We start from the raw sequence: 121896 nt of genomic DNA, 5'->3' as shown, positions 1-121896 counted from the left end.
ACTTCAATGTCTTATACTTAAAAAACAATCCAATTCCATCTATGGTGGTTTATTCCAGCACTTGGGAGGCTGAGTCAGAAGGATCTTGAGTTTGAGGCTAGCCTGGGATTCAAGGCAAGACCTTGCCTTCCAAAGAAGTAGATAACCCATAAATATGAGGGAGCCACTCAAATACAATAATAACCTGGTAATGAAAGAAAATATCGATGTTGTGATGTCAATAATAACAATTGGAAAATGTTGCGTCTGCTGTTCACTTCCTCAGCCTATTTGCCCCTCAGTGCATTTGTATTTCACTTCCTTTCCTCCACATCAGTCTGTACTTGTTAAGGTTGATATGTGTCCTTCACCTTGTCAGCACCCAACAGCTACTTCTCAGCAATTAACTCAGTACAGGACAGTTTCTGGCTTTTCCATGCCACAACTAATCCATTTCTACTTTGCTGACTCTTTTACCCAGTCACCAATATCTCACACTTGAAGTGTTTAGATGTTTTCAAGAGTACATTTCTTGTTGGACAATGTCACCTCTTCCCTCCCTCTGTCCCAGTTTTTCCTTCCCTTCCTCACTCACAAGTTTAAAATAATATTCTTTGAAATACATTTCTGAGGCTGGGCACTGGTTGCTCACACTTGGAATCCTACTCTGAGGACCTCAGTTTGAAATCAGCCTAGTGCAGAAAAGCCCTTGATATTCTTAACTCCAACTAAGCACCAAAAAGCCAGAAGTGGAGCTGTGACTCAAGTGGTAGAGCACCATCCTTAAATGAAGAAAGGTAAAAGACAACACCCAGGCCCTAAGTTCAAGCCCAGGAGCTTCACAAAACAAAAATGAAGAATATCAGAGTTAGGAGGAGAAGGTTGTAGCTTAGTGTCTTTGGTCCCCCCAAATTACCATAAATAAATGTCACAAGTGAACTAAAATTTAGAGTCCGAGTGAAGACTGTCAATTTTTAGTTGCTTAATATTGATTTTTTTCCTGTTACATCAAAGGAGCTTAAAAATGTTTTACTTCTCACATTTAGAGTTCAGTGAGCATTCCAGTAAAATTATGAAACAGTTTTTGCACAGCGCAGCTTCTTATGGGCTTTTCTGCCAGGACTGGCTTCAAACCGCGATCCTCGCATCGCAGTCTCCTGAGTAGCTAGGATTATAGGATTGAGCCACTGGCGTCCGGAGCGTGTTTTATTTCACAATGAAAACATTTCTTACTTAACTTTTTTTTTTTGCCAGCCTTTCCTCAAGAGAGGAAAAGAACAGCACTCGGCAGACCCCTCCCGTCAGCGCCGTCCCGCCTCCTTCCGGCTTCCGGGGATGAGTGCGCATGTTCCGTACTCTTCTTCTGCCCACGTGACCGAGCAGGCCCCGCCCCGTCCCAAACATGGCGGCGCCCAGGAGTTCCAGCCGCACGTGAAAGGGACTGAACAACCGGGGCTCCGCGACTGCGGTGTGAGAGCCACTTTCTCTTCCCCACCTTCGGCTGCTTCCCTTCCACCCTGCCTGAGCCCCTCGCGGGCCGCTGCCCCTCTGCAGCCATGAAGACAAAGCCTGTTTCCCATAAGACGGAGAACACCCACCGGGTAAGCGCGGGAGTTTGGGCCCGGGGCTGGAGGACCCCCGCTGTCCGCGATGCGGGTCGCCGACGGCGAGACTGCGGGGGGCTGCGGGGCCTTGGGCCTGGCGTGAGTCACCCCCGCCGGGGACGTTACCACGGGGAGGGAGGAAGGGAGGGAGGCAGGAATTTGGAAAACGGATTCTGTCCCTGGTTTGTAATGTTTGGTTCTTTGGGGAAATTCCATTGAGTCCATAGTTGGAATTCATTAGCCCAGGAGTTTGCCTGGGTCCGAATCTCCCCTGCTCTTTTATCTATAAAGAAATGGAGAAAGGATGGTTCAGACTGGTGGTGGGGTGTGTGTGTGTGTGTGTGACAGAAGAGGTGACTTCCAGCTCGCTCCTTCCACATAAGGGCTTCCTGACGGTTTCTTTCCAGGACTTGGTAGCTACCACTTAGCTAGGTCTCTGTGCTTTGTGGTGTGGTAGGAAATCTTAGGATACAGCGTTAGCGTTCACCTAGATTGGCTGGTTTAGCGTGGAACTCTTACCTTGAGATGACAACTTGAAGATCTCAAGCATGTGAGAAGTATATTCGATGTCTTCGAATAGTAGCAGCCCATCGTTTAAGGCCCTGTGCCTGTCAGCCTGTTTTATACTTATCTTTGTGTTTCTTCAGCGATACTTAACCTTCGTTTTAAAATTGATTTTTAAAAAAACCAAGCAGACGGGGCTGGGGATATAGCCTAGTGGCAAGAGTGCCTGCCTCGGATACACGAGGCCCTAGGTTCGATTCCCCAGCACCACATATACAGAAAACGGCCAGAAGCGGCGCTGTGGCTCAAGTGGCAGAGTGCTAGCCTTGAGCAGGAAGAAGCCAGGGACAGCGCTCAGGCCCTGAGTCCAAGGCCCAGGACTGGCCAAAAAAAAAAAAAAAAAAAAAAAACCAAGCAGAAAACAAGACAAGTTAAAATTCATTTATTTCACTCTGAAACTTCAAAGCAAGCATATCCTTATTAGTAGAGTTAGTGCTTATTATGTAAGGAGGTTTATTGAAGCTTTACACTTAATAATACTTCCACAGCAAAATTGCCCACTTGTGATTGTTGTGCAACACTTAGATATGTAATAAGAATTCAATGGTGATTTATCTTCAATATGCTTTCTTTCCCAGTTTCTTACATTTGCTGAGCGACTCGGGAATGTGAATATCGATATTATTCACCGCATTGATAGAACTGCAAGCTATGATGAGGTGAGATAATTCGATGTTGCTAGTGATCAAGTGTTTGGTCTTTACTTCTATTTATTTATTTTTGTTCTGTTAATAGTAGTGAATTTTTTGTCAAACTATGCTTTTCCGAAAGTGAAGTTCATTAGATCTGTGCTAATTATAGAAGCCACATAAGAAATGAATTTTTTTAAAGTTTGATAAGGGTTAGGGGTATGGCTCAAGAGGTAGCCTTAAGGCCTTGAGTTCAAGCTTCAATATCACCAAAAGAAAAAAGTGGTAATGATGAAGTGCTCAATGTCTATGTGCAGGTGGTTGGTACAGGTTTGGACTAGTGCAGATGTGTAGCATTTTCATCCTTGAAGAAAGTTCTCTGGATGATGCTATGTTAAAGTTGACTTGTTACTCAGCTAGCACTAATGACTGCAGCCTCTCTTTTTCCCATTTGTATTGCAAGAACTGCTGCTGATCCATAGTCCTATGATTTAAAATAATTTTGGTGATATCACTTTCCTACAGCTTAGTTTCTTCCTCAATAAAAGGAAAGGATCTAGATTGCATGGTTTTCTAGTTCTGACCACATTCTAACTCTTAGTCCTCGATGTTCTCTTCTATAAAAGGGAGGGGCTCGACTATGGATTTCTAATTATAAACACATTCCAATTCTGTGATCTTTATGCAGCATAAAAGGGGAGGAAGCCCTCTATAGGGGGATAACAGAATGTGATCACAACTGGAATCTAAACCTAAACTTGCAAAAGTCATTCTGTGATCTTTATGCAGCATAAAAGGGGTGGGGGGAGGTGTCCTCTATAGGGGGATAACAGAATATGATCACAACTGGAATCTAAACCTAAACTTGCAAAAGTCATAGGACAAGACAACCACATTATTTTTCTTAGTGTGGCTATTATATAAGCATTAGAAAGTTATTTGCTGCAACCAAATCAACTAAGTGCTTTTCTCTAAATATATTTTGATATTATACCTCTAAGTATGTAGTTAATACTCATTTAAAAAAAAACAAAAGAAGTTTTTAATTTCTTAAGTATTAGTCTTAAAATATTAGTATATCATTATTGCTATTAAAGTTGATCATAGTTGTCTTGGAGTTTGTCTGATTGATGGTCTGCTTTAATCTTGGCAGGAGGTTGAAACCTACTTCTTTGAGGGTCTGTTGAAATGGAGAGAATTGAATCTAACGGAACATTTCGGTATCTTTTATTTTGTTTGTATTTTATTTTACCATGATTAGTACTTTGTGTATTCTAAATAATTAATAATGTAAGAGACAAGCAAAATATACTCATTTTTTCTTTTTCATCCAGGAAAATTTTACAAAGAAGTTATTGACAAATGCCAATCATTCAATCAGTTGGTTTATCATCAGAATGAGATAGTTCAAAGTTTGAAGACTCACCTGCAAGTTAGGAACAGTTTTGCCTACCAGCCCCTTTTAGAGTAAGTAGATCTTGAGTGAAAACTTAATGGTATTTATCTGAGTTTTAAAAGAAAGATTATGCCTAAGATATGCTTTAAGTCATATGTTAATGACTTAGAAACAACAAGAATATTACTATGCCATTCCTGGGGCTTGAACTCAGGGCCTGGGTACTGTCCTTGACTTTTTTTTATCCAAGGCTAGTGCTCTACCACTTGAGTGGTAGAGTTTGACTTTTGGCTTTAAAATTTTTTTGCTAGTTAATTGGAGATGAGTCTTACAGATTTTCCTGCCCAGGCTGGCTTTGAACCATGACCCTCAGATCTGAGCTTCCTGAGTAGCTAGGATTACAGGCATGAGCCATCGGTCCCTGGGTTTAATTTCCCTTTAAGAAAAACACTTTTGATTACATGACTCTTTGAAGGAATATTCCTCTGCCTTGATTTCTTTGCTTTTAAGATTGGAATGATTTTGTATGTCTTAAAACCTAATTTAAAGCCATATTTCTGTGGTTCACATCTGTAATCCTGACTACTCAGGAGGTTGAGATCTTAAGATCTTAATTTGAAGCCAGCCCAGGCCGAAAAGTCCATGAGACTCCAGTCTCTACTAAACTACCAAGAACACCAGAAATGGAGCTGTGACTCAAGTGGTAGAATGCTAGATGTGAGCAAAAGCCACTAGGAACAGTGGTGCCCTGGATCAGCATAAAATAAAACTTGATTTTGGTTTAACCCACTGATCATAAGCCATTTACTATCATTAGGTAGATTTATAGTTTTCTATAATCTGCCTAATTACTTCCTTCTTTTTAAAATGTAGTTTGGTTGTACAGTTGGCACGAGATCTGCAGACGGATTTCTATCCACACTTTGAGGACTTTTTTCTGGCTATCACCTCCATCCTGGAGACGCAGGACACAGAGCTGTTAGAATGGGCCTTCACTTCGCTGTCCTATCTTTACAAGTACCTGTGGAGACTGATGGTGAAGGACATGAACAATATATACAGGTGACTCTCTTATTTCTCCTCTCCAGCGTTTTTAAATTTTTCTTTCCTCTTTTTTTTCTGACCTCTGTCTGACTCCAGACTACCTTTGTAGTGGACCTTTGTAGTGTATTATTTGTTTCCTTATGCAGAGTTGATTCACTAGTCAGTGATCCACATTCTCATTTACCAATGTATGTTCAATGCCTTTTAAGTTTGTATTGACCCCTTGTCTACAGCTATTGAAATTTTACCCACCCATCAAAGCCTGACTTTCATAACTTCCTCAAATATGTTCCAGGCACGTTAGCCAGAAGAAAAAGTTTTATATTCTGCATCTCTTTATCCTTTTTTTTTTTTTTTTTTGGTAGTACTGGGGTTTGAACTCAGTGCCTTAGGGTTGCTAGGCAAACATAGTACTGTTAATCCCACTTTAGCCCTCTCTTTGGCATTTTTTAAACCACTTATATTGTACAACCTTTATTGTGGCTTATTTGTAATGTAATTCTGTCCTTAGATACCTGATGAACTCTGTAAGCACATGTCTTAAACACCTGTGTTTTCTCAACTGCTAATACACTTTAAGAAAAAATATTTTATTGTTATTATAAAGGTGATATACAGAGGGATTATAGTTATCATACGCTTTTTAAAATTAAGTAATCGTATGAAGAATTTGTAATTCCTTAAGTCAGATTATGAGTACAATACATCTTGGTTAGTGTCACCCCTTCCACCCTTCCCCCCGACTACACTTATTAGGCAAAATAAAGACTCACAAGTTTTTATATATGAGGAAAAGAAAAGTTGAAGGCTGAGAATTGTAGTTCAAAGCCAACCATGGCAGGAAATCCCATGAGACGCTTATCTCAATTACCACCAGAAAAACTAGAAATGGCACTGTGGTTGAAAGTGATAGGGCACTAGTCTTGAGCAAAAGAGCTCAGGGACAGGGCCTAGGCCCTAAGTTCAAGCCCCGCAACTGATCTGCCGCCACCCCCCCCCCCCCAAAAAAAAAGAAGAAAAAGGGAATGAATTCCTGGAAGCTTTTTTGCTTAAAGAAAGGGAAAGATTATTATCTGTTTAAAAGTGAGGCTTAATGGGATTTTCCATTGGTCTTCTGATTATTTCTACATGATTTCTTAGTGTAACTACTGTTGGAATATGTAAGATCAAAAGCACACACACACATATTCACATAAAGGTGGGTATGAGAGTGAATAATGATGTTGGCTTTGTGCCCTGTCTCACACTCCTTTCATATGCTAGTCACTTTCTCTTTTGAACTTTGAACAAAGAAAAGTGTTTTTCCAACTTTTACTACTTCTCTCTAAAACATTTGGTAAGATGTATCAGAAGCCCAGAATTTTTCTCAGTAAACAAGCCGCTGGGTCTTGGGGAGTATAGTTTGTTTGTTTTGAATGGTTTTAGTTGTCATACTAGCCCATCACTGAAGTCAGGCTCCTCAGGTCCATATATATTTGTTGTCAGTGTATGACATCTTCCACAGCTTGTAGTATTGAAACACACATTTTTGTCCAAACCAATTCTTTTTACCCTTTCTTTCGTTCGTGTTCTCAATTAATATGTATTGAGTGCCTACCATATGCCAGCCCTTGTTTAGTTGCCAGTGATACCAGGCATTCTTCCTGTTTCAGCATCCTAGAGGAATGCTTGAACCATTTTAATTATATTTAAGGACTCCAAGATCATCTTGATTCTGTCATATTCACTCCATGAACCTTTCTTGTAAGCTGTTTGCATGTACTTGAGACATAATCACTAATAAAACAAATAAATGTCCCTCTTCTCACACCTCTCACATTTACTAGTGTGGGCATACCTGACATGATGAAGAAACAGTGTATGAGGATGACAGTAATTCGATGATGACAGAGGAGTAGGAGTAGTCAGGAGGCCAGATCATAAAGGATCTAGTGAAATACTGTAAGACCTTTGGCTTCGCTGTAGGGAAATATCTCCTGAGTATCTTATAGACTGTCAGCCTTTCTTTCTCATTTTACTAGCTTTAGCTTGCATGAATTCACCAGCTATTTAAGTAATCACTGGCTTCTTTCTTTTATTTCATCCTGTTACCAAATTAATCTCTTTGGACCTATATGTTTGTCATTCAGTCCAATTTTTATTATTACCTGCTATGATTAAGGAGCTGTTGGAAACTATGGATATGGCCAAAATAATAGTTACATTCTATGTTCTTCCATAATTAAGGAAAACAACAATGTGATTTCATAAGTAATGATAGCTCAATGGCTGTATGGCCTTGAGTAAGCTGGCTTACTTTCCTGCATTATCTGTGGAATGGGTTTTTGTTATATTTGGAATGGGTTTAAACTCAGCATACTAGGAATAGTGATAGTTCTTATCCCATAAAGTTGTGCTGATTAAATGAAGTAATACGCAGGAGATGCTAACATAAGGAATAAGGTAGAGCTCACATTCCTCTGCCTGGTATTCAGAGCCACCTCTTTACCTGGGTAGTTTTATCTGTAGCTGACCTGCTCAACCATACTTCCTCATTGATGCAGACTGGCCTTCCCCCGCCCCCCCCCCTTTTTTTTTTTTAAAGTTCTTGAAAGTGTTTTACTTCAGATTGAAAACTGAACAGTATCCACACTGTTCATTGCAAGATACATAGTATTCACGAATACAGTGCTGGTCATTGAGGAAATGTATACACACCTCAAGTTCTCCTTCATGCTTTTTCTTTTAGAAAGATACTATTTACCAAAAAGAAACTTCAACAGTAGAGGAAAAACTATTTTCCCAATAAATTTACAAAAACCTAAGATTCCCAATGGAATCAAGATTACCTTCCCGCTACCACCGCCTCAATATAATCACATGCTTATTGGAACACTAATATTCGCACCCTACAAGCAGACCGGCCTTATTATTGATTGACCATGATTATTTCTGCTTGTCCCATCTTTGCCCTCCTGTTTATCCTAATAATTTGGATCCCAGTCTTCACTTGAGTTCTTTCTGTCATTTGGAGCTGGCTGCCAGTTTCAGTTTTTCATGTACCTTTGCTGTGAGACACTTGTCTTGATATGCATAATGTTTGTAGCCTTTAGTTTTCTGGCAAATGAGTGTCTCACTAATCAAACTAAGTAGATATTAAACTTGTGTTGGTGTTCCTACTGCATATTCCTTGCATACCTGGCTCAGTGTTGTACTTATTATATACCACATCTATATGAACAATTATGTCATTAAACTATTTTATTTTTCTCATTTCTAGCCTGTACAGTACACTCTTGGCTCATAGAAAACTACATATAAGAAATTTTGCTGCCGAAAGCTTTACTTTCTTAATGAGAAAGGTTAGTTGGATACTTTGTATATTTATCAGGATACACCAATATATGAGTAGAGCATAAATCTCTTTTTAGTGTGGTTGCTATAGACTTATTTGTATAATAATGTTTCTATTTTAGCTTACCTTGAGGCTTAAGCTTTGCTCACTAATTAATGTAATATCATTTACTTTTTCCTTATTTTTATGTTAGTATATATTAATTTAACAAAAGAGTTTTGTTTATATTTGCATAATGCACATAATGTGCTTTGATCCATTTTACTTTATCACTCTATCTTACCCTTAGTTTCCCTTTTAAATTAATTTTAGTAGTTTTCCTTATTCTATATTTGTGAATGCATATGAAGTACTTTGGGCATACTCTTCTCCTACCCATCCTTTCCTTTCACCCTCCCCACTCATTGCAGTCATTCTTATTATATGGATTTTTGGCAACGTTCAGTGTGTTCGTATCAAAACATTCTTATATAAAATAAATATAGGAGCAATGAGATGAACAGGAATTTTTGTTTCCTGAGAGGAGCTGATAGCCAAATACCATATGGTTGGTCATATGTCTGTCTAAAATTTTCTTAGTAAGTTTTAGAATGTTTTCATATTAAAGCATTAGTTTGTGTGTTAAAACACATTGAATTTTATTTTATGCTTATAAAATGAAAATATATACCTTACTTTAAAAGACAAAGTGTTGCCTTCGGTAGGTTTTCTTGGTAGATCCATATCTGCTATACCAATGAACTCATCACTCTTGTGTGATGGGACAGGGAAGAGTCCAGAATTCTAGCCTTTTAAGATCATTCCAAATGCCTTCCAGACTTTTCCTGAATGTGTTTAAATGTGAATGTACAGAGTAAAAAGTTAGATTTCTTATTTGAACCTATTTATGTTGTGAATACTACTTTCCATTTCTATTTTACATTTTAGGTCTCTGATAAAAATGCACTTTTCAACTTAATGCTTCTTGATCTTCATGAACATCCAGAAAAGGTGGAAGGAGTTGGACAGTTACTCTTTGAAATGTGCAAAGGAGTTAGAAACATGTTTCATTCCTGTACAGGACAGGTAAAAAATGGGGAGGGCTGCTTGGCACTCTGTGGAAGGATTAAACACAGAAGACTTAGGCAAATGATGTGCCAACAGGTCAGCCTGTAGTCAGTAGAAAGTGCTGACTGGGGAAGTTTGGGGGGGGTCAAGAACAATGCTTCCTTATGTAGGCTTTGGATGCTTTTACTTATTACCATTGTGTCTTATTCATCCTACATACTTGGAGGTTTTTTTAACATGAATTCACTAATGGGTAGCGTAGATAAGGCAAGGTTGTTAGATGATAAATTTCTTTATGCTGGTATGGTGGTACATCCCTGTTTTCAGCAACCAGGAAGTTGAGGTGGGAAGCTGACCAGTAAAGGCCAGACTGGGCAACACAGTGAGACCTTGTCTCCTAAAACCAAAACCTCATGATCCTACTTTGGAAATTCCACTTGGGTTACACAGTTATCAGTCAAAGCTGATATGTTCTTGATTATTCTAGACCAGATTTTTAAGGGAGCTAGTATAGTCAGAGGGGTAAGTCATGGTCATATATTTAAAAGTAAGAGTTTATATGTTCATTTTAATTGCTTTTGTTTTCTCATAGGCACTGAAGCTAATTTTGCAAAAGCTAGGACCAGTTACTGAAACAGAAACTCAACTACCATGGGTATTAGTTGGAGAAACACTCAAAAACATGGCTAAATCTACTGTAGTCCACATCTATAAGGAACACTTTGCTACATTTTTTGACTGTTTGCAAGTGAGTTCTAATTTTTTAAGGATGAATGTGTAACAAGGGGTCTGCGAGTTTATTATTTCTGTTGAGTTTAGCTGAGCACTCATGGAGGTTGTATTTCATGATCATTTTCTTTGTATTTCTACTCACATGTGGATTTTCTTCCCTCCACCCTCTACACCTTGTTTTGTATTATTTTATTTTTTGCCAGTCCTTGGGCTTGGACTCAGGGCCTGAGCACTGTCCCTGGCTTCCTTTTTGCTCAAAGCTACCCTGTACCACTTGAGTCACAGCACCACTTCAGGCGTTTTCTATATATATGAGCATGTAAGGCGAGCACTCTACCGCTAAGCCATATTCCCAGCCCCCAGCCTCCCCTGCTTTATTTTGATGTTGTACCATGAGATTCAATAAAGTATGGTGGTTAAGAAAGGCTATGAGGGCCAGACTATTTACATTGTGACTCTACCGTTGCTGCTAGTGTGATTGGAAAAATCATTTAGAGTCTCCATTCCTCAGATTTTCAATCTGATAAATAGGGATGTCGTGTGCCCTTTCTTAAAGTAGACATGAGTAAGCTTACTAAAGACTTTGAAAGAATTCAGTTCAGGGCTGGGGATATAGCCTAGTGGCAAGAGCACTTGCCTCACATACATGAAGCCCTGGGTTTGATTCCCCAGCACCACATATACAGAAAATGGCCAGAAGTGGCGCTGTGACACAAGTGGCAGAGTGCTAGCCTTGAGCAAAAAGAAGCCAGGGACAGTGCTCAGGCCCTGAGTCCAAGGCCCAGGACTGGCAAAAAAAAAAAAAAATTAAAAAAAAAAATAAACTCAGATAAACAGGTGAGTTTGAGATTTCTTAGTTCTTTTTTTTTTGTCAAATTCTTTTTTGTAGGAATCACTCTTGGATCTACATAGCAAAGTGACAAAAGCAAACTCTTGTGAAAGTTCTGAACAGATTAAAAGATTATTAGAAATATATATGATACTTGTAAAACATGGAAATGGATCAAAAATAACCAAACCTGCTGATGTTTGTAAGGTGAGTTGCCTGCTTGATATGCCTGCGAGCGTTTATTTATTTTAATTTTTTTTTAGGCAAATAGTTTGCATTTTTAATGTTCACAAATCAATGTTTTCTCCATGACTTCTGTTCAGCCTGATAATTTTATTTGAAGGAAAGTGATAAATTACCTTTTTTTTTTCAAATTTTTATTATCAAACTGATGTACAGAGAGGTTACAGTAGTTTCATACGTTAGGCATTGGATACATTTCTTGTACTGTTTGTTACCTCGTCCCTCACACCCCCCTTCCCCCTCCCCCTTACCCTTTTCCCCCCTGAGGTGTTCAGTTCACTTACACCAAACAGTTTTGCTATTTTAACTTTTTGCTTTGTTTTGGTTTTGGCCAGCCCTGGCATTTCAACTCAGGGCTTGCGTACTATCCCTGAGCTTCTTTTCCTCAAGGTTAGTGCTCTACCACTTAAGCCACAGCACCACTTCCAGCTTTTTCTGTTTATGTGGTACTGAGGAATTGAACCCAGGGGTATTTTCTCAGCCCTTTACCTTTATTTATGCCAATAATGGGGCTTCAACTCAGGGCCTCACACTCTTGCTTAGCTGTTTTGATCAAAGCTGACGCTCTCACATGTGAGCCATAGCTCTACTTCAGGATTATTTTGTGTATGTAATTTATTATTATTATAAGGGTAATGTATAAAGGGGTTACAGTTAAAATAAATCATATGAAGAGAACATTTCTCTTTGGGCAGTGTCACACTTCTGGCATTTTGCTGGTGATTTGCCTGCTCAGGCTGACTTCAAACCTTAATCCTTACTTCTAAGCCTTCTGAGTAGCTGTAGGTGTGAGCCACCAGTGCCTGTCTTGAGCATGTTTATTAACAGCAGATTGCTAAGTGTGCTTTGCTTTTCCTTGTATTTTGACAGGTATTGTCTCAAACATTAGCAACAGCAAATCTTTCTGCAACATGCCGCAAGACACTCTTGGATATAATTTCTGCTTTGATCCTTGGTGAAAATGTTTCTTTGCCAGAGACCCTCATCAAAGAAACCATAGAAAAAGTAATTTACTTGAGCAAATAACTAATAGAGTTGTTAATAATATCATTGGTGTTAAGTCAACCCAGTTGAGAATACAAATGAAGCCTGACAAAGACTTTGACCTCCTAGAATTAAAAATTAAGGAGATGTGAGCTGCATGCTATAGTGACAATAAGCAAAATAAAGTGTAGTCAAAGCTAAATCTCGGGCTGGGGATATGGCCTAGTGGCAAGAGTGCTTGCCTCGTATACTTGAAGCCCTGGGTTCAATTCCCCAGCACCATATATATTTATATATATATAAATAAAATGGCCAGAAGTGGCACTGGGGCTCAAGTGGCAGAGTGCTAGCCTTGAGCAAAAAGAACCCAGGGACAATGCTCAGGCCCTGAGTCCAAGGCCCAGGACTGGCAAAAATAATAATAATAATAATAATAAAATAAAGCTAAATCTCCACAGCAAATATTCAGTAACCATGTATAGCCTACTGTGGCGAATATGAGTTAGGTATGGAAGGTAGACCCTATGGTGTTACAGTCTTTATTGTTGGGCAAAAGGACTCTTCAGAGTAGTTTAATAGAATGAACAATTTATTGGAGATTATATTAAATGATAACTATTTTGCATGGGATTGCAGAAGACTGAAAGCTTTTTCAAAGTACTTAGATTTGGTATGTCTTTGAAGGCTCCAATAGTCTTACAGTCAGGGAAAGGGGTAACAGAACTAGAAGAGAGAACAACAAAGACCAGTGCTCATAAATGTGTGCAGCCTAGGCCTTTGAGAAAAAGTGGCTAATAGTAATGGAATCTTGCTTGGCCTAGAAAAGTTAGGTTGGATTTTAGCCTCATATATTGGAAGGCCCTGGGAAAAGTAAGCAAGGACATGGTTTGATGAGATTTACATTCAGTGAGTTTTAGAGATGGACTGAAATGATGTTGAGGAAAGATGATTTAGTGTAAGATCAGGCTGTTTGCCTTTGTATTTCTCCATAGCTGGGCATTGCTGTTCGTTTGTAATTTCACTGTGCTTCACAGATTTTCGAGAGCAGATTTGAAAGACGTTTGATTTTGGATTTCTCTGAAGTTATGTTTTCTATGAAGCAATTTGAAGAGGTAAGGTAGAGATTACATTTGGAGTGTTTTCTAAATCTATCCTGGTAAAATAGTCAAGTGTGAAATTCTGGACTTTCATTTGCTTTTTAGAGGAGTGGAGTTTGTGCTTGATATCTTAATCAATGTATTTCTTAATTACATTCAAGTTGAGGTTAGGAGTGTGACTTTATTGTATATTCTAAGGCATTTGCAATTATAGCCAGTGACCATTTTATTTTGAACAATACTTGTGCAATTGTAGAACCATGTGGTAAAATTGAAACTCAGTTAAAAGAACTTTTATGTGAATTTGAAGCATAGAAAGTGGTTTCTTCCATGGGAAGGAGGTTGAAGTTAATGTTAATTGCTCCAAAAAAGAAACATGATGGAACAAAGCAGAATTCTTTCTTGGCAGAGCCTGACTTGATTTTACCCTCTCCTCTCACCTCCATCAGGCATTTGTCATTCCTCATAAGTGGTCACCCCACAGCGTACCTGTCCTCTGCTTCTCTCTCCTTAGTCCTTAGTAATATATTCTCATTTGACTCAGAAGAACCTTCTTTGTGCATGTTGTAGGTCCTGTTTATTTCTACTCTTTGAGAACAATCATTATGGCCTTTTTTTTCCTTTGCAACTCTTATCTTTTCCTTATTCTGTGTTCGTTTTGGGGTATGTGTATGAGGTATGGGTAGATGTATGATTTTGAGGACTGAATGCAAGGACCAGCGATTGCTAGGCAAGTAGTCTATCCTTTGTCTTTTAAAAAAACAAAATCTTTTTTTTTTTTTTTTTTAGTCTGGTGATCATTTAAGAGAGCTGCCTTGTAAGTGTGAGGTCCTGAGTTCAAATCTCAGTACCTCAACACAAACAACCCCAAACCCTTAATTTTCATTTGAACTACAAACCCACACACTAGTTAGACATAGTTTAAATTAGTCAAGTCATCTGTTTGCCACTTTCCTCTTACCAGCAATAATCACATCTAGTGGTTTTGGGCTACTTTTTATGGCCTTTATGGATTTGTGTGTGTGTTTGTGTGCGCATATGCCAGTCCTAGGGCTTGAACCCTGGGACTGGGCACTGTTGCTGAGCTTTTTGACTCAGGCTAGCACTCTACCGTTTGAGCCACACGTTCGGCTTTTTGGTGGTTAATTGGAGATAGGCATCCAAGGACCTTCTTGCTCAGGCTAGCCTCAAACTGATTCTCAAATTTCAGCTTCCTGAGTAGCAAGGATTGCAAGTGTGAGCCATCAGCACCTTGGCTGGCCTATATGCTATATGTGCACCTGCACATACTGCTCTTCCTTGATGTGTTAAGTTTTTTTTTTTTTTGGCCAGTCGTGGGCCTTGGACTCAGGGCCTGAGCACTGTCCCTGGCTTCTTCCCGCTCAAGGCTAGCACTCTGCCACTTGAGCCACAGCGCCGCTTCTGGCCGTTTTCTGTATATGTGGTGCTGGGGAATCGAACCTAGGGCCTCGTGTATCCGAGGCAGGCACTCTTGCCACTAGGCTATATCCCCAGCCCTGATGTGTTAAGTTTTAAACCTTGTTTGTAGACTTCAGTTTATGGTAGATGGATTTTAATTCTTCTATTCCCCTCATCTTCCTTGCAGTTATATCACAGGTTTGGGTTGAATCCATATTCACCATGTTTTTGCAATCAAGGAGTATTTTATATTACATGTCCTTATTTTGTATATTTTCTCATTTCTCCTAGCATCAGCTTTTTCCTCATCCTTTAAAAACTAGACATCGTTTTCTCATAACGGCTCAGTGAGTTCTTCTAACCAGCAACACTACAAAGACCCTTTGCATGGCAAACTGAGAGATAAGCTTGTTGGCTCAACTTTCTTCCTCCTACTTCCTGGAAACATTTCCTCCTGGAGAGTACTTCCAGTCTGGGTGCTTTGCTTGCTTGGCCCCCTGCGTATCTGTCATGTTACAGTGTCCTTTTGCTTCTTTCCTGCTTCCTGGATCTTTGTTTCCCTCATTATAGCTGGTTCTCTTATTTCTGTGGAAGGGAGGTAAAGTTTTAAGATTTAATACATCTGAAAATGTCATCATTTTCTCCTCGATACACTATATTGAGAGCAGACCAGGTGTAGATTTTTAGATTCTGATTCATTTTCCCTGTAGCTTGTAGGATGTTGCTACTTTGACTTCTAGCATTCATTGTTTCTACGGAGAGCTTTAATGCCATTATTATTCCTGATCGTTTGTGTATGAAATCTTTTTGGCAGCATTGGGATTTGAACTCAGAGCCTTGTGCTTGTTGGCAAGCACACAAACACTTGAGCCACATCTATAGACATTTTGGTTTTATTTTGCTTTTTTAGGTAGGGTTTAGCTTTTTGCCAGGAGCTAGCCTCAGACCATGATCCTCCTTCTTTTTTTTTTTTTTTTGGCTGGTCCTGGGCCTTGAACTCAGGGCCTGAGCACTGTCCCTGGCTTCCTTTTGCTCAAGGCTAGCACTCTGCCACTTGAGCCACAGCACCACTTCTGGCCGTTTTCTGTATATGTGGTGCTGGGGAATCGAACCCAGGACCTCATGTATACGAGGCAAGCTCTCTTGCCACTAGGCCATATCCCCAGCCCATGATCCTCCTTCTTATGTTTCCCACAAAGGCAGCATTATAGACTATATCACTACACCCAGCTTATTTGTTGAGATGAAGTCTTGCTAACTATTTTCCTGGACTAACTTGAACATTACTTCTGATTCCTGCTTTCTAAGTAGATGGGATGACACATGTGAGCCACCTCTACCAGCCTCTTTTGTTTCTTAAATATTATAATACTTTTTAAAAAATTTACTTTATTGCTAATATAGACGTGATGTACATGAGTCAGGTAATGAGTACATTTCCTTTTGTACATTGTCTTGTATTCACTCATGTGGGTGTTAAAATTCTTTGTATTAGGTTATGGAATTTGTATCTGCTAGTAAGTGTGATTTTCCTTCTTGTCTTCAGCTTTTTCTACCAACCTTTCTCTCATACATTGAGACTTGCTTCTCAGTTGGTGACACTGGGGCGAAAGATGAAGCACTGGCTATTTTGGCCAAGCTCATTCTCAACAAAGCAGTACCTCCCACCATGGGCTGCATGGTGATTGAGAAGTATCCTCTGGTGTTCTCACAGCAGACAGTGGGGTGAGTTCTAATCGTGTCCCTGTGGCATTGGTAAGATTCCCCATTCAAATATGCTTCATTAAGAATCCTATAGAGGGGCTGGGAATATGGCCTAGTGGCAAGACTGCTTGCCTCGTATACATGAGGCCCTGGGTTCGATTCCTCAGCACCACATATACAGAAAGTGGCCAGAAGTGGCGCTGTGGCTCAAGTAGCAGAGTGTTAGCCTTGAGCAAAAAAGAAGCTAGGGACAGTGCTCAGGCCCTGAGTTCATGGCCTAGGACTGGCAAAAAAAAAAAAAAAAAGAAGACTCCTATAGAAAGGAAGCTCTATGTGTACTAACTCAAATGATGACCAGGATAAGGGGTTACATGAAAAAAATGAGTTTTGTACATAATGCCTGTGGTATGATCACACTTCGCAAAATTAATACAAATGTGTAAGCAATTATAGAAAAACATGGGACAAATCTGTTAACTTTGTTTCTACCAGGAAGGAGATTAGGGAAAGAAAAATGACTACTAATTTTGAATCTTTTAAAGTAACTATAGGTTTGTGGGGAGTTGCAGGAAATAGTACAGAGAAGTTCCTGGTGCCATTCACCCAGTTTCCTCCATTGCTAATGGCTTGCATAAACATACTGCAGTTTTAGAAGTTTGCAAGAACCTTTCTCAAAAACAAACTACAAAACAAAAGATCTGCGTCATGACTCAAGTGGTAGAGCTTTGCTTAGCAGGTGTGAGGGCCTGGATTCAATCTCTGAAAAAAAATTTTTTTAAATTTTTTTTTGCAAAGTAACATTTTATATTTAGATGAGGCCAACTAATCAAGATTTTCCTTTTATGAATAATGATTTTGATGTTAAGTTAGAGCTCAACCCTACCTTTAGGTTTCAAAGATTTCCTGCTTTTTTCTAATTGTTTTGTATTTTACATTTAAGTCTATAACCCATGTTGAATTCATTTTTCTATATTGTTCAAGATTCAGGACAAGTGACTGTCCACTTATTCTGGGAACATGGTTTGGAAAGGTTGTTCTTCCTTATGGTGCTGCTTTTTGTGCATTTGTCAGAGTGTGTGAGCCTAAATGTGTGGCCCCACTTCTGGAGACCTTTGTTATGCTCCATTGTGATGTATGTGTCAATCTTCTTGTGTTCCTCCATACCACACTACTACTCTAAAGTAGGTCTACTAAAGTAAGTCTTGACCTTAAATAAAAGTACTTCAAATTTCTTTTTATGTTTTCCTTCTGTTTTCTAGTGCTAGGAAGTGAGCCTGAAGCCACCAGTTGTTCTTTTATTCCTTTTCTGTTTTATTTTTAGCTACCCTGGTCCTTTGCATTGCTATACACATTTTAGAGCAAACTTGCCTTGGTAAAATGCCTTTATCAATTTGGAGAGAATTGCCGTCTCTCCAAGGATGCACAGGACTTACCAGGAGAATGGAAAGAAGGGAAAGAAGTAACTTCATTTTTCATTGCTGTTGTTACATTTTATATCAGCATTTCCCACACCAGTCTTTCTCTTCCCAAACCAATCTTAGCAAGCTTCTTTTTTTTTTTCTTGCCAGTCCCGGGGCGTCTCAGGGCTTGAACACTATCCTTGGCTTCTTTTTGCTCAAGGCTAGCACTCTACCACTTGAGCCACAGCACCACTTCTGGCTTTTTCTGTTTCTATAGTGCCGAGGAATCAAACCCAGGGCTTTATGTATGCTAGGCAAGCACTCTGCCGCTAAGCCACATTCCTAGCCTTCAGCAAGCTTCATTGTTCCATTTTTCACATATTAATATAAAGTATTTTGACCATTTAAGTGAATTATTTAAAAATTTTATACTCTTGTATTACTTAAACTGTTAAAGGATCCCATCCCCAGTACCACTAAATAAATAAACCAATGAATAAACAAATGGTAAGAAACTATTTTTAAAAAACAAAATAGTACTTAACGTTCAAAAATTTAAAATTACTAAACACTTGATTCAGCTTGTTTCCCAATAATTAGGTGCTTATGCTTGTAGAAATTGTAGATATGGATGTCAGTTCCCTCATCATTGCCTTGTTTTTGTTTTTGCTTCTTTAAAAAAATTTTTGTGAGACTTAAACTCAGGGTCTTTGTGTGCTTCTGCTCAAGACTAGTGCTCTACCACTTTGAGCCACGTTACCACTTCTGGTTATCTAGTGGTGGATTGGACATAAGAGTCTCATGGACTTTCCTGCCTGGGCAGGCTTTGAACTATGTTCCTCAGATCTCAGCCTCCTGATTACCTAGGATGACAGGCATGAGCCACCAGCACCTGGCAGAATACATTTTTACTGTTTTTTTTGTCAGTTGTAGGTCTTGAACTCAGGGCCTAGGCATGGTTTTTGAGCTTTTTCTGATCAAAGCTAACACTTTTTAGCTTGGAGCCATAGCGCCACTTCCTCATTTCCTTGCGCATATGCACTTCTTTTATAATCTTTTTGATGAGTTAGACCTGTTTCTGTATTTGCGCTTGGCTGGGAGAATGCTGAATAGGAAAAGTGAGTGTGACAAGTGACTGCTTCTTGAGTTTGTGAAGCCGCTCAGCGTCTCCTGAGGTGAAAGTTAGCATCCCCACAGCTACACAGCCATTGACTCTGAGATTGTAATTCTTGGAGATCACATGAGATTCTGCTTCAGACCACCAGAGTAGCTTCTTTATGAAAATATGCCAGCATTCTTGTTGCTATTTTAAGTGACTGGGCTCTGATAATGAATAACTCCTTATTCTCTTGAGCCTTCTGTCTTGATTTTGCAATCTGCCAATCTTCAACAAGCACATTCCTTTATGTGGCCAAAACTCTGGGTTCTGTGGAATGGTGGTAAAGCTGCCTTGGTGGATGGCTTCAATGAGGTAGAGCCAAGGTGCTGGTGACACTGAATGGCACGCCTCTCACTGCATCAGACCTTGCTGCTCATCCTTGGGAAGGTGGATGATAAAATCAAGCAATAAATTTAGATGCATCAACCCAGTAAGTGCCACAATTTCTGTGTCTTATCCTCTGAGAAAACATCTCTGTAGCCAGGTGCTGGTGGCTCATACCTATAATCCTAGCTACTCAGGAGGCTGAGATCTAAGGACCATAGGTCAAAGCCAGCCGGAGCACAAAAGTTGCCATGAGACTCTTATCTCCAGTTAACCAGCAGAAAGCCGGAAGTGGATCTGTGCCTCAAAGTTGTAGAGTGCTAGCTAGCCTTGAGCAAAGGAGCACTGACATAGCACCCAGGACCCAATTTCAAGCTCCACTACTGACAAAGAAAAAAAAAAGAAAAAAGGAAGAAGATCCCCCTGTGTGTGAATGCTCACTTTTGTCCTCATTCCCTCTGTGAAGATTTTTTTTGTAATTAATATCATGTGTACAAGCCTAGACTCCCAGCACTTGGGAGGGAAGTAGAATCAGGACTGGACTATAGCAGAAGTTTGATACATATTGGGACACTGTATCAAAATCTTGTTTCAAATAATGTAATATTCTTAATTCCATCTACCTATCTTGCAAATTTTTTACAAGAAGAGATAACTAAGTGGAAATGTCTTTTTTTTTTTTTTTTTTTTTGCCAGTTCTGGGGCTTGGACTCAGGGCCTGAAAACTGTCTTTGGCTTCCTTTTTGCTCAAGGCTAGCACTGTACCACTTGAGCTATAGCTCCAGTTCCGACTTTTTCTGTTTATGTGATGCGGAGGAATCAAACCCAGGGCGTCATGCATGCAAGGCGAGCACCCTGCCACTAAGCCATATTCCCAGCCCCAGGAAATGTCTTTTAGAAGTAAATTTGTCCTGTCATTTGACAGCTATTTTATGCTATCAGGGACTGCCTGGAACACTAGGTACAGCAATATTTCTTAAGGTGGGAGATTACATTCTTGGGGGGAAGGGTTGATCCTTGCAAAGATCTGGTGGAAGACTTTCTAGGTAGAGTGAAGAGTAACTTCAGAAACTCTGGAATGGGAGGAAGCTCAGCATCTTTCAGAAATAGAAAGTCTCTGAGGAAGGTGGGGGTGAGGTTCTTCGAGGGTCTTCTAGGGTGAGGAAGGGAATATGGACTATTGAAAGAGCTCATTGGAAGGTCTGATGGATCCATGGAATAACATAGCAACTAATGACTCACTGCTACCTTCTATTTTATTTTTTTTTAAGCATCCTGTTGTATAAGATATTTACAGGCTGTACTCATGATTACTGCTTAGAAGACTGTACTTCAAAATGTGACTTTAAGGAATTGACATTTATATTAACTTAATCATTTCCAAACATTTAGTGTCCTGATAAGTATGAAACAAAAGAGAATAGGACATTTTGATTAAATTTAGTAACAAAAAAAGGGTTTAAGCGTCAAACTCCATGTTGCTTCTATTGTATAATTAGCTACCAAATTGGACACAGGAACAAATTATAAAGTCTTATTGTTTCTATGGCTTTTCCACAATGAGATTTCTGTCTTACAGAGAGTTCTGAGGCATAGTGCACTGGCAAGGATAAAAGAGCCTATAAGAATGGCACAGTGTAACAAATACCTCATGTCAGTGTCATGTCAGAAGGTATCATGAAACCATTTGTCAGGCTAAACAACTTCTAAATCATAATTATTTCAGTGGTATTTATCACCTTCACTCCAGTAACTTCAGGACATTAGTCTAAAGTTTAGAAGTGATAAAATTTGTGTCAGAGACAATGTGAATTATCTGTCCAGTTCTTAAATGTCTAACAGGAAGACAGAGAGAGGGAGAGGTAATGCCCAAACTGGAAAGGCTTGGTTTAAGTTATGTAGCAAACACAAGTAGAAATAGAAGGAAGCAGAGCCCATCCATGTGTTTGTCAGTTCATGACTCACAGTTAATTGTGTTCAGCCACCACAATTCCTTCCTCCTCTGAGGCTGCATGGTAGGAAGGAGCCAATCTCATTTCAGACTTCAGAGATCAAGAGCAATTGTACTCTCTCCTATTTTAAACATATGTTCATTTTTTCATTTTTCAGGTCCTATTTAAGGCAAAAGAAGACTAGGTCTGAAAGAACAAAGAAACAGTACTCAGTACTGGACCATCTCTTAACTGTAATTCAGCTCCCCCCCAGTAAAGATACGACTTACTTCTCACAGTCTTGGGCAACTCTTATAGTATTACCTCACATTAGGTAAGAAATAAACTATGTTTACTCTTCAAAGAAATACTGAATGTCTTGATGAAAATAGCTTCTGTGACAAAGCCTTTGAGTGGCAATGTGAACTTACTCCTTTTCTCCTCATTTCTTGGACAGACCACTTGAGAAGGAGAAGGTGATACCTCTAGTGGCATGTCTCATAGAGTCGCTCTTCGTGACTATTGACAGAGGGACCTTTGGGAAAGGTCAGTTTCAATCATTGCTTGTTCACTATCTTTTCAGACACACCCAGAGTCACTGTAAACACACATAATACCAGAGAATAGTATTATTGTTAAAGAATACTGGCGTTATGTCCTGATATAACTCCTTCGTGAGAAATATAGTAAAGAAAACAAAAGAGAATAATAAGCTAGGCCTGTTTTCCTGGTAGCTCATAATGTGGTGATTCAGTCAGGGTAGCCTGGACAGAAGGAAAGTCTAATAGTCAGCAGCACGCCCTGGTGTTAAGATCATTCATTCTGAGCCCCAGCCATCTCCCTCACCCACCTTGCACACATGTTCCCTCTACCTGGGTACCTTCTATGTCTTTGTTATTTAGTGATTTCTGGAATACTAACTCATGTCCAGCTGCAGACAGCCCAACTCAAGCACAGTACCTCCAGGGTCTTCCTTTCTTCCAGGCGGAATCAGGCTGCCTTATGCACACCAACCTAAATGCAAATACTTTGCTTTATCTTAGCACAGTGTTTTCTTCTAGCACATATATAGCAGTCTTTCATTCACCTAAATGTTAATGTGCTTCATTCTGTTAGGTCTAAAGCCAACAGAATAAAGTTAGATTGCCACATTTTAAGTGTTCAGTGGCCATGTGTGACTTTTGCTACAGTATTGGCTATATTTCAGCATGAGGATTTTTACCATCGCAGAAAATTCTATTAGATGGCACTGGTTTAGTTTAGAACAGTTTAGCCTAGACTAGTATGTCTTTGTGGTTTGATTCCTCAGTACCACATAAACAGAAAAATCCGGAAGTGGCGCTGTGGCTCAAGAGGTAGAGTGCTAGCCTTGAACAAAAAGAAGCCAGGGACAGTGCTCAGGCCCTGAGTCCCAAACCCCGGGAATGGCCAAAAAAAAAAAAAACAAAAAGCATTCTTAACTTTCAGGTCATCGTAGCATGGTAGAACAGGCCTATAGTCCTAATAATGGAGAGGCACAGTTAGGATCAAGTGTTTAAGGCCAACTTCAAAGACATAGGGAACCTAGTCTCAAAAAAAAATTAGAGTGGGCTAGGGCTCAGTGGCAAAGCACTTGCCTGGCAAATGTAATGTCTTGGGTTTGATCCCCAGTACCAAAAAAGAAAAGCACAGCAACAACAAAATATTAGAACCAGGCTACCTTAGTTTGGTGAGCCTTGGACTAGAGATTAAATGAGTGCTTAATTCTTACTAATTATATGTATACTAATTAATAGTAGTGGCTATTGGAGATGTGACTTATGAATTGGGGAATAATGTCAACATAAATTTTATAATTCAATTACACTTATCAGAAGTTCTTGTTTATTCTAGTTGTAATTGTAGGCTGGTGGGCAGAAACATAATTCAAGTTGAGATGCCCTAAAGTCTTGGGACAAGAAGCATGTAAGAATTCAGACTTCTTTGGAAAACTTGCATACACTTCACTAGTTGAAAATCCTAATCTAGAAATCTGGAATCAGAAATATTCCCAAAATCTAAAACTTTGTGAGCATTATAACACTACTCAAAACATTTCACACTTCAGATTTTTGGATGAGAAATGCTTCATCTAAAGAAAGATAAAACATAGGACTGGGAAACTTCTTTTTTCTGTCAGACATTTGGCAGCTATTTCTTTAAACAACACAAATTCTCTTGAAAACTTTCTGTAAGTATCATGGATTGGATAAACGATGTTTAATAGTGGTATCAAAGAAATAAATACATCATGTGATTCTTCCTGCCATTAGGAAGCTTCTTTGTTCTTTGTCAAGCTGTAAATACTCTGCTGAGTTTGGAAGAGTCTTCTGAACTACTTCACTTGGTTCCTGTGGAACGTGTAAAGAATTTGGTATTGTAAGTAAATGGTTTTTCCATGTGGCTTAGTAGTAAACAAGACATCAAGTGCCTCTGTTTTTGTGAACTAATGTACCTAATAAAAATCCTGCTGATCTATTTTATACTTGAGTTGAATCACATAGTGAAACTTAATATTGATTTAGATCCTCTGATAGAAATAAGTATGTATTTTGATACAGTCTTCAAATAGAGTCATCTTTGTAAAGGAGTAGATTGTATCTGTGATCTTTTAGCTTGATACTCACACAATTCAGTTTATTACTTTGTTTAATTTAGCCATCCAGTGGTTTTGGTGGTACATAGGACCATTATTGGGAATATAATAATCTGACCTTTCTAAAAACAGGCCTTTACTCTCGTACCCGCTCCCCCCCTTCCCCCCCAATTTTTGTGCCTGTCCTAGGGATTAATCTCAAGGCCTTAGTGCTGTCCCTGAGTTTTTGCTCAGGCCTAGTGCTCTACCACTTGAGCTCCACTTCCAACTTTTTGTTGCTTAATTAGAGATGAGTCTCATGGACTTTTCTGTAATCCTCAGATCTCAGCCTCTGTGTAGCTAGAATTAAAGGTGTGAGCCACTGCCAGTGCCCCACAAGCCTTTGTTTTTTTGGTAAAGTAATTTGCTTATTTTGGAGTCTAGTCTGTTTTATTTCCAGGCTTCTTAGTGCAGATTTGCCCAGTCATTTTATTCAGGCAGCACCTGTTTGCTTTTCCCATGTATTGGGGTCCTGTTTTAGGCCTTGGAAAGCAGTGACACCGATAAAATTCACAGTGTCTGTGGGGCTATTGTTCTAAAAAGAAGACACTGAGTAGAGTAGATAAGGAAAATACATAGGCCATTACATTGTTCTAAGTTCCATGAAGGAAATGAAACCAAGGCCTAGAGGTAAAGAGTCTACAGGCATTAGGAACAGTCATGGTTCTATGAGAACACCTCACCTAGGGGCATCTAAGCCAAAACCTGAAAGCAACTAGGGAGTGAGCCATGAGGATGTCAGACCAGTGTGCTCTCTGGGGCAAAATGAGGGTCCCATTTGAGACATAGGCTTACCCAGGATCTCTTGGACTACTATATTGGGAGTCTATAGGGGAGTACAGGAGACAAGTTAGGAGACCAATAGCAATAATCTAGAATCTCTTTACATTTCCATATCTGGGTGAGCTTGGCATTTCTCTCTCCATGGTTAAATTGATTTAAGTGAATTTCCTGGGGGAGGAGATTTTTCTTACTTTATCCTGTTTACCCTATAGCATATTTCCCTTTCTTGATTATTTAAACTTTTCATCCTTTTGTCCATCCTTCCCCTCTGGGGAAGGCTAAGGTAGCAGTTAGCTCCAGGGGCCCATTAGTAGCGGATCTGTTCTTGAGGGCAGAGTGTAAACTTTCACTGCAAATGCAGGACCCTGCTCTGTAATGTGCTAATGTACTGGGCAAGCATCTAGGTTTCATAGGTGGCCTGGATCTGATATTATCTTAAACACTTTGGTTGTGTCGACTTAAATGAGTTACTTCATTATCTCTCAAACGGGCTAGTTAAAAAAAAAATCTTAAGTAGTGAAACTGAATTACATAGTACACTCAGTAATAATAAATGAATTGTACTTATTGTGTCCTAATTATATTCCCATCACTGTTCTGTGTACTTTGCATATATTATTTAATTTAATCGTTACAGCCCCATGAGGTACAAGGTACTATTAGCATTATAGATGAGGGAACTAAAGTTTCAAAATAGGGCCCTGGCTTCACCTACTATCTCTTGTCTGGATTATTGCCATGCCCTCTTTATGAGTCTCCTTTTGTCCACCCTTTTCCTGTGTTCTCTGAGCTATATCAGCAGCTGGTGATCCATCTACTCCACTGCCTACAGCTAGTACAGTGCTTCTCAGCCAGGAGCACTTCTGGAGGTCTGTTCTAGTTGTTACTTCCAGAGTATGGAGGAGAGGCTGTTGCTGGTATATAGTGGGTAGAAGCTAGGGATTCTGCTAAGCAACATACAATGCAAAGGTAGCCCCCAGCAGAGTTCTGGCCCCAGATACTAGCAGTGCCAACACTGTTGAGAAACTGCTTCAGCGGTATCTATCCTGTGTCCTTACTGGGAATAAAATCAGAGTCCTTGCTGAGTTCCTCTGGGCTCTGGACCGCCCAACACCTGCCTACTTCTGACATCTTTAGCCACTGTTTCTTGATAACTCAGTTCCAGATCGATCGTTTTCTTTCAGGAGACAAACATACCTCAGGCTTCAACTTGTCTTTTCTATTCCCTCTATCTACTGTGCTTTTCTTCCAAATACTCTTTTAGCTCACCTTTTTACTTCTTTCAGTCTCTGCTTTCCACGACTGCCCTTATGTCAGATGGTGTTCCACTGTACTCCCTCTCCCTCTGCTCCCTCTATTGGTGATACTTCACTGCAGCCTTTGCTGCCCATCCCCTCCACATTGATTTCTCACCGCCTCCACCTGATTGGTTTTCTCTACAGCACTCATCACTGTCATTATTTGTTTATTTATTGCTTACCTTCCATAAATTTCTGGAAAGTGGGAACATTTGTCTTGTTTGCTGTTACATCTATAGTATCTAGGCCACATAGTAGGCACTCAGAAAATAGTTGTTAAACTAAGATGGCACAGAGTCTAAACAGATTCTCCAGGGCTAGGCTGCTGATGTGTCACGGGCCTGGGCTTGCATCTGGGCTGCCCTGCTTCCTTTATTAGCTCAGGACCTGGCATGCAGCAAACAACAAATATTACTTATTATCTGGCAGTTGTTGGCAGTTGTGGATTGGAGAGGCAGCATTGCAAGTGAAGTTCAAATTCTATTCCCACCTCTCCTTTACACATAGTGAGTTGTGTGTTTGAACATGTCACTCAGGGTTGCTAGGCCTCTTCATCTGCAAGCTTCCTGCAACCTTCCACATGTCCTTCATCAGCAATGATTTTCTATAGTATATATTATGGTCTAAAAACATGGAAGTGTGTGGTATGATGAATCTTAAATATCTCATTGCAGAACATTTCCTTCAGAACCATCGGTGCTACTGTTGGCTGATCTCTATTATCAGAGATTATCCTTCTGTGGCTGTAAAGGACCACTTTCTGAGGAAGCTTTAATGGAATTATTTCCTAAATTACAAACAAACATTTCAACCGGAGTATCCAAGGTAATACTGTTTTCCTTTTTTCTGTATGACTGCTACTAGTCATCAGAACTGAATCAGAATGTACTACTGGCACAGGCAGAAAGGTGACAGCACTCTGTCTCAAAAACAAATAAGCCATGGGGCTGGGGATATAGCCTAGTGGCAAGAGTGCCTGCCTCGGATACACGAGGCCCTAGGTTCGATTCCCCAGCACCACATATACAGAAAACGGCCAGAAGCGGCGCTGTGGCTCAAGTGGCAGAGTGCTAGCCTTGAGCGGGAAGAAGCCAGGGACAGTGCTCAGGCCCGGAGTCCAAGGCCCAGGACTGGCCAAAAAAAAAAAAAAACAAATAAGCCAAAGGAGTCCAGAAGTGTAGCTTAAGTGGTGGAGTGCTTGCGGAACAAGTGGGTTGCCATGCATTTAATCATCAGTACTGGGGGGGGGGGGCAGAGGAGGAGGGGGAGGGGGAGGGGAAGGGGGGTGAGAAATGTGGGGAAGGGAGGGGAAAAGTGCTGCTGTGGGATGATGATGCCTAAAGCAGAAATGAAACTGGTTTTTGCAGAATTGGTTAGGGAGATTAATAACATGATAAATTCTGAGTCCCTCTTTCCAGATTCTCATTCAGTAGGGTTAGAATCCCTCTCAGTGATTCTGCTGCTCATTCAAGGGTATGAAAATAGAGAAGAAAAGCACTGATCTCAATTGAACTATAGGTCCAATCAGTTCCTTGCACATCTTTAGAGATACTGACAGTGTCACAGTCCAAAGAAACAGTATGGTGATTGGGCAGCCTTACCTGTCAGTCTAGTCTGATCATGAACCTATGTACTGTTTGATAGGTGTTGGTTGGTGTTGGATATGAGTAAGGAATAGGCATATGTTCTCTCTTCAAATGTTACCCTTTTTAAAAATAAATTTCTTCTTTCATCTAAACCTTGTAGTTTACAGTATTATCATTTGCTTTGTCTAGATTCGGCTTTTGACAATAAGGATCTTGAACCATTTTGACATTCAGCTTCCGGTATTGATGGAGGTAATTTAACTGTTTGAATCACTTTTTAAAGATAAAATTTAATTTCTAAAAGTATACCTTTTCCAAAAAACTAGAGCACCTATAAATAGCATAAAAATTAATAGATTTTTGAATTGTTACTACTTACAACAATAACACCACAAATCTTCAGATAACCTGGATGCTAGTGGCTCACACATGTTATTCTAGCTACTCAGGAAACAGATCTGAGGATTGCAGTTCAAAACCAGATCAGGCAGGAAAGTCTCTGAGACTTTTTATTTCCAGTTTAACCAGCAAAAAGCCACAAGTGGAACTGTGGCTCAAGTGGCAGAGCTCTGCCCTTGAACAATAAGGACAGTACCTAGGCCCTGGTTCAAGCTCCAGAATTAGCACACACACACAAAAAATCCTACAGATAATTAGTACATAATTTTTTTGGGGGGGAGGGGGCCAGTCCTGGTGCTTGGACTCAGGGCCTGAGCACTGTCCCTGGCTTCCTTTTGCTCAAGGCTAGCACTTGAGCCTTAGCGCCACTTCTGGCCATTTTCTTTATATGTGGTGCTGGGGAATTGAACCCAGGGCCTCATGTATACAAGGCAGGCACTCTTGCCACTAGGCCATATCCCCAGCCCGTACATAATTTTTTTTACAATTGTGTGTCTGTGTGGGTATGTGTATGTGTGTACAGATGTTATGGGACTTTTCTGTACCACTTTCTCTGGGCATACCTCATTTCCTATGAAGTGTTATACCAAAGTTAAAAATTCTGTACCAGTTAAATATGCCAGGCACTGGTTGCTTATGCCTGTAATCCTAGCTACTCAGGAGGCTGAGATCTGAGGATTGCAATTTGAAGCCAGCCAGGAAGAGATGTCCATAAAACTATGGTCTCCAATAAACTACTAAGAAAAAGCTGGAAGTAGCACTGTGATAGAGCACTAGCCTTGAGCACAAGGAGGCTCTGGGACAGTGCCTATGCCCAGGACTAGGGGAAAAAAAAAATTGCTTTTAATTTTAAAAATATCTTTGCCAATTTCCTGTTAGTGGATAGGTAGTCAGTTTTTCATCAGCCTTCTTCCATACTTCATGTAGGGAATTAGTTCCATAATGTAAGCTACTGTTTGTAGAACTCATAAGTCATAGTGTATATGCATTTTTATGTTATTAATGTTGCCAGTCATTTTGAATCACTGAACATTTCTGCTTACTTTTTATTTCTGTGCTGAGCACTGAAATCTAAGTTATCTACCAAAAAGTAAATAATGTAGCCAGGTGCCAGTGACTCTCACACCTGTAATCCTCGTGATTCAGAAGACTGAGATCTGAGGATTGTGGTTCAAAGCCATCCAGGTCAGGGAAATCAGGACAGAGAAATCCATGAGACTTTTATCTCTAATTAACCACCAGAAAACCGGAAGTGGTGCTTGGCTCAGAGTGGTAGATTGCTAGCCTTGAGTGAAAAATCTCAAGGACAACACCCAGGCCCTGAGTTCAAGCCCCATGACTACCACCACCAACATAAAAAATGAGTGTTGTGGGAAAAAAATGAATTTAAAACAAGAAGTCCTATATTCTTTGTGGAGAGTCATGCTATTGTCCTGCCTCCGGGCTCTGTTTGTGCAGGGTGATGGTGACGGTCTGTCGGAGCGCCAGTCAGCCTTCACTATATTACGCCAGGCAGAACTTGTTCAAGCAACTGTGAGTGATTACAGGGAGAAGCTCCTGCACTTGCGGAAACTGAGGCATGATATGGTGCAGACTGCTCTTCCTCATGGACCCTTACAGGAGGTAAAGCAGTGTTCTGGGGAGTGCTCTGTTTGCTGCTCCTGCTGCTTCCTTTGTTTTCATTCTTTGCTGCAGAAATACACTAAAAGAGTTCCTTTACTCCATCCATCTATCTAGCCATTCTATTTGCGGACTCTTTTGGGGTTTGAACTCAAGACTGTGTGCTTGCTAGATAACCCTTCATCAGTTGTTACAACTCTAGCTTTCTTTTCCTCGGTCATTTTTGAAATATGGTCACATGTTTACCCAAATTGACGTAGACCTCAAATCCTTCTATTTTACTCTAAGACAATAGGCACATAGTTTCATGCTTAGCTTTTTCTTTTGAGATGGTGTCTCAAAAACTTCCTGGTCAAACTGTGGTCCTCCTGATCTAGCTAGCCTCCCATGTATCTAGGATGACAGGCATGCTGTGCTCCTCCATACCCAACTGTTGCTTCAGATAAGTCTTGTGAACTTTTTTCCTGGGCTGCCTGTAACCATAATTCTAATCTCAGCCTATCAAGTAGCTAGGTTAATAAACATGAGCCTGTAATGTTAGAGTACTGGGATTGTAGCATCATGCCCTACTCCAAAGTTAATCTTTTCAGCAAACATTGACTATGTATGACGTGGTGATTGTGATACAAAGAAAAAACAAATCAGTCTTCATAGAAACAGCAGTGGTTCACACCTGTAATCCTAGCTACTCAGGAGGCTGAAATCTGAGCAACATGGTTCAAAGCCAGCTGGGGCAGAAAAGTCTCTGTGAGACTCTTATCTCCAGTTAAGCACTTGGAAACTGGAAGTGTCCCTGTGGCTTAAGTGGTAGAGGACTAGCCTTGAGCATAAAGAGGCTCAGGGACTGCGCCTAGGCTATGAGTTCAAGCCTTACAACCCACAAATAAATACTAGTCTCTGCCTTCATAGATTTCCCAGGATTGGGGACAAGAAATTAAAATTGTCATTAAAATATGTTTTTATGACAAAATAACTTCAAAACAGGATAGGTTTTTTTTTTTTTTTTTTTTGGGCCAGTCCTGGGCCTTGGACTCAGGGCCTGAGCACTGTCCCTGGCTTCTTCCCGCTCAAGGCTAGCACTCTGCCACTTGAGCCACAGCGCCGCTTCTGGCCGTTTTCTGCATATGTGGTGCTGGGGAATCGAACCTAGGGCCTCGTGTATCCGAGGCAGGCACTCTTGCCACTAGGCTATATCCCCAGCCCCTGGTTTTTTTTTTTTTTTTTTTAGTTCTGGGGCTTGAACTCAGGGCTTGGACGCTGTCCCTGAGTTCTTTTGCATAAGGCTAGCACTCTACCACTTTGAGCCACAGCTCCACTCCTAGATTTCTGTTGGTTAATTGGAACTAAGAGTCTTAGAGGCTTTCCTGCCTAGGCTGACTTTAAACTATGATCCTCTGATCTCAGCCTCCTGAGTAGATAGGATTACAAGCATGAGCCACCAGCACCCAGATGGGTTTTTTGTTTGTTTTGTCTAAAGCAACCCTATAGGAAGGGGAGTTTGAGTAGGTAGAAAGACTCAATATGAGGTTTAAAGTATGATACTAGTTGCTGCATTTGTTCACTATTGCAGAACATCCTATGTTTTTTGCCAGAGGTTTTTAGCTTAAACCCCTAGAAGTTACATCGTGAACATCTTTGGTAACAAAACCGTAGGAAAGCATTCCACTTTCAATCAGAGAAATTCTTTCTTACCAGTGTCAGATATTATCATCTTTTATGACATTTATTTGAAAAAGAAATTACTACTGGGGCTGGAAATGTGACTTAGTGGTAGAGTGCTTGCCTAGCATGCATGAAGCCCTGGGTTTGATTCCTCAGCACCACATCAACAGAAAAAGCCAAAAGTGGCTCTGTGGCTCAAGTGGTAAGAGTAGTAGCCTTGAGCAAAGGGAAGCCAGGGACAGTGCTCAGGCCCTGAGGTCAAGCCCCAGGACTGGCCAAAAGAAAAAATTAATACTCTAATCTGTACCTACACCATTCTATCTGATAACACCTTAGCATAGGGGACTGTTGATAATAATGAATGTTATTTTAAAAGGTGATTGAGAAGCCAGATGCACCTAATCCTATCTGCTCCAGAGGCAGCCTGGGCAAAAAGTTCATGTGGGCCTATTGTCACATACCTGTCATCCCAGCTATATAGAAAGCATGAATGGGATTGTGGTCCAGGCTAACCCAGTCATAAAGTGAGACCCTGTTTCAAAAATAATCAAAACAATGGGGGATGAGGGAGGAATACAATCATAAAAATTCAGTGTAAGTCCTACAAAATTAAGAAAATTCAGGGACAGAGTGGGGCTAGGACAGGTGGGGGAGAATCATGAAAGGGGTGACATTGATCAAGATGCATTGTGTCCATATATTGTCCCGACAACTCCTTTATACAACTACAGAGAGAGAGAGAGAGAGAGAGAGAGAGGACAGGGAGGAAGGGAGAGAGAGCACCAAAGCAGAAAGGGCTGGAGGCATGTCTTGAGCGATAGAGCACCTGTCTGTTTTTTCTCCTGAAGCTTATCATGCATCACTAAGAAAGTCTCTTATAATTGCAGGTGCCACTTCGTTATTTGTTAGGCATGTTATATGTCAACTTCAGTGCTCTGTGGGATCCTGTTATTGAACTCATAAGGTGAGTGTGGGTTAAATGGTTGAAGCAATTACACTTTAAATGGTACAAAGTGATGACCCAGGTTATACTCCTCGGTGTAACTTAGACCACGGTTGTATGCAGTACTTATAAACACCACGATTCCTTTGTCAAAAAAAGGGAAGATCTCTAGTTTTGTTTTTTTTAACAGTTGAAACATTGTATGTATCTTACTGTATACATTGAAATAATTTCGGAGGACTTTTAGTTTATACTTCTACGTTATTTAAGTTTATGCGTATAAAAATAATTGATGCAGTACAGGCATTTTGAAAGAAACATCAAAAAGTGTGAGTTATTTGAAGTCCACATTTGAGGGCTAATCAGTTAGCATTTTAATTGTATCCTTCTCCCTTACCCCTTATTTTGTTACCTTTTCTCATAGTTCTCATGCCCATGAAATGGAAAATAAGCAGTTTTGGAAAGTCTACTATGAACATCTAGATAAAGCAGCTACACGTGCTGGTATGTAATGGGGTAGGGCTAGGAGGGAATGAGAATGTGTCTGATTTTTAATCCCTAATCTTATGTGTGAAATCAGGAAACAGTGGAGATAGGTGTTACCCTTAGTAACCTTGCGGTGTGGCTTGTTTTCCTTGTGTTAGAAAGAAATGTCCACTCTGGTGATAATGATAGCTCTTTTTTTGTCTCTTGCAGAAAAAGAACTGCAAAAGGATATCGGAGATGAGGAACAGTCCATTGGGGATGAAAACTGGGAGCAGCCCCAGGAAGGGCATGTTGGAGCTCTTTACCAGCAGCAGTTAGCATTGAAAACTGACTGTCGGGAGAGACTGGACCACACCAACTTTCGATTTTTGCTTTGGCGAGCTCTGGCAAAATTCCCAGAGAGAGTAGAACCGCGGTCCAGGGAGCTTTCCCCACTCTTCTTGAGATTTATTAAGTACGTATCCTCTTCTAGGAATATGAATATCTCTGTCCTCGTAGGATTGGGGGAGGGGGGTAAGAACTATTAAACTCCCACATTTGCTGAGTTCTTTTATATGTTGTCAAATCATTGTCATGTCTGCAAAAGCACTGGCTCTGTTTTGTAACAAGTAACTAAACTAGTTTTGTTCATATAATTTTATATCAATCAAAACACAAATGGTGCCAATAAAAATAAACCAGGTTACCTAGGATGAAAGGTTACATAGAGTTTGATCACTGTCTTCTTGTTCATTGTTTTACTGCCTGTTTGAGACTGGAAGATATTTTTAGATAACCCAACTATAGTTACTATTTTGAGCCTTTGGATATTTTTCTTTAAGGCTAAGGAATGTGCTCAAAGAATAAAGCAGCTTTCTGGAACATTGGCTGGGTATGTGATGTAAGAGTCTACTTTAAAACTAAGATGAGCCAGGCAGTGGTGGCTCATGCCTGTAATCCTAGCTGCCCAGGAGGCTGAGATTTAAGGATCATGGTTCAGACCTAATCTAGGCAGAAAGGTCCATGAGACTCTTAACTCCAATTAACCAACAAAAAGCCAGAAGTGGAAGGAGGTAGAGAGGTGGCCCATGTGGTAGAGTGTCAGCTCTAAGGGGGGGGGGGGGGGGGGAACAATAGAGAACAGTGCCCAGGCCTTGAATTAAAGTCCTAGTACTGGTATGGGTATATGTGTTTACATACACACAAACCATTTCCCAGGACTGGGATGTAGTTTAGTGGCAAAGCACTTGCCTTGCAAGTACAAACTCCTGGGTTTGTTCCCTAGTATCAAAAAAGAGAAGACAAAAACAAACAAACAAAAATCTTAACTCTTCTTTGAGAAATGTCCATTTAGGTCTATTGGCTATTTTCTTTTTCTTTTTTTTGCCAGTCCTGAGGCTTGGGATCAGGACCTGAGCACTGTCCATGGCTTCTTTTTTTTTTTTTTTTTTGGCCAGTCCTGGGCCTTGGACTCAGGGCCTGAGCACTGTCCCTGGCTTCTTCCCGCTCAAGGCTAGCACTCTGCCACTTGAGCCACAGCGCCGCTTCTGGCCGTTTTCTGTATATGTGGTGCTGGGGAATCGAACCTAGGGCCTCGTGTATCCGAGGCAGGCACTCTTGCCACTAGGCTATATCCCCAGCCCCCATGGCTTCTTTTTGCTCAAGGCTAGCGCTCTACCTCTTGAGCCACACTGCCACTTCTGGCTTTTTCTGTTTATGTAGTGCTGAGGAATCCACCCCAGGGCTTCATGCATGCTAGGCAAGCACTCTTTCACTAAGTTACATTCCCCAGCCCCTATTTGCTATTTTAAAATCAGATTTTCTTTGTTTTGTTTTCTGTTGAGTTAGTTTAGTTCCTCATATTTTCTGGCTAACCACCCCTCATCAGATGTATACTTTGCAGACATTTACTTCCATCCTGAAGATTGTCTCTTCATTCTGGATGGTTTCCTTTGCTATGCTGGAGGATTTTAGTTTTATGTAATTACATTTGTCTCTTCCTGCCTTTGTTTCCTGTAGTGGGTTTTTTGCGGGGGAGGGGGGAGATCTTTTAAAAGAATGAAATTCTTGCTCAATCTAATGTTCTGAGCATCTTTTCTTAATGCTGTCATCTGGTAGCTTTCATGTATTAGTTTTAGTCTTATATATCTGTAGTCCATGTTTGGTTGACATTTCTAAATCATGAAAGATAGGGAGTTTGTTTCAGTCTTTCCATGTAAATATCTGATTTTTCTAGCACAATTTATTGGAAAGACTATCCTTTCTCCAGTATGTTCTTAGCACCTTTGATGAAAAGGTCATTTGATCATATATGTGTGGGTTTACTTGTATGGTCAGACTTTTGCTTCATTGGTCTATGTGTCTGATTTTATACCAGCACCATGTTGTTTAGATCAGTATAACTTAGTAGTATGTTTTTAAGTTAGGACAGTACTGTTTTTGAAAGGACACTTTCAAGAGTAGAATGTCTCTGGAAAATAGGATGGCATGGTCCTAATTTTTTTTTATTTTTTATTTTTTTGGCCAGTCCTGGGCCTTGGACTCAGGGCCTGAGCACTGTCCCTGGCTTCTTCCCGCTCAAGGCTAGCACTCTGCCACCTGAGCCACAGCGCCCCTTCTGGCCGTTTTCCATATATGTGGTGCTGGGGAATTGAACTGAGAGCTTCATGTGTAGGAGGCAAGCACTCTTGCCACTAGGCCATATTCCCAGCCCCTGGTCCTAATTTTTTAATAGTATAAAAGAATTCACCTCTATCCAGTTGTGGTGCTAGAGACAAGGAGCTAGATTTAGTTCAGACCGAAATTTAAACTTCAGATCTTCAACAATGTACCATTGGAATGAACTATCTTCTGCAGTCAGTAATTGACTTGTCCATGTAAAGAGAATACTAGTGTAAGGAGTTTGGTGAAGGTGTCTGTGTGTGATTCTATGTGCCGTGGACGCCTCTCTCACAAGTAGACTTAGGATCTTTCTGCTTAGCATGCACTCCTCACCTGTGTCCTTGTCCTGTCCCTCTCTTCTTTCTATAGCAACGAGTATTACCCCGCAGATCTGCAAGTTGCTCCAACCCAGGATCTTCGGAGAAAAGGCAGAGGGAGGACAGCAGAAGAAACTGAAGAGGAACCTACTGTGGGGAATGATGAGGATTTGGAGGAGGAGGAAGGGTCTCCAGAAGAACCCTCACAGAAGAAAAAGACAAGAAGAGCTGCAGCAAAGTGAGTTCGCCATTGCCAACTGATCACAGGTCCATAGTTGTAGGAGTAAGAGGAGATCTCTTGGCTTCAATGGGAAGTAGCCTTACACAAGGTGAACTGTTTACATTTATTTACATAAGTACTGCATCTGCCTGGGATTTTCTTTAACAACCCAAAGCTGTCAAATGTTCTGAGCTTGCTATTCTGGTACAATCTGGCCCCAGGACATAAGAACTGGCCCTAAGGTAGACGTGACACTTAAGAAAGAGACAGCAGATCCAGGATTTGCCCAGGTCAGTTTATTGGGCTCCACTTGGGCCATGTCTCAGTCAGTAACTCCCTATTAACTTGCCTTCTTCAATCCTAGGTCTGTCTGCCTCCTTTTTCAGCCCAGGGCCTCTTGGACCAGTTCTCACACACTGGGCCTGGGGTGTTAGGGAACAGTTGTTTACTCCATTGTTTTGAGTGCCTTTTGCTAAGGGCTGGCTTCAATAGTACATTGTGCACAGCATCTGCAATATAGGACTTTCATTCAAAGCCTTGGTGTAAGTTTTTATATGTGAAGTATTTTTAAAGTAGTTATGGAAGCCCACTAGAGAATTATTTGTGAGGCTGGGAATGTGACCTAGTGGTAGAGTGCTTGCCTGACATGCATGAAGACCTGGGTTCGATTCCTCAGCACCACATAAACAGAAAAGGCTAGAAGTGGTGCTGCGTCTCAGGGAATAGAGTGCTAGCCCTGAAGCCAGGGACAGTGCCCAGGCTCTGAGCTCAAGCCCCAGGATTGCCGCCCCTCCCTGCCCAAAAAAAAGAATGGGGTTGGGAATGTGGCTTAGTGGTAAAAGTGCTTCCCATGCATGCACAAAGCCCTAGGTTCGATTCCTCTGCACCACATAGACAGAAAAAGCCAGAAGTAGTGCTGTGGCTCAAGAAGTAGTGTTAGCATTGAGCAAAAAGAAGCCAGGGACAGTGGTCAGGCCATGAGGCCAAGCCCCAGGACTGGCTAAATAAATAAATAAATAAATAAAAATACTTATTTCTACACAAAGACCCAGGAGGCCTTTGTAAAAGGAAAAGGAAATATGTGATGCTAAAGATGAGAGTTGGTCAGTCTTGAACAGGAAAGGACTTACTTACCAACTGAAAGAAATGGTCTAAAAAGCTCGGGGCTTGGAAAGGTGTTGGCCCAGTTGCCTGTAACTACGTCTCTGCCTCTGTCTTGTTGTTTAGCTACAGAAAGTTAGAATTGGAAGAACCTTTGCGGTAGCTCCTTTTTATCTTAGCCCCATTGAAAGGCTGTATGGGAGCTCATGGTGCTGCATACTGTCTGACCTTTGCTGTCTTCTTTCACAGCATTGGGTCATTACCAGGGGAACACGTAATGGAATAGCCCTTCTTTTACAAATAAGCATGTCAGCACTTTACCTGGGACTTATTTCCTACTGGTTACTTTTTTCTCATGCTTTTGCACCTTCTCATTCTCTTGGTTACTCATTTAACTATATTATTCAAGACCTAAAAAAAAAAAAAAAGAAAAAAGAAGTGATTATGCTTTTAGAAGCTGTTCCACCTAACTTGAAGATTGCCTCCATTCAGGTCTCAGAGGTCCACTAGATGGGTAATATACTCTCTTATTTTAAAAAGATACTTAAATGTCATTTGTTGAGTATTTCAACATAAAACAACTATTGATTCATCCAGTCTGCAACTGTACTGAATGCCTTTTGCTTCAGTAATTAGTTGTGCACTCTGTCTGCAAAGTAGGGTCAGAGTCAAAAGCCTGGTGCAATATTTTATTGACAAGTACATGTAATGAACTACTTGTTTCTACCACAGAGGTGCAAGGAAGCCTTTGTGCAAGGGAAATGAGTTTGCTGGTCTTTAACAGAGGAGGACACACTTACTGACTGATGGAAATAGTGTCCAAAGCCCCGGCCTGGAAAGGTCATGGCCAAGCTACTTGTGACTAGTTCTCTGCCTCTCACAGCTCTGAACATTCTGTCCCCTGCTACCTTAAAAACAAAGGTTGCTATTTTCTCCTATGTATTTTTCTGGGGATTTTCATCAGCATAATACCTAGAAAACAGAATAGTACTATGTAGGTGTTTGTTGAAACAATGAATAAGGCATTTATCCAGTCATGCCTCTGGCTTTCTCGCCCCTAGACCTTTGCACATGTTCTTTGTAAAGTGATAGTTCTCAATTCTTTTTTTTTTTTTTTTTTTGCCAGTCCTGGGGCTTGAACTCAAGGCCTGAGCACTGTCCCTGCCTTCTTTTTGCTCAAGGCTAGCATTCTACCACTGGAGCCACAGCGCCACTTCCGGCTTTTTATGTTTATGTGGCGCTGAGGAATTGAACCCAGGGCTTCATGCATGCTAGGTAAGCATTCTGCTAAGCCACATTCCCAGCCCTAAAGTGATGGTTCTCTTACTTGATTTGACATAATAGATGTTCATACTTCTATCATGGAACCACTCATTGCCATAGACATTGATTTTTTTTTAATAGCTCTTCCATGTAATAAATTCTTTAAGAATTATGACGATATCTTAGTCTTTCTTCTAGAGTCTTATCAGATACCATCATTGCAAACATGAATAAATTGATAATTGCATTCTTTTTTTTTTTTTTTGGCCAGTCCTGGGCCTTGGACTCAGGGCCTGAGCACTGTCCCTGGCTTCCTTTTGCTCAAGGCTAGCACTCTGCCACTTGAGCCACAGTGCCACTTCTGGCCATTTTCTGTATATGTGGTGCTGGGGAATCAAACCCAGGGCCTCATGTATACGAGGCAAGCTCTCTTGCCACTAGGCCATATCCCCAGCCCCGATAATTGCATTCTTAGTGCCACCTCAGTGTATTCTTAGCTCAAATTTATAATGCTTCATAAAATAGCCCTTTAGAAGTTATTTTTTGAGGGCTGGGAATGTAGCTTAGTGATAGAGTACTTGCCTAGGATGCATAAAGCCCTGGATTCCTCAGTACCACATAAAAAAATTCAGAGGTGGCACTGTGGCTGAAGTGGTAGAGTGTTAGCCTTGTGCAAAAGAAAAGGAGCTCAGGGACAGTGCCCAGGCCCTGAGTTCAAGCCCCAGGACTGACAAAATAAAATAAAATAGAAATACAGAGACGGAGACCCTTGCACATTAAATAGCTTTCCCCTGGACCATAAGTGCAGTTTTTTTCCCACCTCTCCCCATTTCTCCTCACTTACATTCAGATAGCAAATAAAACTTTTTTTTTTTTTTTTTTTTGCCAGTCCTGGGTCTTGAACTCATGGCCTGACCACTGTCCCTGGCTTCTTTTTGCTCAAGGCTAGCACTCTACCACATGAGCCACAGCACCACTTCTGGCTTTTTCTATATATGTGGTGCTGAGGAATCAAATCCAGGGCTTCGTGTATATGAGGCGAGCACTTTACCACTAGGCATATTCCCAGCCCCAAATAAAACTTCTTGAAATCTTAGACTTGTTTATTCTGATTTTTTTCTTTTTTCTTTTTTTTTTTTGACAGTCCTGGGCCTTGGACTCAGGGCCTGAGCACTGTCCCTGGCTTCTTTTTGCTCAAGGCTAGCACTCTGCCACTTGAGTCACAGCGCCACTTCTGGCCATTTTCTATATATGTGGTGCTGGGGAATCGACCCTAGGGCCTCGTGTATCCGAGGCAGGCACTCTTGCCACTAGGCCATATCCCCAGCCCTATTCTGATTTGTTTCTTAAGATTCTAATATAGCTTGCAAATGATACACAGAGAGAAGAGAGTTTTCTCAAAGTATTTTTAACTTCTGCCAGAGTCTGTGAACTGGGAAGTTGGGCAAGTTGATACAGACAATCTTCTTTGACTGTTTCAGTGGGTGATGTCATTTGCTGTGGGCACTCCTGTCTTTGTGTTTAACTTTCAACCACAGAACATGGCTGTTTTTTCTCCTTCATGGGAAATAAGAGCCATTGTTGCCTCAGCTTGAAACACTTTTTCCTAACATAAGTATCTATGTTACATGAAAGAAAGGAAGGATGGAAAGGAGGGAGGGATGAAGGGAAGGAAGGAGAATAAAATCTTTTTTATAATTTATCTATTGGCAGTGTTTGAAGTTCCTGTCTGAGAGGGTAAAATTGTGGGTAATAACATTCTGATAAAATAATCTCTAGTCTTTAATTTTGTAATACTCATTTTGTTTTGTTTAGACAATTAATTGCTCATTTGCAAGTTTTCTCTAAATTTTCAAACCCACGGTCCTTATACCTGGAATCCAAATTATATGAGTTATATCTTCAAGTAAGTATATCAGTTTTTTGGTTTAATAGTTTTTCTAGACTTTTCTTTATCCTTTTCCTAAGCAGAGTAACTTTCAGATTTTTAGCAGTTAATTCTTAATAAGGCCCATGTCTACATTTTAAATACTAATCTTTAAGTTTATAGACACTGTCATTTTCTGTTACATTAAGAAAGCTTTTTTTTGCCTAACGTATGAAACTGTAACCTCTCTGTACATCAGTTTGATAATAAAAATTTGAAAAAAAAAAAAAAAGAAAGCTTTTTTAATTGTTTTTGTTGGTTATGGGCCTTGAACTTAGGGCTTGGACATTGTCCCTGAGCTCTTTCACTCAAGGCTAGCAGTGTAACATTTGAGCAACAGCTCTGCTTCTGGTTTTCTGGTGGTTAATTGTAGATAAAGAGTCTCAGGGACTTTCCTGCCTGGGCTGGCTTTGAACCACGATCCTGAGATCCCAGCCTCCTGAGTAGCTAGGATTACATGCGTGAGCTCCTGGCATCCAACTTAAGAAACCATTTTAAGTTGTACTAGTTTAGTTGATTTTTAAGGCATTTTTGGATGACTGAATGTTGACCAGCTGCATTGAAAATGAGACTAGTAAAACGTGAATTGCATTATAGAGTACTAGCTTTTGGGAGAGAATAGGAGTTGTATGAAAGACAAGTAGCCTCCTTTTCCTTTTACTTAGTTTAGCTTTCATGGAAAGTTAGGATTTCAGGATCTGTTAGTGGAGTGAAAGCACATAGTTGTCTCAAGTTTGAAGTAATCACAGTGAATTCCAGGAAAGATCGCAGAAAAATGTACTGTCAGCAGAGCAAGAACCGGATCTCATTTTACTTATTAGATGTGTTTTAGATGAAACTTAATCATTTCACCAGAATTTACTTATGTTCTTCCCACTCAGATAGGCCATGATTAGTTTATGAAGCTAGAGCTTAAAAGTCATTTGTCATAAGAAAGAAAGATCTGAATTTATGAATCAGAGAAGCCCCTGAGTTCAAGTGCTTTTTCCTGCCATTGTATAATTTGTATAGAAGAAGTTTTTCTTATCATGTGACCAGCACATGATAGTTTAAATCTAAATTCATATGGAGAATTGAAACCAAAATTTCAACTTTTCTAAAAATAAAAAGGGAAAGAAAGAAAGGAGAAAAGAAAGAAAGAAAAGCCAGAGGTCTTACTATGTAAACAACAGGCCTGGGCCATCATATCCCGCTCATTTCCATTTTTTGGCAGATAGTTCTGTTCATACTTTTTACTAATTCCATGCTAGTCTGTGTCAGCAGTCAGCTCTAACCCCTGTGTAGAAACTTACATTTTTAGGGAGCTTAATTCAAATTAACCTAAGTACATTTCTATCCCATGGTTTTATTAATTGATTCTATAAACTGTCATTCTAGCTATTACTACACCAAGATCAAACAGTACAAAAAATAGCCCTGGATTGCATATTGACATATAGACATCCTCATATCCTCCCTTACAGGTAAGTTACCCAAAGCTAAAGAAATGTTTTGTTTCCTTTTGAGGGGTTATTTTGGTTTGGGTTTTGTTTTGTTGTCAGTGTGTGTGTGTGTGTATGTGTACGTGTGTGTGTGTGTGTGTGTGTGTGTGTACGTGTGTACGTGTGTACGTACCTGAGAAGGAATTGAACCTAGGGTTTTCAGTTTGCAAGCTGTCTGCCAATTGATCTACACCTCAAGTTCCTTCTTGTTACATAGAAGTCCCTCTAAAATAATATATTGAAGGTCTGAAAATTTTTCTTCTAAGGTAATCATAGTGCTCCTTACAGGTACAAAATTAAAACTGGATGTGTATTTGTTAATAGTTTTTCTCAGTTGAAATGAAGTAAAAAAAAAGGTTGTGAATGTTACATCATTTCTTATTACTTAGGGAATCACATAAGTACTAAGAACTAAAGAAGCTTCTTCAAGTTCTTATAAACAGCTAAATTATAGACTAAATTCATTCCCCTCTCATTTATTTTACCTTTGGAAATTTGATAGTATTTTTGAGGGTTCTTTATGGCTTTTAGCTACATGTGAACTATTTAATGTTATTTTAGTTGTACCTATTCTTTGTATATATTACTCTTGCCTTTTTAAAAAGTACTACAGAAAAAAAAAGTACTACAGAAACTGAGCGCTGGTTTGTTCTGATTCTATTTTAAAGGGAGAACTTACAAAGGCTGCTTGAAGATAGAAGCTTTAAAGAAGAGATAGTTCATTTTAGCATTTCAGAAGATAATTCTGTGGTGAAAACAGCTCATCGAGCCGATTTATTTCCTATTCTGATGAGGTATGTATTTAAACTGTTTAAAAACTATTTTTTGCTTTGTTTTGTTTTTTACAAAAGTTAATCACAAACACATTTTCAGCAGTTGCAGTGTACTATTTCATTTGGTGTTTTCTTTTCATTGCTTTTTTTGTCTTTAATAGGGTTTTTTGGGAAATCAAATTGTAATTTAGAATATTTTGTTCCTAACATGAAGGGAGGTCTTAACCATATTATTTTAACAATACTAATAATACAAGTAGAAATAATGTAACATAAAGATAATCTATAAATAATGCAAAGATTGCATATAATGATGAAAGAAAGAAGTTCTGCCATAATGGGAATTGGAAAGCTGGTGTAAATATAATAGATCTTTGTTTGCTATGGAGCTTAGGACTGCTTAGTGCCTGCTCTCTGTGGGGCAGGTCTTTTAGATTCATTGAGTTTCCATTCCCTTTATGGTGGAGACCTTTATGGTGGATCCTTACACTGTTCTGATCTCTTAACTTTGATTGATATCCTTTATAACGAGCATTAAGATGTGGACATATTTGAATGAATACTTGAATATATAATTTCATATTACATAAATGTGGAAAATAAAATTATAAAGCACAAATTGCCTCCTCTAAACACTTAAAAATATTAACTTTGTCTAAACAGTTACAAATCATAATTTTAACAATACTAATGCCATAGTTACAAAATTTATGGAAGGACAAACCAAGTGGCCCATAAAGTCCAGAGTAGTTAAAAATAAGCCACAAAAAGCCATCTGAATGTGTGCACTTAAAGAATTTTAAAGGGATAATTGGAATCATATTTTGAGATGAAATATTTTATGGTCTTTTTTTCTTGGATCATAACATGTGTTAAAGTATGATTATACATAATGTAGATTAGCTGTGATTTATCTATACAAGCCTCCTTGCTTGACAGTTTTGCCTTTCTGGTTTTGGTTGTTTACTTTGATTTTCACAAAATAAGTAATTTTATATTAAATGTTTGGGAATGTATTTGTGTGTATACTGGCCCTGGGTGTTATTCCTGAGCCTTTTTCCCCCCCTGTTTATTAATCTTCTAGAAGAATGGACTATGTGTGGTCAAAGTAGTATTGTTTAGCTTTTGCCTTGCTATTGGGTTTAAGATAACATAAAAGCAGTTATTTTTAAGATCTGCTCATTCTTGGGGAGGTCCCTCAGGCACCTTCAGAAGGTCTGTTAATCCACACTTATGTAGAATACTAACAGGCTGGAACTCAGGTCCTAAGCACTGTTCCTGGCTTCTTTTTGCTCAAGATTAGCACTCTACCACTTGAGCCACAGCACCACTTCTGGCTTTTTCCGTGTATGTGGTATACAGGGCAAGCCCTCTACCACTAGGACATATTCCCAGCCCTAAAACATTATCTTTTTCAGCTGGGAATATGGCCTAGTGGCAAGAGTGCTCGCCTTGTATACATTATCTTTTTCATTCTGTTTATATTTGTGCTGATGATGGAAAAGCAATACTAGGTAGAGCTCCAGGTGACCTAACATGGGTTTCTTCTGCCACGCACTGTTTTTAAGGAATGGCCCTGTGTGAATGAGCACAGCTGACCTAGGTGTTTTTGTCACAGAACACCATTTGTATGTGAAAGGCTAGCTCATGGCCTGGTGCTTTTGACTTTGCACACTTGAGTGTTTCACAGGAATTTTCTTGACCATGAAAGTGAGTTTGTCACTTCAAGGAGAAGAAATTATAGCATCTGTGTCCAATTACCAAATTCTGGTATTAAAGTGAATTATATGATTTGGGAATGCTTTTATCTGTTCCTATAAAACTTGGTAGCTTCCTAGTAACTTGTGAGTAAGACTCAAGGTCAAACTCCACTACCATGAGAAAAAAAAAAAAAAAGCAAGGTTTTTGGTGAGATAGTTGAATAATGATAATAAAAACACAATGTTTATAAACTTCTCTTGGCTGGTCAGCATTTGATATTTCAGGAGTATTTTTGGTGGTTTTAGGGTTTAAACTCTTTTAGTTTTATTCTTTACTGTTTTTTGTTTTGTTTTTTGCTTGTTTGTTTGTTTGTTTTGCCAATCCTAGGCTTGATCTCAGGGCCGAGGCTCTGCCCCTAATCCTCTTTGTGCTCAAGGCTAGTACTGTACCACTTGAGCCACGACACAACTTCTGGCTTTTTCTGAGTAGTTGATTGGAGATAAAAGTCTCATGGACTTTCCTGCTTCAGCTAACTTCGGGCCATGATCCTCAGATCTCAGCCTCCTGAGTAGCTAGGATTACAGGCATGAGCCACCAGTGCCCAGCTCTTCACTTTTTTTTTTTTTTTTAACTTATGTAGTTTTGCTTTTAGCTTGATTTAGCTTGATTCCACTTGACTTGGCCAATTGTGCTTGCTGGGCAGGCATAACACACCCCAACCCCAGCATCTGTTAGTTCTATATACAGTGAACCAATACTTTCCAAGTAACTGACATGGTGCAGAATCTGTTTGAGGAAGAGAGTGCCAGACAGATTTCAGTCTAACAGTGTAATAGAGTTCACAAAGATTGTTGATAAGACTTTCGGGGAGGGGGGTATGAGGGACAAGATAACAAACAGTACAAGAAATGTATCCATTGCCTAACGTATGAAACTGTAACCTCTCTGTACATCAGTTTGATAATAAAAATTTGAAGGAAAAAAAAAACTTTCGGATTCTCCATTGCAGCTAGCTATGAGTTTTTCATTAAACTATTAGTCATGTCAATATGTAATAACTTCATAATTGTTATTTTAAGGCTGTATACCTTTTTTCCTGTGCTGGGATTTGAACTCAGGGCCTCACATATGCTAAGCAGGTGCTCTACTACTTGAGCCATTCCACCAGTCATTGTATTCCAAATGAACTTATAAACCAGTATTTCCAAGCTTTTTCAACTTTGATTTCTAATACAGATAAAATTTATATACCCAAAGGTTCTTTGGGGACCTCTTTATAGTGTAAAGGGGTCGTATGAGAAATATATGGGAAGATGCAAAAAAAGGATCAAGATTTCAAGGGTTTTATAGTAAGATCCTCCCTCAAAAGAAACAAAAAATAAACTCATCATGTTTTGTCACTCTTTGTGCATATATATTATTTCAGGTATCAGGAGGCAGAGTAGCCTCAACTGCATAGCAAAGGTTTTCACAAGGGAGAAAAATGACTATCTAAAATTTTAGTACTGTCGGAAAGTCTTGTTAAAAATATCATGTTAAAAAATAGATTCTTTTATTTAGAATTTTATCAGGAATAGATTTTGAATTTTACTAGACTGTTAAATCATATACTAAAATGACCTTTTTTTTTTTACTGTGAGTCATTTGTTTTAATATATTTCATTAACTATTCTTTGTTGCATTTCCTACAATGACTGGTATTTGGTTTCCTTGTAAATTCATCTGTAAAACTGTATGAGTGCCGTGGTTCCTAGTGTGTTGATCTACTCATGTGTATTTTGTTCCTTAGTTCTGTTTGCCTCGTTAGCATGCGGCTCTCTCTGACCAGCTGTCTAATTGAAATCTTTCTGATTTCCTTATTTTCTTTTAGTTTTATTCTTCCTTGTAACTTCTGTACTTTTGCTTTTAGTTTGATTATACTTCCCATTTGACTTGCCAATTTCATTGCTTCTTTTCTCATACACAAAGAAACATTTTCTGGCCATTGTTTACTATTTTCTTCTTCCTGCTTCCTTTTAGCCTTCCTTTTCTAAGTATGTGTTAAATATCTAATTTCTCTTGTTAGTTTTCCTTGTTTCATAATTGAGCTATGTAAGCCTGTTGAGTTGCAATAGATTTTAACAACTAGCTAGATTATATTTTTAGAATTACAGTATAACCAATGTTCTTTCGACTTTCAGAATTTTGTATGGAAGAATGAAGAATAAGACTGGCAGTAAAACACAGGGGAAATCTGCTTCAGGCACACGCATGGCCATTGTTCTGCGGTTCTTGGCTGGGACCCAACCTGAGGAGGTCCAGATATTCTTAGACCTGTTGTCTGAACCTGTGAAGCACTTCAAGAATGGTAGCTACCAACTTCTTTCCACACCATGCAGTACATTCTTAATGTCTGGGGCTGGATTCCCCATGCATCCCTGAGCATTGGAAGCCCTTTCAGTGTTACATTTTTCCTCCTACCCTCAGTGATGGTCTTTTGCTGAAATGTAGTTCATGTTAAATTTTAGATTACTTCATCTCACATTTGAATCTATGGATTATTAGCAATCTTGTGTCATAAACCCTTGATTAGGAACTGTATATTTTGTTGTTCCTGTACATGTAGGCCATTTGAAAAATGTTGAATATTAACTGTGTATGGTTTCTTCTAAGAGATTGAAATCTTGCTCTAAAATTAATCTGTGTTGCCATTTACTTATTCATCTATTGAGTTAGAATTTGTTGGTTATCTCCTATGTCCACATACTTTGGTGAACTGAAAACTTAAAAATGAGTATTTATCATCTCTATCTCAACCTCATGGTTGAGAAGTGGCTAAAGTAGTGTAATGAGGGACGATGCTCCGTGCCCTGTTCTCTGGTATGCAGGGTCAGCAAGCAATGTGCTTGATTCTTACAACAACCACAGGAGGTGTCTTTTCTTGATTGTCTCCGTTTTATAAATGAGGAAAAATGTTAATGGATGGTGGTAGAGTTGGAATTTGGACCCTGACTTTTTTGATGGCCCCCTAAAATCCTTGTTTCAGTTCCACAATTGCTTTTCCTAAGCCACATTTAGAATTTATATGTTGGGTAGTTTTGTGGTGTTTGTTTTGTATGCTATTTGATGAGCTGTTAAGTAAACTTTCATTCAGAATAGTTTCCTTGGATAGGAGGTTGCTTGTGAAGGCACCAGTTTTTACTATTGATAGCCCCATTGTAAAAGGGTAGATGTAAATGGTAGTGTCTATCGTAGGTGGACCATTTAGCATGGATCACTAAGTTTATAATCTCATTTCAGGTGGTTTATGTAAAGCTTAAACAATCTGAAACCAATATTGTGTTGACTGTTTATGAGGAACATTGTCTTATTTATTAACCAAGGACCACAAGAGAAATGGAACATTTGGTTCTTAGCCTTTAAGGAGCTTATAATATATAGCAAGGCAATTTTTATGCATCTGCTGGAGTGAGCATAGCTCAACGAAAGCTAAGCATAAGTAAAATATGTAACAGCTAGGTATAGTGGAACACACCAGTAATGCCAGCTACTTAGGATGGCAGAGACAGGAGGATTGCAGTTTGATTACGTCCTGAATAAAGTTTCAAAAACAAGCCAGACATTGTGGTACATTTTGTTAATCCTAGCTACTCTGAAGGGGAGGTAGAAGGGTCATAGTTCAGAGCCAGCCTAAGCAAAGTTAGTGTGAGACTATCTGAAAAACAAACTTATAGCAAAAGGATTAGGGATATGGCTCAGCTGTTAAGAGTATATGGATATAAGGCCCTGAGTTCAAGTCCCAATACTACATAATTGTATGAATGAATGAATGAATGAATAGCTCTCAGTAACTCAGATTCTCAGGAATAGTATTTTGAAAGAAAAAAATGAATGGATATTCAGCTGAGAGACTTATTTCTGTGATGTTTTTTATCCTCCTTTATTTAGTTTTCTCATCTGTAAAGAAAGACTATTAAAACCTTACTTAATTCATTGAATATTTACTAAGAATCAAAAAGAGCTAATATGACAAGTGTATTGTTGCCTATAAAACATTATAGCAATAGAAAATATATTATTGAGGGAAATTAAAGCCATAGTTATAAATACTTTTTTTTTTTTTTGTCAGTTGTGGAGCTTGACCTCAGGACTTGGACACTGTCCCTGAGCTTCTTTGTGTTCAAGGCTAGCATTCTACTACTTGAGTCACAGTGCCACTTCCACTTTTTGAGTGATTAATTGGAGATAAGAGTCTCACAGGGACTTTTCTGTCTGGGCTGTCTTCAAACTATGATCCTCGGACCTCAGCCTCTTGAGTAACTAGGATTATAGGTGGGAGCTATCAGCAACTGGCTATGAATACTTTCAAATTAAACTTTCCTTCTGTTACTAGGAGAGTGCCATTCTGCAGTTACTCAAGCCGTGGAAGATTTGGATTTGTCTAAAGTTCTTCCTTTGGGTCGTCAGCATGGCATCTTAAATAGTCTAGAAATAGTGTTGAAGAACATTAGTCATCTGATCAGTGCATACTTACCAAAGATTTTACAGATACTACTCTGTATGACCGCTACTGTATCACACATCCTTGACCAACGGGAAAAGGTAAGACCTTCACAGGAGATGCTCTCTCCCTTGCCCGAAAGTCTGCTTTACTTGGGAATTGGGTTTGGAGGCTGAGTTACTAGCATCTCTCTAAGTTAAATCTCTGTCTTGTGCAATCCTTTGAAAATGTGTCTGTTCCGGCTGGAAGGTTGAATGTTGAATGTCCTGAGAGATTGCTGCCAGATTCCTGCCAGATTGCTGGCAGAAATGGGCCCTGGACATGGAAATGGGCATAGTAAAATTGAACTTCCATAGTAAAATTAAACTATACCATTAGAAGCTATGCAGAAGAAGCTGGCTGTATGAGGCCTAAGGGATCCATGGCCCGCAAAGAAGCTGGAGACACATGGGTGGCCTTACAAACAACTGTTCCTTTATTGGTATAATAGTCAAAGGTTTCAAGTGGGAATTTGCTGCATTCATGATAGCAGCAGGGACTGAATATTTGTTTGAATCTCAGAACAACAACAAAGGACCACTAAAGATAGTACATGGAAATACCTTATGGCTTCATCACTCTCATAAAAATAATATTTCCTCATTGATTGTCTCTGTGATTGTTGCTTAATAAAGTAGTAAAAACATGCAAAAAAAAGAAAATGTCTTTACAAGAATTCTCTATATAATAGAAATCATCATTCTTGCAAATCTTTATATATGTCTAAAAATGCCAATTTATATATGACCAAAAAATACAAATTGCATCAAGTGTATATTTTCAAAGGATGTGAAATACTAGTAGTAGGCTAGATCTATCCAATTCTTACAAACCAAATTTAGTGGTGTTGGTGCTGTTGTTTCTTTGCCCTTAATTCCAAGAGCCTAGAGATAGATGTAGGCTCATTTCAGCTGTCATTTCTCCAGAATTAGAGAATGAAACAATCAGTGTTGCCATCATCCTTGTTTTTCTGAAACAGTTTCTTAAGCATAAATATGTAAGAGTTAATACTAGCCTACAATCAGGGCACTGTTTCTCATAGGTAAGCAACAAGACCAGACAAATCAGCTGGCTCTCTGCTAAAAGGTGCTGTTTTCTGAATTGTGTAACAGACAACAGGCTTGTGTTCTGTTGAAGTAGGTATGTAAACAGAAATGAATGCTCTCTTTAGAGTTTAGACTATACATGATGTCTTCATAGACTGAAGGCCTCTAGGAAAATGAGACTAGCCATAAAATTTATTCAGATTTTGGCAGTTGACTCTCAGTGAATGGCAAGTACAAATTTTAAACTGGCTACAATTCATTTGACCAATGAATATTCCCAGTAAATTGCCTCATGATAAGTGAAAATTGATGCCCAGAACTTTAGGCTGCTTTTGAGGGGGGTATAGATGGATATAAATCTGCTTTTCAGGGCTGGGAATATGGCCTAGTGGCAAGACTGCTTGCCTCGTATACATGAAGCCCTAGGTTTGATTCCTCAACACCACATATATATATAGAAAGGCCAGAAGTGGCGCTGTGGCTCAAGTGGCAGAGTGCTAGCCTTGAGCAAAAAGAAGCCAGGGATAGTGTTCAGGCCCTGAGTCCACGCCCCAGGACTGGCAAAAACAAAACAAACAAATCTGCTTTTCATGAAATAACTAACCACGAAGACTCACTGAGGTGGGAATATTCCAGTGTGTTCTCTTAAGAAGAGACAACGTGGAGGTTGCTAGAGTACAGTGAGCATACAGAGTTGCATAAGGTGAAATTCGAGAGTTAGAAAGTGGTTGAGAAAGTAGTTCAGTGGTAGAGCTCTTGCTGGGACGTACGTAACCTTGGATTCAATACCCCAGCACCACCAAAATAAGAGAAGGGGGGAAATGTAGAGATTGGTCGAAAAGTAGAACCTCATAGGTTACCCACAGGGTGTGCTTTTACTTCAAAGTGCGAGAAAGTACTTCACCTCCTAAAAAGTTGCTGAAACATTTGAAGGAGGAAAGTATCTAAAGACAGTTAGGTGTTTTTAATATGCCATTTGGTTGCTTTGTACTCTGAGAGACTACGAGTTGAAGCCAAAAAGAAGTCTTGGAGGGAAACAAACTTTCTCTGGATTATATGGGCGCTTACAGGCCAAAGAATCATGTGAGAGTTTCTTGATGCCTTATAGCCAGTAAACAGTACTGTCTAATAATAATGCTAAATTATGAAAGTTAAGGTTTTTTTAAGCCTGTATAAGTCCTTTGGAATTTTTATTAACTTGGAACAAGTTACTCAGTAATGTGCCTTGCTCCTGGGTCAACAATCAGTAACTCAGAGGATCATTTATACAATTTCACAGTTCATTAGTTAGTGAGGTGTTAAGCTTGTTCACAAATATGATCTTGCTGCTTCTTTTCCTTTCTTCCTTTTCTTTTTTTAAAAATAAATTCAAGGAATTTTTTTAAGTGTCATAATGAATGCACAGTAATTGTGCTTCAAGACAAGGTTCTACATCTGAGTGTTTGAAATCAGTTACACTTTTGCTTTTTTATGTTTTCCATATCCTTCAGGGTATTGGCTGTCATACTGATTTCTAGAAATTGAAATCTACAGTTCATTTTCAGATTCTCCCCAGTTTATTCAACAATTATGGAATAAACTAGGCAGTTAGAGAAATCAGTAGAACATGTAGGTCCTACCTGTTGTTATAGAGAAGAGTTGAGATGTATGACTTGAAGTCCTGTTTGCTAATGTTGGTTTATTATTTGCTCCAGTTGACACAATATTGTGTTTTGTTTTGTTTGCCGGTCCTGTGGCTCAAACTCTGGGCCTGGGCACTTTCCCCGAGCTCCTTTTTGCCCAAGGTTAGCCCTATAGCACTGGAGCCATGGCTCTACTTCTGGCTTTTTCTGTGATTAATTGGAGATAAGAGTCTCACAGACTTTCCTGCCCTGAACTGGCTTTGACTATGATCCTCAGATTTCAGCATCTTGTGTAGCTAGGATTACAGGAATAAGCCACCCTGTCTAATCCCTTGTTTTTCTGTGTGGTAATTTTTATCTCTTACCAAACATGATTGAAATGATAATGACAATACTACCAGTAGAATTGAATCAAATTAGCATGACTTGTAACTAAATCATGTATTTACCTCTCATTTCCTCTGCCTATAACTTGCATAATGAGACAATTATCTAAAAGCAGATAGTGTGTGAAATATTGATTCCTCAGGCTTGTACAACAAATTAAGGACATTGTGTTCATATTCACTTCAATTTAGAATGTGCTATTTTGTATTCAGATGCCTCTATTAACTAGAGTATCAGTTTCATGATAACATTCTATTAATTTTATTCATGATATCTTGGACATGGACTTGAAATTCAGTATATATGAGTAACAATTGCTACATAAGGTCATATATAAAAATAAGTTGTCATTTGTATATCCTGTGCTCCTCCAGCATATTTGTTTAATCAAGTGAGGAAATCAGTGAGAGGTTTAATCTTCCCATTTGTTTGGTTTTTACAACCTTCTGTGTTTGGGAAAGTTCTCTCTGAGGTCTTTATCCCCCCCCACCCGACCTAAACTTCTTCATTCTTTAATTTCTGAGGAAATTCTGCCTCTTCCATAGTTTTGACGTCCTTTCCAGACTTACAGAATTTTTCACCAGTTGAATTGTCTTTGCATTTTCTCTTTCAGTAAGATTTTAAGTTGAAGGTCAGGACTATGGCTGCAATGCCATTGGTGGAGACTCAATAAATCATTTCACTTTGAACCTGAACAAATTGGCTCTGTATCTATGGTTTTATATCTTATAAGGCAGAAGTTACCAAGAGAAGTAGCAGTATCTGTTATTTTTTAAATGACTATTGATTTTGTGATTCTAAAAAGACAAATCTTGTTTTTTTCAAAATCGCCTTTTTCTGTTAGAGTGTATTGTGTCCTCATGCTTTCCTTGGTCTCCCCATTCTCTCATTGCACAGAGTATCTACTTTATGCAAAGACCACAGGTTTTTAACTTGCCTCTAGACTCATTTTAAAAAGAATAAAATGATTAAAATTTTTAAAAGATAATAAACCTACATATGAAAATAATAGGAAAAATTACTTTGATTTGCATGAAGGCTTGATTTTTATTTTTCTTATTTGGAAGGCATTTCTTCCCCCCCCCCCCCAAAAAAAACTGTTGTGATAAGAATGCTCTATTTACAGGAAGAAGTTTTATTTTATTTTTTTAAATCTTTTTTTTAATTTGCCAGTCCTGGGCCTTGGACTCAGGGCCTGAGCACTGTCCCTGGCTTCTTTTTGTTCAAGGCTAGCACTCTGCCACTTGAGTCACAGTGCCACTTCTGGCCATTTTCTGTATATGTGGTGCTGGGGAATCGAACCCAGGGCTTCAAATATATGAGGCAAGCACTCTTGCCACTAGGCCATATCCCCAGCCCCAGGAAGAAGTTTTTATTTTCTTCTAAGAACAACTAGTATGATTTTACTTGTGCAGTTGATATGAATCGAAGCCAATAGATTTAATCACATGATTTCCAGTTAGATTCAACATCTGAGCCTGAGTTCCTCTCTGAGAGTGAGGGACAAGAGAGAGAGAGACTGACTGAGGGAAGGGGGAGTGTGTGTGTGTGTATGTGTGTATGTTATGTGTGTGTGCATTTTTAAAAATAGGAGATCTTTGTTTTGCAGATACAGCTGAGGTTTATTAACCCATTAAAAAATTTAAGACGTCTTGGAATCAAAATGATAACTGATATATTTTTGGATTGGGAGTCCTATCCATTCAAAACAGAAGAAATTGATGCTGTGTTTCACGGTGCAGTTTGGCCCCAGGTAAACCTTGATTTCTATGTTCTACCTGGACACCTCTCTCTCTCTCTCTCTCTCTCTCTCTCTCTCTCTCTCTCTCTCTCTCTCTCTCTCTCTCTTTTCTTCTTCTTCATTTTTTTTTTCTTTGCCTGGGGTTTGAATTCAGGGCCTGGGCACTGTCCCTGAGCTTCTTTTGCTCACGGCTAGTTCTCCCACTTGAGCTACAACACCACTTCTGACATTTTCTGTTTATGGGGTACTGAGGAATTGAACCCAGGACTTCATGCATGCTAGGCAAGCACTCGTCCACTAAGCCACATTCCCAGACACCCTTCACTTCTTATCACTCATTCAACAGTCTATTATAACACTAAGACATGGGTGCTCAGTCCTTTCCCTTACATTAGCCTTTCTGTATGTCTACAAGTTTCTAGAACACATTTGATTTACTCTATCACTACAAGATCAAGAGTTGCTTTCTTACTTATCTTGTCGTATATACTCCAGGATGATTTGAATGTGCTTGTGTTTTGTAAACAAATGTGACATAACTGTCACAGCATGTGGGAAAAGATATGCAAGATTTTGTTATGTATTTCCTTGTCGGATTTCTGTGATTGTAAGCAGTTGATAACTGGTTTAGTTATAGCTAAGAAGGCTACAGGACAGGCTTGATTTTATGAAAGATTTCTAGCTACATGAATTTCCAGTCTTTTCTGAACATTTGAAAGTTAAAATACTTGCTTCCTTTCAAGAACCTAAAACTTCTCTTTCCTATCTTGGCCATTTTCTGTGGTAATGTTATTTTGCATCCCTCTGTCTTTTCCTCAGCCTGTCCTTTATGGGCACATCCCTTGGTTCCTTTGTTCTCTGTTGTGGTGCTTATTCTACTTGTTGATTGTATTTGCTTCCTTTTCCTGGAATTGTGTATATATTTTTATTTTATGTTGTTTTCATGTGTCTGCTAGATCTGCAGGCTTGGATCTGAGAGTCAATATTCACCTACTCCTCTGCTGAAATTAATTAGTATCTGGAGCAGAAATTCAAGGTATAACCTTTATTCCTACCTCTAAATGGTACAGTAGTAAAGCTTTTGATTTTATGGAAAAATTGAAAAACAATGTGTAATTTGGTCCAGGAAAAACATTTTAGGTGTATGTGCATTCATAGTAAATAAAAAATAAATTAGAAATATATAGGATATGTGATCCTTTTTTTCTTCAAAACTATAAATCGTACAGATTTGTTGAGTACTCTGTGATATTGAATGCATGCCTACATAAATTTAATAATATTCAAATCAGGGTTAATTAGATGAACCAAGGAAACAAAAACTCACCAACTAGCATGATAATATAATTTATTACCTTGAAGGTAAAAGGAGATGCTTTAAATAGCGAAGCCTGAGAAAACAAGTTAGGACTGTCCCTGGATCCTCTTAGCTCTACTGGTTCTAATCACCATGACTCCTCTGTGGCTCAGGCTGTGTCCTCGGCACTGTCTACTACCATACAGCCCTGTCATCATATCCTGACATAGCTGGACCCTTACTCTTCAGACTGATCAAACTCCTGGAGGAAAGACACCATTTCTTATTTATCACTATGTGTTCCCCTACAGAGGGTTATGCCTCTTAATCCCCATGTAGTTAGTATTCATTGCATGTTGAGTGGTTGCAATTCCTGATGTTTTGCCATTTGTGAGATAAAAATAATAAGACCTTATTAACAGTAGACATGGTAATATGTGAGGTATTTCACTTGGAATTTGATTGTACTAAACTAAGCCGAGGTTTTTGTTGTTGTTTTGGGGTCTTTTCTGGTATTTTTGTTTGTTGGTCATGGGGCTTGAACTCAAAGAGTCTGGGTGCTGTCCCTGATCTCTTTTGGTTAAGGTTAGCTAGCGCTCTGTGACTTCGAGTCACAGCTCCACTTAAGACTTTTGAGTGGTTAATTGGAGGTGAGTCTCACAGGGACTTTTCTGTCCTGACTTGGGCTTCGTACCGCAATCCTCCGATCTCAACCTCCTGAGTAGCTAGGATTAGAGGCATGAGCCACCAGCGCCTAGCTTAAGCCCAGTATTTATTGGACAGAAAGATAGATGATTATAACCTCTTAGAATTTTTTTTCTTCTAATGTGCTAGTGTGAACTATGTTAAAGAATTAATTGGCCATGTTAATGAATTGATGAAGTCGAAGTATCTGAAAGGTTTTTTCTGTTTGTTTATTTGGGTTATTGGTCAGTCATGGGGCTTGAACTCAGAGCATTGGCACTGTCCTTGAGTTTTGTCGCTCAAGGCTAGCACTCTACCACCACTTTGAGCCATGGCTCCACTTGTGGTTTTCTGGTGGTTGATCAGAGATAAGAATCTCACCAACTTTCCTGTCTTGGCCAGCTTTGAACCATGATTCTCAGATCTTGGTGTTTGAGTTGTTAGGATTACAGGTGTGAGCCTCTAGCACCTGGCTAAATGTCTTTTTTTTTTTTTTTTTTTTACTTCATACTTAATAGGCAGGCACTACACAACTCTGCCCTTTTGCTTTTATTTTTGAGATAGTCTTGCTAACTTTGTTCAGACATGCCTTGTGCTTAAAATCTTCTTGCCCCTACCCCCCCCCCCCCAGTAGCTGGGATTATAGGCATTCACTACTATATACCACCATACCTGGCTTAATTAATATAGTCAGTGCTTATACTCACATATATGTTTTTTCAACTCACTATAAAAATTCTTATGAAACACGTTTTTACACATAAACATACTGAAGAGAAAAAGTGATTATTACCATTTTTTTTCAGGTATTTCCCTTTTCTGGCTAAACAGAAACCTGGACACCCTGAATGTGATATCCTGACCAATGTGTTTGCAACTCTCTCAGCAAAGAACCTCTCTGATGCCACAGCCAGAATTGTGATGGACATAGTTGATGACCTTCTTAACCTTCCAGATTTTGAGCCCACAGAAACAGTGTCATGCTTGCTGGTCACTGGATGTGTTTATGCTGACGTCACAGAGGATACAGGTGGAGTGTGTCCTGTGCAGAGCAAATGGTTCTTAGACCTCAGGGACAGCTGTTCTTTCCCAGCACAGAAAAAGTCAATAGAATTTGACTTGCTTAAGAAAGCTCTTCACACGTTGCACCCAGTTTCTTCTGTCAGGCAGTTAATACTCACTAATATAAACTAAGTTTTCTTTGGATATAAAGGAATGCAGATTATTTTCTGTCCAGAAAGTCTCAACTATCCTTCAGGAAATTATCAAGTGATTTCTCCGATTATACCTTTGGGTTCTTTGTACCATCTTATCTAAACAAGTCCCTCACTATTACCAAAATGGTTTAAATAAAGCCTGTCTTAATTTACTTTTAGATATAGATCAGTCTGTTGTGTAACCTTTTTATTAAGAAAAAGCTATTTAATGTTTCTGGTTGAAATTTAAATGCTTGTTAGTAGTTGAGTGTTTTCTGTAGGTATCATCAAGATACTATATAATGATTCATTAAAAGAGATTATTAAAATCAAAACAATGACTATATGTTCCAGAGCCTATCACTGTAGGAGGAAGATTAATTCTACCTCATGTGCCTGCAATTCTTCAGTATCTCAGCAAAACCACTATAAGTGCAGAAAAGGTGAAGAAGAAAAAGAACAGGGCCCAAGTTAGTAAGGAACTTGGCATTCTCTCAAAGTAAGTGACATATTGATAATTAAAAGTAATATTACCATATGTGCTTTTAACTTTGAAGGAACTTTATCTTGGTTTTCAGTTGTTTAGCTTTTGGACAAGTTAAAATAAATTTCAGTAGTATGTGTTGATTCAGTCTCTAGTACTATCAAAGGTGGGTAGAGGGGGAAATGTCCCAAAGTCTGGGAATATAGTAGCTCAGTGGTACAACATGTGCTTAGCCTGTACAAAGCTTTAGGTTCAATCACCATCATCAAAAAAGTAAGATCTCAGTGTTTTAAATGTTTTGTCTTTTTAAGTTGATGGTAATTGTTTCTTTGCTGGTATAATTGCCAGAAACTTTTTATGACATCTGCATTTATTTATTTATCTTAAAGACAACAGACTTCAAAGACCTAATTAGAGTTGATAGGTTTGTTTATTTGGCCTTTGTATATTTTAATTAAAGCTTTGAGTTTTGTGAGATCATATCCTTTTGTTTTTGTCTTTTAGTTTAATTGATAAAAATAATTAACTTGAAAGGACAGATTATTTTGTTTGTTTTTTAAGAGTCAAGAAGATCTTGGAAGGCTTCTTAAGGAGTCTGCTTGGCAGTAGAACTAGCAACATATATAATTGAGTTTTGTAAGGGCAAGGCTAGAAAACCCCAGTGAATAAGTGTTTCTATCTCAAATTTTAATTTGGCATGTCCTGGGCTTAATTGTTAAAATTTATTTTTTTATGTTACTTTCAAGTACATCCAAGGAAAGCTACATTATAATCTTCTGGAAAATTCTTTGCAATGTTGTATTTATATTGTTGCATTTTTAAATTATGCACAATTGTAAATCATGCTAAATACTTTCACTAAATTTCTTCTCCTACAGTGCAGTAGTGAAAAGGCGATAATGTTGTATCTTTATAAAAATAAGAGATCACAAATTCCCAGAGTATAGCAATGTTAAAAACATCTACTATTAATAGCTATAAGTTTGAGACTGGAAAGAATGAGAGAGGGCCCTGCCCACATACTTGAAAACCACCTCTGTATTGCAATCATAAAACTGTGTTGTTTTTACAATCACCAATGTTTTTCTAAAAATGTTTATTTTATTTTATTTTTTTTTGGCTAGTCCTGGGGCTTGGACTCAGGGCCTGAGCACTGTTCCTGGCTTCTTTTTGCTCAAGGCTAGCACTCTGCCACTTGAGTCACAGCGCCACTTCTGGCCATTTTCTATATATGTGGCGCTGGGGAATTGAACCCAGGGAGGGCCTCATGTATACGAGGCAAGCACTCTTGCCACTAGGCCATATCCCCAGCCCCAAAACGTTTAATTTCTTAGAAAGACACCCTTAATTTGTGCATCTTCTTATTTGTTTCTATAGGATCAGCAAGTTTATGAAAGACAAAGAACAGAGTTCTCTGCTCATTACACTTCTCCTCCCATTCCTCCACCGTGGCAATATTGCTCAGGTACAGACTCAAAAGCTATTTACTTGGTCATTGTAGAGGTACTTTATCACTAGTTTCATTCATCAGGAAAAGTTTTATTGGTGAATTTTCTGGTACATTTGTCCCAAAAGAACTTGAGACTGCACAAAAATAAAGAGATGGAGCCAGATGGAAAAAATTGGGACAGAAATAGAATGAAATTAGGCAAGAAAGTTGAGGCATCGTCTTCTAGGAGAACAATTCACATATTAGTCTCTTCATCTTCCTTTGTTTAGGTTCCCATTCATTCCAGAATTTGTTTTTGTGTCTCTAACTCTGAATGATAGTAAATGAACCCCAAGAAATACGTTATATACTTACAACCGTGGATCACAGTTCAAAATTGAGAGAAAATCTGATTAAGTCAGTCATAGCTAAGAGTCCTTGATAGGATTTTCAGTCCCAGTTAAAAGTCTTGCAGTGACTCAACATAGTCATTACTGAGCATCTTTCAAACAGAGTGACTCCGTTTTTAGGACCACAAGTCTGTGGATAACCAGAGGGGTCTATTTTTCATTAGCTCTTGCAGGAGGCTGAGATTGAGGATCATGGTTCAAAGCCAGCCCAGGCTTTGAGAATCCTAATAAATTGAGAGTCTTAATAAATTATTCTAGTTTGTTGGTTCGTTGCCAGTCCTGGGCTTTGGACTCAGGGCCTGAGCACTGTCCCTGGCTTCTTTTTGCTCAAGGCTAGCACTCTGCCACTTGAGCCACAGCGCCACTTCTGGCTGTTTTCTATATATGTGGTGCTGGGGAATCGAACCCAGGGCTTCATGTATTCAAGGCAAACACTCTTGCCACTAGGCCATATTCCCAGCCCCTATTGTGGTTTTCATCTTTAGTTAAAATCTAAAAACTTTTCAAATACTATGAAATAACTCTTCACATTGCTATGTTTACTTCTTACCTTTAATTATTCCCAATGGTATAAAATGTAATAACTGAGCAGTTTTGTAAAGTACTGAAGTGTAATTTCTTATCACTGTTTTTCAGGATACAGAGGTTGATATTCTGGTGACAGTGCAAAACCTGTTACAGCACTGTCGGGACCCTACAAGCTTCCTCAAGCCTTTGGCCAAACTCTTTTCAGTTATTAAAAACAAATCGTCAAGGCAGTTGCTCTGTACAGTTTTCCAGGTATGGAATGTATATTATCACCTCAGATCACTCTTTCTTTAAGAAATAATTATGATACCTAAAGCATCAGAGTAGTCTTCTTTGTACCAATATGATTTTCTGTGAACTTCAGTGAGTATAGGGAACTGATGGGAAGAGATCAGAGAGGAGAAGGTCTTAACTCACTGATACGCTGTTCTTTCTTTTTAGAGTCTTTCAGATTTTGAAAGTGGACTAGAATATATTACAGATATTATCCAGGTAAGAAAGAAACTTTTATTTCTTTTGGCTTTAAAATATATTAGTTTGGGGCTGGGAATATGGCCTAGTGGTAGGTAGAGTGCTTACCTCACATACATGAAGCCATGGGTTCAGTTCCACAGTACCACATATATAGAAAAGGCCAGGAGTGGCACTTGGCTCAAGTGGCAGGGTGCTAGCCTTGAACAAAAAAAAAAAAGCAGGGACAGTGCCCAGGCCCCGAGTTCAAGCCCCACGACTGGCACCAAAAAAGTGTGTGTGTGTGTGTGTGTGTGTGTGTGTGTGTGTGTGTGTGTGTGTGTTCGATTCCTCAGTGCCATATACACAGAAAAGCCAGAAGTGGGCTCTGTGGCTTAAGTGATAGAGTGCTCCAGCCTTGAGCTGAAAAGCTCAGGGACAGTGCCCAGGCCCAGAGTTCAAGCCCCATTTATAAGCAAAAATAAATAGCAGTTTGGGGCTGGGAATGTGGCTTAGTGGTAGAGTATTTGCCTAGCCTGCTTCGTGAAGCCCTGCATTTGACTCCTTAGTACCACATAAATAGAAAAGGCCAGAAGTGACACTGTGGCTCAAGTGGTAGAGTGCTAGCCTTGAGAAAAAGAAGCTCAGGGACAGTGCCCAGGCCCTGAGTTCAAGCCCCAAGACTAGCACCAAAAAAAAGTAAGTGTGTGTTTGTGTGTGTGTGTTAGTTTTTTTATGCTCTGGATCTGTACTTCATTTATGTGATTTCAATGTCATTACTTACAGCTTAATGCCTTTGACCAAAGACACCTTGATGATATCAACTTTGATGTTCGCTTCTCAGCATTCCAAAAAATTACCTCTTATATTAAGGAAATGCAAGCCGTGGATTTTAACTATCTAATTCCAGTTATGCATAATTGTTTCTATAATATGGAGGTAGGTTTTAATGGCAAGTTTTAAAAAAAATTTTGTTTGCTTTGATAATACAACTACCTAATTTAATTACGTAATTTTTAAAAATTTGAGCGGGGGGAACATATGTTTTTAGGATAGAATGTCTTTTAGATTTAAGAGGTTTTTGTCTAGTAAAGAGCTTTTTTTAATACTCATTGTTTGAAAGACAGATATTTCAATAAATAAATGTGGCACACATCTGTAATTCTAGATAGTAGGAGGTGGAAGCAGGAGAGTCACAAATTTGAGGCCAGCCTGGACTACATAGCAAGTCTCAGCAAACATAAAGAAGGGAAAGGCAATTTAAAAAAAAAAATAGATATTAGGGTAGAGAAATCAGGTAGAAAGGAAAATAATGTTTACTATAAGTTTGAGGGAAATGGTACGGTGGCTTATGGTTAGGCTTGGTGGAATTTGGGGAGGCAAAAGGGCTTAGGAAAATTTGAAAATGCAGAACCTTCTTATTCTAAGCACCACTCAGTTTTATATTTCAAAAGAATAAAATTTTACAATATGTCTCTATTAATTCTTAAAACTTGAACATTTATTTACTTTGATTGACTATATTAAGTACCGAGTTGCTCAGTTTAATTAAATGCAACAATGAGAAAAATAAGCCTATAGTTATTGTTCACCATGTAGTGGCATCAGTCATATTTGTGGCATTCTAATTTTATTTAATATTAAGAATTATACAGTAGCCAGGCACTAGTGGTTTATGCCTGTAATCCTATCTACTCAGAAGGCTGAGATCTGAGGATTACCATTCAAAAGCCAGCCTGCGCAGGAAAAAAAAATACATGAAACTGTTTTGTCCAATTAACCACTAGAAAATGGGAAGTGGTGCTGTGGCTCAAAGTTGTAGAGTGCTAGCCTTGTGCAAAAGAGCTCAGGCATAGAGCCCAGGCCATGAGTTCAAGCCCCATGATCAACAACAACAAAATTCCCATTTACAACTCATATTCATGTTATTATTAAATTTTAACACAGGGAATTCTAAGCCACTGCCTGGTGAGCAAGTTGGAAAGTATGTTCTCTATACTATCTGTCCCTCAAAATGAGAACCAAAGCACTCACCAGCTCTGTCATTCCCATTGTGACGTGTGCTGAAAACTAACTTTAGTGAACCTCTCATTCTGCTTATTTTGTGGAGTAAGGGTCATTAAAAGAATGCATTGGGGCTGGGGATATGGCCTAGTGGCAAGAGTGCTTGCCTCCTATATATGAGGCCCTGGGTTCAATTCCCCAGCACCACATATACAGAAAACGGCCAGAAGTGGCGCTGTGGCTCAAGTGGCAGAGTGCTAGCCTTGAGCAAAAAGAAGCCAGGGACAGTGCTCAGGCCCTGAGTCCAAGCCCCAGGACTGGCCAAAAAAAAAAAAAAAAAAAAAGAATGCATTGAAGTACTTTGTGAAATTAAGCGATAGTGCTCTATAAGCATGATATGCATGATATTTCAAAATCACTCCTTTTCTCCCATCCTTGCATCTGATTTTTGTAAGGCATGTAGTATTCATGGGCCGTTTCTAATAGGGATTTTTCACAGAGCTCTTACAAAAGTTTACTTTCTTGGGAAAGATTCTATATTTTATGTAATTATTACACAGAATATCTTGATTCTGTTTCTTATTTTCAGTTAGGAGATATGTCTTTAAGTGATAATGCCAGCATATGCTTGATGAGTATCATCAAAAAACTAGCTGCCTTGAATGTCACAGAGAAAGAATACAGAGAAATCATTCACCGAGCCCTCCTGGAGAAACTGAGGAAAGGGCTGAAGAGCCAGACAGAGGTATTACAGCTTTTGTCTTCTGTGGTTTGTTTTGTTTTTTTTTCCATTCTGCTATTTGTATGCAGACCAACAAGGTTTAATGTATTGAACTAAAATATTTGATTGTATCTTCACACCTGTAATCCTAGTTATTCAGGAGGCTGAGATTTAAGGATCTTAAGTAAAGCCAGCCCAGGCAGGAAAGTCTGTGAGACTCTTACCTCCAATTAACCACCAAAAAACCAAAAGTGGAGCTGTGGCTCAAGTGATAATCTTAAGCAGAGAAGCTCAGGGACTGCCACTCTGCCTTGAGTTCAAGTCCCAGTAAAATCAATAAATAAGTAAATTAATCAAGTAATTAAAATACTGTATTGTGCAAATGGTCATCAGTGTGAAAGAGAATATCCACTTTTGATTTTATGTAGCTGTTTTTTATAATGAAAATGTTAATTTGTAATGGCTTTTGTTAAACACTTTTTTTTTCTCAACTTGACATTTGCAGAGTATTCAGCAGGATTATACCATGATACTTTCCTGTTTAATTCAAACTTTCCCAAATCAGCTGGAGTTTAAAGACTTGGTACAACTTACTGACTGTCACGATCCAGAAATGGACTTCTTTGAGAACATGAAGCATATTCAGGTAGAAGACAGTTCTGCTTTTTCTCACCTTCAAAACAAGCATTTCAAGCAATTATGCCCCATTTATAAATATGTACTTTCTTAAAAGGCTTAATCTCATTCTTGATCCCACTGATCATCAGCCAAATTTAAATATATGATGATTGTCTCCTACAATCTGCTTCTTTGGTTACATCACAGGCCACAAATGAAAATAGTGTCACTTTTCCCTTTTCCAAAAAGCTTAGATGGTTTGGAATTCTCCATTAAACAAACAGTATGAATTGTGTTTCTGGAAATAAATGAAGGCAGAATTGTTTATTCCTATAACACGTGGCCTGTGTTCCACTCCTTTAAACTTTTCATGGATGAAGAACATGTTGGGGAACTGGCTGTGGGTAAGACCATTCAGTAACTCATAATATTATTTTAATATCTTACTTACAGATCCACAGAAGAGCAAGAGCCTTGAAGAAACTGGCAAATCAGCTCCTAGAAGGCAAAGTTGTGCTTTCTTCTAAATCTCTTCAGAATTATATCATGCCTTATGCCATGACTCCAATTTTTAATGAGAAAATGCTCAAGGTAAGGCATTAGATCTGGAAAACAGTAAGCCTCTACTCAAAATATAGATTGAGTTGGTAGCATTCATATTGATATCATCGTCATAATTAAAAGATCAGGATAGTTCGAGAGCCATTTGAACCACCTCTGGCATATAGTAAATATTCTGTTAATAGTGCCTGTTTCTTGTGTTCTCTTTGTTATTTTAACATGCAGGGATCTACACAAAATACTCCCTCTTGTAGAAATTCTCATGTTACTGCAATGATAATACTTTTATTTTTATATTCTAGGATTTCATTCTGATCAATTCCATTTATCAGCAGAGACATTATTCTCCTTAATGGCTTATAAGAAATGAAATAACACTGTAGCTTTCATGTGGTACTCGGTATTTTGTATATATCAGTTCTCTTGGCTTTTTTATTTTACAGCATGAAAATATAACAATTGCTGCCACAGAGGTTATTGGGGCTATTTGCAGACATCTCTCCTGGCCAGCATATGTATATTACTTGAAACATTTCATTCATGTCCTACAGTCAGGGCAAATTAATCAAAAGTTGGGTGTCAGGTATGGTGAGACTTACTTTTGTTTCATTTTTAAAATGTCATCCTAAAGTGATTTCCTCAATTGATCTGCCTGTCATCTTAGTGTACTTTTACATTCTACTTGTACATTTATGGAAATGCTTGTTCAAAATACTGCTAAAAATAATTTTATTGTTTATAACTAGTTTAATCTTTTAATAGTTAAGTGAAATTAATAATCAAGTGAATATTTCTCTATATTTTTTTCTCTGTATTTTTTTTAACAGTTTGCTAGTAATAGTATTAGAAGCATTCCATTTTGACCACAAAACTCTTGAAGAACAAATGGGAAAAATTCAGAATGAAGGAGGTGAGTTTTTTAGACATTCTTAAGTAAGATTTTCATGTTACTCATTTTCATCTTATACTCTTCAGTAATTTATAATCAGGAAATTAAAATGGCAAAACTCTACTTATTCTTCTTTCTGTCCTTTGTAGTAATGGCCAGTTAATGAGTCTGGTGGAACCTAAAATAAATGGTTTATTCTTTAAAACTCAGTCAGTTATAGAGAAGACAGGTATAATCTGTAGAACTATAGCTTATTTTCTTAGAAGTCCATTGCCTTTATGTATGGAACAAGCAGTAACCAATGAATGCAAAATGCATAAGGAAAGAAAAGCTAGAGCAACAGTTAATGAAACGTAAAATAAACACAATAGAAAGAATTAAAAAAAACCAATAGCAGATATTTGAAAAGGTTATAAACTAGGAAATGCCTGACAACATTCATCAGTGAAGACTGGAGATGCGAACTCAAGTGGTAGAAAACCTGACTAACAAAATACAAGGCCCTAAGTTCAAACTCCAGTATTGCAAAAATAGAAAAAATGAGAATGAAAATAGAATACGCAATAAACAATATTAGGAAATAAAAATATCCACAATTTAAAAAATTAAAAAGTAAATATATTGTATTTGTGTTTATAAATAGGAATACTTGTGTGAGATGTACAAATTCTTAGAGGAATGGAATTTAAATACTGACTTTAAAAGAAAATAGAAGCCAGTCACTAGTGGCTCATGCCTGTAATCCTAGCTGCTCAGGAGACTGAGATCTGAGAGGATGGTGGTTCGAAGCCAGCCTTGTCAGAAAAGTCTGTGAGACTCTTACCTCTAGTTAATCACCGCGGGGGCGGGGGGGGGGGGGGGAAGCAGGAAGTGGTGCTGTAGCTCAAGAGATAGAGCACTAGCCTTGAGCAAAAGGGGCTGAGGGAGAGCGCCCAGGCCCAGAGGTCAAGCCCCAAGACTGGAAAAAAAGAAAAGAAAAAAGATAGAAAATTTGAATGGATCTCTATTAAAGAAATCAAATCTATAGTTAAGCATCTCTTGATGAAATATAGAAACAGTGTTGGAGGCATGTGTTACCAAACACTCAAGGGCTATTCTGGGATTATACTTGTGTGCCCCCATGTCCAGGTGTGCCATTTTCTTGTTTAAAGTGACTTTTATTGTTTGGTAAACATAGACACAGTTGAAACGGTGGAGATACAGGAACATGAAGCTATGGAACTGGAAGACTTGGATGAGGAAGAAAAGGAAGAAGCATGTAAGCAAGAGTCAGATAACACAGAGGCGCAGGGAGCCCCTGATTCAGCTGATTCTGATGAGACAGCGGCTAAGGAGTCTGCATGTGTCTCGAAGCCTGTCTCTTTCCTTCCCCGGAATAAGGAAGAACTGGAGAGAGTAATCCAGACTATCCAAGGAACTGTCACGGGGGACATCCTCCCAAGGCTGCACAAGTGCCTTGCATCCACGGTAAGAGCTCAGGGGCCCAGCAGATCTGTGTGAGTGTAGGTGCAGGTGGGGACTTGGACTGATCCCTGAGGATTTCTCATTGACTTCAGCTTCTGGATTTCCCTTTATCCCAACACTTCATAACCCACCTCCCTACTTTCCTCAACTTCAGGCTATCTCCTGCTGTAGCTAGGCAATAGTGCTCTCTACTACCTGGGGTCTGATGATAGATCTATATGCTTTTTCTTCCATCTTCAGAATAGATGGAAGCTGATTACAAATAAGAGTCGGTATCCCTTTTCCATTTCTTGGATACCTGTATTATTCAGAATTTGTGTTAACCAGGGGTGGTAGTGCATGCCTCTAATCCCAACATTTAAGAGGTTAAGAGTGATCATAAGTTCAAGAATGGGCAATGAGGGCTGGGGATATGGCCTATGCCTCGTATACTTGAAGTCCTAGGTTCGATTCCCCAGCACCACATATACAGAAAATGGCCAAAAGTGGCGCTGTGACTCAAGTGGCAGAGTGCTAGCCTTGAGCAAAAAGAAGCCAGGGACAGTGCTCAGGCCCTAAGTCCAAGGCCCAGGATTGGCAAAAAAACAAAACAAAACAAACAAAAATTAGGGGCTGGGGATATGGCCTAGTGGCGAGAGAGCTTGCCTCGTATACATGAGGCCCTGGGTTCGATTCCCCAGCACCACGTATACAGAAAACGGCAGGAAGTGGCGCTGTGGCTCAAGTGGCAGAGTGCTAGTCTTGAGCAAAAAGGAAGCCAGGGATGGATGGTGCTCAGGCCCTGAGTCCAAGGCCCAGGACTGGCCAAAAAAAAAGAATGGGCAATGTAATCAGACTGCTTCAAAGAAAGTAAAAAAAAGACTTAATTTTTCCCTTGGATAATGTGGTTATTAACATGTAGCAGTGTATCCTCCTGAAGCCAGAGACTTCCTCCTCGGTGTGAAACGCGGGCTGGCAAACCCTGAGCCATGGTGGCAGCTAGCTGTTTCGATAAAACTTTATTGGAGGGCTGGGGATATAGCCTAGTGGCAAGAGTGCCTGCCTCGGATACACGAGGCCCTAGGTTCGATTCCCCAGCACCACATATACAGAAAACGGCCAGAAGCGGCGCTGTGGCTCAAGTGGCGGAGTGCTAGCCTTGAGCGGGAAGAAGCCAGGGACAGTGCTCAGGCCCTGAGTCCAAGGCCCAGGACTGGCCAAAAAAAAAAAAAAAAAAAAAAACTTTATTGGAACACACTTAGGTCAATCCTGTTGCGTTATAGCTGTAGAGTCGAATAGCTTTATCAGAGACTGCAAAGCCAAAAAGACTTATCTTTCCCTTTACAAAAAAAACCCAAAAAGTTACCAACTATTAGTATAAAATATTGACTCAGTCATTTTTTTATATTGATAAGTAAGGCTTTATTTGAGATGCCCTGTTTTTATGTATCAACAATGTTACTCAAGTTCTTGAAAATTCTAACCAAAGACAAGTTTAATGTGATATTTTGGGGTTTTTTTTTGGGGGGGGGGCATGTTCTAGAGGTTTTATTCAGGAGCTTGCACTTGTTTAGGCTAGCACTCTACTACTTGACCCATGCTTTTTCCGGTTGTTTTGGGGATGGAATCTAGTGAACACACCTACCTGGGCTGGGTTTGAACCATAGCCTTCCAAATCTCAGCCTTCTTAGTAGCTAGGATTACAAGCTAATGCTACCAGTACCCACCTTGTGTTGGACATACATACATTTATTTATTTGTTTGTTTGTTTGTTTATTTTGAGATAGAGTCTTGCTTTATGCTTGGGCCAGCCTGGGCTTCAGTCCTTCTACTCATACTTCCCTGTGTGCCTGGGGATGTTCCCTGTGTACTGGAGTTTGAACTTAGGGCCTTGTATTTTGTTAGTCAGGTTTTCTACCACTTGAGTTCGCATCTCCAGTCTTCACTGATGAATGTTGTCAGGCATTCAAAGACCTGCTATTGGTTTTTGTTAATTCTTTCTATTGTGTTTATTTTACGTTTCATTAATTGTTGTTCTAGAGCACCTAGCTATTGTGCTTCCTTTTGTAGCTGGGATGGCAGGTATTCCCCATTGTACCTAGCCATTGTTGAGGTTGAGTTGCTTAAACAGGTTTATATCTACACTGGGCTTGAACCAAGGTACCCTGATCTTTGCCCAGGATTGTGCCACCACATGCAGGTTTATGTGACTTTTATATACTGGACAGCACATCAGTAGAAATGTGGCTCTTTGTTTTGTTTTGTTTTGTTACTGCTACTGCTTTGAAAAATAGGGCTTCTTGTAAAGAAAGTCTCACTTTAAGGAGATAGCACAGTCTATCCCCAAACTCCAGTCCTCCTGCCTCAGCCCACCAAGCAGTACAGTAATAGACAGATGTCACCATGCCCAGCTAAAACAGGATATTTTTATTCCTACTATTTCTGTAATGTTTTGCAAATTATTTTCCAGTTGCAGGATTTAGTTTCTTAAAGACAGTAAACCAGCAGTAGGCTTAAAATAGAAAAGAGCTTGTCTTTCAGACATAAGCTTACAGTATTGGCAGATCCCTGATCCTTTGGTTTCAATTTTCCCTTCATTTTGCTTACAGACAAAAAGGGAAGAAGAGCACAAGCTGGTGAAGTCAAAGGTCGTGAATGATGAGGAAGTGGTCCGAGTTCCTTTAGCTTTTGCCATGGTGAAGCTGATGCATTCTCTGCCTCAAGAGGTGATGGAGGCAAATCTGCCAAGGTTCGTCACGTGACGAGTACATGAAAACTCCAGAGAGCATATGTTCTTCCTGAGTTTCAAATCTCTTCTATTAAAAGGACAGTCACAGTTTGCTAACTGGGAAATCAAGGTTCTGAGTACTTATGAGACAAAAGGATGCTGTTATTTCATTTGCTTCTGTTTATATGGCTAATTGTTTTTCAACTTTGCAATTTTTTTTAGCATTTTGTTGAAAGTGTGTGTCCTCCTAAAGAACAGAGCACAGGAAATCAGAGACATTGCCCGCAGCACTCTCTCCAAAATAATAGAGGATTTGGGTGTGCACTTCCTACAGTATGTTTTAAAAGAACTACAAACTACTCTTGTCCGTGGATATCAGGTAACCTGCATCATATACTGTATGCTTTGAGGTCTGCACTTAAATATTTACATCTCAAATATGGTACTTTAGGCCTGCCTTCCGTAAATATCCTTGTGATAATAGGTAAATAACAGCATTCAAAAGTGTCAGCATTAAATAAATCTTTTATTGAAAGCACCTGTAGGCCACTCCAGAAGTGGAGACCAGGAGGATCATGGTTGAAGCCATCATGGGCAAAATGTTCATGATACTCTGCTTCAGCTAATAGCTAGATGTGAGGGTACACTCTATGTAGGCTCAGATTGGGGGGAGAATGATTCCATGGCCAGCATAAGCAGAATAATTCACAAGACCCATCTCAACAGAAAAGGCTGTGTATGGTGGTATGTGCCTGGCATTTCAGCTAAGGCTGGAGGCATGAATAGAATCAAGATCCAGACTGGCCTGGGCAAAAAGTGATACCCAACACAGGTGCCAGTGGCTCATACCTGTAATCCTAGCTGACCAAGAGATGGAGATCTGAGATGTGGTTGAAGCCAGCCGAGATAGACAAATCCAAGACACTCTTACATCCATTTAACTAGCAAAAGCCGAAACTGGAGGCATGACTCAAGTGGTAGAGTACTTGCCTAGCATGCATGAAACCCCTGAGCTCAAACACCCCAGTATTGACTTTTTTTTTTGGCTAGTCCTGGGGCTTGGACTCAGGGCCTGAGCACTGTCCCTGGCTTCTTTTTGCTCAAGGCTAGCACTCTGCCACTTGAGCCACAGCGCCACTTCTGGCCGTTTTCTGTATATGTGGTGCTGGGGAATTGAACCCAGGGCCTCATGTATACGAGACAAGCACTCTTGCCACTAGGCCATACCCCCAGCCCCATTGACTCCCCCCCCCCCCCAATCATGGGGCTTGAACTCTGGCCCTGGGCACTGTCCCTGAGCTCTTCAGCTCAAGGCTAGCATGCTACCACTTGAGCCACGGTGCCACTTCTGGTTTTCTGGTGGTTAGTTTCCCACAGCATTTCCTGCCCAGGCTGGCTTTGAACCGAGATTCTGATCTCAGCCTCCTAAGTAGCTAGGATTACAGACGTGAGACCCACTATTTATTTATTTATTTATTTATTTATTTTTGCCAGTCCTGTGGCTTGAACTCAGTGCCTGAGCACTGTCCCTGGGTTTTTTTTGCTCAAGGCTAGCACTGTACCTCTTGAGCCACAGCACCACTTCTGGCTTTTTCTATATATGTGGTGCTAGAGTGTTTGCCATGCAAGCACTCTACCACTAAAGCCATATTCCCAGCCCTAAAAAAAAAGTTTTAAGGTTTCTATGAAGCAATATAGTAGTCCATATATAAAATCTTAGCACTAGAGTGGCTGGGGTGGGAGGATTGCAAACTTGAGGGCAGACTAGACTACATATCAAGACCCTATCTGAAAGAGATATAGATGGGTAGGTAGGTAGGTAGGTAGGTAGATAGATAGATAGCACTTGGCTCAGAATCCTATCACTTGGGAGGCAGAGATTAGAAGCTTGTTAATTTGAGTCCAGCCTGGGGCAAACATTAGTAAGGCCCCTTCTTAACCAGTAAGCAGAGAATGGTAGTATCTTTCTATGGTCCCAGCTATTACCCAGGGGTCGATACTCAGGAGGACTATGGTCTGAGGCAGGCTCCAGGCAAAATCATGAGACTCTCCCTCAAAATAACCAAAGCAAAAGAAAACATTGGAACATGACTCAAGTGATAGCATACTTGCCTAGCAAGTGCAAGGCCCTGAGTTCAAACCCCACTATTCCTCCTCTCAAAGAATCTTGGCTGACATATTTCCATTCATTTCAATATTTCAGCTTAAAAACAAAACAAAACTGGAGTCATGTCCTTCCTGAAACCATACTCACATGCAGGACAAAGTGGTATAAGACAGAGCAAAACTGTGGAGGTTCTGCCTTCATAGAAGTGCCATCCTGTGAACAGAGAGGAAGGTCCCCCTCCAAGAGGCGGGGTCCTACCACTCCCGTGTTGTTGTAGTGGTGCCACAGCCTTGCTTGGGATTGGGGTACAAGAGAGGACAGAAGAAAGAAGGAAAATAAGAGACTTTTTTTTTCTCCATCTTGGAGCCTTCACTTCCTATTCTAATAGCAGGCCTCCTCCTTGTCTGCCTACTTCTTTGTTGACTGGGAAATATGGAGTAGAAAACAGTGGTAAGCTCCAAGTGAGTTCTGAAAATTAGGCTGGGTGCCATGATTCATGCCTATAATCCTAGCTAACTAGGAGGCTGAGATCTGAGTATTGCAGTTCAAAGCCAATCCAGGCAGGAAAGTTCATGGGACTCTTTATCTCCAATTAACTGCCAAGAAGCTGGAAGTGGAGCTGTGGTTCAAGTAATAGAGAGATAACCTTGAACAACAAAAAGCTCAGGGATGCCATCCAGCCCGAGTTCACACTCTAAGAACAGCACAAAGAGAAAAATAAAATGATAGAGAATCCACATTTTAAGTCCATAAAATGAAAAGTCACAAGCAGGGTAAATAGAGTTCCGATAAATATGTGACAAATCTGGTGTTGGCCTCTGTGGTTCTGCAGGACCAGGAGCTGCATAAAGAGTGTGAGGGCTGCATAGCAGAGAGATGCTCAGTCCGGGCTCTGGCGCCGGCTTGGCTGGGAATCCTGTGTTCTCTTCTACCCTTGGAACCTGGGCACAGCTTCATCTTCCCCTTCTGAAAAATGTTGATAATTCAGCACCTACACCATCAATAGGAGGGGAAGGCTTAGGTGATTTAATACATGTGAAATACTAAGTCAGTGTTTTTTCATAGTGAAGCTCCCAGGGAGCATTTGTATGCCCGAAATTGAAGCAAAGACTTGTTTTCTTCCTAACACTTGATGTACCAGCTCTAATTACATTCATTGGCAATCCTGTTACTCGCAAGCTACTTTTAATTTTAAAGACCTTTGCACTTTTCTTTATGAATCACTGGTCTGGTTTAGGACCTGAGCATGCCATTGTGTTTCTGGATATATTTGTAAAAAGCGATCATTTGGTTAAAGGATTTTTAAACTGATGACATTTGTTAATGCTTATCCTAGCCATAACCATATAATTGCTCTCTTGGAAATCCTTTTTTTTTTTGACCGTTCCTTCTTCTGCGGGACTTTTTAACTCTGTATTTTCTTACCATGCATCTCATTTTAGGTCCATGTGCTAACGTTCACTGTTCACATGTTGCTGCAAGGCCTCACCAGCAAGCTTCAAGTTGGGGATTTGGATCCTTGTTTAGATATAATGATTGAGGTAAGATTTATAGAATTAAATCTAACTTTATTTTTTTTGCCAGTCCTGGGGCTTGGGTGGGACTCAGGGCTTGAGCACTGTCCCTGGCTTCTTTTTGTTCAAGGTTAGCACTTTATCTCTTGACCCATAGCGCCATTTCTGGCTTTTTCTGTTTACAGGATGCTGAGGAATTGAACCCAGGGCTACATGCATGCTAGGCAAGCACTTTACCACTAAGCCACATTCCCAGTCCCTAAATCTAACTTTTTTTTGTTTGTTTTGTTTTTGTTGCCAGTCCTGGCGCGTGGACTCAGGGCCTGAGCACTGTCCCTGGCTTCTTTTTGCTCAAGGCTAGCACTCTACCACTTGAGCCACAGCACCACTTCTGGCTTTTTTCTATATATGTGGTGCAAGTGGGCAAAGAACACAAAACATGATTTCACAAAATAAGAAACAGCCTAGCCGACGCCATTGGCTCACACCTGTAATCCTAGCTAGATCTGAAGAACAGAGTTCAAAGTCAGCCTAGGCAGATAAACTCTTATCTCCAGTTAGCCAGTAACAAGCCAAAACTTGAGACATGGCTGAAATGGTAGTGAACCAGCCGTGAACGGAAAAGCCAAATGAGAAACTGAGGTTTTGAGTTGAAGCCTCAATACTGGCACAAAAGACAACCATAACAAAAAGCTTGTAAGAGTGAAAATAAGGGCTGAGTGTGTCTCAGTGGTAAATTGGTTGCTTAGCAAGTACCAAGGTCCTGGGTTCCATATCTACTACCAAAGTTACAAAAGAAAAGAAGAAAAGAAAGTACTATTGTAGTTCAGATCAGAGAGGTGGCCTAGGTTTGTATGAAAGTATTTTGAACTAGAGTTTTATTAAAATAACTCCTGAAAGTGGTTCATGTGATTATTTTCGAGATAGATTTAGGAAGAGAGTGAATAACTCCTGAGACAGGTATGGTGGTGGTGCAGGCTTAATCCCAGAAGTTGGGAGACTGAGCTAGGAAGACCTTAGCTTTAAAAATGTTGCAGCTGTGTATCTGTGAGGTATTTTGTTTGTTTCTCCTTATCATAAGGTTTAAGATTTTCCATCGTCTCTTGGCAGTTGGTCCCCAGAGTACTTTGACAACAAATGAAATCTCTAGAAATTCCTCCCATCCCAATTCCAGTCCAGTCCAACTTGCCCTCCTTTCAGCTCATCATGCCAGGGCTTTGTCAAAGACTGCTTATAATGCCTTGCTGAGTGTACATAATTCTCATTTCTCCTTTCTTCCAAAGATCTTTAACCATGAACTGTTTGGTGCTCTTGCGGAAGAGAAAGAAGTGAAGCAGATCCTCTCCAAAGTTATGGAGGCTCGAAGAAGCAAGAGTTACGACTCTTATGAAATTCTGGGCAAGTTTGTAGGAAAAGATCAGGTTACAAAACTTATTCTTCCATTAAAAGAGGTAAGGATTGGACTGCAATACAGGAGGTCCCACCAACAATGTCATTGAGTTTCTGAAAGGAGTCTTACAGAGCACATGATACTCTTGCTCACCCACTATTTTCTTTGGTGCTGAGGGAACCAGTACCAAATGGGCACTAGGTGGCAGCAATGAGGTGAATGTACCAGTCTTCCAGTCATAGTCAGTGATGTGAAAGGAAAGGCAGTAAGAACTGGAGTGCAGGTGAATGTTACAGCCTGGACTGGTCAGCAGCTAAAAGCAGCCTTTCGGGTCAGACTACCACTTCCCTACTTCCAACAGAAGAGAATTGGCATGAACTGCCTAAGCATGGCTTCTACATTGTACAAATATCCGGTGAGATCACTGGTACTTCTCTTTAAAGAGAAGGGAGTTCAGGCTTAGGAGAGTGGAAAGGAGCCTAGCGAAAAAGGAGGGTCAAACTGGGTGCTGGTAGTGATTGAGGTTCAAAACCAGTTAACCCCCCAAAAAACAAAGTGGAGTTATGGCCAGGCTTAAGCACAAAAGCTCAGAGACAGCTCCTTTGCTCCCAGGTTCAAGCTCCACAGAAAGAGAATCAGAATTTACTTTCATACCTTTCTGATCCAAAGCTCAATTTCTTTCCACTGTTTATTTTTGCCCCTTGGGGAGCAAGGACTCCTCTAATTACCTTCTTTTCTGTTGTCTTCTGTGGCTATTGCAGGGGTGACATTCAGTCAACATGACTGAATTCATTTTATAACTGCTTTATGTATTAAAAGTAAGGCACATAGCACTATCCAGTGACATGAACTACTCATACTTCCAGGTGTTTTGGTGTTATGTGAACTTCATTGTTCTAGAATGAGTGTAATTTTATCTGATTATCATCTAAGAATGTTAGCTATGTTTTGAAATTGGAAAAAAAAATTTGCACAAAATAATAGTTACGAGGCCCTGAGTATTTTGCTGAGATTGATCCTGGATTCCCGTTCACTAGAGTTGGCCCAGAAACTAATTCCAAACCCTAAAGCTTAATCACTGCAGGTCTTCATTTCTATGTTGTCCGTGGAATTGTAACTGTACACTAGATTGGTGTTGCGCGCGCGCGTGTGTGTATGTGTGTGTGTGTTTTCTGTCCATTGGGCTTTCTAAGGTTGAAGGCTCACATCTGATGTGCAGCCTTGCCAGTAGGGAAGCGGGAGCCTGGCAGGAATGGAAGGGGTTCAGAAGCAACACACCACACTGCTTCTAGGACTTCTCTGTGGGGCCCTGGTTCTGAGGGGACTTTTACTTTGTGTGTGATAACTGTTTTGAAGTGTTATTAATTAGGAAAAATAATACTATTAAGCAAGTATATAAAAAGAAAATATCATCACAACAAATAAAAATGTAGTTTTCAACATGACTTTTTTGTTTGCCCAATTTAGATCTTACAAAATACCACAAGTTTAAAGCTGGCCCGGAAAGTTCATGAAACCTTACGCCGAATTATAGCAGGATTAATTGTAAATCCAGAAATGATGGCAGAATCCATTCTATTGCTCAGTTATGGTTTGATCAGTGAGAACCTACCCCTGTTAACAGAAAAAGAAAAGTAAGTTTTCGGGAAAGAAAACATCAGTTCTCCTTTGAGTGCTTCTTTCTGTCAAGCCATTGGGTTTGTCATTTACATAAGTGGATTAATTTAATAATGAGCTGCTTTAGTGAAAACAAAATTTAAGCCAGGTGTGGTAGTATATACCTGCAATCCCAGCCCTTGGGAGGCCAAGCCAGGAGGATTATGTATTCAGTGGTAGCCTAGGATACCTAGCAAGACCTTGTCACAGAAAAAAAAAAAGATAGTGGCTGGGCACTGCTTGCTCATTCCTGTAATCCTAGCTACTCAGGAGGCTGAGATCTGAGAATCGGAAGTTCCAAGCCAGCCCCTGTAGGAAAGTCCATGAGACTCTTCTCTCCAATTAACCACCCATAAACTCGAAGTAGAACTATGGCTAAAAGTGGTAAAGCACTAGCCTTGAGCAGAAAGAGCTAAGGGACAGTGTGCAGGCCCTGAGTTTGAGCCTCATGACTGTCAAAAATAAATAAAAGTTATAGTAATTTGAACTGTAGGGTGATACGATTTACAGTGTTGCTGACACTCTTCCAAGTGAGCCACTTCAGTAGGAGACCATTGTCCTCTGAATGAGGAACCTTTGACAATAGCCAACTACTCTGATAATTTTTTAAAAGTATTTATTGACCAAAATGGGGGGTTTTAAAAAGTACATGCCTGGTGTTCTAATTAAAGAGATATGGAAATGCATTATAAAATATAATTCAAGAGATTTTTTGAAACTCTAATAAAGATTTTTATTCTAGATTAAAATCTAGATTTAAAAAAAATTGAAAATGCCTTATAAACTTCCTTTAGATTTGCTTCTGTGTTGTATGGGAGGCTCCTTGGTATTTTGATGTATTCATCAGTCTTGCCTCCCTTTTCTAGGCAGTAATGTAGACCCGGTAACATAGTCAGTAATTCTGTCATCGCTTCTGCATTTGAGGCTGTGGGAGGGGAGAAAACCATAGCAAACAGCGCACTGTACAGTTCTGGTCTCTCATGTCCATAGAGAGCCAGCCAGTCACTGCTTGGAATGCAGTTGACAGTGTCTTTTCTGCTGTTTTCTTTATACTGCGACTGACAGAAAACCAGCAGTCCCTGCACCTGATCCACGTTTGCCACCCCAGAGCTGCCTTCTGCTCCCCCCAACTCCAGTCCGAGGTGGACCAAAAGCTGCTGTGAGCAGGAAAACCAATATGCACATATTTATTGAATCTGGGCTTCGGGTAAGAATTACTCTCTTTTTTGTGCATGTGTATGCTAGTACCAAGGCTTGAACTCTAGAATTTGTGCTTCCAGTTGGCTGGTTTTGCTCCTGGAATTCTTTGCTCTGCCATTTGAGAACCATACCTCTATTTTTGGCTTTTTTTCTGGTAAATTGGAGATAAGTGGTGCAGATTTGTCTGCCTGGGCTTGAGAGGCTAGGATTACAAGCAAGAGACACCAATACCCAGCTTAAGAATTACCCTTAAAGTGAGACTTGTCTCCTCCAGCAAGTCTGTACCATTTCATCTCCTGCAGTTTCCATATCTGTTCATTTCTACTGGAAGTGCCTCACTGTATATAATAAGTATAGGATTAAAGTCAGAACCCAGGACTCCAACTCAGTATCTGACACTTTCATTCATTGACTGGTGCTCCACCCACTGAGCCATGCTTCTAGACTCAAAAGTACATTTTTCAAGACACTGTTCATCTCTTCCAATAATTACTTTGATGGTATTGTTCCAGAGTTAAAACTCTGATCTAATACTTACTTGAGTTTTACTGTTGGCCTCAAAACTAATTTTTTTTAATGATGGTAAGCTTTTAAAAATGTAAATCTGGAGATAGGAGGATAAATCAGAGATAGAATTCTTGCCTAATATGTACCAGGACCTGGTTTCTATCCTCAACACTGCAAAAAAAAGTAAAAATTAAAAATCAGATCATCTGGGCTGGGAATGTGGCTTACTTAGCCTTGCATGCAGGAAGCCCTAGGTTCGATTCCTCAGCACCACATAAACAGAAAAGGCCAGAAGTGGTGCTGTGGCTCAAGTGGTAGAATGTTAGTTAGCCTTGAGCAAAAAGAAGCTAGGGACAGTGCTCAGGCCTTTAGTTCAAGCCCCAGGACTGGCTTAAAAAAAAAAAAATCAGATCATCTTATCTCTTTGGCTCCCTTTTTTTTCCTAGGATAGTTTATTTTGTTTGGTTTTTTAAATTTCTGTTGTTTTGTTTTGTTGTTGTAATTTTATGTATGTGTGCCAACACTCAGGCTTCCTCACAAGCTCTCCCTGGGCTTTTTTTTTTCCCCCAACTACCTCTACCCAAACCCTCACTACCCACTCCTCCTTCTCCCCACGTCCCCACAATCATAACAGTGCTAGTGCTGGCACAGTCCAAGCATCTAGCATTTGTACTTCCAGAACATGGCTTCCTGCTGAGAACTGCTGTACTCATATGGTAAACAAACGCAGTGCTCTTCTGCACAGCAAGCTCTCACCTTCCTAATGCACCAGACTCTCAAAGGCAGTTTCTCATTTGTTAAAACCTTCGTTATTCCAGATAGAACCATCTTGACATTTCGTGTTCATCGCTTCAATTCATTTCACATTTACCACAGTCATTTAGCCAGTGGGCAACTGATGTAGAATATTTTTTTGAACTTTTAGCTGCTGCATCTGAGTCTGAAGACTTCCAAGATCAGTTCTTCAAGTGAGCATGTGCTGGAAATGTTGGACCCTTTTGTGTCTCTGCTCATAGACTGCCTGGATTCCATGGATGTGAAGGTACCTGTTGGTTTGCAGTCCATGTAGAAGTATCCATTCCTTCACAAAACTGCATTGTGCACAATATCTATCACTTGTTTGGGGGCTCTTGTTTTATGAGATATATGCATTACGGATATGGATACCATGAACCATTAGGGCACCAGACATTCCACTTGTTTGTACAGTCCTTGATGTCTCTAAGAGCCCTCTTGGGTACATTAAGTGGCTCATTTGATCTTCCCAACACCTTCATGAGGGTGAATGGTGTTGAGACTAAGCTAGTCATCATCATCATCATCATGGTTGTCACTATTGTCACTATCTCTAATCCCTTCAGCCCTGAGGCAGATGTTCTTAATGTGTCTGTTTCATAGATGAGAAAACAGGCTAGCATCTAGTCATAATCTATATTATGAGACTGGGTCTTGTCAGACTCCAGAGCCTACAAATGTCCAACTTCCTCATATCACCTGCTTCACAGATGTAGGTGCCAGGAGGCTAGGTAACTTCTTTAGGGTGACAGGTCATCAATTGCAGGGCTGGGATTGAGACCCAGGTCTTTCAGATTTCTGTGCTTCTTCCTCACGTCTTCATCTAATCCAACAGAGTGAGAATGTAACATCACAGCAGCAGAACAGTGAGGGATTAGGTGGAACTAGGCTAGTTTAGCCTGGTGATTGCTGTGGTTTAGCCTCAGAAATTCAAAGTGTGTGTGTGTGTGTGTGTGTGTGTAATTTCTTGGTCCCAACACACTTTTTCCATATCCTTGTGCACAACCTTTACCTATATTAAATAATAGTTGTTTCTGTGCTCAGTTTCTGCACCTGCTTTCGATTCCTAAACACCGAAATATTTTCCAGCTTTGTAATTTATTTACTTTTGAGACAGTCTCGCTGTCAAGGCTGGCCTCATACTTGAAATCCTCCTACTCCAGCTTTCCAAGCTCTAGAATTACTAATGTGTACCACCATGCCTTTGATTTTTATTTTTTGTTATTTTTTATCTTTGTATCTACAATATCAAGAAGAGATCTCAGTGGCAAATCATTTGCTAATGTGTGGTGCCCTGGCTTTGATCCCCAGGACTGTGTAAATATAATAGTAATAATAATTAATACTAATACCTAGTAATGTATGTATGAAACAGTCTGAGTGTGGGTTACATTGAAGTAACACTTTGGAAAAGGGAAGCTTTTTTAAATGTACTTTTTCTTTTTTCTTTTCTTTTTTTTTTTTGCCAGTCCTGTGGCTTGAACTGAGGGCCTGAGCACTGTCCCTGGCTTCTTTTTGCTCAAAGCTAATACTCTGCCCCTTGAGCCACAGCACTACTTCTGGCCGTTTTCTTTATATGTGGTGCTGGGGAATTGAACCCAGGGCTTCATGTATACGAGGCAAGCACTCTTGCCACTAGGCCATATCCCCAGCCCCATGAAATGTAATGTTTCTTAAAGAAGTCCTAGGATTAGTTCAGCTATCCGTGTTCTTGAAAATTATGGTAAGTGAGAAGTTGGTTTGCTTGTGAACTACCTCCACTTGCTGTGGCTAAGCAGTATGTTCTTCTGCATGGAGGTGTGGAGAACTTACCTTGTGGACAGCATCTTGTTTATCCACCTAACCATTGTACAGTACACATAGTCTCTGAGCCTGGACCGATGGAGTGCTACTTTATAAGTTGATTGTCTGCTTTGTTGTCTCAGGTGATCACAGGTGCTTTGCAGTGCCTGATCTGGATCTTGAGGTTCCCTTTGCCTTCAATAGAAACAAAAGCAGGGCAGCTGACAAAACACCTTTTCATTTTGCTGAAGAACTATGCAAAACATGGGGCTGCCAAAGGCCAGAACTTCCACTTGGTAGTAAACTGCTTCAAGGTAAGGTCACACCGTTGCACCTAGAGAAAACCAGGACCAGCATTTCCCACTGCCTTTTGTAGTTTTGCTCTTTTTTTTTTTTTCCCCTTAAGGCTAGCTCTTTACCACTTGAGCCACAGCGCCACTTCTGGCCATTTCTGTTTATGTGGTACTAAGGAATTGAACCCAGGGCTTCTTCATGCATTCTAAGCAAGCACTCTACCACTAAGGAACATTCTCAACCCTTGCTCAAAAATGTTTGAGAATAATTTGCTAAGGCTGGAGGGTTGTGAAAAAGAATTGCTGTTAAGACCTTTTTGGGGGTGTACTTGCTATTAACTTCATTATTGTTTTAATTTGTAGTGCGTGACCATCATCATAAAGAAAGTCAAGTCTTACCAGATAACTGAAAAACAGCTCCAAGTTCTGCTGGCATATGCTGAGGAGGATATTTATGATACTTCAAGACAAGCCACTGCATTTGGTCTTCTGAAGGTATGGTGTCAGCCAGTGTTGCCTTTTGAAGTTTATGAGCCTCGTGTCACCTAGGATAATCTGGATCATAATGGTTTTGATCAGCTATAGATTTCTGAAATGAACTAATTTATAAAAATTATGATTATGATGGGTCATATATAAGCTTAGGTATCTACTTATGAAAATATATGAGTGTTTTCTCTCACAATATTCCTAGGGAACTGTACTTTTATCTATCATAGTGGATTTTTTTTCTTACTGTGATAAAGTATATATAACATAGAACTTGCCATGATAGCTGGTTTAAAGAGTACATTCTTGTTCTTTTTCTTTTGAAGTTGCTTTTATTGTGCTTGAAATCTGCCTGCAACCACTTGCACATCAAGCCTCCTCTGACCATCAGTGATAAGATGTGTGAAATGAGTGTGCTTTTTCTTTTGTACTTTAGGCTATTTTATCGAGAAGATTATTGGTCCCAGAAATCGATGATGTCATGCGGAAAGTATCCAACTTGGCAATTTCTGCACAAAATGAACCTACCAGAGTCCAGTGCAGACAGGTGTGTAGAGAGAGCTTCTTTCCATAGCTAGGGCTGGGCCTTCCTTTTTCATTCACTTTTTAGTGTGAGAGCTGTCAACATTGACTGAATTTTGTAGACAGCCTGGACTTAGCATTCCAAGTAAAGGGGGGAACCATTGAGGTAAGCTTGTTTGAGGAGCTAGTAGAGTGGAGAGGAGGTAAAGTCAGTTGAGACCTTGTGGTCTTGGTAAAGATTTAGGGCTTTATTTAGACAGGTTCTTGCTCTGTATCCCAGACTGGCCTTGAACTCTCAATCCTTGACTCAGCCTCATGAGTCACAGGTATGTACCAGTGTACCCACCCAAAATTTAGGATTTTGTTCTAAGAATAGTAAAAATCTATTGAGATTCTCAGGCAAAGGAGAGACATGATCAAATTTCTAATCTTACCAACACATTTCATACCAAGAAGTGGGAGTTCTGAATTAGAATTATGTACCTGGGTTGAATAGGTTTGAGGCTGCTCAGATCAGCATTTAAGAAAGGAAACATGCTGGGGATATGGCCTAGTGGCAAGAGTGCTTGCCTCCTATACATGAGGCCCTGGGTTCAATTCCCCAGCACCACATATACAGAAAATGGCCAGAAGGGGCACTGTGGCTCAAGTGGCAGAGTGTTAGCCTTGAGCAAAAAGAAGCCTGGGACAGTGCTCAGGCCCTGAGTCCAGGTCCCAGGACTGGCCCCCTCCCCCCCCCCAAAAAAAAGAAAGGAAACATGTAGGCTGGAAATGTGGCTTAGCGGTAGAGAGCTTGTCTAGCATGCATGAAGCCCTGGGTTCAATTCCTCAGCACCACATAAACAGAAAAGGCCAGAAGTGGCACTCTGGCTCAAGAGGTAGAGTACCATCCTTGAGCAAAAGAAGATCAGGGACAGTGCTCAGGCCCTGAGTTCAAGCCCCAGGACTGGCAAAATAATTTTTTTTTTTAAAGAAAGGAAACATGTATATGAGAAAAAAAATTGCTTGGCTACCCTATAGTTAAGAAGAGCCAGTTGCTAGTAGGACAATTAGTATATTTATACCACCCTTATTTTCAACTACCCTTCTTACAGCTAGGGGAAAGCCTTGGAACGTTTAATATCACACCTTCAGTTTTATAGTTTTTTAATAAAGGAGGCTGAGTAGCAGTGGTTTGCACAAAGGTGAGACGTGAGCAAGCTACTTAACCTCTGCCACCTTCATTTTCTTCAGCTGTAAAATGGATGTCACCTCATGCTTCTTAGGGAGTAGGAAGAATCAACTATGAAAAAAAATAGCACATTGCTAGGCACATAGGTATAATCACAGAAGTTATTTTTTTCCATATTCATATTGTTTCTATGCAAGGAGAAGTATAGCGTTGTACCAGTCTGTGTTCAGCTCAGCACACCACCTGTCATATCAACTTCGGATGAGCTTGGATTTGGAGCCTTGAACAACCAATGAGAGTGCTGGGCTGAGCTTGACCTAGTGAGTCACTGGACAAGTAAACTGACTGATACCAAGGGACACAGTTATAGACTTGGTAGACAGACTTTTCTGGAGTCCATTGGAAAGCTGATTGGAGTCCTAGAAAGTAGGTTAAGAGCCAGAAATCCTGGTCAGGTGGAATCCAAATAATCAACTGTAATTTTTGTTGCTAGGTTTTTCTGAAATATATTCTTGACTATCCCCTTGGTGAAAAATTGAGACCAAACTTGGAATTCATACTCGCTCAACTGAAGTAAGTTTGTACCATTAACTCTACAGAGCAAAAGGAGAGTTTCTTATTTTCCTTTAGTATGGTTTACCTTTAAAAAGAACTATACCTAGATATACTAGCATGTTCTCTGAGAATTTTGTAATGTGACTCAGCCTATCACATAGCACTTCGAATAGAAGTTCTATAAATTGCTTTTACTCATCTGTCTAGTCTAACTGCCGTCAGCTAAATCCACTTCTGAAAATGTTTAAAACCTAATAAAATGACATTTAAAACTGCATAGCAGGCCTAGGACTGTGGCTTAGTGGTAGAGTGCTTGCCTAGTATGCATGAAGTCCTGTGTTTGATTCCTCAGTACCACATAAACAGGAAATGCTGGAAGTGGCACTTGGCCCAAGTGGTAGAGTGCTGCTAGCCTTGAGCAAAAGAAGCTCAGGGACAGTGCCCAGGCCCTGTGTTCAAGCCCTGGGACTGGCAAAAAACAAACATAAAAAATTGGATAGCAGCTTAATGTGTGCAGTAAAACTAGGGGACTTAGAACATTTTTTAATTAAGTTTTCCATTAATTATTGGTCAGTTTAGAAGATACTAACAAGTCTGTCTGATGTTCTTGCCATAGTTATGAACATGAGACGGGAAGAGAGTCCGCCTTGGAGATGATTGCCTACCTCTTTGTCACATTTCCTCAGGTACCTGATAAAGATGTTTTCCCGAACTAGGGGAGCGCGGGAAGGGGTGACATTGTCCAGAAAGAAATGTACTCCTTACCTGACTTACGTAACTAACCCTTCTGTACATCACCTTTATAATAACAATTTAAAAGCTAAATGTGTATCCTATGAGCCTGGGCCCTCCTGTGTCTGTATATCCATGGCAGTAGAGTTCTGAGTGTGCTCACCAGTGCCTTTTTCCTGCAGGGGCTGCTGCATGAGAACTGTGGAATGTTCTTCATCCCTCTTTGTCTAATGATGGTGAATGATGACTCTACCACATGCAAAAAGATGGTGGCCATGGCAATCAAATCTTTACTCAGTAAGATCAGCCCTGAAAAGAGAGATTGGCTGTTTGGTATGGTGACCACCTGGTTTGAGGCAAAGAAGGTTAGTTCAATTGACAAGTCTTAACTTGTGATACTCAAGACTTATTTTAAGTCTAAACCATGAATAAATTAGCCCAAATAGCTTTACTCTTTATCTGATTGTGCACGTAATATATTCTTAAAGTTTCAGAAAGTTAAATAGTTACAGAAAATAACAGCAAAATTGCCTATATTCATAGCCATATGTCTAAAAAGTATCACTTTTTGTTTAAGCAGCCTGGATAGATGAATACCTTCGTTCCCAGTTTTGCTTATTTCTAGAATGCAATTTTTATCATTCTGTCCACTTACTGACTACTACCAGTCATTGTTGATCTATCTTTGAGTAATATAAATGAGTCCTCTTTCTCTGTTAATGTGGAGCCACTTAAATGAGAGTATGGACTACATTTTGGGGTGATGGGGAATTAATGTGCTCAGTGATAATAAGTTATCTTTTTTTTTTTTTTTGGCCAGGCCTGGGCCTTGAACTCAGGGTCTGAGCACTGTCCCTGGCTTCTTTTTGCTCAAGGCTAGCCACAGCACCACTTCTGGCTTTTTCTACATATGTGGTGCTGAGGAATTGTATGTGAGGCAAGCACTTTACCACTAGGCCATATTCCCAACCCTGTGAGTTATCATTTTTTTTTTTTTGGTCTTTTCTTTTTTGGTACTGGGGATCAAACCCAGGACGTTGCACTTGCTAGGCAAGTGCTTTGCCACTGAGGTACATAACAGCCCGAGTTATCATTTTTAACATGCTATTCTTATGTGTGGAAGTTTCTTCACATGTTTTTATGCTGGCCCTCAAAACTCCATCATATTTTGTTGATTTCTGTTATTAAAAAGGGATGTTACTAGTCACGTTATAATTTGGCATTGTCTGTGGTGGTTTGGTTTTGGTAGAAATTAAATAAACAGCTTGCTGCCTTGATCTGTGGCTTGTTTGTGGAAAGTGAAGGGGTCGATTTTGAGAGAAGGCTTGGAAATCTTCTTCCTGTGATTGAAAGGGAAATTGATCCTGAAAACTTCAATGATGTAAGTAATATGCTGGGGGGCTAAGTGTGCTAATTCTTATATAATAGTTTTACTTGAGATGGTGTAGCTAATATAAACACTGGATTTAAAAAACTGTTTGGGGCTGGGGATGTTGCTTAGCAGTAGAGAGCTTGCCTAGCACGTATGAAGCCCTGGTGTGATTCCTCAGTGCCACATGAACAGAAAAAACCAGAAGTGGTGCTGTGGCATAAGAGGTAGAGTGTTAGTCTTGAGTAAAAAGAAGCCAAGGACAGTGCTCAGGCCCTGAGTCCCATGCCCCAGGACTAGCGAAAATGAAAATAAAAATATTAATCAATGCAAGAATTCAGTACAGTTGGAACTTCTTTTTAAAATGGCATGCTCACCTGCTTATAATACAAGCATTTGGGACGCTAGAGTTGAAGGATTGGAACCATAGGTCAGCCTGGCTCCATGGCAAGATGCCGTACTTAAACAACAACAACAAAAAAGACAAAAGCTGGGCGCCAGTGGCTCACACATACAGTCTTAGTTATTCAGGAGGCTGAGGATCACAGTTCAAAGCCAGCCCAGCAGGAAAGTCATGAGACTCTTATCTCCAATTAACCATCAAAAAGCCAGAAGCAGAACTGTTGACCAAATGATAGAAACAATGTTCATGCCAATGCCCAGGCCAATGTATATATGTAAAACTAAGTTATCTTCCACAGTATGTGAGGATTAGAGGTTTGCAACTAGGGTGATCTTTTTTTTTTGCCAGTCCTGGGCCTTGAACTCAGGGCCTGAGCACTGTCCCTGGCTTCTTTTTGCTCAAGGCTAGCACTCGGCCACTTGAGCCATAGCGCCACTTCTGGCTGTTTTCTGTATATGTGGTGCTGGGGAATCAAACCTAGGGCTTCATGTATATGAGGCGAGCACTCTTGCCACTAGGCCATATTCCCAGCAACTAGGGTGATCTTGATACCTCTTCCCCTGGGGGACATTTGGCAGTGTCCAGAGACATTTTGGGTTATCACAGCTTAGAGGGGTTGCCACTGGCATCTATGGGATAAAAAGGACAGGGATTCTGCTAAGTGTCTTCAAGTATACATAGCAGTACCTAAGACCAAAAAATGATCTGGTCCTGAGGTTGAGAGGCCTAGTGCAGCAGGACCTACCAAGTTGTTATGGGAACTGATTTGCGTCCACCTTTGTAGATCATAGAGGAGACCGAAGAGAAAGCTGCGGACCGCCTGCTGTTCAGCATCCTCACACTCATCAGTAAACTTGTCAAGGAGTGTAATATTATTCAGCTTTCCAAGCCTTCGGAGACTTTGAATAAAATCTGGAGTACGTATTTCCCTATTTAAATCTAAAGGCACATCAGTTGTGACCACATTACTGAAAACAGATTGGGGGAATTTGAACAGAGACACTTCAGAGAGTAGATGTTACAAAAAAAGTCAGTGAGGGGCTGGGAATATGGCCTAGTGGTAGAGTGCTTGCCTCGTATACATAGCTCTGGGTTCGATTCCTCAGCACCACATATATAGATTAAAAAAAAAGCCAGAAGTGGCACTGTGGCTCAAGTAGTAGAGTGCTAGCCTTGAGCAAAAATAAGCCAGGGACAGTGCTCAGGCCTTGAGTCCAAGGCCCAGGACTAGCAACAAAAACAAAACAAAAAAGTCAGGAGCTGGACATTGGTGGCTCACACCTATAATTCTAGCTGTTCAAGAGACTGAGGATCATGGTTTGGAACCAGCCCAGAAGTCCCCATGAGACTCTTATGAGTCTCAGTAACAAGGTGGAACAGTGGCTGAAAGTGGTAGAGCACTAGCCTTGAGCAAAAGAGCTCAAGGACAGCGCCCAGGGACTACCAGTTCAAGCCCCACATCCAACAAGAAAAAAGTTAGGAAAAATGTAAAAGATCTCATCAGATAGATCTTTCTGGGGGGGGGGGGGGAAATGTATGATTTTATAAGTATGTAAGAAAAGACATAAGTTACAGGGTAATTGATGAAAAGGAAATAATTACCATTGTCTTGCTGTTCAATACTCTTATCTACTCCCCCATCCCCCAGTCCCTTTCTCCATCTGTTCTTCCCTTTCCTCCTAACTTTGTTATGGTATAATTGTCAAACAAAAATACATATTTTCCAGGCACCAGAGGCTCATGCCTATAATCCTAGCTACTTGGGAGGTTGAAGCCTGAAGACCAGTTAAAAGCCAGCTCAAGAAGGAAAGTCTGTGAGACTCTCACCTCCAGTTAACCACTAGAGAGCCAGAAGTAGAGCAGTGGCTCAAGTGGTAGAGCACTGGCTGTGAGCAAAAAAGCTCAGGCAGTGCCCAGGCCCTGAGTTCAAGCCTCAAGACAGCACAAAATAAAAAATCTAAAAAGGCTGGGAATGTGACTTAGTGGTAGAGTACTTGCCTAGCATGCATGAAGCCCTGGGTTTCCTCAGTACCACATACATAGAAAAAGCCAGAAGTGGCACTTGGCTCAAGTGGTAGACTTCTAAACTTAAGCAAAAAGAAGCCAGGGACAGTGCCCTGGCCCTGAGTTCCAGCTCCAGGACTGGCAAAAAATAAATAAATAAATCTAAAAATACCATAGATAGCTTGACGTTCTAAAAGATTTATATAAATCTAACCTATTAAATAAGCACAATGGGCCAGGAATATGACCCAGTTGGTAGAATTCCTGTCCAACAAAAAAGAGGCCCTGAATACAAATCCCAGAACAACCAAAACAAAACAAAAAATAGACATAGGTGTGTTGGGGCGAGGGGGGTGGGCGGATTGCTGCTTAGTTAGTGCCATATAGACTTTTCTAACCGTTTTTGTTTTGGTTTTGTTCACCATATGTTGGTTTCCTGTGAAACTGCAGATTGAACTCAGCGCCTTGTCCATGTCAGAACACGTAGTCTACCACTGAAGTACATTCCCAGGAAATTTAGAACAACAATAAGAACATGTTTGTTGATAAATACAGTAGTGTAGGCTGAGACTGAACTATGACTTGATTGATCTATCGTCTTTGAGACTACCCACATTATAGGCTGTGCAGCTCTGCTTTCTGCAAGTGGCTACATAACCTAAGCCAAAGACTGGTCTTTTGGTCTAAATGGTGTATGAGATAATATATATAACACCTTTAGCTCTGTGCCTAGCAGGCAGAAAACCTTGAGTGTTCCAGGCAGCTATTTGGGGCCACCATTTTCAGTACTAGAAACAAGCACGTATTTTTATACACTGTCTCATTTACTCTGGAAGATGGAACATGGTTGTCCTCTCCCTTGAGTCTGAAATGCCTTCATAGAGAACTATACGTCATATGAAACTGGTTGACATAGAAGCAGTGTTACACCTAGCTCTTTAGTGTCCTTTTAGCTGGCATGGGGTTGGTTTTCTACTTGCTTCTGGAGTTTCTCTTGTGAAGAGAAACAGGACTGCTTTGATCAGCTTTGATTTCCTGTCCCATGCATGTAATAGATGCTCATTATGTGCCTCATTTAGATATGTTGATCACCAGAGAACAAGAACTATAAGACATGGGGCTGGGGATATGGCCTAGTGGCAAGAGAGCTTGCCTCGTATACATGAGGCCCTGGGTTCGATTCCCCAGCACCACATATACAGAAAACGGCCAGAAGTGGCGCTGTGGCTCAAGTGGCAGAATGCTAGCCTTGAGCAAAAAGAAGCCAGGGACAGTGTGCTCAGGCCCTGAGTCCAAGCCCCAGGACTGGCCAAAAAAAAAAAAAGAACTATGAGACATGGAGAATGTCTTTCCATTCCCCTAGGTCATGTGCACACGCACCTGAGACATCCTCACAGCTGGGTGTGGCTCACAGCAGCCCAGATTTTTGGACTACTCTTTGCCTCTTGCCAACCTGAAGAGCTTATTCAGAAATGGAATACCAAAAAGAGGAAAAAGAAACTCAGAGAGCCCGTAGCAGTCAGGTTCCTAACAGATGATCTAGACCAAAAGGTACGGTTTCTCTTAAAACCTTTTCCTTCCTTCATGACCTGTGGGAGGTGCTTGCTGTGTTGGTGTGGCCATCCTGAGGCTGGCCATGGGGGGAAAACGCTTTCACATGTGTGAACCACTACGGGAATGCTAGTAACTGAAGAGGTCAACCTCAAGGCCAAGCTTTTTTAAAGATAATCTTTAGACCATCAATCAAGCCAGACTTCTGATTTATCTGTATTGCATGTTAATGGTCCATTATTACATGAGTAGAGGATGTCAGGAATGAAAAAAATATTCAAATGTTTCAAAGTGCTCTCTCCACTAATCATAGTCATAAGGCTTATTGTCAAGATCTCTTCAGAGTGTGATAGAATTCCATTTCTTTATACTGAAACACTTTGGATACAAGGGAGCAGTTTCATGATTTCTGATCAAGAACTTTTTCTCTCTAAGTCTATATAAGAAGTCATACATGTATCAGTCAAATTATAGTTAGTTATGGCTATTTTTCATAAGAAATCTGAAGCACCTGTTATATGAATTTCACCCTGCCAATATCCATTCCTTTTCAGATGAAAAGTATCTCTCTTGCCTCTTGCCACCAGTTGCATTCCAAATTCTTAGATCAGTCTCTTGGAGAGCAGGTAAGAACTGTGGTCTTCCTAGTTTAATAGAAGCGACCTACTATTCTGTCAGCAACCTAGGGATAAGCTCACATTTGTTACTTGTTTAGTTCTTGGCCCATATTTAGTTTGATAAAATAGAGGCATATGCTCAAATGTATGTCTGTTCAACTTTGGAATCTGTGTTAGGAGGTGTGCATTTTCAATTTTCAATGAGAGAGATGCAGTGAGAGGCTGGCTATTAATCTTTGCATCTTCAGCATTAATACAGCTACCTCACCATGTGATAAAAGCTTGAAAGGGCATTGATTGGTCAGATAATTATTCATCTAATAAAATATAATTAGCTTTCTGTCTTTATCTCAAGAAATTACAGAAAGCAATAATGTCATTCTACACTGTGTTCTGAGAACTGCCCTTAATGGCCAGTAAGTCATTCCATCATTAGAAAAAGGTGTATTATAATGCTGGGTACCAGTGGCTCACACCTGTAATCCTAGCTACTCAGGAAACTGAGATCTGAGGATTGTGGTTCAAAGCCAGCCTGGATAGGACAGCCCATGAGACCCAGTTAGCCAGCAGAAAACCAGAAGTGCACTGTGGCTCAAAGTGGTGGAGCACTAGCCTTGAGCAAAAAAGCTCAGAGACAATACCAAGGCCCTGAGTTCCAGCCCTATGACTTAGAGAAATAAAAAGAAAGGTATATTATGTATTTCCATACTACAGAGTATAAACGCGACAACTGTGTCAAGTAGGTTGTAATCATACTTTGCTTTTGGGTGGCCCTTTTACTTTTTTTTACCCCTCTTTCGATAGAGAAGTGGGACTAGAAAGTAATGGGCAAACACCACTTGGTCCCTGGCCATCCCATGGCCCTTTATCATGTGAATTGTATTAGCCTGGATAGAGCAATATAGATTAAGTGATAGTGACTGGAAATCAAGTCAACATCTCTACCTAAAGAAAGCTTTCACGTCATAAGCACTGACCTTTCTGTCATATTTCGTAACGGAGGTGGAACCTGCTCCATTATATGGCAGGATCAAGGAAGGAAAGGCCAGGCACTCTGCGGAGAGCAGTGTGGGAAAAACCCTTCTAGGGTAGGCAGTGGGGGATGTTTCACATAGCTTTCAAGCTGGCAAGTGATGATGAAAGATTTATCGGGTAAAAGAGGGATTTCAGTTGCACGTCTTAGGGTGAGTTAACACTGTAAAATGACTTCCTTAGGGAGAGAAGGCCTCCAAACCCAGCCTGTGTTCAAAGGTCAAGTTCCAGAAGAAGGAAATTACAATCTTGGCACTAACTTCTAATAGCTAAGTCAGGTGTGGAGAAGGTGGAGTTCTGAGTATTACACTTTGGAAACATAGAACAGCCAGGATAGTTAATGAACCCAAGCCATCTTGTTTTCCTCCCTCGCATTACTGGGTTGAAATCTGTCAGAGATTTAATAGAATTCACAGAGATAGGTTTCATGAATGAGACCATTATTATAAAACCAATATTCTACCTAACTGGAATAGGTGAGACTTGAGGGAGAGGTTCATTTAAGAACTTTACCTTGAATTCTAAAGATTTTTGAATCCTGATGAACCACACTCACTTTGTACTTAGGTGAGTCAATTAATAAACCTAAGCCTTCGTTTTTTTCTCCTTGTAATAGAACTCAACAGGGTTCTATTAGTTGGAATAGCATGCCGTATATAAAACAGTCAGCAGCTGGATGCTGGTGGCTCACACCTAGAGTTTGAACTCAGGGCCTAGTTCCTGAGCTTCTTTTGCTCAAGGCTAGCACTCTACCACTTGAGCCATGGTGCCGCTTCTGGCTTTTTCTGTTTATGTGGTACTGAGGAATCAGCTTCATGCATGCTAGGCAAGCACTCTACCACGAAACCACAATCTCAGCCAGTGAGACTCTTAACTCCAGTAAACTACTCAGAAAAAAGCTGTGGCTCAAGTGGTAAAGCACTAGCCTTGAGCACAAAGAGGCTCAAGGACAGCACCCAGGTCCTAAGTTCAAGCCCCAGGACTGGCTAAGTAAGTAAATAAAACAAACAGTGTTCAGTTAATATATTTCTCCATAGAATGGTTGAAAGAATTTAATGGGGATAGAGATGAAAGCTTTCTGTAAAAATTTATGTAGTTGGCCAGTCATCAGTGCTCAAACCTATAATCCTAGCTACTTAAGAAGCTGAAATCTCTGAGGATCATGGTTCAAAGCCAGCTTGTGCAGAACAGAGACCCGTATTTCTAATTAATCACCATAAAGCTAGATGTGGAGCTGTGATTCAAGTAGTAGAGTGCTAACCTGAAGCAAAAAAAAAAGCTCAGACATGGCACACAAGGGCTGAGTTTAAAACCTGGGATTAAAACAAAAAAAAGTAGTTCCTCCATTGGGACATTTTTTCATTTATCCTGTGTGAACTTAGAGTACAACTAGGCCAGTAGGTTCCATGAAAATGGATTTGGACACACTCTATGGAAGAACATAAGAATCATCCAGAATGTAGCCATCATGAGTTTACTAGTGTAATACCCAGCTGTTTGCTTGTTTTCCAGTTGTCAGATGCCTATTGTAGTTTATGCTCTAGAGAGCCATGCTTGCTTCAGAATCTTAATTCTTTTTGTCTCTCTCTCTCCCTCCACCCCCACCCTTCTAAAAGGTTGTGAAAAATTTGTTATTTGTAGCAAAAGTCATATATTTACTAGAACCACATTCTGAAGATAAGCAAGGTGAAATAAAAGACTTGGTACAGCAGGAAGCTTTAGGAGACAGTGTGTCCGGGGATGCATTAGGAGAAAATGAGGCCGGAGCAAGTGGAAAGGCGGAGTCCCACAGAGAGAAGGAAGAGGAGAAGGAAGAGCCGGGCAGGCCCACCACGCTGCTGTGGCTGGTCCAGAAGTTGTCTCGGATGGCGAAACTGGAAGCTGCTTATTCACCCAGAAACCTCCTAAAGGTGTGACGGGATGGCTATCAGTGGTCTAATTTTCTTTTAAAGAAATTTAATATTATTATTAGTCCTCTCAATTCCCTAGGAACTTCATATTTTGAACCTAAACCCCCACTGGTCTGTCCTGATGTAGAACCTTGTCTTTTTTCTGTTACCAGTTTCCTGCGTTGTTATTATAGAAATGATGTGCAGAAGGATTACAAGTAGAGTCAGGAAATGCCTCCACTTCCTCTCATACAGTGTCCTCTGTTCCCTCCTTCTCTCCCAGCCCTTCCCTCCCGTCTCCACACATGAATTGTATAGTTCACTTTCATCAGTGTCCAGTGAGCTCCTCTGCTGTACTTCTTTACCCTTTCTCCCTGAAGCTCTGTGCCCTCCCCCACCCTTGTGAAGGTGTACATTTAATATACCACACATAAGGTAAAGAAGATAGAGTCATGAAAAACTAAAAACTTTTTTTAAAAAAGAAAGATGTTGCCATATCTTAGACTTCATCTCAGTATGTGTATTATTTTATATAAATATGAAGAGGCACTTAGGCATTGACCCTTTGTATTTCTGCCTAAGCGTATCCTCTTTAAGTCCCACTGTGTGTATCTAGAATTCTGTATAATTTATTATATCCCAGTATATTTTAGATCTAATTTCCGCATATCAGAGAACATGTGCCATTTGGCTCTCTGGGCGTGGCTTACCTCACTTAAAAGGATTTGTTCTAGTTCCATCCATTTCCCTTCAAATGGCATTATTTTATTGTTTCTAATAGCTGTGTACAATTCCATTGTGTATAGGTACCAAAATGTTTGATCCACTCATTCATTGTGGGGCATGTGGGATGTTTCCATGTCTTGGCTATTGTGAATAGTGTGGCATTGAACATGGATGTGCAGGTGTCTTTATAATATCCTAGCTTATGATGTTTGGGGTAGATGCCCAGAAGGGATATGGCTGAGTCATAGAGAAGGTAGAACCTTGTCTTCTAAATTAACACTGTGAGTCCTTTGCAGAGAACATGCATCTTCAAGTTCCTTGGGGCTGTTGCAGTGGATCTTGGAGTGGACAGGGTAAAGCCTTATCTCCCAGTGATCATTGCGCCTCTGTATCGAGAACTGAACAGCACCTATTCAGAGCAAGGTAAGGGCCACTACCTCCTGTCTTCCTGCTCCACCAGGGTTCTAACTTCTCCCTTAGTTGCCTCCTTTCTTCTAGTTCTCTCTCTGTACAGAGTTTAAGGATGAAATCTTGTGAGGGCAGTTTAATTGCACACAAGCCAGCATGTTTGTACTATTTTTTTTTCTTTTTGTCTGTCATGAGGCACTGTCCCTGGGCATTTTTGCTCAAGGCTAGCACTCTTACCACTCTGAAATATAGTGCCACTTCCAGTTTTCTGCTGGCTAATTGAAGATAAGAGTCTCACAGGCTTTCCTGCCGGGGCTGGCTTTGAATTGCCATCCTCAGATCTCAGCCTCTTGAGTACCTAGGATTATAGGTGTGAGCCACCAGTGCCCAGTTTACATTTGTACTATATTTGATGACTCATCTATATGCTTTCCTAGAGAGTGAATGTTTCTCCCCTAAAAGTGGTGCCTCAGTCCTAAGCATCGATTATACAAAAGAAAACTGGGATATTGCTTAACCTCATAGGAGCCAGATGTGGTGGTTATATGTATGTAATCCCAGCAGCGCTCAGGAAGTTGAAGCAAGATCAAAAGTTCATGGTTACATAGGGAAACCTGTTTTCAAAAAAAGAATAAGTAAACTTCATCTTGCTATGAACTAGAATAAACAATAAAATATTGTTTTATTCTCTTCTTAGGAATTACAGGGTATTCTGGGCACTAGTGGCCCAACCTATAATCCTAGCTGTGCAGAAGGTTTAAGATCTAAGGATCACAGTTGGAAGCCAGCCAGGGCAGGAAAGTTCATGAGACTTTTATTTTTAATTAGTCACTGAAAAGCTGTGGCTTGGGGCCAGGAGTTTGGCTTAGTGGTAGAGTGCTTGCCTAGCATGCCCAAAGCCCTGGTTTTGATTCCTCAGCACCACATACCCAAGAAAAGCAGGAAGTGTCGCTGTGGTGCTAGCCATGAGCAAAAAGTTCAAGCCCCAGGACTGGCAAAAAAAATGCTGTGGCTTAAATGGGAGAGGGTAGAGCTCCAGCCTTGAGCAAAGCCAAAGGACAAAAGTCTTGAGTTTAAGTCCCACTATTGTCATTTTAAAAAATAATAATAAACTAAAAAAGAAGGAATTACAAGGCAACTAGGGGTGGAATTATAGCCCAGTAGCCCATAGTAGACTACTGGGCCTGACATTCTTGAATGCTTAAGGCCCTGGATTCAATGCCTAACACTGGAAAAAATGCACAAAAGAAATTACAAGGCAAAAATATTTGCATTTGTTTTTAAATACCATTTTTAAGGTTTGCTTTCTCTTGTTTCCTTGCCTGGCACACTTGATACATTCTCCTCATGATCCTGATTGGTAATAGAACAGGAAGAGAGGAAACTATGAGTTGGAAAGAGAGGAGGTAGGGGCTGGGAATATGGCCTAGTGGCAAGAGTGCTTGCCTCCTACACATGAAGCTCTCAGTTCGATTCCCCAGCACCACATATATGGAAAACGGCCAAAAGGGGTGCTGTGGCTCAGGTGGCAGAGTGCTAGCCTTGAGCAGGAAGAAGCCAGGGACAGTGCTCAGGCCCTGAATCCAAGGTCCAGGACTGGCCAAAAAAAAAGAAAGAGCGGAGGTAAACTGGATGTTAGAAGTTTAAAAGTAGCTAGATACAACACTGCATGCCTAGGAGTTTGAGGCCAGCTAAGGGTTACTTAGTAAAAATGTCTCCAAAAAGAAAAAGGTTAAAAAATAAGCAAGTGGAACAGGAGATTTTTAAGTTCTACAACTTTGAGCAAAGTTTTTACACTTGGTCTTGGGGTAGTAAAGCCTTGGTGAAGTTTGAGGCTGCTGAGAGGCAGGGTGAAGGCTGCTTTTGAGTCGCCAACATTTACTAAACACCTAATGTCTTCAGGCATTAGGGCTTCGCTCATAGAAAAGGATTGGTGTTTCCCATCAACACAGATATCCTGAACTCGGGAAAAGTTGTTTAGGTTTTCATTTGCTTCTTAAGTCTCTAATCCCCAGAAAATGTTTCTGTGGACAGAGTTAAGCATCTGTGAGCTACAGAAGCAATCTTACCTCTCCCCACATCTGCACAAAGCTGAGCAGATTCATAAAGGTGTAGGGCACTCATCACATTGTTGAACTGCTTCAGTCTCTTCGGGGCCAGGTTCTGTTAAGGAGTAGACCTCATACTCTGTGGGCTCCTGTTGCATCCTGGTCAAGGTGGCAGTTGGTGTGTTTTGTGCCAGGGTTTCTGCTTGTCTTCCCATGTCTGAACCCTAGAGGCCAGTTCTGGATTGGTGTTTAAATGCTGCAGTAAGAGTCCACGTGTTCTGTGCCGTTGACATGGGTGTCACATGTCTGATTCCATCTCCATTCTCTGTGTGTCACTAGATCCTTTGCTGAAGAATCTTTCCCAGGAAATTATAGAACTACTCAAAAAGCTGGTTGGGCTTGAGAACTTCTCATTAGCCTTTGCCTCGGTACAGAAACAGGCTAATCAGAAGAGGGCACTCCGGAAAAAGAGGAAGGCTCTGGAGGTGAGTTCAAGAATATGGCTTGTTCTATTTCATGTGATGTAGCAGAACCATTTTTAGCCAGGAGGATGCATTCATGAATGTTACACCCATGGGGGATGAGGTGTTGAGAGGTGGAGACTTAGCTGGGGCTCAGTATTTTCATTAATAGGCCTATTATAACATTAATGTTTCAAGGTAAATAAAAGGGCACATTTTCTGCATTTGATTTGGTTTAAAATGTACTTTAAAACTAATACAAAATTTCTGTTCTCTCTTCAAGTTTGTGACTAATCCTGATATTGCTGCCAAGAAAAAATTGAAAAAACATAAAAATAAAAGTGAAGCAAAGAAGAGGAAGATAGAGTTCCTGCGTCCAGGCTATAAGGCCAAGAGACAAAAGACTCACAGCCTGAAAGATTTAGCCATAGTGGAGTAACACCTCCCTGTGCTCTGTGTGTAATTCAGTCTCCAAAGCATGAACTGTTTGGATAGTCTCCACTAGGCTGAAATCACAGATTTTATTATTTAAGATAAACCTTGGCCTTGAATGTATAATACATAGTTTAATGTAATAATCTTCATATTTTTTAATTAAAGTGTTTATTGTATATCCTCATTGTCTAATAGCAAGAAAAATGTTGGTATTAGGAATGCAGCAAAATATTCACAATTCTTTTGTGGAAAATATGTAAAATACTTTCAAAAGGCATTAAAAGTTATCTACACAGGGCTGGGGATATGGCCTAGTGGCAAGAGTACCTGCCTCATATACATGAGGCCCTGGGTTCGATTCCCCAGCACCACATATACAGAAAACGGCCAGAAGGGGCACTGTGGCTCAAGTGGCAGAGTGCTAGCCTTGAGCAAAAGGAAGCCAGGGACAGTGCTCAGGCCCTGAGTCCAAGCCCCAGGACTGGCCCCCCCCCCCAAAAAAAAAAAAAGTTATCTACACAAATAAAGGGAGGTAACCAGGAGGTAGGAAAATTCAATATCCTAAGATGCTAGTTCTTTCCAAATTGAAACTATTGGTTAAATGCATGGTGGAACAGACATGCAAGAGTTCATGTTGACTTAATAAAGCTGATTCTAAAATTTATATTAAAGGTAATTAGCCAAGATAGCTGTGACACTCTGAAAAAAGAAGGTAAGGAACTTTCCTACCTATATCAAAAACGGCTGTTGATATAGTAAAAATCATAAATCCTACTTCAATAAGAATTTTAGCTTATGAAAAGTCACAGACTAGGATTGATATATGCTGAATACTATTGTTTGGGAATCACTAGTATCTAGTAAATGACAAATACCAATGAATCAGCAAAGATAATTAGTAGAAAAGGTGACCAGAGAAACTGGCATTGCACAAAAGCAGCATAAACAGTCTCGACATGAACAATGAAATAACAGCTCTGCCAGTTCCTGAGGCGTTGTATACCAGTAAGTATGCTCACTGCCTGAGAGTGCAACTCCCTAAGTGGGTTGAGTCCCTCGCCCTCATTATCTCCCACAGCAGAAGCTAAAGGAATTATACTAGTGGAGTTATCTCCTGCACCAAGTATTTTGAATCACTCCTTTATATAAAGAAAAACCAGAATGAGATTCTATTTGGAACCCATCAGATTGGTAAGGCTAATACCAAGTGTTAGCAAACATGGTAGAGCAAGCCTTTGAAACCACTCTGGAAAGTGTCAGGTCTAGCAAGTGTCAGGAAGGTTTATTAGGAAAGAGATATGGTAGAAAAAGTGATTGCATGACAGAGATGCCATAGGATGATTAGCCATCTTTTTAGGGTCTTCAGGGGTACAGACATTGGCCTTTAGTGAAGTAGGGAGAACTGGCAGTTGATTGTGAAAAGATACGCATAGTGAAAACAGTCCACCTCCTGCAACTCAAAGGTGGCCGCAGGTTGTCTGATAGTCCATTGTCTGAGGATTGGTCTGGAAGAGCCTTGTTGCAATAAGAGTGACAACCTGGCAGGTGCTCTGGGCCTCTTAGGATTCCAGTGGCTGCAAAGTAACTGGAGGAGAGAATGCCCTGAGTCCCAAGCCCCAGGACCAGCCCATCGAGTAGTCTGTGTCCTGAGCATGGGGGAAGGTTTCCTGAATTGCATTTGCCTTCTAGACTAACATGGTTCATTGGCCTGGTTAGGATGTTAAACTTTCCTAGGGGTGTGTGTGTGTGTACTCACACCATCAGGGGGCTTGAACCCAAGAGCCTGTGTACTGTCCCTTAGCTCTTTAGCTCCAAGCTGGTACTTTACCACTGAGTCACAGCTCCACTTGCAGCTTTTTGGTGGTAGGCTGAAGTTGCATCTCATGGACGTTCCTTCCCTGGGTTGGTGTTGAACTGCAATCCTCAGATCTCAGGCTCCTGAGTAGTTAGGATTACAGGCTACCTTAGCACTCTGCTTCAGATCAAGATGGCAATGGCTGTGCCCCAGGCAGCATTTGCTTGCTAGACCCTATTTCCCCCACTTCTATTTTCCAGTGTTCCTGAACTTGAGAAGAGTAACTGTCTCTTGAGTATAAGCCTAGCACTTCAAGGTGTTTTTTGTTTTGTTTTTTTTGGCCAGTCCTGGGCCTTGGACTCAGGGCCTGAGCACTGTCCCTGGCTTCTTTTTTGCTCAAGGCTAGCACTCAGCCACTTGAGCCACAGCGCCACTTCTGGCCATTTTCTGTATATGTGGTGCTGGGGAATCGAACCCAGGGCCTCATGTATATGAGGCAGGCACTCTTGCCACTAGGCCATATCCCCAGCCCCCATAGCACTTCAAGGTGTAAGTAAACTTTATTCTAGCATTTCCGTCGTGTGCCCTTGGCCAGAAGGGAAGCCAAGTACAAACGGGAAAAGTACTTTCCTGGCTGACATATAGCAATCGAGCTACTTCAGCTGTGAATACATCCTGGTGGACCATGATGTCCATACTGGTTATGAGAGACATGTATATAAAAGTAGACAGCCTCTGCTCATCACAGCAATGCCTGTGGCTCAGGACATATCTCCCAAAAGGATTCCAGAGACCAAATTACAAATGTGTGATTGAGCAAGAATAAGAATCCCACAGGTGCAAAGAGAAAGGTGCATCCATTTATACCAAGAGAGTGACCGTGAACATGGGGGGAAGACCAAAAGCCAACATCTCCAGGGACAAGGGAGGACTGGGAAATGAATCCATGTTCTGAGACATGAGAGCTCATTACCAGCACCTAAGTTTTAAAATACTGGTTGTCAAACTTAAAAACACTGAGTGATTTTAGGATTGTTTACCTCTGATCACACTACAACTAATCCTGTGAACTGAGTTATTTGAAAAGTTCCTTTGAATATGATGTTTTGTTTTTTTGTTTTTGTTTTTGCCAGTCCTGGGCCTTGGACTCATGGCCTGAGCACTGTCCCTGGCTTCTTTTTGCTCAAGGCTAGCACTCTGCCACTTGAACCACAGCGCCACTTCTGGCCATTTTCTATATATGTGGTGCTGGGGAATCGAACTGAGGGTTTCATATATGTGAGGCAAGCACTCCTGCCCCTAGGCCATATTCCCAATCCCTGAATATGATGTTTTTAATGTATAACCTAGCCGTAAGCCTAATTTTTAAATTAAGTATGCTTAACTATGGGCTGGAAATGTGGTTTAGCATGCCTTGCATGCATGAGGCCCTGGGTTCGATTCCTCAGCACCACATAAACAGAAAAGGCCAGAAGTGGCGCTGTGGCTCAAGAGGTAGAGTGCTAGCCTTGAGCAAAAAGAAGACAGGAACATATTTCTTTAGAAAAAAAAAGAAGACAGGGACAGTACTCATGCCAAGTCCCAAGCCCCAGGACTGGCAAAACAAATAATTTTTTTTAAAAAGAATGCTTAACTACTTTCTGTAGAATACATAAGACCACTACTTTTAACCAAGTTAATTACCAGTTATAGGCAGATACACAGAAGACAGTAAAGACATCTTTTATGTTTCTTAAAATATTTTTTATTTTCTTTAATGTCATTTTTTTAATGTGGTGAATTTCATCAAATATAACCATCCAGGACTTTTTTTTTTTACCATATCAGGTAAGATTACCATAAACAAGTTTATATAGACATTATTTTCAATGTTCTCTGACTACTTTACCATAATTCCAAGTTAGATTCTATATATTGTCAGTGTTGATATGTTCGGGAATATATATTATAATTTATGAGATAAGCTTCAGACCCAAAAGTCTTACTTTGAGTCCTATGTCTGTGGGCAAGCCAGCCTATCAAAACCTTGAGTCTACAACCATGAAGGACTATTAAACAACATACCCTGCCTATTTTACAGGGATGACGTGTGAATCAATTAAGTCAATATATGTAAAACTTTTTGAAGTCTATAAAGTACTTAGAATGAGAATTACAGATCAGCCAGTAAAGTTAGCCACCAGAATCATACTCATGCCTGCTGTAACCTGAAGCTTTTAAATGATCAAGCTTAACAGTGGTCAGGTAAGTAAATGAAGGCCATAGGACACAGTATGTTTCTAGCCTACTCTACTGAGTCTAATCTTTAGGAAGACTTTATTTTAAGGGAGAAAAAAACCTCAGTTAATATATCTGTTAGTGTCTATACAAACAAGATGCAACCACTAATTCAAAAATAGGAGGGTTTTTTTCCCCCTGAGAAGAGTGCATTCTTTAATAGAACTATATTTGAGTAAGAACTCCATACAAATAGCATACCTTAACACAGGAGAGTAAGGAAGAACTATTTTACATTACATTGAACACTCATGTGATTTGCAAGTTATCCCTCCCTCCAACCAAATACTTGTGTGTGTTTTTTAATATATATTACAGATGTTGCAGTCAGTTCTGTATATGCCATCAATCAGTTTTTACATGTAGTCACGTGAAGCACACCTGTTCCGATGTCTTTGTTTCAGAGGAGTTGGAGTGATTGAATTACTGCCTGCTTTTCAATGTTTCCACCAGCCTATGAAGAGAAAATGAAGAGTTTCATAGATGAACTTTCAGGAACAAAGCATGAACTTTATACATTTCATACTCAAAGTAGACTCAAGCACTTAAAATGCTAGTGCTTAAAGTCTTTACTTCACTAGGTCATTATTTCTCTACATTTCGCACAGATAATGGAAAAATTTTTTTTTTTTTAGGTTGCTACTAGTGCTGGGCCACACATGAGTGGCTCAGAGTTCTCAAGGAGCTCATCCAGTAAGCAAATACACAAACCAAACTAATCTGTTTTGGATTATAATGTACAGAAGCGTGACAAGGAAACAGATACACATCAGGAAGGCTCTAATTCCTGAAGGATAAGGTATTTTAGACAGGAAAGTAAGGCAAGAAAAAGACTAGAAAATGGTTTCTCCAACTTATCAGGTAGGTGGGTCAAAGGCAGATGTGAAGACCTCTGGGAGAAGAGGCTGAAGGAACATAAATGATAACCAGGTAAGTAACCTAGATCTCAAGGCCAGCCCGAGTCACATAGTGAGGACTTGTTTCAAATAAATCAAAAGAAGCCGGGTTCCAGTGGCTCACACCTGGAATCCTCGGTACTCACGAGGCTGAAATCTGAGGACCAAGGTTCAAAGCCAGCCCAGGCAGTAACATCTGTGAGGCTCCTCTCCAATTAGCTACCAAAAAGTTGGCTCAAAGCATTAGAACACTAGCCTCAACTGCAAAAGCCCAAGGACAGTGCCCAGGTCCTCAGTTCAAGCTCCAGAACTGGCACAGATAAAAGGAAAATTCTGTCCCAATGGTTTCTCATGCGCACACAGTGTTGTGAGCACACACAAACATACACTTGGCCTCCAGAAACATGGTACTTGCCATTCCATTGCCTCATCAAGTCCAGTGCCTTTGGTTGCTGATGTTTTGAATATCTGCCATTTCCGATCCTTCAAGGCAGGCAACCCAAGTGAATTTGCCATCTCTGAGGGCGTCATGGCCTGCTCCATGTCCTGCTTATTTGCAAACACCACTAAAATGGCTTTTCTCAGCTCTTCTTCCTAGATAAAATGGAAGACACTGAATTTCCTCTAATTAGTTTGCCCTGTAAGTTTAAGAAGACGTACAAAATAATACATTACTTTAAAAGAATGCTTTCTATTTACTATGTAATGGTCATAAATTACTCAAAAATTAGAAGCATTAAAAAGTACAAGCTTCGCCTTTAATGCTACTTTCCTAACAGGAACTCTGTTGAGTCTGAACATTTCTGAGTACTGTATTATGCAAACATTTCACTTGAATACATTTGCCTATTTCAGGTTCCATTTATATATAGGTCTATACCCATCTTTAAAATACCCTTGCTGGGGGCTGGGGGCTCACATCTGTAATCCTAGCTACTCAGGAAACTGAGATCTGAGGATCACGGTTCAAATCCAGCCCAGGCAGGAAAGTCGGTGATACTTGTCTCCAATGAACTACTCAAAAAAGACAGAAGTGGTACTGTGGCTCAAGTAGTAGATTGCTCACCTTGAGCAAAAGAAGCTCAGGGACAGCACCCAGGCCTAGAGTACAAGCCCAGAATACACAGTGCTCAGAACTATAACATTTCTCAAGACAGTGAAAAGTAATAGAAGTAGCAAGCAAATATAAATTGATACCCCATGTTTTAATGTGGTAGTTTGCTTACCTCCAACATAGCAACTAATTCTGACTTGGAAATGCCAATTCTGTCTCGGTCACAACTGTCTACCACATAAATGACTGCATCTGTATTTGAATAATAACACCTCCAATATGGCCTAAAGGAAATTCAGAGAGGAAGAATATATTATTTGTAAGACATGCCAGTTTCCATGGTAGATCCAGGACAGTGATGAAGAAATAGTAACAATCATGCTGATCCTGCTCAGCACTGTTCAATCAATGCTGCAATGATACGCTGCTTCTGATGTATAGAGAGCTCCTACCCCTCCCAGGTAATGGTGCTGGAAACCCATAGTAAACATCACAGGAGCAGGGAGTTCCAGACAAGCCCCTACTTCATTCAGGCTGTGTCTTATGTTCTATAAAATCACTAGCTATTCTGGTAAAAAAAAAAAAAAAAGATTGGACACAGACCTGATCATTAAAATGTTTAAGCAAGAATCCTTTAGGATGGGATGGACTTACAGCTATTTTAGTATGATTTTGTTACACTCACTGTTCATTGATAATACCAAGAAGTGGAGAAGGCCAAAATTAGAAATAAACTGAAAAGTGACTTAAGAAATGAAATGAGCTGGGGCTGGGGATATGGCCTAGTGGCAACAGTGCTCACCTCATATACATGAGGTCCTGGGTTCAATTCCCCAGCACCACATATATAGAAAACGGCCAGACGTGGCGCTGTGGCTCAAGTGGCAGAGTGCTAGCCTTAAGCAAAAGGAAGCCAGGGACAGTGCTCAGGCCCTGAGTCCAAGGCCCAGGACTGGCAAAAAAAAAAAAAAAAATGAAATGAGCTAAAGGCAGGCAGTACATTTAGGGAATGTAATACGAATCTTTTAAGATGGTGCATATTATAGTGAGCTATGATTGTCAGTTAACAAGCATTCACAGTTGTCACATCAAATCCTGAACTGCAGGAGACATCTGTTTACATTAGCTCTAAATGCACTGTTCTGAATTCTAAATCAGTCTGTCTCACAGAGGTTGGAGCTAACAAGAATAGATGGAAATCACTTCAAGTGAAAACTTCTAATTAGACCTTCTATTTTGGCTCACTGCTGATAACATGTAGAAAAATCCATAAATATTAAATACGACAAAATGATCTGATGTTTATACCATACCTGATACTTGTCTGTCCTCCTAGGTCCCAAACTTGGAATTTAAGGTTTTTGTATGTCACTGTCTCTACATTAAATCCAATAGCTGCAAGAAAAATCACATCAGTAACATTCGTAGACTAATGCACTCTACTAATGCACTCTACCATCAAAATGTCCAATCTAATTTAGAGTTTTAGCAATTAATGGCAATTGCTGAATCACCATTACTATCTGACATATTCAAGCTAAGAAAGTATACTTTAAGAAAGATGAGTACTGCCTTGAAGTTATAAAAGAATCCCTTGAGCTGGGTGCTAATAGCTCACACCTGTAATCCAAGCTACTCAGGAGGCTGAGATCCGAGGATCCTGGTTCAAAGCCACTCATGGCAGAAAAGTGTGAGATTTTTATCTCTAATTAGCCAGCAGAAGTGGAGAAGTAGCTCAAGTGGTAGACTGTCAGCTGTGAGCAAAAAGGCCAAACAAGAATTCAAGGCTCTGAGTTCAAGCCCCAGAACTGGCACAAACAAAGATCTTTTTGTTTGTTTCCTGGTTGTGGGGCTTGAACTCAGGGCCTGGGCACTGCTGTCCTTGAGCTTTTTCGCTCAAGGCTAGTGCTCTACCATTTTGAGCCATAGTGCCACTTGCAGTTTTCTGGTGCTAAATGGACAAAGACTCACAGACTTTTCCTGCCTAGGCTGGCTATGAACTTTGATCTTCAGATCTCAGTCTCCTGAGTAGCTAGGATTACAGGCATGAGCCACCAGCAACCAGCTTTTTTTAATTTGGAAGCTTAAACAGTAGTTACAAAGAAATAGGAATACTCGGGGTAACTATAGAAGCATAGCAAAGTGGGAATTATTCAATTTAGTTTAAATGTATTAATCTCTCTATAAATTAGGTCAGCAAATGAAAAAGTATAAGAAACAATAGCATTCTTAATGTAATCTAGCAGGGCTATTTGCAAATTATTTTTCTAAGCAAAAACATACAAGGCCCTGGGTTTGATCCTCACCACTACAGAAGAAAAAAAATAGCAACAACTGACTTAAAATTGAGGTCTTTCTTCTGATATATATTTTTTTTTTGTGGGGGGGGAGGCCATGGGGCTTGAACTTTGGGCATAGGTGCTGTTCCTGAGCTCTTCAGCTCAAGATTAGTGGTCTATCACTTGAACCACAATGCCACTTCTGGTTTTCTGGTGGTTAATTGGAGATAAGACTCTCAGACTTTACCACTCAGGCTGGCTTTGAACCGCCATCCTCAGATCTCAGCCTCCTGAGTAACTAGGATTACAGGACTGAGACACTGGATCCTGGATCTTCTGATTATTTTAAGTACCAGTTTTGCACAGGTCTCTACAATCAATTTTTTTTTTGGGGGGGGCCAGTCCTGGGCCTTGGACTCAGGGCCTGAGCACTGTCCCTGGCTTCCTTTTTGCTCAAGGCTAGCACTCTGCCACTTGAGCCACAGCGCCACTTCTGGCCGTTTTCTGTATATGTGGTGCTGGGGAATCGAACCCAGGGCCTCATGTATATGAGGCAGGCACTCTTGCCACTAGGCCATATCTCCAGCCCCATCTGCATAATTCTTTACACAGGTTAACAGAAGACTCACTACTTTATTTCCCCTTCAAAGCTAGGAGATATCTGCATTTCAGCAGTAAAGATATACTGGTTCTCAGAAAGACTGAGTCCTTAAGCCAACTTTAGCGCTAAATAACACACCTGGCTGAGCACCAGGACAGGTATACAGAAAATCAAAATGCCTCTCAGTTGATGAAAATGGTGTTAATTTCATGTTCATAGTAGAAATGTACACTTAATTTACTATATAATTTGTCCATAAAATTTTCTTAGATGAAATCCAGAGAGATGTTACAATTAGATTATACCAACACTTACTAGGAATAGTAGTAACGACTTCTCCAACCTGTAAACGGTATAAAATTGTGGTTTTTCCTGCACCGTCTAATCCCAAAATTAAAATCCTCATTTCCCGGGTTCCAAAGAGACTAGAAAAAATACTTGAAAAAAAGCCACCTACAAGATAAAACAAAGCCAAAATGTATTCATCGTTCTTTTTCAAAATTAGGTCCATAAAACATTTAATCTCACCCTTGAAAGCTATATGCCAAGTTAATGTATATCTTCCTAGATGGCAAGTCGGTATTTTGCTCCTAATGAAATATATTAGCGAACATCAAACGAGTAATTAGTGACATTACTAGGTTCTAGTACTGTGGCAGGCAGGCAGAAGATACACTATGTAATTAAAAATGCAGCCACGGCCTTGTGTGACAGTGATTTTTTTTTAACCAGAAGCATAGGTATAGCTTAGCATCGTCTTCAAGCTAACCTGGTAAGCCGAAGGGCCTGTCAGAGGGGGCCCTGGAACAATAAAAGGCATTTACCCTTGAACAGCAGCGGTACCCCCATAACTACCTTCAGTCACTAAGAGTTCTCTATACAATAAACCCAGCGCAAGAAACTGCAGCAGACACACGAGCCAAAAATAACAAGAAGCACCGTCCGTGAAAAACCCACTTTAAAGACCAAATCTGCGCTCACTGCATCACTGGGTACTGTGTAGTAGGAAAGTACTTTTGGCATATTCTCTCTCCCGTTAAAAGCTGCCAAAGATTTGTTTTTGTTTGCTTAAGTTACATCAAGAATTTACAGAGCCAGGTGTTGGTGGTACGCACCTGTAGTCCCAGCACTCGAGAGATAGGAGTTAGAGGCCAGCCTGGGCAACTAGAGTGGGGGGAGGGTTGCACACACACGTCTGCTATATGTCATATAAATATAAGGATATGTACATGTGCGTATACAGATGAATATATAAATACAAAAGGCAATTAGCGATTCCACACATGGCCATTTAAAAAGAAATGGCACAATTAAGAGCTTCGAATCAATTTAGAAAAATAAGCACCCCGCAGGCTGGAGCACCTGAGAAAGTTCAGCAGCGGGGTGGGGGGTTGCGACTAGGCGCACCGTTCCTACGGTTCACAGGTAGAAGGGAGGCGGAAGGGCAGAGCTCTACAGAGGCTCAGCAAAGGCCGAGCAGGCCGGGGCTCGGGAGCAGGAAGTATACGCTGCCCGAAAAACTGCCCAGGATGCAGGCAGGCCCGAGGCTCCGCAGGCCAGGGGGCGGCGGCCGCTTCCAGGTTCCTCCTCGGGTGGCCCGGGTTTGGGGGGGGGGGGGGGTGGGCGGGAATCCCAGGGTCGAGAGTCCGCGCCTACCGCCGCGGCTCGGCGCTCATCTCCAAGACGACGGGGAAAGCGGCGGCACCCCAGCACCCTCGCCCCCGGCTCGTCCCGCTGACGTCGATCCCGCGCCCCGGGAGAGACCCGAGCTCCCGCCGCGGGGTCCCCCGAGGAGCCGCTGCCCGGCGACCCCACCGCCAGCCCCGAGTCTGCCGGGCGGGGCGAGGGCTCGGCCAGGCTCCGACCCCGGCCCGCAGGTCCGCGGGGCCCCGCCCGCCAAGGACCGGCCGGCCCCGACAGGTGCGGGACGCTCCCCCGCCCCAGTCCTCCCCGCCTTCGCAGACCCCTCACCCATGGTGAACCGCCTGTCCTCCCTCGCCGATCCTCACAGACGGGCCTGGGCTCGGCAGCGACTCAATTCCAGCCCTGGTGCCGCCACCTCGGTCCGCCTTGGTCTCCTTCTCCAGCCCGGCCCGCCTGCAACTTCCACGTCGGACTCTCGGGCGGAGGGGGCGGGAGCCGGAGCCACTGCGCCTGCGCGGCGGGCACGGCGGCCTCTGTGTCCGCGACAGCACTTTCGACGCCGCGCCTCGGCGAGCTGGAAGTCCGTGCAGTGGACGTCAGAGCAACCACGAAAACTCAACCATGCAAAACCTCTCCTGATTCTCCTCTTCTAGATATGGAGGACTTCCGCATGGGGAACCTTGTGTTTTCTTGTTAGATTCTGACACCCATGGGTGGCGAATCAGCCAGAGAATGACGTAAGCGGGGGGGGGGTCTTGAATGGAGCGGCTGCCGCCAGACGCCGGGGCTTAGCGGGCCTGGCAGGGGCGGCCCGGCGGGGGCGGGCCGCCTGTCACCCGGTGCTATCCCGGAGAAGAAACCGGACTGCGTGACAGTAACGGGAAGGCCTGACGCCTTCTGTACAGAGTCGCCTTGCACCTGCAACCGCCAACCGGAGACTTTCGTGTTGGTGGCCTGCGGCCCCAGCGTTCGAATCCAGCCTGGGTTTCTTCCGACTTTTCCTCCGTCGGCGATGGGGAAGAGCCGGCCTGCGCCCGGACCGCTTGGGGCTGGGTCCCCCTCCCGGGCTGTGGTTTGGATGTTATTTAAGTTTTGACCGGGAAAAGTGTGTTGGGAGGAGGGCGGAAGCACATGAGGGGGGACAAGAGTCCCCAAGACTTTGATTTTTATTTTAAAGGCTGAACACGTGCCCAAGTGCCATAGAAAAGTAATATTTCCATCCCCTAGAAAATCCCCAGAAAACCACTATTCACACTTTCGTGGGTTTTCTTCCTATATAAAACTTGCACGTGATTTTTATTTGTAATTGATGGCTTTGATCCAGTCAACAGAAGTTTAGGAACAGCCAGTTTTAAGGCTTTCCTCGGCTTTATTGAAGAAGTATAACTGGCATATATTTACAGCGTGATGTTTGGATACATGTGTGCATTGTAAACTCACTTGAGTGAGTTACAGTTTTTTTTCTTTCAAGTCGCGCCTGTGGTTGCTTTGGCAATGCTAGACCGATAGATGCACTGTTCCCCAGCTCTAGCAGTATCATTCTAAAATATACATCACCTCACTTATTTCATTTCCTTTAATTGGAGTGTATTAAATTATATGGTGTGGTTTCGGTATGACATCTTCCATACATGTGTGTATGTAATGGACTTTGATTATATACACTCCTTCTCTTTCTTTTAAACATTATTCTTTTGTTCCCCCCTGTGCTGGTACTGGTGTTTGAACTTAGGACCTTGCCCTAAGTTTCTCAAGTCACTCTCCCACTTGAGCCACATTTCCAGTCCCAACCCTTTAGTGCTTAATTGGAGATGAGAATCACACACACACACATACACACACACAATTGGTGATAAGATCTCTGCACTTAATCCTCTATCCTGTCAATTGTAAGATTAGAGCTGGCTGAAGGCATGCAAGTGGTAAGGAACCTGCCTAGCAAGTGTAAGGTCTTGAACCCCAATACTGCCCCAAAACAGAAAGTACAGCCTCCTCAGTATTCTCTTTATCCTGATATTTAAAAACTTCTTACCACACACTATCATTTTCCTATTGTACTTATTTTTATCATTTTACATTTACTAAAATGTAAGCACTATGATTTTCTTCCTCACTGTGTTATTTTTCTACATAGATACTTTTTATTTATTTATTTATCTATTTATTTATTTATTTTGGTCAGTCCTGGGGTTTGGACTCAGGGCCTGAGCACTGTCCCTGGCTTCTTTTTGCTCAAGGCTAGCACTCTGCCACTTGAGCCACAGCGCCACTTCTGGCCGTTTTCTGTATATGTGGTGCTGGGGAATTGAACCCAGGGCCTCATGTATACGAGGTAAGCACTCTTGCCACTAGGCCATATCCCCAGCCCTCTACATAGATACTAAACAAATATTTATTAAATTATGAACTAAGTTTTATAAGTCATAAATATCAAGTTCATTCTCAAGCCTGTACTCTACAGTACTGTTACACTTGCTCCTCAAGATTTGCACAACTAATCTGGGCTCCAGTGGCACCTGTAATCCTAGCTACTCAGGAGGCTGAGATCTGAGGATGACAGTTCGAAGCCAGCCCAGTTAGGAAAGTTCGTGAGACTCTGTTCTCCAATTAACTAGCAAAAAGAAGTCAGAAATGCAGCTATGGCTCAAGTGGTAGAGTGCTACACTTGAACACAGGCCGTGAGTTCAGCCTTAAGGAATGACACCAAAAAAAGAAGGTATTCATAACTTGAGCCACTTGAAGTCAAACTATCAAGAAAATCATCTATTTCAAGAGAGGCCACAAGGTGGTGATGTTGCTCCTGGGTAATTCTTACTAGATTCATCAGTTGATTTATTCAAAGCTGAATGAACAGTTAATGTACTCCCAATCCTGTGGTCCCTCATAATTTACTAAATTTTAAAATGTGGATATGCTTTCACCACTATCTCTCTAAAATTGTGTAGTCTTTCAGTAAGCCTTGTTGAGGTTCATTCAGTCTCTCAAAGCAATATTCATAGCCGGTGACAGTGGCTCACGCCTGTAATCCTAGCTACTAAAGGAGACTCAGATCTGAGGCTCATAGTTCCAAGCCAGCCGAGAGGAAAGTCCCTGAGACTCTGATCTCCAGTTAATTAGCAAAAAGAAGCCAGAAGTGAAGCTGTGGCTCAAGTGGTAGAGTGCCAGCCTTGAGCAAAAAACATTCAAACGACACCCAGGCCCTCAGTTCAAGCCCGACGATTGACAAAAAAAAAATAAAAATAAATAAATGGGGCTGGGAATGTGGCCTAGTGGCAAGAGCGCATGCCTCCTACACATGAGGCTCTCGGTTCGATTCCCCAGCACCACATATATGGAAAACGGCCAGAAGGGGCGCTGTGGCTCAGGTGGCAGAGTGCTAGCCTTGAGCAAGAAGAAGCCAGGAACAGTGCTCAGGCCCTGAGTCCAAGGCCCAGGACTGGCCAAAAAAAACCAAAACACCATAATTCTTTTAGTCACACACTTCTCTAGGAGAGTCAGAATAATGAAGGATAATCTTTTTTAGGATTGTGTACCACAGTATCCTAACCTACCTCCACAAATCTTTCTAACATCTCAAAGAATCATATGTTGATATTTTTACACTTGCCATCTCTTCTTTTTTTTAATTTTTTCAGTTTTTAATTTTTTTATTGGAAAGGTGATATACAGAGGGGTTGCAGTTACACAAGTAACTGCATCTCATCATTTGGCAGGTGAAGGGACTTCAGATGAGGAACAGTTTTGTTGTTCTTCTTTTGTTTTTCTCTCACCTGTGAAGTCCTTGGCTGTCCATGTTTCCTTCACATTATTTTACAATAATGTAAATATGAACAAGTCTCTCTTTAGAATCAAACTGTTCCCTTACTTACTCTCAGAAGCCAAACAAGTGACACTTTCAAGATCCTTCCTGAAGCTTTCCAAAAGCCCGCTCTAAAAAATTAAATTATCACATTTTTGGGTTTCTTTAATTGTTATTATAAAGGTGATGTACAAAGGGGTTGCAGCTACATAAGTCAGGTAAAGAGTACATTTCTTGGTGAACAATGTCACCCCTTCCCTTTCTCCCTCCCGGTTATCCAGTTTTTCAGATAACCATTTTCGCCATTTGTCTACAGCTATTTACTGTGTTCACTTGTTTTTTAGCCTTTAATGGCACTTCATCACTGCCTGTAACAACTTGTTCTTCTAGCCCTTGTGAACAGCCTCTATGTTTTTCTATCTTCCCCCACCCATCTGCTGCAAAAGACAATGCCATATGTTCTAAATTTCATGGCTCTCAACTCAAACACCACATTCTGTGTCTGTTATTACTGTGTAATAACCTGCTTCAAAGTTTAGGCATTTTGAAGTAATGTATTACTTAGCACATTTACATGGATTTTCTGGGTAATTTCTTTTGGCAATATTGGAGTTTGTACTCAGGACTGCGAACTGGCTAGCTACGCACTCTATCACTTAAGCCACCAGCCTGTTTCCCTTTATTTTTCACATAGGGGCTTGTTTTTGTCTAGGCCACCCTAGGCTACAATCCAGGTATTTAATTCTCATGTAGATGGGATGGGTGTGCACTGCCATCCCCAGCCATTGTTTGAGAAGGAGTCCCATACACTTTCTTCCCAAGCTGGCCTTGAACCCTAATCTTCCCACTTTAAGCCTCCCAAGTATCTAGTCTTACTGTGCAATTTTTTTTCTTCTTTAGGGTTATCCACATGGCTGTATTCAGCTGATTTAGTGGCTGGGTTAATTGACCTCTTTTTCCGTGTAGACTTTTGTTCTCAAAAAGGGTACACTGCTTTTTGTTTCAATACTGTTTTTTAAATTATTATTATAAAGATGATGTTCAGAGGAGTTATAGTTATATGTCAGGTAAAGAATACATTTCTTTTTGGACAATTTCACCCATTCTCTTGCTCCCAGTTGATTCTGGTTTGAATTCAGGGCCTTGTGCTTGTTAGGCAGGTACTCTATCCCTTGAGTCATCCCTCTAGGCCTCTTTGCTCTAGTTAGTTCTTCATTAGAGTCTTGCATTTATGCCTCAACAGGACCAGACCTATTTATTCTTGCATCATAGCTGGGATGATAAGTACATGGCACCATGAATAGCATTTTATTGATGAGATGTGAACTCACAGCTTAATTTTATTTTTGCCTATGCTGTCCAATCTCTTCCCAATCTCTGCCTCCTGAGTAGCTAAGATTATAGATGTAAGCCACTACACACACCATGCTGATCTTGACTCCAGCAGTACTCAATCCTAATTATACACTTAACATAAATGTGTACATGTGGATCAAGAATCATGGACTAGGCTTTGATTAGCAGTATTCACAAAGCAATCACAGGCCAGACACCAGCGACTCATGCCTGTAATCCTAGCTACTCAGGAGGCTGAGATCTGAGGATTGCAGTTGGAAGCCAGCCTGGGCAGGAATGTAGATGAGACTCTTAACTCACCAGGAAACTGAAAATGGAGCTGTGGCTCAAAGTGGTAGAACGCTAGCTTTGAGCAAAAGAGCTCAGGGATAGCACCCTGGCCCTGAGTTCAAACCCCATGACTGGCAAAATAAATAAACAACAAATAACAATCATAACCTAAAGTCAGTCAATAGTAAAATGATACAAGAATTGCAATGTATTTACAAAAAGATGCACACAGATGCTCTTTGTGTTTTGTGGTGCTGTGTACCACACACCACCTTGAGACAACTGTCAAGAAAGCTGAACCACACACTAACTCTAAATCTCTTTTCCTTATAAAGTAGCTGGACTCATGTATTTTGTTGTAGTTGTGAAATATGGACAAATAGAGCAAGGTGAGGGGAAGTGGCCCAGAACGGCCATGACCTTTCCAGGAACAGTGTGCTCTAGCAACCTCCTCATTTGTATGCCTGGAGGCTCCATAACAAGTCATTTAAATCACTAGGAAGCCAACAGGATTGACTGAACAGCTCCCAGTGGTCATCAATTGGTTAGCCACATTTTCTTTGCTTTTAAGTAAAAGCCCAAAGCCTTGGGGTTGAGAATGTGGCTTAGCAACTGAGCGCTTGTCTAGAATGCATGAAGCCCTAGGTTCGATTCCTCAGCACCACAGAAAAGGCCACTGTGGCTCAAGAGGTAGAATGCTAGCCTTGAGCAAAAAGAAGCTGGGGACAGTGCTCAGGCCCTGAGTCTAAGCCCCAGGACTGGAAAAAAAAAAAAACCCAAAGCCTTTGCTTTCTCATTTACAAACAACACAAGCTGGCTTAGTTTTCTGTCCACAATGTTTGTTACCTGTGGTTGTTTGGGGCTTTTTTTCCTGCTAGTGTGACAGGGCTCTGTCCCTGACCTTTTTTGCCCAAGGCTAGTGCTCTACCACTTGAGCCACACCTCTCCTTTTGGCTTTTTTGGTAGTGAATTGGAAGTGGAGTTTCACTGGCTTACCTGCAGCCTGGTCCCCCTGTGGATTCAACCGCCATCCTTAGATGTCAGCCTCTAGGATGATAGGGGTCTTAATTTAGGATCACAAATTAGGATCATAATTTTTCGTTGTTTTTCTGGTACTGAGGCTTGACTCCTAGTTCACAAGCTCTCATTTGGCTTTTTCATTCAAGGTGAGTGCTCTACTATTTGAGCCACAGCTCCACTTCTGGCTTTTTAGTAGTTAGCTGAAGATAAGAGTCTTGCGGACTAAAGTGGCTAAACTGGCTTCAAAATGCAATCCTCAGATCTCAGCCTCTTTCATAGCTAGGATTACAGGCATGAGCCACCAGCACCCAGCACCAATTTATTTTTTAACTTTTTTTTTTCAAAGTTGTTTTGTCACATGAGTGTCCACTAAGTTAAAATTGCATCCTGACTCTGGAAATGAACTGTCCTATGTCCTACAAAATGTGACCAACCATCTTCGTAGCTATAGTAGCTATTGCATAGCTGGGTTTACATTTCTCTGAAGTTAATTGTGTAACAAATGATTTAATTTTGACACCCAGATTTAGGAACTTTCATAAGTATCCATATATGTTTTTTCCTCCTCTTCCCTTGTCCCCACAATAGATATTCAAACTTCCCGCTTCAGGAGGCTTCCTCATCTGGCACATAGAGCTGTGACATTTGCCCATGGTCTGCAGGGACTGCCATAGACCTAGGGGGTAGACTGTCCGGGGCTGATCCGTGGTCACTGATGGCATTCCTCATTCTCTCATATGATCTCTCCTATTAGTTCACATTGTGGGATGGCAGAGACTGTCTAGACTCGAATTCTAAAGCAAAGTTTGCTGTTAACCATCGGGGCAGCCATCCCACCTCTCGGTGGCTTCAGAATACTCTAGAAGGATTGGCCTACCATAGAACCTTCTTTTTTTCTTTTTCTTTTTGGTCAGTTGTAGGGTTTGAACTCTGGACCTGGGTATTTGTCCCTGAGCTCTTCAGCTCGAGGCTAGTGCTCTACCACTTTGAGCCACGGTGCCACTTCCAGTTTTCTGGTGGTTAATTGGAGATAAGAATCTCATGAGACAAGAAATGTATTTACTACTTTATTATGTAACTGTACCCCCTCTGTACATCACCTTGTCAATAAAATTTAATTAAAAAAAATCTCGGGCTGGGGATATAGCCTAGCGGCAAGAGTGCCTGCCTCGGATACACGAGGCCCTAGGTTCGATTCCCCAGCACCACATATACAGAAAACGGCCAGAAGCGGCACTGTGGCTCAAGTGGCAGAGTGCTAGCCTTGAGCGGGAAGAAGCCAGGGACAGTGCTCAGGCCCTGAGTCCAAGGCCCAGGACTGGCAAAAAAATAAAATAAAAAATAAAAAAATCTCATGGACTTTCCTGCCCAGTCTGGCTTTGCACCTCAATCCTCAGATCTCAGCCTCCTGAGTAGCTAGGATTACAGGTGTGAGCCCCCAGCTACTGTAGAACTTTGTAGACTTTAATTTGTATATAAATCACCCTGAACCTGAAGAACCACCTTCTGATTTTGCTTTTGTCGAAGATCCCAGGGGAGGCTGACAGGGCTAGTCTCCAGGCCATCTTTAAAGTAATGTATGACCTGTGTATTGTCTTTTACATGGCTCTTATTACAGTGTTCAGTATAATGTCTCTTCCCCCAGATGTTTTCTCCATTTTTTTCCTCTGTATTATTCCAGCCATCTTTTCAAGATCTTTCTCTTAGGCAAGACATTTTCTGGATATTCTAGTGGATCAATTCCTTGCTCTTCCGTGTGTGTGTGTGTGTGTGTGTGTGTGTGTGCTGAGGTTTGAATTCTGGGCCTGGGTGCTCCACAGCTCCACTTCCAGCGTTTTGTTGGATACTTGGAGATAAGAGCCTCCTGGACTTTTCTGCCTGCAGTCCTCAGATTTGACCATCCTGAGTAGCTAGGATGACAGGTGTGAGCCACTGGCACTGAGCTCCTTCTCTTACTCTTTGGCAGTAGTTGTCATTGGTGCTTGGAATTCTACACTTATTGTCCATACACATTAATTATAGCTCAACATTGTTGCATACAAGTTCCCAGTTGTATACTGTGTGTGTGCAAATGTGTGCACACTCGCCTGCACACTTGATGGTACAGGGTTGAATTCAAATCCTTCTGCTTTCACTTGGCTTTTTATTCAAGGCCAATGCTCTGCCATTTGAGCCACACTTCCACTTCAGACTTTTTGCTGATTAACTGAAGAATCTCAGGCTGACTTCAAACCATGATCCTCAAATCTCAGCCTCCTGTGTGGCTAGGGTTATAGGTGTGAGCCACCAGTGCCCAGCTCCAGTTCTATACTTTTTCTGTTTTGTGAGGTTCAGCAAAAGAGCTCACACACAGTAAATAATCAAAACCTTATTGTTAAATAAATGTATGTGTCACTACAGCATTATTGTTGCAGAGAGAAATGAGATATCCTAATGTCACATAATCATTGTTTTCTAGCCAATATCCATTTTTCCCCAACTTACTGAAAAGAGGCAGTATAATCTAAACAATTTGGTATGATCCAAAGTTAATATTACAATTTTCTAAAATAAGTATATGTTAAAATTTGACCTTGTCCTTTCAGTTTTAAAAACAATTAGAGGCTTGGGTACTGGTGGTCCATGCCTGTGATCCTAGCTACTCAGAAGGCTGAGATCTAAGAATTGCTGTTCAAAGCCAGCCCAGGCAGGAAAGTCCGTGAGACTCTTATCTCCAAATAACCAACAGAAAGCTGCAAGTGGAACTGTGGGCCAAGTGGTAGAGCACTAGCCTTGAGCTGAGGAACTCAGGGACAGTGCCCAAGCCCAGAGTTCAAGCCCCACAATCAGAAAAAAAAAAAATTAGAATTGTTAACACTGCTTCTGTCTCACATTTCAAAACCAAATATACAACCTGGCTCCAGTAGCTCATACCTGTAATTCTAGCTACTCAGGAAGGTGAGATCTGAGGGTCTGTGAGACTCTTATCTCTAATTAATTACCAAAAGGCTGAAAATGGAGCTGTGGCTTCAGTGATAGTGCTAACCTTGAGCAAAAAAAAAAAAAAAAGGTCAAGGACAGCACCCAGGCCCTCCCTGTGTTCATGCCCCAGGACTGGGCGTGCACGCTCACATGCATACGCACACACATGCACACACATACACATTATTCATGTGAACTTCACAACACATTGAACAAACACTAGATTCTATGCAGTATTTCTTGATATTATATCATGAGCTCAGTGCCTATCTGAACAACCTGCCTTAGACCAAAACTATAGGATATCTCAAGCAGTAATATGAACTCTCTGCTTGAAAAAGAAAGAACCTTTATTGTCAATATAGAGAAGTTGTTTTCAAATTTAAAGTTAAAATAAGGAAGTTCTTTGAATATTGCCTAACTGATGATTGTGGGAAAAAGTTCGAAGCCATTCTGACCTACCCCACTTTGCATTTCTATGGAACACTTGTTATTTTAAATCATTCTACAGTATTTGTTTTTAAAAAAATTATTGGGGCTGGGGATATGGCCTAGTGGCGAGAGAGCTTGCCTCGTATACATGAGGCCCTGGGTTCGATTCCCCAGCACCACATATACAGAAAACGGCCAGAAGTGGCGCTGTGGCTCAAGTGGCAGAGTGCTAGCCTTGAGCAAAAAGGAAGCCAGGGACAGTGCTCAGGCCCTGAGTCCAAGGCCCAGGACTGGCCAAAAAAAAAAAAAAAAAAATTAAGTATTGTTTTTGACAGCAGAAAAGAACTACATTGTGTATTATCAAATTCTTGATTGAATAGATGAATTAGTTGACTATTAAAAACTCTTGGTATAGCCAGGTGCCAGTGGCTCATGCCTGCATCCTAGCTGTTTGGGAGGCTGAGATCTAAGGATTGCAGTTCAAAACCAGCCCAGTCAGGAAAGTCAGTGAAACGTTTATCTCCAGTTAGGCACCAGAAGATTGGAAGCAGAGCTGTGACTCAAAGTGGTAGAGCATGAGCTTTAAGCAAAAAAGCTCAGAGACAGTGCCCAGACTCGGAGTTCAAAACCCCATTATCATCACCAGAAAAAATAAAGTGAAAATTCTCAGAAAACAGAGACTAATTCTTTTATTTATTTATTTTACTAGTCCTGGGGCTTGAACTCAGGGCCTGGGCACTGGCCCTAATCTTCTTTTGCTCAAGGCTAGCACTCTACCACTTGAGCCACTTCTGGCTTTTTCTGTGTATGTGGTGTTGAGGAATCGAACCCAGGCTAGGCAAGTACTCTACTGCTAAGCCACATTCCCAACCCCTGCCCAAATTTTAAAGTCAATGAAATTGAGGCCTAGATAAATTAGGCAGTTTGCTCAGTGCAGACCTTAAGTAGTAAGCAGCTGACCTCTGTAGGTTACATTCTAAGCTGTTGGATGTTGAGACCTGCTTTTATAAGCACCATTGCTATATACTGCTTCAGGGAAGGTAACTAGCCAACTACATATGAAATTTCCTCGTAGCCAGGCATGGCGAACCATGTCTACAATCTCAACCCCCCTGGAAGCTAGGGAAGGAGCCACAAGTTTGAGGCTAACCCAGGCTATATATAAAAGTGAGGGGACTCCCTTCCTGGCTGCCATGACTTAAGCAGCACCAGCCCACGGTGGGCTGAAACCTCTGACACTAACAATACAGCAGATCTTTACAGGATCTGCAACGTCTGCCACCCCTGGTTCCTCTCCTTTTCTTGGAGCAGGACACTGCATTCCAGTCTGGAGTTGATACCCAAGGTCAGAGTCAGACAGGGCTGGATGCCATTGTAACCCAGCTTTTAGGACATCTTGACAACACAGGGCCTTCCTGGCTGACAAGGAGAAGATCACATCTCTTCCAACAGTGACTGTAACTCAGGAACATCAGTTTAGAATATCCAGTATGCAAAGAAGATTGAAGGGAAAGTCCAGAAGCTGCCTAAAGTCACTGTCACAGAAGCTATCCTGTGCCGTGGCTAGCTGTATGGTACACTTAACCAAATGTAGGAAGAGTTTAAAGACAGGACTGTAGTGGGCAAATGTCTGCAATCAACAGATTTGGCTGTGACAACCATTGGACAGACATATCCAATGGACTTGCTGAAACTAAAGGGCCATCTTTTTTATTTGTTTTGGTTTTTCTGCCTGAGCACTGTCCCTGGATTCTTTTTGCTCAAGGCTCTTGAGCCACAGCGCCACTTCCAGATTTTTCTGTTTATGTGGTGCTGAGGAATCGAACCCAGGGCCTCATGCGTGCTAGGCAAACACTCTACCACTAAGCCACATTCCCACCCCAGAAGCAGGGCCATCTATATTACTCTTTATCATAGCCATGTAGAGACAGGCAGATGTTGAAAGTTTTTCATTTGATTATTCTATTATTTAATATGTATTCATGATGGGCTGGTCACTGTATTTGGCCCTGGAGTCTTGTTCTAAAGGAAGGAGAAGGTGTAACTTTCAACATCTAAGTAAGTAAATAAACAACATGCAGATTACAATCAGTGCTGTAGAGGAAACCGGGATAATGTGATGAATTATAACTCTCCGAGGAGAAGGGGCTATTTTAGATAGGCAGATCAGAGAATGTCTGAGAAGGTGACATTTCAGCTAAGGCCTGAAGGGTGAAAGATGAGAAGGAGCCAGTCATGAAGAGACTGGGAAGGGTGCGCAGCCAAAGCGGACACCAGCCACTTGATCTTTCCAGTCCATCTCAGCAGGTTCAACTCCAAAGACGCTTCTCCAGTGACAATGAATTCACTCTGCTCTGCCAAAGGTTAAAATACATCCTAAGCCCAACTATTCTCTGACCTGAAGTCCCATTTAAAAACAGCATGGTTTATTTAAATGATTGTTGTGCTCATTTTTTTTAGAAATGTTCTGGCTGATCTCTTATTTGGTAGTGGTAGAGTTGGGATAATATATTCCTCAGTATTTTGTCTCTATTGTGTGCTAGGACCTTTTCTGGATTTCAATGATAAAACAGTAAAGTAAAATTGTTGATTTCAAGTGAACGCTAGATTGAGAGTCAAAAGCCAAGATTTCAATCTTGAGTTCTCTCTCTCTCTCTCTCTCTCTCTCTCTTTTCCTAGCCAGATTTATGTTTTAGAGCCAACCTGTGAACCTCTCTGCCACACAGTCTTCCCTCTACTGCAATATGGGGTGGGGGGTGAGCTGGTTTCTCCAGTGGTTTTGTCATGCCCTTGAACAATGGAGGAAAAGACAGCTTTTCTGTTTTATGTGGTAACATCCCATATGAGAGCTTGCTATCAAAACAAGTTTAAGTCTGGCACCAGTGGCTCACACCTGTAATCCTGGCTACTCAGGAGGCTGAGATCTGAGGATTGAGGTTCAAAATCAGCCTGGGCCTAGAAAAGTCCATGAGACACTTATATCCAATAAACTACTCAGAAAAGGCTGGAAGTGGCACTGGCTCAAGTGATAGAGTGCTAAACTTGAACACAAAGAGGCTCAAGCACAGTACCCAAGCCCTGAGATCAAGCCCTAGGACTGGCAATAATAATAATAATAGTGTTTCTTCCCAGCCCTTCTCTTTTTTTGAAGTCCTCTTTTTAAATCAGATTTTTTTCTCCTAAGATTCTCAGCCGGGAGCCAGTGGCTCACACATGTAGCTCTAGCTACTCAGGAGGCTGAAATATGAGGATAGCAGTTTGAAGCCAGCCCAGGCAGGAAAGTGCTTGAGACTATTAGCTCGTTATCCATCAGAAAGCTAGAAGTGGAGCTGTGGCTGAGTGATAAGAGTGCTAGCTTTGAGTGAAAGAGCTCAGGGACAGCACCTAGGCCCAGAGTTCAAGCCCCAAGACCAGCAACAAAAACAAAAAACAACAAAAAGCCAAGTTCCACTGGTTAACAAAACAAAAAAAAGATTAGGCCAAGCACCAGTATACTCATGCCTATAGGCTAAGCTACCAAGGAATTTGAGGATCAAGGTTCAAAGCCAGTCCAGGCATAGAAATCCAAGAGCCTTATGTCCAATTAATCAACAAAAGGCCAGAAGTGGAGGCGTAGCTAGAAGGGTAGAGTACCAGCAAGAGCAAAAATGGCACAAGACTTGAGATCAACCACCAAAATAGTAGTAGTAACATTTTATTTGCAAACCACTAAAATACAAGATGTATTATCATGGAGATTTTATTTTCTTAGAATTCCTTACAATTTCTTTTTAGTTTGAGTCATCTCAAGGATAATATGGGATAAGGAGAATTTCTTCACTTGAATAAATGCAGAAAACATTTTGGAACAGCAAACACCTACCATATCCAATTGTTGCCGATATTATTAATTGTCCTTGTTCTTTCAGAATTTGCAAATAGTCCATTTTAATTGACTTCCTCTCAGAATATCTGAGAACCTTTAAGTAAGAAGGAAGGAAATAGCTGGCAAGATGTGGGATGTGAAAATGGTGCTAGGGCATGAGAAAGCTTCTCCTGTGATGCTAGCAAGTTTCAAGTCCTTCATGAAAAGAAGAACTAACTTGGTAATGCCAGGGTTGCTTAGTCATGGAAGTTTTCATTTTTTTAAGTATTTTTGCACTCATGCATTGGCTTTTTCTCTGGCACCAACGTGGGAAAGTCACATGAATTCAAATTTGTGCTAATTTTGTCCTGTTCTTTTCCTCTTTGACACCTGTCTAGGGTAGATGGATGGCATATAAAAAAACAAAAACTGGTAGCAGGACTTTCAGTCATTACAAATATATATATAATTAGTGCTAGTCCTGGAGCTTGAACTCAAGGTCTGGGCACTGTGACTTTTTTCATTCAAGGCTAGCACTCTACCACTTGAGCCACAATTCCACCTCTAGCTTTTTGGTGGTTAGTGGGAGATAAGAGACTTGTGGACTTCCCTGCCCTAGCTGGCTTTGAACTGTAATCCTCAGATCTCAGCCTCCTGAGTAACTATAGGATTATACACAGCAGCTACCAGCACCTAGCATGAAAATTATTTTTGCATACCTTTTTTCTTTCCTTTAACGTACTTAGTCTGTGCTTCTTTTCGTTAGACCCTGTAAGGCCAATCCCATATTATTGTAGTATATGGTACTGAACTCATTGGTTATGGACATTTCAGGTCCTTGGTTGGTCTGACAACCATATGAGGCAGTTTTTCTTCTTTCCTTGATCTTTCACTTTTTTTTTTTTTTTTTGGCCAGTCCCAGGGCTTGAACTCGGGACTGGGCGCTGTTCCTGAGCTCTTCAGCTCAAGGCTAGTGCTCTACC

At 40.7% G+C, this 121896-nt stretch overlaps 2 protein-coding genes across 2 annotated transcripts; one reads left to right on the top strand and one right to left on the bottom strand.

Annotated features, from left to right (window-relative positions):
• Positions 1–1411: 1411 nt before the first annotated feature.
• On the top strand, positions 1412–96869 carry Utp20 (UTP20 small subunit processome component). Its single transcript, XM_048357365.1, has 62 exons — positions 1412–1580; positions 2726–2806; positions 3930–3996; positions 4111–4243; positions 5046–5234; positions 8476–8557; positions 9478–9615; positions 10190–10345; positions 11219–11365; positions 12272–12406; positions 13420–13497; positions 16448–16626; positions 21598–21753; positions 21877–21965; positions 23711–23816; positions 26828–26978; positions 27929–27991; positions 29597–29761; positions 32308–32384; positions 32788–32867; positions 33060–33303; positions 35859–36044; positions 40206–40296; positions 41695–41780; positions 42467–42592; positions 46453–46619; positions 48645–48853; positions 53456–53599; positions 54544–54623; positions 56375–56601; positions 57119–57263; positions 58626–58713; positions 59724–59867; positions 60057–60107; positions 60852–61004; positions 62659–62814; positions 63296–63436; positions 63862–63999; positions 64413–64552; positions 64797–64879; positions 66036–66325; positions 68911–69050; positions 69252–69408; positions 72579–72677; positions 73934–74101; positions 75508–75674; positions 76762–76903; positions 78329–78445; positions 80124–80294; positions 80637–80768; positions 81199–81309; positions 82949–83028; positions 83627–83696; positions 83925–84107; positions 84992–85123; positions 86299–86431; positions 88882–89069; positions 89624–89695; positions 92335–92628; positions 93630–93756; positions 96129–96274; positions 96534–96869. The coding sequence occupies exons 1-62, from the start codon at positions 1536–1538 to the stop codon at positions 96687–96689; spliced, it is 8391 nt and encodes a 2796-aa protein (XP_048213322.1). The 5' UTR covers positions 1412–1535; the 3' UTR covers positions 96690–96869.
• A 3999-nt stretch (positions 96870–100868) lies between these two features.
• Arl1 (ADP ribosylation factor like GTPase 1) lies at positions 100869–107721 on the bottom strand. The gene is made up of 6 exons (XM_048357374.1): positions 107559–107721; positions 105903–106040; positions 104021–104102; positions 102880–102991; positions 102069–102247; positions 100869–101211 (listed from the first exon to the last, which is right to left on the bottom strand). The coding sequence occupies exons 1-6, from the start codon at positions 107560–107562 to the stop codon at positions 101181–101183; spliced, it is 546 nt and encodes a 181-aa protein (XP_048213331.1). The 5' UTR covers positions 107563–107721; the 3' UTR covers positions 100869–101180.
• Positions 107722–121896: the final 14175 nt, after the last annotated feature.

Source organism: Perognathus longimembris, chromosome 1 (genome assembly GCF_023159225.1).
Source record: "Perognathus longimembris pacificus isolate PPM17 chromosome 1, ASM2315922v1, whole genome shotgun sequence".
NCBI lineage: Eukaryota > Metazoa > Chordata > Mammalia > Rodentia > Heteromyidae > Perognathus > Perognathus longimembris.
This window is presented reverse-complemented; position numbering and strand designations above follow the sequence as displayed.

Bases quoted from the DNA above. Each gene is read 5' to 3' on its own strand.
- Utp20 (XM_048357365.1), top strand. From the start codon at position 1,536: ATGAAGACAAAGCCTGTTTCCCATAAGACGGAGAACACCCACCGG. The intron at 41,781-42,466 runs GTAAGTTACCCA...TCTATTTTAAAG, and splicing joins CCTCATATCCTCCCTTACAG to GGAGAACTTACAAAGGCTGC. The intron at 93,757-96,128 runs GTAAGGGCCACT...GTGTGTCACTAG, and splicing joins CAGCACCTATTCAGAGCAAG to ATCCTTTGCTGAAGAATCTT.
- Arl1 (XM_048357374.1), bottom strand. The intron at 102,992-104,020 runs GTATGGTATAAA...AATTTCCTTTAG, and splicing joins GGAGGACAGACAAGTATCAG to GCCATATTGGAGGTGTTATT. The intron at 102,248-102,879 runs GTAAGCAAACTA...CATTTTATCTAG, and splicing joins AATTAGTTGCTATGTTGGAG to GAAGAAGAGCTGAGAAAAGC.